Consider the following 118,736-nt stretch of genomic DNA (forward strand, 5'->3'; position numbering starts at 1 on the left):
CATCCCAACAATGATCATAGTAGTGATTATATCCACTTCACAGATGAGGAAACTGGGGCCCGGTCAGGCTGAGTCCTTTACCCAAAGTTCTACAGCCAGGAAGCAAAGGAGTTGGGACTTGAACACAGGACTTTCTGTTGCCAAAACTCATGCTCTCACCAGCATCTGAAGGCCCAGCTCAAATAGTCCTGCCAAGGGTAAGTCTTCCCAAACTTCCCCAAGATGTGGCCACTCGCCCTTTGGGATCCCCACGTCACTCCATCCCAAGATCACGCTTGCCTCTCCTGCCGGAGGTTCCGGTCAGCTGTGCCTATGGTCAGGGGATCATTGCGGCATCACTCACACCCACACTAAGCACTGGACTTTGCAGGCTGGGAGCCACCCGCAGACGTCTGCCAAGGTGACTTTAATCCATGGAAACTGAGATCTCAGAAACGCCCTCCACAGAGGGTTGCTGGGAGGATTCAGTTGTGGACACAAGTTGGCCGGTTGGTGACACCGTGACATGCAGGTTGGTAAAAGAAGTTACCAGAGAGGAGGGAGGTGAAGGAGTTTATTAGGTCCTGCTGCCATAGACAACAGTGGCCACACAAATGAGGGGTGCCTGTGTGAGCATCGAGGGCCGGTTGTTGGGGTGTTTTATAAGGTAGGGCCACAGGGTGCCTGATAGGCTTTTGCACAAGTCTGATTGGTTGTAGGTGAAGTAAGAGGTTTAGGGTCCATGAAGGGCGGTGGGGTTTGTGAGTCTGATAAGGTGGGCTGAAACAAGCCAGCCTGAGCTGTTGTGAGATTAGGCATTACCTGGGGCTACTAGTTTGTCAGGGCAAACACACCCAGTAAAGAATGTACTTCACCTTTCGAGGGATGTCGAGACATCTGAGAGCCCAGGAACGGGGGTCGTTGGACTTTGAAGGACCCCAGCTGGCCCCACAGGTTCCCCGAGTGGATGCTCAAGCAGAGACTGGCTCAGTGCTGGGCACGCAGTGGGCTTTACTGCAGGGAGAGGTCACTGTTGGGCTGTTGATTGTTACTCCAGCTCGACCAGCCTCCCTTCCTGGATTCAAAGCAACTCCTGTCCCCAGAGAAGGGCAGACCAGGGAAGGTCACACAGCCACTTGAGGTCCAAAGCCAAGTTTCCTGACTCCCCAGGAAGTGCTCCTTGACCCTCAGAAACTTGCCCACTCAGCCCTCATTGAGTTCTTCATCCTTTGACAACAGAAAAGCCCCTTCTAATGAACAGTTCAACCACAGCTCCGCTACCAAACCACACATCTGTTCTCCGTTCCCATCTCATCCTGTCTCCGCTGTTTTCCCTGTTTCTGGCCAGAGGTTAGAAGCTCTGCCTATCAGACCAGCCTGGAGTGTGCTAGGGAAACCGTGTGGGCCCAGGGGAGTGTGTGTGTGTGTGTGTGTGTGTGTGTGTGTGTGTGTGTGTGTGTTTGCCCTACAGGAATGTGAGTGTGTATGTGCATAAGAAAAGCCGCCCCCCTCATGTTTCTCCTTTGCTCTCACACCACAACCACACTCACAACACTTCCAACTCCAGACGCCATGAGTTTTCCACACATCACACAATTTCACCGCCAGCTGGGTGTCCTACAATTCAGTTCTGCCACTGTCTACCTGGAGTGTCAGATCCCACAGTTTAAGGGCTCAGTCCCATGAGACTTCCCTCTCTTCACACGCCAATCATGTGTCCCAAGTTCTCACCTGCACTTCTGACCAGCCAGATACAAACCAGGGTTCTCGCAATCCCCTCCTTGGGCTTGGTAATTTGCTAGAATGCCTCACAGAACTCAGGGAAATGCTGGCTTTTAAGGTGGAGGCTTGAATCCAGGTCTTTCTGTAACCAAACCCATGCTCTCACAAGTATCGGAAGGCCCAGCTCAAATAGTCCTGCCAGGGCTATCCTGCCAAGGTTACTGGTTCATTATCTAATAAGGGATATGGTAAAGGACACGGATAAACGGCCAGATGGAGAGGTACATACAGATTGGTGCAGAGGGGTCCCACGTGTGGGAGCTTCTATCCCTGTGGAGTTGGGGTGCACCGCCTTCCCAACATGTGGGTGTGATCACCAACCCAGAAGCTCTCTGAACCCTGCACTTTGGGGCTATTTATGGAGGTTCATCACACAGGCATGGCCAGCCATTAGGTCAATCTTCAGCCCCTCTTCTCTTCGCAGAGGACGAGGGGCAGGGCTGAAAGGCCCAAGCTTCTAATCACGGCTTGGTCTTTCTGGGGACCAGCCCCCATCCTGAAGCCTTCCAGGAGCCCACCCAGGGTCACCTCAGTGGAACAAAAGGCACCCCTATCATTCAGGAAATTCCAAGGGATTTAGGAGCTCTGTGTCAGTAACACGGGTCAAAGGCCAAATACTTGAACAAAAGATGCTCCTGGGCTCTTGTCACTTAGGAAATTATAAGGGTTTCAGGAGCCCTGTGCCAGGAGCCAGGGGCAGAGACCACACACATGTATGTTTTCTAGTAGCTCACAGTGTGTGTGTGAGCCCAGCACCACTGCGTGAGGGTGAGCCCAGCACATGCGTGTGTGGTCTCACACAGACAAGGCTGTCGTCCATGATGCAGTAACAAGTGGTCCCCAGAGCTCAGCAGCTCACAGCGATGAAGATTTCCTTTTCAGCATCTACGTTACTTCCAGGGCCACCTATGGCTCTGCTTCCTGTCAGCTGCACCCTGGGACCCAGAGTAGAAGGGCATCCTCTACCTGGAGTGCTGCCGGTCACCACAGCAGAGGGACAGGAAGCCTTGAGGAACTGGGAGCTGGCTCTGGAGGCTTCCACCTGCAGGGACGCAGCTCTTCCACTCTGATTTCAGGGGCTGGAACGGGCCATGTGATTGGGCCTGTGCCCAGCAGGATGGGACACGGGCCCTCCCACAGGGAGAGCCTGCCCCGCTGTGACTCAGGGATGTGAGGAGCCTGTGGTCTCAGCAGGTCTTGGCTGGTGTGAGAAAATGCAGCTGCGCAAATCCACGTGTTGGGATGCCTTGTGCTCTGGGTGTAGACAGCTGTAGGTCGGTGTTTCTGGATGTAAAAAAAGTGTGTGATTGGTGTGCACAAGAGCCTGTGGATGAACGGGAGTGTGCGCGTGACGGGAAGAATGTGGATGGGGGAGTGTGAGCACGTGTGTGTACGTGAGTGTGTGTGTGAGCGTGTGTGTACAGATGTGTATGTGTGTGTGACACGCTCCAGCCAGGGCACTACGCCCATCTGTACACGCGCCAAACGCTTCCAGACTCACACCCGGACATACGTTCCCTTCCGCAGGGAGGGAGCTCTCACAGACGGAGGGTGAGATGCTCAGTTTCCCAGCTGATGATTTAGCAGGTTTGTTCACCCCTCATTTGTGGCCATCTGTTACCTTCCACACAGCAGCTGGGCTGTCCCCACCTGGCCTGCACACTGTGGCTGCAAAGGAATGGCAGCAGGACCGGGAGGCAGGGTTTCTGTTGTCAGCTACCAGCTCCAGAGCCTGAGGTCCCCTCCCAGTCCCAGGACTGACTCAGATCTCCCTGGGAGGGCAGGGTGGGAGCCCAGTAGGGGACAGACCCAGCCCCGAGCCGTCCCCAATGCTAAGTCTCTTCCAGAAGGGATTTGGGGGTCTCCAAAATGCCTTAGCCTCCCCCAAACCTCCAACACGCCTTCCCTCCTCCCAGCTCACCCCTCCTCCCCCTGCAGGAACCTCCAGCCAGAACAAACCAGCCAGCCCCTCATCATGGCTGAGAGAGTCACCACGCGTCCAGGTGCTGGTCCGGAGCCAGGCTCTGAGCTTAGTGCATGACATACACTCTCATTCAGACCCACAACGCAGGTGCTACTGTTCTCCCTGTTCGACAGATGAGGAAACTGAGGCCCAAAGAGGCACACAAGTTCACACAGCCCACTGGGAGCAAATCCAAGTCTTGTGCTAAGGTCTCCCTGTTCAGCCCTTTCCAATGGGTCCAGGGCTGCTCCAGGTCACCTCTTCAAGGAAACCACCTGACTAGCAACCTGGAAGGGCCAGGTCTGGACTGTGGCAAGACAGCAGCCCTGGGTGTGGATGCTGGGGGAGCAGGTGGAGCGGAGGATCCAAGTCACTCCATCTTCTTCTCTAGTGACCACCCTACCCCTTTCTAGGAGGAAGACCCTGCCTTCTGATTCCAACACATCCTTAAATGAGCCTTCCAAGCCCAGGGCTGATCTTGTCATGTCCCTGCTCAACCACCATCCTAGCTCAGGATGAAGTCCAGCCTCCCTAACAGGCTGTCGCTGGCCCTGGCCTTGAGCCTTGCCCGCTTGTCCAGCCTCACAGCCCTACCTCCCATCCTCTCTTTGTGCTGAATTCCTCACCCCCCTCCTTCACCTCTGGTGTTTTGCACACACTGTTCCCTCCACCAGTCCCCTTCATAGCTAACTCCTGCCCACCCTGCCCTCCTCAGGAAGGTCTCCCTCCTCCCAAGTCCATGGCAGATCCGGTCTCTGTGTTGCCTCCTCCCCTCCCCTCCCCTTGAGATGCCTTACACACCACGTGGGATTTGCATCTCCCCCACTGAACTGTAAGTGCCCCGGGGGCATATGCTGCTTCCCCAGTCACTCATTTAACAAACACTATTAATCTCCCTGGGCCCCAAGCCAGGGATGATTCTAGAGGCCAGAGACACAAGGAAACAAAAAGGGAGGATGAGAGGGAGATGGACTGCGCTTGGGCAGCAACTTTAAGACAGGTGGTGAAGGACAGTGGTGGTGACGGATATGCCAAGACCTGAATGATGAGAAGAAACCAGCAACACAAAGGTCTGAGAGTTAAGAGCTCCAGGCTGAGGGGACAGCAAGTGCAAAGGCCCTGAGGCAGGAGTGGGTTTGGAATATTTGGGTTAAGCCCAAGTGGCTGGAGTGTAGACAGCTAGGGGAGGGGAGGGATTCAGAGAGGTAGCAAAGGGTTTCCTCTACATTTTTAATTTTGTCTTTGAATGCTCCAGACTGCCTCCTCCAGAGAGCCTTCCCTGACTTCACGATGCTCTTGTCTCTGAGCACCCCCAGCCCTACCCTGATGACCCAAATCACCTCTCAGCCCCCTTAAGATGGACCAATCTCCAACCCCAAGCCTTGTCTTATTGGGACAATGTTAAAAGCATTTTACAAGTGGCCCTTCCTCTGGTCCTGGGTCCCATGGCCAGGAGAGCATCTGAGAGATTCAGACAGGGTCCCCATCAGGACAGCTGTCCTCCGTGTCTGCTCCAGCTCCAGTTAGCAAGTCACTGGGGGGGAGGGGGGGCAGGCTGGACTGGCTGGGCTGTCAGACTCGGTTATTTATGGAATTCAATTTCCCTGGCTCCCTGCGACTCCCAGGAGCATCACAGGGAGGCTGCAGAGAAGAATTTTGTCTGGGTCTATGAAGGGGACTCGACTGCCAACTGAATCAAACACTGTCTGGAAGGATATATGGACATTTCAGGGCAGTGTCTGGGGACAAGGAGAGGTAGAACAAAGGACTCTAGGCTGAGCATGAGAAAACCTGGGTTCCAGGGCTGGCTCTGCCCCATTGTGAGGCAAGCCCTTCTCTGGGCCCCAGTTTCCATCTTAATAAGAGGTGAGAGAGGTTGACCTAGGTCAGGCATTGACACACATGTTCTGCAAAGGCCATATAAAAATCATGTAGGCCTTGTGCGCCAGAGTCTCTGCCACGGCTGCTCACCTCTGCCCTGCCGTGCAAGAACAGCCATAGCTGATGTGTAAGCAGATGGGCGTGGCTGTGTCCCAAAAAACTCTATTTATAAAAAATAGGTGGAGGCTGACCTCGGCCCATGGGTTGTGAGTTGCTCACTCCTGATCTAGGTGACTGGTGTGTCTGTCAGGACACTTTAAGTTGCAAGCAAAACCAAAACCAAAAACAACAACAACAACAAAAACTGCTTACACTAAACATTGTCTAGGGGAGGGGGGCTTATTGGGTCATATAAGGAAAAGTCCCAGGGGGCTTCAGGCATGGCTGGATCAGGGACTCAGATGATACCATTAAGACTCATGACTGAGTTTCACTTTCACCACCCCTTGACTGTATTTGCCTCTATTTTGGCCTTGATTTTAGGCAGACACTCTTCATCAATGGAAGTCGGCATTCCTTCTGATTGGGCCAGCTTTGGTCATGTGTTCCTTCCTAAACAAATTGCTACAGTGGGGGTGGTGAATTTTCCCCAGCTGGCCAAGCTTGGGTCACTTGCCCATCTCTAGAGCCAAAGGTGAATCCAGCTCCACCTAAGCCACATGACCTGGGAAAGGTAGAGAGGTGATTTCCCAGAGGGGATTTCAGGCAATGGACAGGGCTACGCTTGCCTGTACCGAGCCTCATGTGAATTAGAACAGTGCCCTCTTCTGGGTGGACACAGTCATACCCTTCAGCTTGGCCAGTAGAGTCCAGACTGGATTTCAGACCCACTTGTCCCCTTGGTCAGGCACCAGTGTAGTGAATGATATGCACTATAGTACATGGAGTGGCCCTGGAAGCAGACGTCTCAAGATGTCCATGTGGCCCTCCCAGTGGACAGTTGGGGGATTCTCTTTGCGGGGCTTGTCCTGGGGTTTCTCCTTATGGTTTCTCCTCATTATTCCTCCCTAGATAATTGCAGCCACCTCCTGGATGCCTCTGGGTCCCCACTCACTCTCTCTCCACCCAACCCACACCACACACCATCACCAGATCAATCTTCCCCAGGCTTCCAAGCCACTTCTCTGCTCAGGAACCTTCCTTGGCTCCCCACTGCCATCAGGACAAGATTCCTGTGCCTCGGTCTGGTGCTTAAGTCCCCCCATGGTCTCACATTAGCTGTTCTTTTCAGTCTCGCCTCTTCTACTCTTCTGTGCTGAACCGAGAGTCCAAGATTTGAGTTGGCACCACCATTCACTAGCTGTGTGATCTTGAACAAATTCCTGTTCCTCTGGGCCCTCAGCCTCGTCATCTGTAAGCTGGGGATAGCAATGGATATGTCTTGAGGACCATGAATCACAATTTAACAGCAGAATGTTATACAAAATACAAATGCAATGTGTTGTTATTCTACCTCGAGTTACTCCAGCCTTCCCCAGCTTGTGGGTTCAGGTGGGTCCCAGTAATAATCATAAGTCACATTTCATTGGCTCCACCTCCCCCTCACATAGGACCTAAACTGATGTCTGCCAGGTGCTCAGCAACCAGCCTGTCAGCAGTGGCCACCGGCGCCATCCACTGTGCTCTTTCCAGCAGCCACCTTGGCAATTGCCCGAGAAGCTGTCTGCAGCTGTCCTTGCTGATGCCTGGGCTGTCCCCAGGTGTCCCTCAACAGGAGCTGCAGGCCAGGCACAAATGGGGAGAAGGAAGCACCTTGCCCCCTCTCCGTCACACCTGCCCCCTGGACTGGGGCAGAGCCTCATGGGCTCAGAACTTCCCCCCTGTGGAAGGGACCCCTCCCGTTTCTACTGTACTGTTCCCCTCTTCCTGGCCTGCATTCCACACTGCAAAGAGAACTGAAGGGGTCTGTGAATTTGCACAGGGCAAACATATCTTTATTTTAACTCATTCCCTTCCATCACCAATGAAGGTAACAAACCAGTCATGTTGGCCATACCTGTGCCGATGTGCAGCCAACAGAAATCACGTCTATTTTCATGTCACTTTATGGTTCTTGCAGAAATTGCTTAAATATCATTTATGTTCATCATGGCTTTGAAGTTACAGTAGTGACCAGATCCAATGTTAGATCTTGTTCTTTAATGCCTTAATAGAGGAGTATATATTTCACATATATGTGACAGTTGTGATTTTTTTCAATATTTTGATAACTGTGTTTCTTTGTCATTTTGGGTATTTTATCTTACACACTTAAAAACATGGTTCAGAGAAGGGCTCATACGTTACCCCAGCATACCAAAAGGGCTCATGGCACAAAGAAGTCTAGTTAGACGTCAAGATTGCTACCATCCCGGTCTCTCCTGCCCTGTCTCCTCTCCTCTTCTTCCCTCTCCTCTTCCCTGTGAGTAATTGGTACACAGCTCCTCAGATAAGCCTAAACCTGTCAGAACTGCAGCTGTAGGCAGGAGCCAAGTTCACCCCCTCCCCAATCTTGGTGCTTTATAAAACCCACTGTGTTGACCATAAAAGGCTACCCTCCCCTCAACCTGCACACTTTTCCTCCCTCTGCTCACATGGACTCATGCAACACATTTGTGTGTCTAGAGAGAGCACAGTTCTATAAACAGGGCTGCTGGGCTACACCCCCCGCCCCAGCACTGACCTTTCCCCCACTGCTGAAAAAAAGGGACTTCTGCATCATGGCCCCTGGGAACTGGGTCTGGATCACCTGACCTAAAGCTATGATGACCAGCTGGGTCACACAAAATAATGAGAGGCATTTATTCTCTTCTCTTCTCTTAAGAGGAGAAGCTGGGGTGCATGTTCCAAAGTATGAGGGCTTCTCCCACTAAGACTGGGTCTGAAGGAATCTGCTGCCAGGAAAGCAGGCTCCAAATCTGGCCAGGTTTGGGGGAAGCCCACATCCAGGCAGACCTGGCTGCAAACACAACTGCCTTTCTCTGGGTCTCCCTGAGCAGCTGGGGTTGTATGAAAAGAGATAGCTCTCTGAGGGATCTTGTTTTAAAAAGGGCACCGTGAAAACTGGCAGAGACTGAGGAGGAAGAGGCAGAAACTATGCGTACAAGAGTGTCCCAGGCACATTGTATGCATTGGCAAAGACTTGGACTTATATGAATAACCATCAATGGAGAAATGCAGGGAGCACTACCAGCCTCACTTTGGAAAGGTACACAGCCATTCAAATGGAAGAATGAGATCTATTATACACCAAAATGCAAAGATCGCCAAGATGTTGCCAGGTGGAAAAAGCAAGTGGCATCAGAAGCAAGGTAAGGATATTTCTTCTCAACTCTCCTTTTTAATGTCCTCCTGGGAGTTCTAGCTGATACAATATGACAGGAAATGAAAGTAAAAGGCGTACAGGTTGCGAAGGAAGAAATGAAACTATGTTTTCAGATAACTTGTTTCTCTATGTACAAGTAACTATAGCAAGGTTGCTGGATACAAAATTAATATACAGAAATCAACTGCTTTCCTATATATCAGCAATGAACAAGTGGAATTTGAAATTAAAAGCACAGCACCATTTATATTAGTACCCACCCCCATGAAATACTTAGGCAAAATTCTAACAAAATGTACACATGATCCATATGATGAAAACTACCAGCTCTGATGGAAAAAATTGAAGAACAAAATGAATGGAGAGATATTCTGTATTTGTGGATAGGAAGCCTCAATATTGTCAAGATGTCAGTTCTTCCCAATTTGATCTATAAATTCAATGCAGTCCTAGTCTAAATTCCAACAAGATAGTCTGTGGATATCAATAAGCTGATTCTAAAGTTTATATGGAAAGGCAAAAGACCCAGAATAGCCAACACAATATTGAAGAACAAAGTTGGAGGACAGACACTACTTGACTTCAAGACTTCCTATAAAGTTACAGTAAGCAAGACAGTGTGATGCTGGTGAAAGAATAGACAAATAGATCAATGGAACAGGCTGGAGAGCCCAGAAATAGACCCCTGTAAATACGATCAACTGATATTTGACAAAGGAGCAAAGGCAATCAAATGGAGAAACAAACGGTGCTGTAACAACTGTACATTCATATGCAAAAAAAAAAAAAAAGAATCTAGACAGAAATCTTACACCTTTCACAAAAATTAACTCACAGTTGATCACAGACCTAAGTATAAAATGCAAAGTGAGGAAAGTCCTGGGAGATAACATAGGAGAAAATCTGTATGACTTTGGGTATGATGATGCCTTTTTAGCTACACCACCAAATGCATGATTCATGAAAGAAGTAATTGAGAAGTTGGAGTCCATTAAAATTAAAAACTGCTCCATGGAAGACAACGTCAAGAGAATGAGAAGACAAGCCACAGAGTGGGAGAAAATATTTGCAAAATACGTATCTGATAAAGGACTATTATCCAAAATACACAAAGAGCTCTTAAAACTCAACAACCCAATAAGAAAACTAACAACCCAATTTAAAAATCAAAAGACCTTAACTGACACCTCATCAAATAAGTTATACAGATGGAGAATAAGTATTTGAAAATATGTCCTACATCATACGTCATCAGGGAAGTGCAAGGTAAAACGACGAGGTACCACTACACACCTATTGGAACAGCTAAAATCTGGAACACTGACAACATCAAATGCCGGTAAGGGTTTAGAGCAACAGGAACTCTCATTCACTGCTGACGGGAGTGTGTAAAGGTAGTTATTTTGGAAGACATTTTGGTGACTTCTTACAAAACTAAGCATACTCTTACAGTACTATGCCACAGTCCCACTCATTGTTACTTATCCAAAGAAGTTGGAAATTTATGTCCGTACAAAAACCCACACATAGATATTTACAGCAGCTTTCTTCATAATTGGCAAAACTTGGAAGCCACCAAGAGGCCCTTCAATAGGTGAATGAAAACATAAATTGTGGTACATCCAGACAACAGGGACATTATTCAGCACTAACAATAAATGAGCTATCAAGCCATGAAAAGACATGGAGCAATCTTAAATGCATGTTGCTAAGTGAAAGAAGACAATCTGAAAAGACTCCATGTTGTATGATTCTGACTACGTGACACTCTGGGAAAGCGAAAACTAAGGAGACAGTGAAAAGATCAGGGTTCCCGGAGGGTGAGGATAGGGGAGGGATGAACAGGTGGAGTACCAGTGATTTTTAAGGCAGTGGATACTATTATAATGGTACATGTCATTATACATTTGTCCAAAACCGCAGAATGTACAGCACCAGCAGTGAACACTATGGTAAACGGTGGACTTTGGGTGATAACAATGTGTCAGTGTAGGTTCCTCAATTGTAACAAAAGTACCACTTCAGAGGGGACATCAGTCATGAGGGAAGTGATGGACGTGTTGGGGCAGGAGGTATACGAGAAATCTCTGTACCTTCCTCTTCATTTTGCTGTGAACCTAAAACTTCTCTTAAAAAAAAAAAAGCAAGTGGCAGAATGACAACTAAAGTACAAAGCTATTTTTATCATACAAACACACACACACAAAAACATGTTTTCCAGGTATATATAGATGTACGCAAATGGAAAGAAAGAAGTCTGGAAGGATGTTTAGCAAACTGTTCATATCATGTCTGGAAAGGGAGGAGGATAAATGAAAATTAAGTGGGATTAAAAGGAACTTCTGTCTTAAAAATTGTAACAGTTTAAGTAAGGAGTAAATACCAGAAATACTCGTGTAATTAATAATATTTTTTAAAGAGGAAAAATGATGGAAAACAAAATAAGAAAAGAAAGAAGAGAGAGGGAGGAAGAGAAAAGAAAGGTAAAAAGAGAAGAGAGAAACTTGGGGAGAAAATGAGGAAGGGGAAGGTCAGGGGGCACCTAATGGGGCAGAGACCCCCTGTGGCTCTGCAATGTTCTCTCCCATGAAGATGTCAGTGCTCTCCCAGCTCCTGCCCGCCCCAGCCCTGGCCTCGGGCAGAGTGCTTTGTTCTCCTTATCAGTGGGAACCAGCCAGGACCACATCTCTGGACCCACGCCTGGCCAACTGATTGCAGATTGTTTCTGAAGGAGCATTTTGCAATGGGCTTTCCCTCTCCAGGGACTATTCTAGGAATGTCAATAGCTTCTGTGTGGAAGGAAGATGCTGAATCCATTTCTCTTATAAATAATGGTACTGTGATTAGCTGCCATTCTGATGGCAGATGATGACAGTGGAGCAGGCATTTGCTGCTTCTGGATTTCCCAAGATAGAGATGGAGGTATGGAATGCCAAAGCCCTGATGGGGCAGCCACTCCATGCCTGGGTTTGAGAGCTGTGAATTCCTGCTGCCTCTCAACACTGCTCCTGGGTTGTTATCGTTCCCATTCCACAGATGAGGAAACTGAGGCCTGGAAAGGTGAGGTCACTGGTCCAGGGTCTGTCTGACTCCAAAGCCAGCATGTTAGCCACGGTGCTGCATGCTTTGCAGAAATGTTTATTGGGCCATCTCCTCCGGACAAGCTGGGTCTGCACAGAGCACAGGCTTCTCTCCACCTGTGAGGGAATGGGGGCTGCCTCTTCGCAAATGGCAGTCTGTCTGAGTGTTTCAATATTGATTCCAGAAAGGTATGACACGCACAAATATTTGAGCATTCTGCAACGAGGCCGCTGCCGGGGACCTGCCCCAGCGTGACTCCCCGACAAGATAACAAAATGCTCTTGCGTCCGATTAGTCCTATTATCTCCCACGAGGTTCGCTGTGGCTTTTCAAGTGGTTGCGCACATTAATGTGGCGGCTCTTTTGCTAATGGGGGAACTTCTGGCATGGAGCGGGGGTAACAGGATGTGGTGGAGGTAACAGCGTCCCTTCTGAAACAAAACACCAAGCCCTGCTTCCCTGCGGGAATGTTTTCTTAGGTCGAAGAGAGGCTTCTCGGTCTTACTATAATTTTGGAGATGCTGGATGATGGATTTGTGTTGTCTGTGGAGACAGAGTCTGCTACAAGCAGCTGAGGGGCGGAGGGCAGGAGGCATGGGCAAGGTGTGGGGAGCAGACTCCGGCACGGCCTTCCCCTGACCCATCACCCAGCAGCCTGGGGTCTCGGGTTGGCGGAAGTGGAGTGAAGTCTCTTTAATTTAAAAGTGAGGAACCTGGGGCTCAAAGAGGGAAAGGACTTGCCCCCACACACACAGAGACCTGATGACAGATGTGGACATCCTCACCACCCCCAAATCAGGTCTCTTCTCACTGCATCACCTAATGGTGGCCTGTGACAGGTTTGGGGGCGGGGAAGCCCTAGGGGGAGGATGAATGAACTAGCTTTGGAGACAGTCAGGCTTGAGTTGGGATGTCAGCTCTGCTCTTCTTCCACTGTGTGACTTTGGGCCAGTGACTCTCCGGGCCCCCGTTTCCCCACGTGATTAATGTGCAGCAGGTTCTCACCTTCCTGGCTCTGCGACCAGGTAGCCAGGTGCTCTCAGGCGAGTCACTGCTTCTCTCTGGGCCTCAATTTACCAGTTTCTAAAATAAAAGTATTCAACTAGGTAACATCTTGGGGCCATTTCTGGCCTGATGCCCTGTAAGTCTATGAGTCAGTCAATGATCCCGAGTCAACGGGGGTGGGGGGGGAGGACTACGGCAATCACACTAACAATGAAGGTTCAGCCATTTATTGAGGCCCATTGTGTGCGAGAGCTCTGCTGGGCGCCAGCCCTCCTCATTTCACACCTACGATATTACAGCAGCCTCCTACCGGTCTCCGGGTTTCAATTCTTCCCCCTTTCAATCTACCTCACATATCTGGCCAGTCTCAGCAATGTGAAACCCTACCTTACTCTCTGCTCCAGCACATTCAGTAGCTCCCCAGTGCCCCCAACAAGGTCAACTCCAATTCTTTGGGCTTTCCATGTTCCGGCCTTGCCCTCGCTTATGGCATCTCCTACCAGCTGTGTTGTCTAATCTTTGGCTAGCCCTCCCCTGTGTCTCGTCTCAGAGGTGCTCAATGAACATTTGTTGAGTGAATGAACACATGGGTGCAATGTTTCTCTAAATTAGGCTCTTCAAACTTTAGTCATTTTCAAACCAGCCACAAGAGTTTTGCAAAAATCTGTGCATTGTGTCTATTTTTATTTACTTAAGCATTTTCCTTTTTTAGATTAAATAAACGTATCCGAAAAGGAAACTGTACATCACACTGTAACCAGAAGATCAGTATTACATGCCAGAAATAGGTCTCCACTAAAATAGATACAAGGACAAATGAGCAGTGTGTTCAATCCTAACTAAATATTGGTGTCTACCAAGGCTGGGGTCCTAGGCTCATCTCTCATAGTTAACACGGGATTGCTCAGTACTGTGGAGAGGTGTTGAGATAAATTAGCACCAACCTGAGACTTGCCCGTGGACAGAAATCACAAGGACATTATAGGGAGATGAAATAGAAGATCTTTTCCATGCCAAGTTATTCCACTCCACTGAAAATGATCCTAGGTACCACCAGTCATTGCCAGCCTATATTTTGGGAACTCTGCTAACAGAACCCATTGCTCTAGCCCATGAGGGATGCATGTGAGTTCTCTGGAAGATTTTAACCTGGCTTTTAGGAAAGACATGGAAACCGTGCATCAGCTACCTGAACTTCAGTGTCCCTTATCTGAAGCTGCACTGCACAAGGGACAGTTCTCAGAACTCCAATGAGATAAGTTTGTTGTTTGAAACCATCTGACTGGTGGAATAATGAGTTCTCCACCACTGGAGATAAGCAGATAGATGCTAGACAGTCATGGGTGGGTGGGTGGGGGGAGCAAGGAGCGGGGGATGTTATAGAGATAATCAGGGCTATGAAACTGACCTGACAGCCAGACTTTGCTTTCATAAGTAGGCAAAACACATTTAGAGCAATGAAAATAGAGAGGAATTAACTTTTGAACAGGAAAAAGAAAGGGGGATGGAAATGGTTATTATAATTCCTTTATACAAGTAATGCTTCATATTTCTCAGTCCAGCACTGGATTCATCAGAACTATTTTGGTTTTAATCAACATAAACTGAATTCCTACTTGCATAAGTGATGAAAAAGGAACGTAATGAGATTTAAATAATAAAACTGTCTTCAGGCATGGCTGAATCCAGGGACTCAAACAATATTCATCAGGACTCAGTCCACATTCCATCTCTTGGTTCTGTCTCCCTCTGTGTTGGCTTTATTTTCAGATAGGATCTGCTCAAGGAATGAGAAAGATGGCTCCCAGCAGATCCAGGCTTAGGAGCCATGGTGGGGATTGAACTTCTGCTTGACAATAGTTTTAGGAAACGTCCCAGGAAAAGTTCTCATCAATCCAGCATATGCCACAAATCCCTACCATTGAGATCAGGGTGATGTGTTCTGGCTGTGCCTGGGTCACAGGTCCACCTCTGAAAGGAGGGAACCCCACCCAACCATATGAATGTGAGTGGAGGAGGGGAAGTTGCCTCAAACCAAAATTGAGATGCTATCACCTGAACAAGCTGAAATGAATGTCTGGCAAGAAAAATGAAAAATTGCTTCCATTTTTGCTACCCTCATATCCTTGCTTAAAGCTCTTCATCCAAGATGGTATCTAGCCATCCATTGGCCCTTAGCTCAAATGGCACTTCCTTGAGGAAACTTTCCCCAACCATCCCAAGCTGGGCTGAGATCCCCTGAAATGTGTCCTCCAGGCAGAGCACTCTGGACCTGTGTGGTTATTTGACAGAAGCCCATCTCCCACGCTGGACCAGGACCACCTTGGGGTCTGTGGCCGGTCTGTCTTGTCCACCATGACATCTCCAGGGCCCAGGATGGTGCCTGGTGAGTAGAAGCAGCTCAATAAATATTTATTTGAAGTATTTGAAGTACAGGTGGAGGTCATAAGCACATGGGAGCTGGTGACCAGTGAGGCCTGAGGAATGGGTGGGTCAAGGAGGATAGCAAGATTCCATGCTTGGGGGCGAGAGAGTGGGAAAGAGGCAGGAGAAGTCAGGGTGACCCTGGGGAGCACTGTGTGTTGTAGGACACCAGGATGGGTGACCGGGGTGGGGGACAATGAGGGGTGGGAGATGGCAAGTCAATCAGCAAATGCCAGCCCTGGAGAGAGAGAGAGGTAAAGAGTAGGTCAAGGCTGGACAGAAGGAACCCTTTCTGTGAGTCCTTGTGGGGACCCAGAGGGAAGGGCAGTCGTGGCTCCATTCCCAGGAGTCTTTGTAAAAGGGGTCAGGGGTCCGGACTTGGCAAGGCGAAGGGAGGGAGTCCTCAGGCACTGGGTTGGTGTTGGCTGGGAGAGATGGTTTCTCTGGGACAATCCCCCAAACCTCAAAAACTGGAAGGAGGAGAGTATGGCGGGAAGGGCAGGGGAAGTTCTGCCGTCATCCCTGAGTGTTGTTCCAGGCTGTGATTCCCATTGTAGTCATCTGTTGATCCTTCTGCCCATCATAGCCACTTGTGTCTTTTCTCCATCACCAAGCCCTGGCAGCAGGCAGGGAGCCTTCTCCTGCCCGCCCTCCCTACCACATGCACACATCCAGCCTGGTACCAAGACTCCAAGTCAGAAACTGTTCCCTGTGTGACAGGCAGCGGGAGGTTGCCGGGGGAAGAGGACAGGAGCCTACCCCCCACCCACACTGAGGGGGCTTTGCGATCCACGGAGAGAGAAGGGGGTGACAGAGAATGAGAAACAAAAGAGGCCAGCAGAAGCAGATCGGCCAGGCTGCGAAAAAGAAAAGCCAAGAGGGAAATCCATGTAGAAAAGGACTGGGACACAGAGACCTGGACAGACAGTCCAAGCAGGGAACAAGCCACCAGACTGAAGGCGAAGGAATGAGAGAGTGAGAGCAGGAGAGAGGGGAACAGGCGAGACGGATGGGGCGGGGGAGAGGAGAGAGAGAAAAAAAGGAGGGAAGAGGGGAGAGGGAGGAGTGATGCAGAGCGAAGAACTGGAAGCGGGAAACGGGAGAGAGAGGGAGGGAAGACGAGGAGGGGAAGGAAGGGAGCGGGGTGAAGGGAGGCGGGAGACGTGGCCGAGGAATGAACCGAGAGGAGGCTGTCGGGTCGGGGGAGCGCGGCGGGCCGGGGGCGCGCAGACGGGGGCGGGCGGCGCAGTAGCGCCCCTCCCCGGGAGGGGCGGGCTCCCGCGCCCCGGCCCCGCCCCCAGCTCGCGCCCTCCGCCCCGCCCGCCGCGCTCCCCGCCCCTCTCTTCCCCGCGTCCCTCCGCCCGCCCTCGAAAGACCGAGCGAGCAGCGAGGTTGCGGGCGAGCCGCGCCGAGCCGGGGAGCCGAGAAGCTGGGAGCGCAGCGCGGCCCGAGCCGGGAGCGGCCCCGCGCCCGGAGCGCACCGGAGCGGCCGAGCTGCCCGCGCAGCGCCCGCCGCGGGCCGCGCAGCCGGGGCCGCAGGTAGGAACGAGCGGTCGGCGTCGGGGCGCGGGGCGCAGAGCCCGGGACGGCCCAGACTGCGCGACCGGCGCCCCGGGCCGCCGCCGCGGGCCGGGCTGGATGGTGGGGTGGGCACGCCGAGCTTCCAGCCGCCGCGCCTCTCCTGGCTTCGGGCCTCAGGAAGGAGCCTGAGGCGCCGCTCCGACCGTCGATGCGCGCGCCCCGGCCGTCCCTCTGGGACGCGGGTGGGCCCCGGGGGACTCGCACGGGGTCGCGAGAATCTCCTGCCCTTTCCCGGTCGCCGGCCCCTCTTCCCCACAGCTGGCGCTGAATTCTGCTAGAGCCGTCGAAGCGCCGCATTCATCCCCAGGGGGTGGCGGGGACCTGGGAAAGAATGATAGCGTTTGGGGAGCCATGCGCCACTTCTTCCTCTGGGGTGAGCTTCGCCGAGGTCGAGCAGTGCCCCTCTTCTGTTCTCTGAGAGCCATGGGGAGTAGGCGACCCGGGAATGGGACACCTCCTTTCAGTCCTGGGGCAGCTTAAGCTCTCTTGAAATTTTGGCTAGAAAGCACGCCACAGTTTGGGCTTGAGCTGAGCGCGCAGAAGCTCGCGCGCCGCACTCTCCCCACTCCTTTCCCTGAGGAATGGGGGTGAGAGGGGGGTCCCCCAGAGGGTTTGAGGACTGTGTCTTCTTACTGCCTGTTGCCGCGGGGACCGTTCTCACCTTACTGCCTTATGTCCTGTCATTTACTTTATGGGGACTGGAGAAAAGGGCGACCCTGCTCCCTGCGGTTACCCCGGGGCAATGACCACCGGGTCTCTATGCAGAGACCCTTTGTACCCACCCGTCCCCATGGCTGGCACCCACAGATGGCCTGTTCTAGCTTAGCTTGCTCTTCAGACAAGGAACTCAGACCTGATAGCCCTGCACTGAGGCTAATATCCTCTCTAAATGAACGTGAACCCCAAGGAGAAAATTGGATTTTTAAAAGCCTGATGACAGTGCTCAGTTTCTTCCCGATGTGGGGCTTGAGCTCTCCCTCCCTCTCCTAGGAAGCTTAGTCTCATCTAAATGAAAAACTAGGGGGGGGGGCACTGAAAAAAATGGCTCCTGAGCTTTGGTGACACCCCAAAATCAGAGACTGTGTCAAGCTAAGTGAGCGGACTTTGGGGTCGACCTTCGTTTTTCTGTGACATACAAGATGGGTGTGTGGTGAGAGAGGGAGTGTTGGGTGCTGGATAGAGCCTAGATTCTCTCTTTGGGAACTTTGGGGGAAATGCATTCATAAAAGAGTCTGAAAAGGGTACCCCAACTTCCAAATTCCAGAACAAAAGGGGTCACTAGAAACTACAGTCATCTGGACTCTGTTTCTCTGGGAAGGGTTGAGCCAGCCTCAGCTCTGGTCCTGGTCAGAGGAGCCCCAGACCCTCCCCCAGGCAGAGGAGAACTAGCCCTTAGGGGTGCAAGTCCCTGGAGGAGTGAGAGGGACCTTTTCCCAGAGCAACGGGGCAAAATGGCTGAGCCTCCCTCGAGCCTCAGAAAGAAATTGTCAGGCAGGCGGCAAACAAAGAAAGCACTCTCTCTCCAGCCAAGCGCTGGCTCAGTGGCCAGTCCTTGGAGGACAAACAGGGAGTCCTAGGCAGCGGGACGCAGCCCGGTGTGTCTGGTGGAGCATCTGGAGAGTGGGGTGATCCCTCAGAATCGCACAGGAGAGGGGCAGCTGCTGTGGGAGAGAAGCGGGGACCATCTCTGCATATGCTGTACCCTTTATTCCAGGGCTGGAGGCTGGGTGAGAGGTGGGTGGGTACTGCCAGGAACTTGGGATGGGGCTAGGACGGGAAGCTCGGGGCCAAGGAGGAGGCAACTCAGAGGGTAAAGGAAAGAGCTGAAAGAAGCACAATAGCCCCATCTCTCCCCTGATTTCTCACGCCTGGCAACCAGGAGCTCCCAATGCTATGAATTTGTTCGCGCGCGGCCCAGCACCCAGCAGGCACTCAGTAAATGTCGTAGAATGAAGCCTGCGTGGATGAATATGCAGACAGCACTAGCATGGACCTACCTGCGTCACTGAGCAGGAAGGCTACAAAACGTGGCCTCTGAGACCATGGCCAGGAATGAGCCCACGAGCTGGCTTCAAGCTGAGGTGCTGCCATTTTCTGGCAGGTGACCTTGGCCAAGTTCTCGTCCCCCTTGGAAGGTAGGAATGGAGAATCAGAAGCTTCCAAGGTGCTGAGCTGATAATCCCTGCAGTAACCTTGTGCAGCAGGTGCTGTTCTAATCCCCCACTTCGGAGGTGAGGACACTGCAGTACAGAGAGGGGAAGTGACTTGCCCAAGGTCACACAGCCAGGAGGAGGCAGGGCAGAGATTTGAACCTTGCTCTTCTGACTTCCCAGGCCAGTGCTTGGCCCCATTGCTGGGTCCCTGGGCCTTGGTTTTCACCTCCACAAAGTGACGTGTTGGGGTGATGGTCAGGGTTTGATGACTGACAGTGAAGCCCACCAGACTGCCATCTAAGCAGCGGCTGCTCCCCTGCCTTCCCAGCCTGTGCTAAGAGCAGCATTAAATAAAGCACGTGTGTCAGGCGGCTTCTTGCCTTCACATAAAGACGCCGTTCCTACGCTTGGCTGTGAGCTCAGAAGCTGAGACAGAGACATCCCAAGCCCTTGGAACGTGAAGATGTCTTTTCTCCCTCTCCTGCTGTGTGGGTCACAGGCTGAGTGTCAGTCCCAGCTGATTAAGCCTTGCCCGCTGCCACCTCCAGCCCCCAGCGTTCCGAAGCCCATCCCCTCTTTGCCCTTGGGAGCAGGTGGGGTGCCTGAGCCCCTCCTTGTCACCTGGCCTAAGGCCTGCCTGGCAATTTCTTCCCTTTGATCACTGAAGCCCTCTCCCTGAGCCGCAGCCTCAACACCAAACCCAGTTAGAGGCCCTTAATCACCTTGCTCCCCAAATGGAAAGAGAGACCTGTGTCTGTGCTAGTGTCGGAAGGAACTGCCCTTTTAATTCAACCAAGTCAGGTCGCCCGAGCGTCTCTGCGTGGAGAATGGTGGGCAGAGCCCTGCCCCTGCCACTCCGGGATGCAGACAACCTTGAATTGACAACAATTGCAAAAAGCAGCAGCACGCCCCACCTCCACCGCAGTAAGGAGCCCACGATGTTACCCACTGCTCTGTCGCGTTCCTCGGTGCCAGCTCCTCACATGGGCTCAGCACCGGTGGTCCTTTCTGCCACCTCCACCCCATTCGCTGGAGGTTTCTGGAAGGTGGGGGAAAGGTGGTACATGAGAGAGGGAAAGGCTGGGAGGCCTGATGTGGACCAGAAATAGGGCTTCCCGGGAAATGTGCCACCTTCACTCCGAGCTTACCTGAGGGCCTCTGGAGCGGGGGAAGGAGATGCGAGTCAGTGGGAAGCCGGCTGCTAGCGGAGATAGGCTTGCCTGGCAGAGACAGTAGGTGTGAACGTAAGCTGTGACATTTCAGCACAGACTTGGATTCAGTCATAAACAGGGGAGAAAAACCACCAAGTGTTGTTCCAATGATAATATCATCAATAACAGTCATCACTGAGAGTTTTGGGACTTGATAACCTACCGGGACCGCGCCGTGTGCTTTCCTGATTGCACTGCATTTCATTTTCACAAAAGCCTGTGAGGTACGTAGCAGGATTGTCCCTGGGCAGACAAGGACTGAGAAGGAGAGAGGTCACGGCGTCTGCTGCAAGATCGCTGGGCTTCTAAATGGCCCTGCAGCCCAAACGCAGCCACCACATGCTGACGCCCCTGCCACGGAGAAGGGCCTGGCCTTGCTTGCTTGGCAAGGACCATGACACCCCGTTTAAGGAGCTGTGCAGTTAGAACGTGCTTCCTAGTTTGTCTCATCAGTTGAGCTTTGCCACAGCTCAGGAGGTTGGCGGTGTGATCACTGCTATTTGATAACTGGGGAGGCTGAGGCACAGAGGGATGAGTTTGTGCCCGAGGTCCCTTGGCTGCAAAGTTGCAGAACTGGGATTCGCACTCTGACGCCCCGTACATTGTATTTGTGACCTATGCTTTAGATTCATTTAAAGCTGGTGTTGATGTTGTGCACCCAGCCACCTTTCCTTAACTCTCGGGTGTCCCCCGACTTGTCACCACCCGCTTGCTGCTCTGGAAGCCATCGAGAGCAGCCAAGGAAGCTATCAGCTCTGATTCCCATGATCTGACATGACACGAAAGTGGCATCCGATTTGATGCGAGCTGCCTGCAGCGAATGGCCATCTATTTTTACATTTCTCACAAATTGGAAATTACAAGAAGGCCAGGTCTTGCAGAGCGATTGGCCGGAGCGCTCTGAAAGCAGGGGGTGTGCAGGTGGGTGGAACGGGCCACAGTAAGGTGCCAGGGGCCCTCTTGGCTTCAAAAGGGGCCCCCAGCTTCTGGGGCTGGATGGGATCCTGGCGCACAGACCAGGCTGGAGGATGCAGGAGTTAGTGGCTGCTTCAGACAGTGACCTGCAGCTCTGTCCCCCTATCACCTGCACAGTGTCTGCAAGAGCAGGGTCTCATGCCAGCTCCTGAGATAGCAGAGTTCTGGCCAGAGGAACATTCAAGGTCAGAGATGCCCCGAAAGACACTGACAGCAGGTTGCTTTCATGGCCTTATTGTTTAGTAAGGAGGTTCTGCGCAGGGAGAAGGCAGCAGCCACAAGGAGGTGAGAAATGACATTTGGTATCGGTTTTGTGGTTTTCTGGAACCTAGTGCTGATAACAATTCTCCTAGTCATCAGGACAACACTTCACAGTTTGCAAGAAAAAAGAGAGAGAGAGATGCTTTTGTGGCTATTCTTTCTTTTGCTCCCGTGTGGGGAAGAGAATGTGGTTCCTCATATCCTGGAGAAGAGTCTTCTGTCAAACACAAAGAGATTTTTCTTTAAGCTCCTTTTCTCAAAGTGCCCAAATCAGAATGACCTTGACTCAAATGAGGCCTTTTTGTGCACATGTGAATACACACACACTTAACGCTTAAGTGGAATTTCACAAAGTGCCTTCTATTGAAGTTTGCAGTAGCCTGGGCGCTCCAAGTGAAAGTAATATTATTGCTGTCACCATGATTGTCTCCACCTTTTGCATGGGGAAACTGGTGTATAGCCAGCCCTGAACACTTCGTCCCTGACCTCTGGCTTCCCAGCTGAGGGGAGTCACCTTTACTAAGCCTGAATCCAAATTCACCAGGTAGCCCCTTGAAGGAGCCCAGAGAAGCCCCAATCTGTTGGAGGTGGAACACAGCACAGTGAGCACAGGGGTGGAGACTGCCAGACAGCCTGGAAGGGCACAGCATGAGGCTTGGAGGAAATGTCTTGTTCCAGCCTCACCTGAACTCTGGCCAGCGGCTCTTGTCTCCTTGGTGACATCTAGAGTTTGGGGTTTGAAGTGTGCTCATTTGGCCAGGGTGGCCCAGTGGTGGTGGGGCTGGGTGAGGGGAAGGAAGGGTGATTGCTCTTAGATGCATGTGCCTGTGCACAAGTGTGCTTCTCTAGATGGATTTGGATGAAAATGAACACGAGGGACCCTGTGAGATCACCTAAAAGGACCTCAGGACCATGGGAACCAGTAAAGGTGCGGGGAAGTGTTGGTATGTGAGCTTCAGATGGTTTGAGACAGTTTGAGACATGCTATTGGAGCTGCTGTGTGGTTTGGAGTCGTGCCCAGCCAAGAGGGAAGGGAAGGGGTTAGGGTAGGGATGGAAACCACTCACCCGGCCTTTACCCCCACTTCTCCTCTGCCAGTTCTAGGGGAGGCAGGGACACCTGAGGCTTTGGCACCTCCCCTGGCTGTGTGGCCAGCCACCGACCACTGGGTACCAGTCGTGGGCTGCCTGAAGCTGATGAGAACGATGCTAGGGGATAGGTGTTGTGTCCCCATCGGCAGAGGAGGACCCTGAGGCCAAGATGGGTGGAGTTTCTCCCCCCGGGTTACACGGCAGAGTTCAGACCTGGGTCTTGCTGGTACCCACCAGCTGTGCTTTCCCACGCCACCCGCTGCTTCTGGAGAGCACCCAGAGGGAGCTCGAGGCGGGGGTGTGGGGCTTTGACTCAGTGAAGCAGAGGATGAGCGACAGGAAGCAAGAGTGACCGCTGCTTCCCAGGCAGTGCGTGCTCTCCATCCTGTGTCCAGCCCTCGTGGCCACCTGAGCCTCTTAGCGCTCACGTTGGATGTTTCCGGAGCTTGAGCTCAAAGACCCACCTATGTTTTTTGTTTTTTGTTTTTAAAAAAAAGGCTTGGGGATGGGGAAGTAGTCTTACTGAAGAGTCTTCTGTAAAGATGGAGTTTAAATGCACTCATGTATTACATATATGTACCTCCTTAACAGGTTGGTTCAGCACGGCGACACCAAATCATCAGACACGTACGAGCCCCAGTTTTGAGCTCTGACTGTGACACAGGCACTGAACCCAGCATTTTACAAGCAGCATCCTAGGATCCTCAGTAGGAAACTGTGCCCAGGGAGCTCTCGTGGTTGCCCAAGGTCACCCCACTGACTGACCCATGCCAGGACTCAGATCCAGGTCTATGGGACCTGATGCCTGGGCTTGCAGACCAGAGAGAGGAGGCAGAGCTGCCTCCCACGGGTACCGGCTGCCCTTGAGCAGAGTCCTTCCCTAACCTGGGCATCGCTTGCTCAGACCATGAAGCTAAAGGATTTGGACTGGTTGGGTGGATCGGCTGCTTCCTGCACCCGGTGCCAGCTTTCCAAGCAGGGCAAGGGAGCCTGCACGCCCTACTTCCTCCTCTGTTTCCCCTGTAATAGCCTCCCTGAGACTAACGACTGAGAAACTTAAGACCCCTTTCCCCAAACAGCAGTAAATGCCTCTAATGACAGAGCAGATGCAGCACTGTTAATTACGCCGCGGGTATTAAATGAGAATGCCAGCCCCGGAGGAGTTAAATAGCACCGCTGGGCTGGCAGTGGCTGTGCCATCAGCCTCCACCAAGGCAGGACCACCCCCTCCCCAACCCCGGAGCCAGTCTGAAGTCACAAAGCCTAGTTCACATGGGCCCCCTCCCCAGCATGGGGTCCCAGCAGCTCCTTGGAGCTGGGACATCAGTGGCTGCTCCGGGAAATTTTCTTAGCAGCCTCTGGGGGCGGCGTTGGTGGGGGGTGTCAGAGGCAGTTGTAGGCAAACAGCTGAATCAGATAAAACTTTGAGCACTGACTTTGTGCTAGTCCCTACTATGGGTCACAGAGATAAACTAGGTACTGTTTCTTCCTCTGAAGAGCTGCTCACAGTCCAAGCTATAAATTCACTGAGTGGGAATGCTGTGTCTTCTGGCATCTTTGGTGCATAGTTGGGGACACATAGCAGGTTCTTACCTCTTGCTTTTGATTGCCTACATAGCTCCTTAAGTGAGAGCCAGAGGCCACACAGGTGGGGCCAGAGCAAGACCAGCCATAGGCTGAATGGAGCAGAGGGACACGCAGGGGGCCTGGCTTTCACCAGCTTGGCCTTTCCAGATAGCTGGACTTTCCACTTGCTGGTGACCATGGATAATCCCTTTGCCCACCCTGAGCCTCAGTTTACACATCTGCAGATTGGGCGCAGTGAGGGCCATCATGGCCATAGGCAAAACTGTGTCCCTGAACCAACCCTAGCCCTGAGGCTATCAGGTCACACAGACTGCATAAATGTCTGAAAAATGACATTTTGTATGCAATTCAGCAGGAGAAGACACAGAGTTGCCAAAGGCAGGTCTATTTATTCTTGTGGATTTAAAATGTCACTCAAAACTTCAACCCTCTCCAGTAGCTCTGGGTCCCAACCTCCTGCTTCCTGCACCTCAAAAGCTGTTTCTTAGGTTTTTCTAGGCCAGGGAAAGTCACAAAACCCACCTGTTTCAGACACCCCTGTTACAGATGGGTAAACTGAGGCCTGGAGAGCAGGGGTCCTAGCACCTGCGGGCCTAGGACCCAGAGCTTCTAACCCCTAATCGAGTGCTCTTTCCTCTGCCCCATGCCAGCCCAGCTCCACCGTTGAGAAATTATTAAATAGAGTTGGTGGAAGGACTCTGGTTGCCGTGACAACGGAGCCTGTGTCCTCAGAAGATAATGGCGTTGCACAAGGCAGAGTGATGTGTGTTGAATGCTGATTCGGGAGCTGCTGGAGCGAGCGAGCGAGAGTGGAGGGGACTGTGTCTAGAGTTTGAGCTTCCCCAAGAAAGAGGCTGCGAGTGGGGGCAGCTGCAGGGAAACTTGCTTTGTCTGGAAGCGTCCTTGCTATAGCCTCGCAGAAAGGGATCATTTCCTTCACTCTGTGGAGGCACAGAGTGAGGTTCAGAGAGGTGAAGTGACTTCACCCAGGTTGCACACCTGGGCGAGAGGTGGAGCTGGGATTCCAGCCTCCAACTGCTGCAGGGAGCCTAGGCCATGGGACACTGTGAAGGGGAGGGCAGCTGGTGAGGTGGGGACACAGGGTACCGAGTGCCTAGACCTCTCTGAAGACTGTTGAGGAAAGCCTCAAAGATGGAGATTCTGATGGGCCAGGAGCAATAATTCCAGCCCAAGAGGAATAGGAAACTAAGTCCAAGGTCAAAATCCGCCCTCCCACTTCCTAGCTGTGCAAACCTAGGCAAGTCACTTTACCTCTCTGAACCTCAGTGTCTTCATCTGCAAAATGGGGATAACAGACCTAACTCATAGGATTGTTATGAGACCAAATAAGGTACCGTAGGTCGAGCATCAAGCCCCACTGCTGGGCATCAACAATTATTAACCATGGAGAAGGGTCTCCTCCCAACCATGTATCAGCTTGTAATGTGTGGTGTTGGACAGCGGAATTGGCTAAAACGAGTATAAGAACGATAAATAACAGGGGTCTTCATCCAGGCTAGTGAATATCAGCAGAACAAATGAACAGCCCCCGTTACCAAAAACATGCATAAATATTTTGTCTTTGGGAAGCATGACGGATGGACCTCACTGTAAATACACTGTCCCTAAAAGCCTGTGCACAGACCACACCGGGGAAACTGTGTTTGCCCTGTGCCCCCTCTCCAAATGACCCCACACCGCGAGCCCTTTTGGAAAATGAATACTCTTACCCACGCTCTTCATTTCTCTATCCTGCACAGCTGGTGCAATATATCCCCTCCCCTACATGGGAGTTGGGGAACATGGGGTTAACATGCCGAGAAACCCCCAAGTACATCATTTGCATGCTGGCAAAGATGTGATGCAAGCTGGCAGAGGACCCACTCCATTTTGGAAGCAGAAAGAGGGTGCTGGACTCAGGCATTTGGTTGTTTCAAAAGCAAGGGTGAGAGCTGGGATCCGGATTATTTAGAGGAAAACGACCATTTTGTTACCATAAACCTGGCTGAGCAAATCCACCCCCAGAGTAGCAACCTGTTCCTGGATTCCCGGAGCGGGCAGGTCGTTTGTTCTCTGCTGATCCTGGGGCCGGAGGGCAGGGTGGGAGGCAGTGAGCACAAGAGCCCTGATTCCAACTCCTCCAGCCTGTGCCGGGGGCGAGGGTCCGGGAGATTGATTCAGTGGCCACAAGAAGACAGTTGACATTTAGCCAGGATTTGAACAGATGTGCTAATTGCAGGGAGAGGTACCCATGTCCACTTCAGGAACTGTGTTTAATGGACAGTTTGCTCTGAGAATTTGATGTGATGGGCATCTGCGTGTGATGGGCTCCACCGCTCCCTTTTACCCACTGCCTCTGGGTGACGATAACTGGCATTCTGCCCAGGACTTCAGTCCCATGGCTATCTTCTAAAACAGCAACAACAGCCAATAATAATACTAGCCCTAATCCAGTGGTGTAATATCACCGGGCATCAAGGACTTACTGTGTACCAGGCTCTGGATTCGCTACTTTACATATTTTCCCATGTAATCCTCATGGTGGCCATGAAAGTAGACGTTGCCCCTCTGTCTTAGAGAGATTCTGCAGTCACACAGCATCCGAGCTGAGGCTCAAAACCAGGTTTTCTTGCTCTCAGGGCCAGTGGCCTGTTCAGTCCTGGCTCTTGACAAATAAGCCTCTGAATACCCTTGACCTCCCCAGCGGAAGTTATTCATGAGTTTCTTCATTGTTCGTGGGACTTAAGAGCATTAACTCAATAAAGATCCCATTTTCCCAAATGGGTAGTTATTCCTGCTACATGGCATTTTTCACTTGACACAGGAGGGGGGATTCATATGATAAAGATTCCCTTAGAAAGCTTCCTCGATGAATCAAGAACAGATGTGTTGGCTAAAGCGAGCCTTCGTTTGAGTCTTTTAGAAGTAAAATTAGCTTTCTCTTGTAGGAAATATTTGAGACCCAGGAATCTGACCCTGCATCAACTCTAAAAATACACATCCTCCTCGTTCTTGCAGAATATTCTAAAGCGATGTCTCTCGACATGTTTTTAAATCTATGGAGCTGTATTAAAAGAATAAGGGGGAGAAAAAGAACAATAGGACCTGTTGTTTCCCAAACATAAGCTCATAATGCTGAACGTGCTTTTTTTAACCACCCTCACCCCGCAAAAGTTTTGGCGTATTTCCTCGGGAAGGGGCAACAGTAGCCTCCTCTTCTTTACCACTTCGGGAAAGAGCTCTCTGGGGTGACGAGACTGCCATGTACTTTAGGACTGCAGACTCAAAGGCCATGGAGGGCCGGGCGGGTCAGAGAAATGAGTCAAGAGGCCAGCAACAAGGTGACAGTCGCGGTGGGACTTGTAGTAAACTGAAAAACATGGAGCTGCCCCCCCACCAAAGCACGCCACCAAACACAAGTGTGGGACCCGTTCAGCCCGCGGGCCACCAGTTTGAGATTCCTGGTGGTTCTTATCGTGACTTTGTGTGATCTTAGTCCAGACGATCTGTCTTTGGAGCTTCGGTGTGTTTGTCCCCAGAGCGGGGCTGATGGGGCCTGCAGAGCTGTGGAGAGGAGGAAATGGAGCCCCAGGTGCGGACCCCTGACAGGGAACCGCGGAGCTGCCCAGGGCCGTCACTGAAGTACGTGCTGTGACACGGAGTCAGCTCTCGGTTCAGGCTGCGCGTCTGTGTGGGGCTTGATACACGTCCCCATTTAGTTCAGCCAGTCCCTGTGGTGGTGGTTTTATTGTTTTTTCCCCAAACCTGAATTCTTAAAGGGCCTTAATCCCAGTGCCCTTTAGAGCCCTTCAAGCGCGTCTTGACAGGAGAGGATGGTTATCTACCCCCTGCTTCTCTTACAATTGTGTCTTAAAAGGCAAAGGTCAGCATAAAAGCAGGACAGGTGGGCATCATGGCACTCTTACTTCCTGACCTGAGTGGATCCTTTCCTGGCCGGTGGAGCCTTTTCAGAGACATCCCCTGGAGCGGAATCTCCTGAATTCCCCACGCCAGGCAGAGGAGGGTGGGAAGAGAGACACCAGCTGGAACAGGACCACGAGGGCGTGGAGGCCGGGAACCTTGGCCAGTCCCACCACAGGTCCCTCCGTGCTGGTACTGGGTAGTTCTCAGTTGTGCCTGTAGTCCCCACCCCGCCCCCAGGGCTGAGACTGATGGGCTGGCCCCCAGCACATCCAGTTACCGCAATAGGAGGAAGTTGGCAGGGGAGGCCCTTTGGCCTGGACTCCCATCACAGCCCCTCAACCGCTCTGACCTTGGGCTCCGCCAACCCCTGAGACACAGGCTGCCTTCCCCTTTGGGGTCTCGGGCAGGTTCAGTGAGATCAGTGAGCAGAGCCTTGTGCAACACAGAAGAAGTCAGCAGCGCACCTGTGTCCCCTTCCTTCCCTCCCTCTGTCCTTCCTTTTCTCTGTCTTCCTCCTGGCCCCTTCTCCGGTCACTCCGTGCTCCCCTCCCGTCTCCCTCTCTCCATCTGTCTTTGGTGTCTGGACTTTCCTTACAGGAAGCAATGAAGAGCCCACAAGGCTTGCAGACTGTGTCTCTTCACAATCCGGTGACCTTGTGGTGGCCCCTGACCTGGCTGTGCTGGGAGCATGGACACCAAAGAAATCAGCAGACGCCCCAAATCGGGCTCGTTGCTGGCTTCCCAGAGCAGCCATCGTTAATGCTTACCAGCCCACCGCTGCTTTGGAGACAGGGCCACCTTCTCCAAAGCAGACATTTCCTGAGTACTTGTAATAACAGTGTCCCCTGCCACCCAAGGTAGAGCTCAAGAGAGCACGTGTGTATTTGGCACTGCTTGAGCCACTGTGGGAGAAGCAGAGCAAGCTGAAGACCCAGGTCCCATTAGGACAGAGGTGACAGTGGAGCTGGGGAGATAGGACTGAAGAATCAGTTACTAGTTGGATAAGAAACAAAGCTGTGCGGAGTGCCTGGGCCTTCCCCCATCGCCACCACCACAATCCGGGTTCAGACACCCTCCTCGAGCCCCCTTCTCCCTCTCCTACACCGCTGCCAGGCTCTTGCCATATCACCCCGGGATCAAATCTCCCCACCTTAAGAGGTTCCAAGGTCCCCAAGGCCTGCCCAGTGCCCACTGTGGGGAGGAGCTGTTAGAAGCAAGGGCTTTGGGGTCCAGCAGCCACCTCCTGCATCTGGGCAAGTTGCCCTCCTTCTCTGAGCCTCGGCCTCCACATCTTTGAGAGTTGAACATGATCGATCATCCATGAAACGCCCTGAGTAGCGTGAGCACTGACTAAACGCTCAGTATGATCATCATTCTCATTACAGGGTGCGGTAATCACTTCACCTCTGGATGGGTCTAGGAAGCCTCCAGTGGTTTTGAAGCTGATATTTTTCTCACTCTGGTTGTTGGGTGGGGTGTCCTCTAACCTCCTGCATTCAGAGCCCTTTACTGCTACTGCTGGCTCCCCACCCATGCTCCCTAAATCACCCCCGACTGTCGCCATCCAAGCCAGGCCCCTTACTGTCTCTAAATACATTATGCATGTCCTCTCTGCCTGGAGTGGGCCAGAAGCAGTTAGGCTTGTGGTTAAGAGCAAGGGTTCCAGTTCTGCTTCTCCAGGTGTGATTATTAAAAGAATGTCCCCACTTCTGTCCCCTTTCCACCACTCCAAATGCCATCCTCTCCCAGTTTCTTGTGGAAACCTGGGCCCCCTCAGCAGGGTACCATCCTTCCTTCTCTGGGCTATGGATGTTGATTATCCACAGCCCATCAGCCAGCTGTCCCCAGCGCTCAGTGGCGGCGGGACTCAGACTCCGACTGGCATATTTATCCCCCTGCACCCAGCATGGGACCTGGCTCCCTGGAGGTGCTTGGTCAATGCAGGTTGGATTGGATTGAAAATTGCCTTGATGAAGCGAGGGGCTCAGTCGGGCACTGCAGATACTTAGGGGCCAGAACAGATGTGAGCAAACTGCTGATTGTTGAGTGAGACAAGCAGGCTGAGATGAGAATGAGGATGGAAGTTGGGAGGGTGCTCTACGCGAAAGGAAACCGAGACACAGAGAGGGAAAGGGACTAGCTCAAGATCACACAGCTGGTAAAGTGCGGAGTGAGGATTCAGACTGGGGTCCTCAGACTTCAGAGTCTCAAGCTAACTGCACTTTCTCCTCTCCTTCCTCCTCTCCCCGAGAAAGGCCCTCTTCCTGCTGCAAGCACAGGTTGTGTCTGCGGGTGGAGAAGAGCGGGGGACTCCCAGAGGGGATCACTACCCCTGGAGCTGGCTGCCTCCTGGGGGCCTCTGATTAGAGCCCCAGCCCCAGGGGCCTGGTGAGAGCTCTCAGCCTAGATCCCTGTGACCTCTCATTGGCTCCCCGGACACCTGCAGGGTTTGTGCAATATGACCCTGGGGACAAGTTAGCCTTTCACAGGGCCAGACCATAGAGGGCACAGTGCCAGCAGCCTTTCTTGGGTTTCTTAAAAAGAGCAGCAGGCCTAGTCCTCAGGGAGGGAGTTGGCATTCTTCCACACCCCAAAGGCGGGGCTTGGGGGTTCCACAGGCACCCTACCAGAGACAGGAGAATAGAGCAGTTGAGAGTGTGGACAGAAGAGCCCAGCTGCCTGCATTCAAGTCCTGGGCCCCTCTAGTTCCCGGCTGGGAAACCTTTGGCAGGTCACTTGACCTCTCTGTGCCTGGGTTTACCCATCAGTAAAATGTAGGGGAGGCAGGGAGAATAGGAAGTTCATATACATAAAGCACATGGAGCGGGCCCTGCCTGGCCTCTGGGTAGGTGCCCAGCTGGCTTCCTTCCCGCACTCTGAGGTCTTTTTCTTTCCTTCTTTGTTAATGAAAAGTTGGGGACTTTTTTTTTCTTGTGCGCAACCGCAGAAAAGAAAGAGTGGCATGACTCACTTCACCTCTGGATGGGTCTAGGAAGCCTCCAGTGGTTTTGAAGCTGATATTTTTCTCACTCTGGTTGTTGGGTGGGGTGTCCTCTAACCTCCTACATTCTGGTTTCGTAGAAACCAGACTTCTAGGCTCTCTGAGGCTGCAGGAAGAGGGGAAGGGCTTACACCTCAGTTTCCTTGTCCATCGTGGGCAGTGAGGCCAGGCGAACCCACCTCCACGCAGTCACCTCTCTTCCTCTCTGGAACCCAGCAGGCAGGCTCCAAAGGTCGCAGGCCACATCCAAAGGCCTTCAGAGAATGTCACACAGGCCAGATGTCTGGGAGGCATCTGCTAGGTGAGCAGAGGGCCTGGGTTAAATTCTGTGTGACCCTGGGCAAGTCATCTGATGTCTGTGAGCATCAATACCATCATCTGCAAAATGGGACTGATGATCATTTTAGCTTCAGTGTATTTAGCACTTGCTGGGACATGCCCAGGGCTCGAAAATTTAAATCTAGTCCTTATAGTGTGTAAAGTGATTACCGTTGGCCCCATTTCCTGATGAGGAGACAAACACTTGGAGGAAATACGTACCTTACTTGAAAGTCACACCGGGGCTGTTGTGAAGAATAGGCATTCAAAACTTGCTGCTGAGAAATGCACCCGGGTCTGCAGATCACCTCTCAAGGATGCTGACGCAGTTGAGGGGTTTGCACCAAGATGTGGAGCTGCTTGCCTTCATCTCTAGAGTAAGAGTGCAGTGGGCTGATAGTTGGGGGGTGGGGAACTGTAGGGGTCATGACACTCATGCGCTGTGTGACCTTGGACCCGCCACCAGCCCTCTCTTGGCCTTTTTCTTCATCTGTAGACTGCTGGTGTAGACCAGGTGTACCCATGTGGCATGGATCAGATCTGGGCCAGGAAAGGAGGCTGCATAGGTCCTGGTCCCAAGCCCCACTGGCTGAAGGTTCAAGGGGAGGGCCTGCCATCCAGACCTGCAGCCCCTGTTTGGCCTGCATTGGTGCCTTGACAGAGAATGACTGCTCGCCCCAGACTGGGGAGGCCCTCTCCAGCTGCCCCTTCGGAGCACTTCTCCAGGGAGCCCTCCCTGACCTCAGGGCGACGCAGGCAAGGGCTGCCCCAGCACCTGCCTCCCCCCCTCTGCCGCACATCCCAGCCTCCCATCGCCTTCTGCTCCACAGCATCAGCTACTAGTTGGCCCTCACATTTGTACAGCGTTTTCAATCACAAAGCTCTTCCGGGGCCATTCATCTCTTTGAACGGCCTCTGAGCTGCTGTTTACTGAGCACCTCCTGTGTGCCAGGCCCTCTGCTCGCCTCGGCCTCCTTCCATGCGTTTTCTCCCTTCAGAGTCTCACAACAGTCCCATGACGTGTAGGGGTCGGTGTTTACGGATAACAAAACTGAGGCTCAAGCGAGCTAAGCAGCGAGCCCCTGGTCACTCAGGGATTTGGCCCAAGCTCTGTGAAATCATCAGGGTCACTCGTAACCTTAGCCTCTGCAGCTGCCGTGGGACCCTGTTCCAGTGCAACCTCTGGTTGCGTGGGTCTGGAGCGGGGCCCAGGACTTTGCATTTCTAACAGGCTGCCAGGTGATGTGGATGCTGCCCTCGGAGAACCGCACTCTGCGTAGCAAGGCCCTAATTCACTGAGCAATGTGAGACTCCTTCACAATAGCCCCAGGCTGGCAAGCCTCAATTTCCTCTCCTGTCAGATGAGTGAAATAGCCCTTGGCTTCCAGGGATGGGATGAGGACTGGGTGATATAGCACTTGTGAAATGCTGGGCACACAATAGGTGCTCAATAAATGCTGGCTTTTCTTCCTCGAGAGGAGCTGGCGTGGTTCTGGGTGCCCTACAGATGCTCAATAAAGCCACGTCCAATTGACTGAGCCGAGCATTTCTTCCCAAAGCAGAGAATAAATGGCATTATGTTTCCCCTTGGCATGCTGCCAAACCCAATATTAATTTTTTTCTTGAACCAGAGTTTCAAAAAGAAATTTAAAAGCGGGTAGAGTGATTGCAGTCTGAACCAAGCCTCTGTAATTTCTGTAATTACAGAACGGGAGTGAAACAAAGCAGGAGTGCGCACAGCATCATGGGAGCAGCAGGGCCCCCCTCCCAGGCCCGCTGCTCCCCCCCCCCAAGTTCTTCATGGCGTCCCACTCACTCCCACTGGGTTCTGGGCCCAGCCCTGGCCCTAGACAATGGCAGCTTGAGATTCTGGACTGGCCTTTCTGCCTCTGCCTAGGTCCCCACCCCACGCAGCCGCTGTCCCTCTGATGCAGTGGGACAGAGGGGGATTGTCCTAGGCAGCTGCCGCAAGCTCCCCTCCCCCAAGCCTGCCATCTGGCCCTGGGCTGGGCTGCTGTCAGCCAGTCCACCAGCAAGGCCTATGGGCCCTGCCTCCAAAATAGATGTCCATGCCTCACTATTTCTGCCTAAACTGCCAACGTTCAAGTCACCATCATCTCTTGCCTGGACTTTTACCTCTTAAGGAGCCTCCTGCTTCCACTCTTGCTCCTCTACAGCCTCTTCTGGGCAGTCAGAGTGAGACTCATAAAAGTAAGTCAGACCATCCCACAGCTTAAATCCTCCACCTTCTCCCATCCCCTGTAGATCAAAATCTCAGCTCCTTGCCATGGTCTCTGAGACCTTGCGTGATCTGGCCCCTGTCTGCCTCTGACTCGATCTTATCCCTCCCACCCTGAACTCCAGCCACCCTGGCTTCCACACTGTCTCTCAATAGTGCCGAACTTACTCCTGCCTCGGGGCCTTTGCACTTGCTGCTCCCTATTTGAAATGTTGTATCCCAGAGAGACACATTTCTGGCTTCCTAATTCAAACTGAAACATTTTTTTGTTCAGGCCAAATAAAACAAGCCCAAGGGCCAGTTTTGACCCATTTTGCCACTTTTGATTTCGAGACTCCAAACTCCACGTGTTTTCTTTTCCTTACAAAACAGTTCCTCATTCAGAGTTTGGCAGATGTAGTCCTTCTGCTTCATTTTGCCCTGTTTTTATCGATGGCTTTGGGACTTGGTCACAGAGTGCACTTCAAGGAAGGATGGGGCATCATGGGAACATTTTTACCACCTTCCTGTCTTGGGTCTCTTTCTTTTTTTCTCTTCTTCTTGGAGTCTTTTCCTTTAACTCCATCTTTCCCAGAGCCTCCCTGAGTGAATCTTCTTCTATAGTATGAATCTAATCACATTATCACCCTTGTCCCATCCCTGTAATTTGTCCCTAAGTTCCTTAGCCTGGTTTTTGAGGCCCTTCATAGACTGATCTTCTTAGCTTCAAGCCCCCCTACTTCTGTTCATGTGTTTCCCTCTACTTGGGGTGCCCTTTCCCTCTTTTGAGCCTAACGAACACCTATACAACCTTCAAACCCCAGCTGAATTGTCCTTTCATATGGGATACCTTCTCTCGCTGAATTAACTCATTCCTTCTAGGCCTACAGTGTCTGGTTCACATAGTCGTGCAGCACTTATCACAGAGAATTATGAATAGACATAGCACAGCTATTTCTCTTTAAAGGCTGTGACCTTATCAAGGTCAGGGACCTTGTGTTACTAATCCTTACCACCTGTCCAGCCCAGCCCCATGCGCACATGAGGCCCTCAGTCATAGTTACAAAATCAGATCTTTCTTCTGGCACCTGTTAGTTCCCTGATTCAAACTCTGGTGACCCGTGTGGTGTTCAGAATGCAGAATGCTTGAAACAATTGTCCCACTGCCGGTTCAGGTCTTAGCCCGTTCTCAGGAAATACTTGTTGAATTAATGAAGGAGTGAAGGAGCAGGTGAGTAAATACAGACGACATGTCACTGGTGGTCTCACAATCACTGTGCCGTTTGAACATTGCTTTGGTGAAATTCAGTTAATGGTGACACATTAAGGACCTGGAGGAATAAGTAGCTGGATTCTTGGTCTGCAGCCACCTGATGAGGAAGAATTGGAAGACCCTGGAAAGAAAGCCTTGGACAAATGCCCCAAGTCATGAGGTGGTGAGGCCTCTCCTACCAGCAGCTCCACCAGCAGATAAAGGAGCAGGAGGGAGGGGAGGTGGAGTCTCGATGCCGAAGACACTGGGAACCGTTCTCTGACCCTGGGCAGCCCCGGCACCGGTGTCTGTTCCAGGAAAGAGGGAGTAACACTGGTGAAAAGGTTGTTTCTGCTTCAGAGATCATTAGTTTTCTAGAAAGACAGCGGGTTCCCTTGCCATGAATGTGCACGTGCCTGTGCTGTCTGCATGCAGTTATTCACGAGAGCGACACGTTAACCAGCTGGGTCAGGAATTAAAATTCCCAAGCAGCTATTCCCGGAGTGCATGAGCAAGGCAGCTTCCTGAAATGGCTCTGTTTTCGCCCTGGATCTCAGGCTGTTTCATTAACAGGGTCCCTTTGTCTTTTCCTCCCATCTCTGAGATTTTTTTTCTTGTCAGATTTTATTAACTACAGAATAATAATTTTTTCCCTACTTTTTAAAATTGAAGTATAGTCAGTTACAATGTGTCAATTTCTGGTGTACAACATAATGTCCCAGTCATACATATATTTATATATATTTGTTTTCATAGTCTTTTTCATTAAAAGTTCAGAGTAATACTTTTTAAAATTAACCGAACACACAAAGGTACCACTCCTGGCTTCTGACTGGCCCAAGGGGATCAGCTCGACCACTCTGAGTTGGTATAAAGAGAGCCCAAAGCAAAGGGCTTGACATTTTTATTAGCTGGTATTCCCCACGGCAACTCAAAGGCTGATTTCGCTCCAGCTTCTGAAAATGCTGGAAGATGCTCCAGGGCCTGAATAATAAGCCCTTAATAAATGTTAGCTGCTATTCTTGTTACTAGTATTATTGTTACATCATCCTTGTCATTGTGGCCTTCTGGGATGCTAAGAACACCAGATTAAGAGCCACTATCCGTACACAGTTGGCAGCAGATTAAGAGCCACTATCCGTACACAGTTGGATTGTCTGATCACAGCCGAGATGCCCTGCACCCTCGCTGTGAGCCGGGCGTTCTTTGACATGCTTTACAGGCACCACAACCTTCCGAGGGAGGTATTATTATGCCCCCATTTCACAGATAAGGATCAAAGAGGTGACGTAACACAGCCCAGCGTAAGTGTCTGAGGGAGCTAAGGTCTGGGGCGGTTCTTACGAGAAAGGCCTTCCTGGTCTGAATCCTCAAAGAAGCATCAGTGATATTAACTGACGGCTTTACATTCTTGATCTTGGTATACCGCGCACCTTCTGAAAGGGAAACTCCAAATATGGTCGTGTGGCTCCCTGCAGGGAAGTTAGAGTTTGGCTGAGTCTGAATACACTTTTCCAAATTCTGGAAATCACACGTGTGTCTTCCTCGTGGTGAGTTCTTTGGAGCATCTGCATCTTTGCTCTCTCCAGGCTCGGCACGAGGAGGTATCCAATCTACTCGTGGAGAAGACAACAATAAACTTCCTGGTGAATCGGAAGTCTCCTTCCCCCCAGCCTCGAATGGTTCCCGCAAGGGATGTTCACAGCCCGTCCCGCCCTGTTCCGTACGCTGTCCCATCTTGCCTGCTTGCCAGGGGCTGAGCCAGAGCTGCGCCTGGATTCCCGCCCCCAGTGGTGTTGGATGAGCTCGTGGCCCAGTGCACAGCACCAGTTTCCAAAGCCCAGTAGATTTGGGAGTTTGGTTTGAGTCTCTCTGATAATCAACAAGCAAATCCAGAGTGGAGGCCAGAAGTTGTTGTTCCCGCAGGACACAGGGGTGTGTGCAGAGATTCAAATTGTGGCAGGAACCTCTGAGCCAATGTAAGCAAAAGCAGGGAACTTATTTGATGACCGTGGGGATGCTCTACAAGCTCCAAGAGCAAGAAGATAGCCAGTCTTAAGAAGTCCTGGAACCACGGAATAGAATGCCTTGAAGACTCTCTGCTCGTCTTTTGGTCTCTGATCGCCTTCTCCCTCAGCAGACCAGCTCTCTCTGCTGCTGTGAGTACAAGAAGGGCAAAAGATGGCTGCCTCAGAGTTCCCAAGTCACTGGAGAACCTGTCTTCTTCCTCAGCCCCATGCCAAATTCCCAGGGAAGGAGCCCTGACTGACTTGCCAGGGTCAGGTGATCAGCTCTGGCCCAAAGTGGTTGGATCCTTTTGAACAATCATGGAGGCTGGTACCCACAGGGGTAAATCTCGGAGACAGTTGAGAGCACCATTGTTTTGGCAGTTAACCATGGACCCGTCCCCGCCAAGGGGGTCTACTTTAGCCTCTCCCACTTTCCTGAGGCTGCTGTGTCCGCTGCATATCCCAAGACTCCCTGGCAGACCACAGAATCGGCTGCCCCCTGCTGTGCCTGATATTAGGAGACACTAACTTCACTACCTGAGGCTAAAATTCCCTCTGACATTGCCCTGCTCAGGCCAGGGTCTAGGTGGGCGTCCAAGACCAGCCTTTGGCTTGTCCTTGAGAACAAGAAGCAGGGTTGGCAGTAAAGTTTAGATTGTCTGAAGGTGGTCTGGTTCTCTGTGAACTCTAGGAACAGACCATGGTGTTTGGTAATGGGGACTGCATGTGAGGGGTGGGGGGGGGCGAATGCACAGCAAACGGGGTCCCCCCAAGGGGGCAAGGCTGAGGGGAGGAGGCCTCTGGGGCAGGGGGGCCAGGGCCCACACCGCACGTTGCTTTGGCTCAGCTCCTACACCTGAGAGTCCACAGACCAGTGCTCGTGAATGCCTTTTGCTCTGAGGGTTCCATAAGTTTATTCTAGTATCTTTTTTTTTAAAGAAATGTAGAACATTATAGAAATCCAGAAAAGCGTAAAGAAGAAAACAAAACTCACTGTGAACAGGGGCAGCGTATAGCTCAGTGGTAAAGCGCATGCTTGAGGTCCTGGGTTCCATCCCCAGTACCTCCTTTAAAAAAGTCACTGTGAACATCTTAGGATATATCCTTCTGTCCTTCTTGGCGTTTTAGTTTTGTTTGTTTGTTTTTTAAATGAACAGTTTGGTGAGGAGAACAGGGACAAAAATAGGGGTCACACTAAATAAACTGTTTTGAAACCTAGTTTCCTCCCTCCACAAAACAGGAGGCTCTCTCCCACATTCGTTCCTGGTCTTTTACAACATTTCTGCAAGTTTGGATGGAAGACGGAGGAAAATATCCACTGCATTCTTTGGCTCCCGGGAGGCCCTAGGGAGCCACAGCCCCTCTGTGGATTTCTCTTTTCCTTCTGATGAAATTATGGAACGTTTTCCTCACGTCGCCCTCATGCGCACCCCCACCGTTGTCCTGAGGGCAGCAAGCCCAAGTCTGCATGTTCCCAGCACTTTGGGGCCAGTGTCTCGCTGCATGCACTCGCTGTGGGCACCCCTGCTGGGTGGTTCCTCCCTCGGGGCTGGTACCCAGCACAGACACTGGTGGGCTTCCTGCACCCCCGCTGCTCTCTGTCCAGGGCTGCCACCTGCCCCGCTTGCCAGCTCACCTCCTCTCCTCTGCTTTGCAGGCTCTCCCCACGGGGGTTGCTGACGGAGCTGCTCTGGAGCTGACCCAGCACAGAAAATCATCAGGTAATATCAGTAATCAGTGTCAAAACAACTACCTCTGGAGTTCCCTCTCTGGACCAGTTGGGTGAAAAGCACTTTTCCAGCCATTAAAGTCATTGTTACCACGATTCTACAAGCCAGATAGGATTATCCCCATTTTATAGGTGGGGAAACTGAGGCCAGAGGCGATCAAGAGAAGTTTCTTAGGGTTACTCAGTGGATAAAAGGCAGACTGGAGATTTGAAACCAAGACTGGTCTGAGTCCAATGTCTTGCACTGTCCTCCACCCCAGGCTGCCTCTGCCTCTACGGAGGTTAGAAAGGTGCAGAGTGTAGGTAGACTATCTGGGGGAGACAGTGGGTCAGCGAACTCACACAAGCTGGTGGTCCTTCCTCGCCTGAGGGCTGGGCTGGGCTGCCAGCTCCAGATCTCCTTTTGTGAAATTTGTTAGAAGTATAAATCCAGGACTTGTCTCCTAGAGATTCTGATGTGGCATGTCTGTGTCTTTGTAGGGCTTCCCAAGTGACTTGGAAGCACAGCCAGGCTTGAGGACTGCTGATGAAACAGCAGCGAGTCCTCACTGTTTGCCAGATGCTGGGTGCTCACTAAGTGCAGAGCAGCCGCCTGATGAGGGACGCACTACTATCGTCCTCAAAATAAAAGATAGGGAGGGGGGCCCAGAGAGGTTAAGACATTTCCTTAAAGTCACACAGCTCGAAAGTGGCAAAGAGGACTTTGATCACGATCAGAGTCTGTGCTCACATACTGCCTTCACCCACCACCTGCATCCAGGATGCCTCCCTATTCAGCCCCACATTAAGGCCCTGCATCTCTTACCCTGCCTTGGCTATATGGCCTCAGAGAATGAAGACTGACCCAACTGCATCCCGGGAGGCAAAGATGAGGTGCACGTAATATTTCTGTTTGGAGGTTTGGTTGCCTCGGGCTACTCTCTGACAAGGACACCTAACAGAGGGCAAGGGACACAGGTGGCAGCGTTGACGCTAGCCCGGGAGACGTCAAGACCACATCCTCATACGCTGACTTTGGAAACAAAAGGCACCTTCCTTCCTCCAGGAGCAGGGGCTGGCAGGAGAAGGAGGGTTTACAGGAGAGCCTTTTTGGCCCCTAGTTTGTGGGTTATTTCGTTTCATTATTTTCTGGCAACTCTAGGACCTTGACACCCTTCAGTGTCAGTCACCCCAGCCCTCTGTTCTCCAAAGGTGACCTTGAGCCGCAAAACTGCTGTCCACGTGGACTGGGGCCGACATTGCACGTGCATCTGCCAGGACCCCTGCATCGAGACTTCGAGACATGGCAACCAACGGCAGCAAGGTGGCCGATGGGCAGATCTCCACGGAGGTCAGCGAGGTCCCCGTGGCCAATGACAAGCCCAAAACCCTGGTGGTCAAGGTGCAGAAGAAGGCGGCAGACCTTCCAGACCGGGACACGTGGAAGGGCCGCTTCGACTTCCTCATGTCCTGCGTGGGCTATGCCATCGGCCTAGGCAACGTCTGGCGGTTCCCCTATCTCTGCGGAAAAAATGGCGGCGGTAGGTGCTGGCCTGCCATCCTCGTGGCTGGGTCTGGACCCCACGGAGTGTCTTGCTTAGGTGTTTTCTGGGGTGCCCTTATGGAAGTGGGTGCCCTAAAGACTCCAAAAGGAGTGCCAGGCCCCACTTCCCATTTCTTGTCCTTTTCCAAAGGAGTCCCAAAGGACGAGAACCCTCTGTGATACCAAAACCTTCACCTCTTCATTTTACAAAGTGTGGGGCATGTGTTTTGAGCAAAGGACATCCTCGGGCCTCACTCTGGCTGTGGCTGCTGCTTTTGAGGCCATGTTAGAAAGTCACGGTGGGGACCCCAGAACACCCCACAGTGATACTTCCTCTGACCCGATTTCTTAAAGATGTGGGGCCACGAGCATCTCTCTTCCTGACCTCATAGGGGCCTTCCTGATCCCCTACTTCCTGACGCTCATCTTTGCGGGGGTTCCACTCTTCCTGCTGGAGTGCTCCCTGGGCCAGTACACGTCCATCGGGGGCCTGGGCGTGTGGAAGCTGGCCCCCATGTTCAAGGGTAAGTGCGGAGTGGGGCTGTGGGTCTTGGTCATACTCCTGCCTGCACTTCCCGCGCCTGGACAGAGAGAGAGCTGCTGGGTCACATCTGAGCAGAGTGGAGCCCTGGCAAGGGGCCAGGTGACCAGTGGTGATGCTTGGGTGGTGGAGGCAGAGAGGAGGGCTCAATCCAGAGGCCCCCACATGCACGTCGGCCTGCCCTGGGGGCTCATTTCTTCAGCAGGGGCTGGGGGCGACTTTCCTCGCCTCCTTGTTCAGTGCCTGCCGGATACTCAGGTGGACATGTGGAGGATCACGTGTGCTGGGCCCCAGACACAAGTCCTGGCTCCCTCACTTGCCAGATGTGTGTGGCCTTAGGCCAAGTCCCTGCCTCTCTCCAGGGTCCAGTGAGATTGTAGATGTCGTGAGAAATGACAACGACAGGAACTGGGACGGTTATTATTATTACTCTATTAGATGACTGTCGTGACGGTGTGTCTGCTCCCAGGTGTGGGCCTTGCTGCCGCCGTGCTGTCATTCTGGCTGAACATCTACTACATTGTCATCATCTCCTGGGCCATCTACTACCTGTACAATTCCTTTACCACGGTGAGTGGCCCCTGCGACCCACCCTCTAGAAGGAACTAGACCCAGACCCCACCCGCCGTCCACTGGGACCACCATTCTGCCGACAGGGCTGTACCTCCAGGTGGGGGACGTGGTTTCTCTTCAACAGCCCTCGTCTCCCCACAAGTCATAACACTGTTAGCCCATTTTATATGGACCCAGACAGCCTCAGTTCAAATCTTGTCCCTAGTATACACAAGCTGTGCAGCTTCAGGGAAGAGACAACCTCTCTGAGCCACAGCACCCTCATTTATAAAATGGGGGTACAAGTGAAACCCACCTCATAGGGTTGTTCTAAGGATTAAGGAGCAAAGAACAAGCACTGTTAGGGTTCACTATCAACATCAGTGTGCACAGGCTCAGACCAGTGAGGTCTCCTACCCAGCGTCACATAGCTGGGAAGTGGCCTCGGGGTGGACACAGGAGAACTTATGGTGCACCCTGGGAAGCTGGTTTTCAGAGTGAAAAGTTTGAGATTCAAATTTCAGCTCTGACATTTAGGAGCTGTGTGATCTTGAGCAAGTTTCTGCCCCTCTCTGAGCTCTAAAACAGGGATCACAACATGACCTGCATCTGGGAGCTGTTGGGAAGGGGAGGTGAGATAATGGCTCTGAGCAGGCTCAGGGAACTGTGGGGGTGGACGGGGTGTTCTGGGACCACTGTTGCCAACCCCTGGGCAGCCTGTGGGGTTTATCTGTGCTACTGTGTCTTTGCAGACACTGCCATGGAAACAGTGTGACAACCCCTGGAACACAGACCGCTGCTTTTCCAACTACAGCATTGTCAACACCACCAACATGACCAGCGCCGTGGTGGAGTTCTGGGAGTGAGTGCGGGGCCGTGCATGGGGTGGGGTATCACCCAGGGCCAGCAGGCACAGAGGCACCCACAAACGGTGGGTGGGAGAGTTAGGTGAAGGAATGTTTGTGGAGACGTGAGTGAGCTCAGGAAGCCACAGGGAGGATGAAGCTCTTTCCTCCCCTAGAGAGAGCCGGACTGCAGAAGGGGCCACTAGACATGGACTGTGACCTTTAGTGGAGAGACCCAGCTGCAGACAAAGCCACGGTCCAGCAGAGAGGATACACTCCCCATTCTCTCTCTCCTCCCGCCCTCTGAGCTCCTGCCATTGGTCAAATCCACCTAGAAGCTGAAGGCAAGGGACCCTGTGATGCTGCGGTAGCAGGGAGGAGGGTGGAGGGGGTGGAGTGGGTCTGGAGGGGCCAACAGAGAGGAATAAACAGCATAGGCCCGGAAGAATCACCAGGTGAGCCAACAAAAATCTCAGTTCATCCTGAAAGCCAGTATAGTCTGCTTGGAAACCCAGAGTCACGTCACATGGAATGAAGACAGACAGACAGACAGACACACACACACACACACACACACACACACACACACACACACACACACACACACACACACGTCTATGTATGATTGTATTTTCAGGGGAGCGTATCATAGAAGATGTATATTGGGGGCATTGACTTTCCAAAATGAGGTCCTGGGACCCAAATCTTTTTGGCAAGAAGGAAGCACCTGTGCTGGGCAGCTCGAAAGGATCTGGAAGCAAGTGCAAAGGGTCCACCTCACCTTGGATAAGCTGCCAGGAGGAGCTGTTCCGGGAGTGTCAGACACGTGATGTCAATCTCTCGGTGCTGGAATCTCATTGGCTGGGCTGTCTCCTTACAGATAAAAATCAGATTCTGCTCCAGCTGGCTCTGCTTCCAGCATCTCCCGCATACAATTCTGTCACACACATTCAGGCTTTTCATTCAATCGTTTCTTCAATGAACATTTCTTGAGCACCTACTATGCGCCGGTTAGAGACATGGGCACACAAACAAGCAAGGGCAACAGCAGATGACCGATGCTAAGAGGAGGGACGCACAGGAAGCTGTGGGGGCTCCAGGGAGGCCCCTGGACCAGCCCAGGTGGGGAGCGGCGTCTCAGGATGAACAGCAGCTCAGGGAAGACAGGTGTTGGCAGAAAGAGGCGTCTGTGTGAAGGCTCAGAGGCACGTGAGAGTAAGCAAGGCTCGGGTGAGCAGGGGAGAATAGTTTGGTCTGATGAGCACGTGGGGGGCTTCAGTGAGTGCCGGACCACAGAGAGGAGCAGGGCCGGCTGTGAAGGCCTTGCAAGGTCGGCCTGGGGAGCTTGGGCTTCGCTCTGAGAACAGCGAGCTATTCACTGCAGGGCTTAAGCAGGAGAGCGACACGATCAGATGTTAGAGGGATCCCTGCGGCTGGAGTGCGGATAGAGCAAAAGCAAAGGTGGGGTCCTGCTGCAGCCATCCAGGTGAGCATCATGGCGGCTGAGCTAAGGCACTGGCAGGTCGCTCGAGCAAACAGCGCTTTCTTCCAATTAGTGTATCAGGCCCGTGGTCCCTGCCCAGCCCTTGGAGCCCAGGGGTCACAGCTGTCAGCGCCATCACAGTGGAGGATCACCCGTGTCCACACCCTGGGCACCCCCGGGTCACTACAGCCCCCGCCAGCCCCATGTGACGTCCCCTCCCTCGATGTCCCACCAGGCGCAACATGCATCAGATGACAGACGGGCTGGATAAACCAGGTCAGATCCGCTGGCCTCTGGCCGTCACCCTGGCCATCGCCTGGATCCTTGTGTATTTCTGTATCTGGAAGGGTGTTGGCTGGACTGGAAAGGTAAGGGGTGTGCACGGTGGGGACCTGGCGCTGGGGGGATGGGTCTACCAGGGGATCTCTGCCCTGAGCAAGGAGTCTGTACCTCCCGGGAACCCCATCCGACTTTAAGTAAAGCAGGTCCCTTCATCTCTCTGTGCCTCGGTTTCCTTTCTTGTAAAATGGAATAATAACATTACCTACCTTCTGGGCAGTTGTAAGGATTAAAAGAAACAGTGCAACTTAGGCCCTTAGCACAGTGCCAGGCTCGCAGTGAGTCCCTTGAGATTCCCTTGGGTCTGACAGAGTCATCACAAGACCGAGGGCAGATGTTGCTCCTGGACCACTGAACAAAATCCCTGAGATCTACTCTGTTCCAAGTTTGGTCTAGGTGCGGGCGGTCCAGACGTGAGCACAGTCACATCCCAGCCTTCGAGGGGCAAGAGAGGTGGACTGATGGACGGAGTGATATGCAGGCCCTGTGTTCAAACAGTTCTGAGTTCACACCTCATCTTGGCCATTTACATGGCTGTGTGACTCGGGGCAAGTCACTTCGCCTCTCTGAAACTGTTTCCTCTTCTGTAAAATGGGGCCAGTAACTGATTATCCATTGATTTGTTATGCAAATCAGATGAGCTGGTGATTTTGCAAAGAACTCAGCAGTTAGCAAAAGGAGTTGTTACTGTTTTTGTTTTTATTATCAGCAAGGGCAGAGCCATGCCAAGCTGGGATGTCCAGCCTGGAGACATCTGGGGGTCAAATTGCCAATCAAATCGGGGGTCACCTTCCACCTCTTTCCGTCTTCAAGCTCCACCCCAAGAGTCTGGGGACAGAAGATGGTCAAGTCTCTCACCAGCCTGGGCCTGAAGGAAACTCAGAGGCAAGGGTGTTGTCTGAGGTCTTAGAGCAAGTAAGGAAAAGAAAGGATTTGAACTGAATCAGGCTGAGAGGGAGGTCCGGACTACCCAAGAAGCTGAAACGAGCAAAACAGAACCTGAATGAGTTTCATATTTGGGCACAGATACAGCTGACGAAAAGCTTCCCTGTTTCAGTCAGGCAGGACCTTTAGACCCACTGGGTTCTCAGACCTGAGGCTGGTGTCAAAATACTCCTGCTTTGTCCCTAGGCTAGGCAAGAGGAAGGCGGGCACAGCTGTCTCCCAGCCCGACTTCAAGATGCAGAAGGTAGGGCCCAAGGGCTCTGGAAGACACAGAGCTGAGTTGGAATCTCAGAGTCCCCTGGTTCCTAGCCATGTGCACTCAGGCAAGGCATTTCATTCCTCTGAGCCTCAATGTCCTCATCTGTTAAATGGTCACAATAATAGTACCTTACAGGGTGGCCACTGAGGGGGATAATCAGTCTATACCAAGTGTAGAGCATATGCCTAGTACACAGTTGGCACTCAATACATGACATCTATTGTAATAATTTTGGGTGGTATCTAGAGTTCCTGCTACTTTAGAAGAGTGACTACTTCTTGGGGACAAAGAGTGGGGCTCCTCTTACTGCATCTTTTGAGTGAGTCAACCAATCTATCAACATGCACTTGTTGTGCACCTACTGTATACTTGGTTCCATGCTGAAGACACAGTGAAGTGCAAATGTAGGTGACATATATTAAGCATACAATACGTCCTCACACACCCAACCTTTCTGAGCAGCAAGGTCAACTGTCCCCAGACAAAAAAAAAGCTAGGCTCAGAGAGGAAAAGAAATTGACCCCATGTCACATGGCTTGTCAGCGATACAGATGGCTTTAAATCCCCTTTTCCTAATTCCAAGTACAGTGGTTTTTCCGCTGGGTAGTGGCTGCCTTTCCTCACCCTGAAGAGTCTCAGAGTCAAGTCAGGCAGATGAGACTAACCCAGAGAACAGTTCACGCTGGCCGGGAAGCAGGGTCACATCAGCCTCGGAACTGACCACCAAGGTCGCTGAACTTGAAGGTGCCCTTTCACACTGGTGAGCAAGGAAAGGCGATTTCAGACAGTGACATCAGTCTTTTGATTATCAATTCAAAATAATTTGTAAGATGATTATCCTCAGTGCTGGTCCCTTTGTGGGAAAGGCACTGTTTGTAATGCGGGACAAAGTTCAGTTTCTGGAAGGTAATTAAGCAATGTGGATCAGAAAGCCTTTGAGATGTTTATTCCTTTTCACGCGGTAATTCCATGTCTGAAAATGTTTCTCAAGAGTAGTAAAATAATTTTGTAGGCAAAATTTTATCCATGGGGTGTCCAACGTAGTATTATTGAGACTCACATAAAATTGGGAGTAACCTAAAATGGGTAACAGTAGAGGAAACTTAAAAAAAAAAGGGTGGTGGGACCTCCTGAGGTCTATTTTGTGTGATTAAAAATAACTGTATTATGAGACAATAAACAGTGTTCAGTAAATAAAACAAGAAACAAAACTGCATGTACTGTGTTTTTTCACTCTCAACATGTTAAATGAAAAGATAAATATATACTTTGAACTTCATTTGTAAGAAAATGTGATCATATAAGCAAAGTCTCAAAAGTGGACATTAAAATATTAACATCCATTCGTGTATTTGTCATGCACTTATTAAGTGTCTACTATATACCATGAACTGTTCTTAGGCACTGGGAAAACAGAGAAGTGGACAAGACTGGTCCTGTCCCTCATGTAAATTATATTCTATGGGCTATTGAAAGGAACTTTGTATGTGTTCATGTGTAATTTAAAAATTTCCTTCTTACCACATGTATTACTTGAATAATTTAAATAGAAATTAAAAATAGGAGGGATAGAAGAAGGGAAAAAAAAACGGGTGCTGAGCTCGGTGGTTCAGACACCAAGGAGGGGCTTCAGAAAAGTGGCCAAGCAGAACAGGTTAGGAATCCAGGAAGGCTTCCTGGAGGAAGATGAACTGGAAGCAAGTCCAGAGCTACAACAGATACCAATGTAGGTAAAGTGGGGAAGGGAAAAGCATGGGCCCTCTGGAGAAGGTGTGACACTACCCCCTTTCCTCCCAGGTGGTCTACTTCTCAGCCACGTATCCCTACATCATGCTGATCATCCTGTTCTTCCGCGGAGTGACGCTGCCCGGAGCCAAGGAGGGTATCCTCTTCTACATCACGCCCAACTTTCGCAAGCTGTCAGACTCCGAGGTGAGCAGCCCTCCCCGCCTGGTCCTGGAGGGCCCTGGCTGGGTTAAGAGCACGCCTGAGTCCTGAGCCACCGTTCACCAGCTTTAGGATAAGCTACCGCACCTCTCTGACCCTCTTACGTGAGATGGGGTTGCTGCCTTGTGGAGCTGGTTAGCATGTGTAAAAGGCCCTGGGGCTATGATTATAGTTTTGACAGTTTTTTGATCATTCTGCCTGTAGGTGTGGCTGGATGCAGCTACCCAGATCTTCTTCTCCTATGGGCTGGGCCTGGGATCCCTGATCGCACTGGGGAGCTACAACTCTTTCCACAACAATGTCTACAGGTGCGAGAGCTCAGGTGCTCTCCCGTGACCACGCCCCTCCACAGACCCACCCCTGGCGGTTCTGCACCCCTCTCTGATCCAAAACCTCTGGCCATTTCTTCCGGTTCTGCCCCTTCCCTAGGGATGGGAATGGGCACTCCCCGCCCTGTAGCTCCTCTCGCAGGCACCCTCCTCCACCTGGCCCCTTGGTAACCACTGTCCACTGGCTTACCTTCCTGCCAGCCCCGTCTTCCTGACTGCACCCTTCCCTCTCTGCAGGGACTCCATCATCGTCTGCTGCATCAATTCGTGCACCAGCATGTTCGCAGGATTTGTTATCTTCTCCATCGTGGGCTTCATGGCTCATGTCACCAAGAGGTCCATTGCTGATGTGGCGGCCTCCGGTCAGCACCGCACAGGGGAGAGCTGGGGGGAGGGGCTAACTGCGTGGTGTTTGCGGTCTTTATCACCGTCAGCATCACCACCACCGAGGCTCACTGGCATTGAGTGTTGGTACGCGGGGTCAGTGCACTGAGCATTTATGTGGACTGTGCCCCTCAGTCTTCCTGACACAATGGGGTCCATGCTCGTTATCCCTGTTTCATAGATGATGAACCCGAGCCTCACTGAGATCACCTGCCCAAGTTCTCAGAGCTCAAAGATGGTAGATCTAGAATTAACCCCAGACCTGCTGATTGCAAAGCTGGGCCATCTTGGCACTTTCAGCACCATCCTGGACATTTGAGGGGAGAAGACCCACTCTTGTCCCCTGGGATATGAACTTTGGTCCAACCCAGACACGTTCACCACCATGACATAAAGTACCCACATCGGTCTGCGTCCACTCTACTTGCCACGGGGTCATTGATGCTATGCAGTCCATGGACAACCCCAGGCAGCCCCCCTTCCCCACTCAGCCTGGAAAGCAGCAAATGTGAAGGACCCACTGGGTGCACGGCAGAGGATCCAAGGCTCAGGGGGCAACATGACTTGTCCCTTCCCTGTTGTGGGGAGCTGGGTGGATTGTGAGGAAAGGAACATTCTCCACCGAAGTCCTAATTTCCCGTCCACCATCTCATTTCTCTGGAACTTCCCAGCCACCCTCTTTCCAGAGCCAGACCCCAGGGAGGTTACAGTCTGGTTCCTTCATCCAAGGTTTTCTCTGATCTCTTGGCTCTCTTTCCTCTTCTGCCCTTCCCGCCGCAGGCCCCGGGCTGGCGTTCCTGGCGTACCCAGAGGCGGTGACCCAGCTGCCCATCTCTCCCCTCTGGGCCATCCTCTTCTTCTCCATGCTGCTCATGCTGGGCATTGACAGCCAGGTGAGGACGCGCCCCCTGGCACCTTGAGGAGCCCCCACGCAGCCTCATAGGTCCAGGAGCAAGCAGGGAGAGGATCCCATTGTCTTAGGCCCCCAAGAAGATGGCCAAGAGTTTCAGACCCCAAGAATGTTCCACTGCATGAAACTTTCAGGCATCAGCTCAGCCACCTTCCCCTTTTCCCAGGTGGGGAACCTGATGCCTGGAGAGAAGGGACTCTCCTGAGGTCACAGAGGGAGGCAGAGGCAGTCAGGCCTAGATCCCAGGGCCCTGCTCACCCCAGAAGGTCAAGCTTTGGGTGGGTGGGGTGGGGCTGCCTTGGCTGGCTGACTGCCGCTCCCCCCGCAGTTCTGCACGGTGGAGGGCTTCATCACCGCCCTGGTGGACGAGTACCCCAGGCTGCTCCGCAACCGCAGGGAGCTCTTCATCGCTGCCGTCTGCATCGTCTCCTACCTGATCGGCCTCTCTAACATCACCCAGGTGAGCGCGGTCAGCACCTGGCACTCCTCTGGTGCTGCCTGCCCCGGGCCACTCCCAGGCCCTCTGTGCCCCCACCTTGTCCCATCCCACCTTTCATACGTTCATTGAGCATCCTCTCCATGCCAGACCCTGAGTGACGACCCAGCAAGGGTCCCTGCCCTCAAGGGGCTCCCAGGCTGGTGGACCGAGCTAGAGGATACAGCCCACAACCTGACTTGGGGCACCAGGGATGGCTTCCTGGAGGAGGCGCTGCAGGGCTGAGCTTGAAGGACTCACAAAATTAACCAGCGAGTCACATTGGAGCTGGGCCTTTGAAGCTGACACCACCCCTGCCTCTCATTCCCACCTTTCTTTCTCTACCCATAGTCATGAGCACTGATCCCTGCATTCAAGGACCTCCCAGTCTAGCCAGAAGACAGGCATACAACTGAGGAATTACCCAATAAGTATAAATGACCCTAAAGTCATGGGCTCAGCCCTGTGGGTCTGGTTTTTTTTTTTATGATCCACAAAACCAGCATTGGGCCCAAATACAGTCCAGACCCAGGATGATTGTTCATTCCTTCATCCTTACGAGTTGCTCAGCACCTACTGTGGGCCCGGCACGACACTGGAGAGTCAGCAGTTAATGTTGCAGACACAGTATCTGCCCTCTTAGAGCTTACATTTTGGTGGATAAGACTAACAGGCAAATTAGATCGTTAAATGCCATGAAGAGAAGAGGACAGTGGGACAGAGAATGACCAGCAGGGGTGAGAGGGATGCAGCATCAGACTGAGTAGTGGGGCAGTCCCTCTGAGGAAGTGACAGTTGAGTTGAGACTCATGTGGCGAGGAAGAGCCAGCCGGGGGAAGATCTAGCTAGGGGAGGCAAGCACAGCAGGTGCAAAGGCCCTGGGGTGGGAACGGGCTTGTGAGCTCAAGGGACAGAAAGAGGGCCAGTGTGATGGCAGCAGAGGGAGTGAGGGGGGAGGCAAGAGGTACAGAACCGGATTATGCAGGACCTTCCCTGGCAGGCATTTGGATTTGATTTTCTTTTCTATTTCCTTACTTCCTTGCGTGTCATATGTCTTATCTAAGCTGTGAAGTGTTTTAATCTGGGGAGAGACATGACGTTTAACATTATGGACAGGTGGCTCTGGGGACCAACTCCTCTTTCTGCCCTCCAGCTGTTCCAGAAAGGGGGCATTTCCCTCTGCCAGCAGACATTTTCTTCCAAATCCGCAGAGTCAATGCCCACATCCTTGAAGGATCACAAGGCCCCCTATGCCTCCTCTAATTCACCCGCAAGCTTTCTCACTGTAGCATGGCCTCATCTCAACCTACAAAGCCTGCGTTGACTGTGAACTGAGGGTACTGGGGAGCAGGGGAGGTGGACCCCTCACCTTTTTCCCTCTTGCAGGGGGGCATTTATGTCTTCAAGCTCTTTGACTACTACTCCGCCAGTGGCATGAGCCTGCTGTTCCTCGTGTTTTTTGAATGTGTCTCCATTTCCTGGTTTTACGGTGAGCATCAACCCCTCATTCATTCATTCATTCCTTTCTTCAATCACCATTCAGCAAACACAACTCTAACACTAAGCCCTTCCCGTACATTAATTTGTTTGGTCCTTACAGCAATTCAGTGAAGTTAGCACAGGATGTCCTATGTTTAGAAGATACCATAAGCAGCAGGGACCTACTGCGCAGCTCAGGGAACTGTATTCAGTTATCTTGTAATAACCTATAACGGAAAAGAATCTGAAAAAGAATATATGTATTTATGTAACTCAATCACTTTGCTGTGTACTCCAAACTAACAAAACACTGTAAATCAACTATTCTTCAATTTTAAAAAATTGTTAAAAGAAGATACCATAAGAAGAAGAGTTAAATTCACTTAAAATGAGAGCCAAAATTTCTTTATAAATTTTGGGCTAAAAAGTTTGCTCGAGATTTTCTCTAGAAAAGGGAAACTGAAACTTAAAAAAAAAATTACAAAGTTAAATATTTTTTAAAAGCTAGGCTATAATTAAAAGAATGCACTATCTCAGAACAAAGAATGTGGGAAACAATGATTTTTAGTTGTTTATTTTGCGACCTGTGTTTCCAGACCCAACTGCATGATAGCTGAAAGGCTGTCCTTCCCTGCACTGTGGTTATCACAGCAAGATCGTGTTTTTGGAAGAAGTGTTCTCCAGGGCCCCTCTTGGTCCTCGGTGTTCAGTGCATCTTCTTTGCAGTCCCGTCACCTCACCCGCCTCGTCATTTTCCCTTCTCACTCTAACCTGTCTAACGCTGTCAGGTCCTCACTGCTCAGTGACTGCTTGTAGTCCGTGCAGTGCCTGGTGTCCCCCTCATGAACTTCATGACATCTGCAGGTTTGGGGGGGCTTTTTGTTTGTTTTTTGCAAGATTTGTGGTTCTTCTTTGCAATCTATCACCAGTTTCTTCTGGCATCAGATCATCAGGGAAAACCACCCCTGCCCAGCAAAGCTTTGAGGAATGGCTGGGAGAGATGTTGAGTGGGAGGGACACTGAGAGTGAAGGGGATGCTTTCCACAAGTACATCCTGTTGGTGGCGGGTATTTTCACACTCAGGTGACTTCCTTCCCCATGCACCGTTTGCTGGGGGGTTGGTTGTTTGATATTTAGATAACGAGGACCCCTCCACCCTGGAGCATTAGCCCTGTGTTGCAGATGAGGAAACGGAGGCTCAGAGAGGTTAGGCGACTTGCCTGTGGTTGTACTGTGAGAAAGCAGCCGATCGGGGCCTCAGGCCTGCCATCCCCACAACTCACCCATCCCTCCTGCTCTCGCTCTGCATGTCCCAGGTGTCAACCGATTCTATGACAACATCCAAGAGATGGTAGGCTCCAGGCCCTGCATCTGGTGGAAGCTCTGCTGGTCCTTCTTCACCCCTATCATTGTGGCGGTAAGGACAAGGCCAGACTGGGCTCTGGGGTGGCTCAGGTCCAGAGAGAAACTTCTGGGGCCAGAAGCAGGTGGACAGGCTCCCAGGTCTTCCTGTTCCCTAGTAACACCATTTCCTCCTGTTTGTGCTGAGCAGCTCCTCTGTGCCTTGCACGGGACCAGACACGTCCTCACAAGCCTCAGCGCAATCAGTGTGGTTGCCCCGCTTTGCTGCTGCAGGACCTGGGGCCACCCAGCCAGCATCGCCCAGGGGGCTGATGCGCATTCACAGCAGATCACCCTGATTCTGAAGCCAAACCACTCACACAGGGAGGCCTTTCATTCTCAGCATTGCTCCTTGCAAGGGGAAGCCAAGGCCTGGGAGGGGCCTTTGGGACTGGGCCACTGCATGTGTTGTGTCCTGCACAGGGGCACCCAGCTAACGGCAGACTGGGGGCAACGCCCTGGTTCTGCTCGCCAAACTGGTTAACTTGGAGTAAGGGATGCCTTCTCTATTGGCCCTCCCAGAGGAGCCACACTTTGCTATTGGGCCTTCCAGAGAGGGCACCTTCTTCTTATTGGCTCTCCCAGAAGGGATGCCCTTTTCTATGGGTTCTCAGAGAAAAGGCGCCCTTCTCCATTGGTCCTCCTAAAGAGGGTGGCTTTTTCTATTGGTTCTCACAGAGAAGTCGCCTTCTTCTTATTGGTTTTCCTGGAAGGAGTGCCCTTTTCTATTGGTTGTCATGGAGACAGTGCCTTTTTCTATTGGTCCTTCAGAAGGGGTACCTTTTTCTATTCTGTACAAAGGCATCTTGTATCCTAGCAATGGCCTTGGCTGCAGGGCATCAGCCCCAGGGCAGGGGTGGAAGGCAGTGGACCTGTCATCGGTAGGGTCTAGGGAGTGGCCTTGGCTGTCCAATATGGGTGACTGCCTACCCCCCTCCACTCTCCCCTGCCCTCCCCAGGGTGTGTTCATTTTCAGTGCTGTGCAGATGACCCCTCTCACCATGGGAAGCTACGTTTTCCCCAAGTGGGGCCAGGGCGTGGGCTGGCTCATGGCCCTGTCTTCCATGGTCCTCATCCCCGGGTACATGGCCTACATGTTCCTCACCTTAAAGGGCTCCCTAAAGCAGGTAAGTCCCTTCTTCACCCTTCGTGTCACTGGGCCCCTTTCCCCTCCTGTGCTGGGTACCACCTCTTCCCTTGTGGAGCACAGTCTAGCTGGGGAGACATACAAGTTGATAGCCAATGACAAGAGAGCATTAGCAGTCATGATTGAGGTGAACCAGGGAGATGGGTTAGCCTGGCCTGGGTTGAGGAGAGTTTAAGAAGTCTTCCTGAAAGAGGGGATAGCAAAGAAGAGGCCTAAGGACAAGCCAGTCTTAAAAGTAGAAGCAGAAAGAAGGTCCCTAGAAGGGGACAGGAAGCATGTGAAAGGCCCAGGGGTATAAACTGATGTGTGTGACTGGAGGGTAGTGGAGAGCAGTGCAGGGGGGTAATGAGAGGAGGCTGGGAATGTAAGGAGGTTGGGTCAGATCCTGAAGGGCTTTGAAAATCAAGACAAGAACTCTGGTCTGTATCCCAAGGGCAAAGAGGAGCCATTAGAGGGCCCTCCAGCACATACGAGGTCTACATCAGTTCTTTGTTAAATTATGTTGAATTCTTGAGTGAAACAAGGCAGTGCTGGAGGCACCCAGGTGCTGAGACATTGGTGGGGTAAGTATAGGTGGGGAGATTTCACCGAGGAGGGAGGGAAGGTCACAGCTAGGGGGACTGGATCAGTGGGAGGTTCACCCTTTCAGAGACATATATTGAACACCCACTATATGCCAGACACTATTGTCAGTGCTGGGGACACAGCCATGAGCAAAAACGCCACCCTTGTGGATCTTACCTTCTACCTTCTACAAGACCTTCTACAAGAAGAAGGTCAACAATTAACAAAATAAAATCACATTAGATGGGGGGGGTGAGTATGATGGCGAAAGAAACCTAAAGTAAGAAGGGGGTTTAGGGGGTGCCAGGAAAGGCCTCGCTGGGGAGATAACACTGAGCCAAGACCTAAGGAGGCAGAGATGGAGCTGTGTAATTATCAAAGGGAAGGATGTACAGGCAGAGGGTACAGTACATGCAAAGGCCCTGAGGCAGGCACTTGCTTGGCACGTGTGAGGAGGCCAGTGTGGCTGGAGTGGAGTCAGTGAGTGGTGAGGGGAGAACGTTGGGGCCTGAAGTGACAGGCACCAAGTCATAGGGGGCCTTGTAGGACTTTGGTGAAATGGGCACCATTGTTAGGTCCTGAGGACCAGAGGGCTGTGATCTGACTTTGGTTTTAACAGAACTCCTCGGGCCAGGGTGTCGAGAATAGAATGAAAGGTGTGAGGGGCAGGAATGAAAGTGGGGGGCCAGTGGGGAGTTACTGCAATAACCCCGGTGAGAGGGGGTGGGCAGGCCCAGGTGGGGGTATGAGGGGAGCAGGATGGGGCCAGAGCCTGGGTGCCCCTGGAAGGCAGAGTAGATGGTAGAGACTTGAAAAGAGGGTGGGTGAATGGAGTGGTTAGTTTCTATCCCAGCCCAAAACCACTGTCCACAGCGCATCCAGGTTATGATCCAGCCCAGCGAAGACATCGTCCGCCCTGAGAATGGTCCGGAGCAGCCTCAGGCCAGCGGCTCTGCCAGCAAAGAGGCCTACATCTAGGGGTGCGGGGCGGCTCGCCCACCCACACTCTCACCCCCACCCCCACTGCACACAACCACCACGGGATGTCTGAAGATATCGTCTCTCTCAACCTACCTCGAGTGGCGAGTCCAGACACCATCACCACACAAAGAGAGGGAGGTGGGGACAGTCACACCCCCGTGGGCCCCGCGTGGGCGAAGATGCCCAATGGCTCTGGCGCCTGTGGGCTGGTGATCTTTTTAATCTGGGCCCCCTGAGCATCAAGCAGTCGGCCTGTGTGACCGCTGTGGTAGATCATATTTATCCCGCCAGCAAGAGTGTGACTGGTGAGGCCGCATACTCCTGGCTTTTAGTTGTATTCCTGACTGTTCTCTTACCGCTGAAACCCATGACTGTTACCTAGGCCTTGGTGGGAGTCCGGCTCCGTCGGAACGCGGCTCTGTGCACATGGAAAGGGCATTTTGTACAATGGGCATTTCCAAGGAGAGCTCACTCTTAAGAGCAGGGCGCCAACGGAGCTCTTTTATTTTTTGGTTTTCTCCTTCCCGAGGCAGCTTGACAGCCCCCACCCTCTGTCGATCTTCCCAGAGCTGCTTTCTCGAGCAATGTGCATAGTGTCCTGTTTGCCTGCGGCGCCTGGCCGAATGGGCATCTCTGCGCTGAGCTTTCCTGTCCCCCAACTCGTTGCCAGGCCATTCCAATTGCACCTGGCCCAACAGCAGTCCTGCCAGATGGGCCCCACTCCTTAGAAAACTGCCACAAGCACAATTGATTTTTTTTTTAATCACCATTCGAGGGGGCCTAAGATCCTGCTGGGGAAATTACCTAATCAGGAGTTTTTCTTAGGCTGCCCGGCTTTACAGAGCACGGAACTCTTGCCCAGGAAGTTAAGGTGAGGCTCTGTCCTTGAGTCAAAGTGGATCCAGTTATCTTTCCACCCTCCCCCGCCCCCGCCTAAACTATCTTCCTCACTGCAACCCCAGTCAAGGCTGCTGCCTCCTCCCCTTCTCTGAAATTCCTCCGCGGGAATCTCCTCACTGCCACTAAAATCATCCCACCCCAGTAACGGAGGAGCTAGTGTTAATCCAGAGATGCCGTCCCTGCCCCTCAGAGTGCTTCCAATATTAAAACTGCTTCATCAGGAAGTAGAATTTTTTCCTTTCGAGAACTGGGCTGCGTGGTGGTAGTGGCAAATCACAGGAAGACAGTTTCTTGTAAGCTCCAGTAACTCAGCGCTTCTTATTTGCCAGGAACATGGGTTCCCATGTAGCAAATCATCTATTGTGCCCTGTACTCCTTAGCTAGTTAACTCACAAACTGTGTTTTACGACTAATCCTTAATAACTATGGTAAATAACTGTGACTGTGGGTTTTTTAATCTGTCTTTCTCATCCGAAAGTGACCAGCATATCAGTTATTGCAATAAGGTATTACCCTCAGAATATTAAGCACATTCTTGTAGAGAAAAAACTGAAAAGTCTGCGTACACATATAAGTGCACACATATGTACATTCATCCTCACACGTGGCACATAGTGTCTCATTTGATATCATGTAGGAAACCTAAAACCGTTTCCTTAAGTCATCTGTAAAATAGTCTCATTACTAAGGCATCCCAAATGCCAACTGGTGAATCCAAGATCAAGATGCATATGTATTGTTCAATTATAGGGTTTAGAACAAAAAGAACCCTTCACTGTGTCTCCTGGTCCCACCCCCATCCTTTGTGTGAATTCCTTTAGATTAAGGGCAAGAAGACTTCTTTCTCTTTATTCTTCAGTCTGAAACTAAGACCAAGTCTTTCTCAGACAAATGCAGCATATTTAATGTTTGTAAGCAAATCTAAGTGAGATGTTTGGCAAGAAATCCCTTAACAGATTTCCATCCAAACCTACTTATATAGCACAATATTACATGTCGTACAATTACTGTGAGAACTGTGAATATCTGTAACTTTTTTAGTATTTGCCCTGGGGAGGGAAAGATATTGTATTATCATATATGCTTTTTTTTTGCAATAAGGATTTATTCTCAGAACACCAAGTAAATCTATCTCTATATTAAAAAAATATATGTAATATATACATATTCAAACTATATACAGAGCCTGTTTTAAAAAAATTACAGTATTATTTAGTAAAATTATCTGTTCTATGGACCAAATGTAAAATATTTATAAATGAAGATGCATTTTAAATGTCTATAAATGGTGTCATAATTAGAGCACAGGCATTATGTACGTTTCTAAGAACATAGAGGGAAAATAATAAAGGTTCTATGATATACAGCGTCAGACCTTCAGTTCTTTGGGGTGGGGACACCATAGCCTCTTTCATCAGAGCAATGACATGCATACAAAAGGTTTCTTCCTCTACGGAGACAGACAGAGAGAGAGAGAGAGAGAGAGAAGAGAGGGAGAGGGAGAGGGAGAGAGAGAGAGAGAGAGAGGAGAGGAGAGAGGAGAGAGAGAGAGAGAGAGAGAGAGAGAGAGAGAGATCTGGGCCCCAAACCCAGGGAGATGGAGCTGGACTTCCCCCAAAAGTCTTGGAATGAATGGACAGAAAATGATTTCTGAGCCACATAAGGAGGTGCTTTCCCTATTCTAGGAAACTTTAAGGTGGTCATCTAAATGAAGATCTAAAACTAAGATAATGGGAGCACATTTAGTTAACAGCACTCATTCATTCACTCATGATTCATTCCTCAAAATACTTAATCTTAAAATCTTATTTAGAAAATTTTGAATTCTACAAACAAGTTGTAAGAATGGTCCAACAGACACCCAGATTCACCAGTTGTTGACATGTTGCCACTTTAACTCTGCCCATCAAGATTCAGTCTGGGAAGCAGAACCGCTACGAGTGTTATGGAATAAGGAACTTATTAAAGGAACAAGACCTTATACAGCTGTGGGAGAAGTTAAGAAGTAAAGTCTGAAAGAAAGAGTTGGGAGATCAGAGGTGAGCCACTAGCCAGGTGAGCAGAACTGGTACGAGTGTTACCGAGGCTGTTGCCCCCAGAATCATACCCCTGCCCCTCCCTCAGATAAAAACCAATTACTCTTAAGTTTCAGGAGGAAGCTGCAAAGAGAAGAAACAAGAACCAGTTAAAGCCAACTAAGCCCAAGATGGAGGATTTGACTTCCAGTAGACCTTGAGCCTCATTATATGCTCATTACAATACATTAGCATGCTAAATGACACCCAGCAGTGCCTTGACAGTTGATGATTGTCATGACAACAACCAGAAAAGCCCATACAAGGACTGAAAAGGAGAGCTGCATCAGTTTTGGGTCCAAACCGTACTGCTGTTCTCAGATAACTCATGAATATTCCTCCCACTCTTTCCAATTCACTCTCTTTTTCCTCAACCCTCCTAGATATTTGGTGTCTCCACCTGCATTGGGTTGAGAAGTTGATTTGCAAACTAAGTTCCCACTTCTCTATCTTTGGCCACTGAATAAAGCCTGTACTGTTCCAGTCTCAGCATTGGTTTCAATATTGGCTGTGTGAATCTAATCTGAAAAAGAACCTCCCTGGCCAGGACAGGGGTCTTGGCCCAGGCTAAGACTGGGCAAATTCTGTAACAGGCAATTGTGTGTCCCCCACAGTTCCTTGGTGCCCCTTTGCATAGCATAGCATTCATCATGACCCCTGAGCACAGAATTCCGGTGGACCTACAGTGTGTGGGAGCTGAGTGAGACTCAAAGCAGCACAAGGTAAGCGTGTTATGTCTACAACTGAGTAGGTGGGGCCCTGAGAGGCCACACACTCTGTTGGAACCAGAACTTGCTTCCAACACAGAGAGAAGGCAACTGTATGCTAAGAAACACCCAACAATAGCCAAGGAACCCTGTTACACTCATTCAAGTTACTTCCCTTCCCACTTACACTGAAAATGGTGGCATAGAAGGAAAGCGAAAGGTGTGGCAACCCATTCTTTCCTTTCCTTACTCCTTCGTTAGAGAGCTGAAGGTAACGAGTATGGGCAAACCGTGTGCATATCAAGAAATGAAATAAAAACAACTCAGTTTTGTGCCGGTTTCTGCTGTTGCTGGTAAGCACGAAGTGCATACACATGTGCAAACTTTGAAGTACTGTTGTGTAATTCACATATCAATTAAATGTGCTTATATTCTCATTTGCACACTATAAAGCTGAACAGTAAAGTTCATGTTAAGGATTAAGATTTTAAGTTTCCTTTACTTAGAATGACATTAAATAGCAAATTAAAGAAAAAAAAAAAACCATGACAAGTCAAGAGAAATACCATGGATGGAAGAAAAAGCCTTATAAATAGGGCTTCTTTCCTGCTCTTTGAACAAGCAGCCCTGCATATTCCTTTTGTACTGGAGCCTGAAAATAAAGCACTGGCCCTGGGGGAAGCCTAGGGAAGGCTGTTGCTTCCTTCTGTGTAGCATCCACCTCTGGGCCACTGGTCGGTAGGGCAGAGGGCAGGGGAGAGAAAGGACAAGGCTGACCCCTCCACACCTCTGCACCTGACCCTGAAGACCTTCAGAGAGTAACAGCTTCTGTTTCACTTCTGCCTCCCAAACCTTGAGCAAACGTTGCTTTTGGCCAACTTTCACCCAGAACCATATAGCGAAGCGGAATCTGGGGAAAGTCATTTTAGCCAAACTAAGTGAACAGTATAATGCAACCTCCCTCCTTCTCTCTCTTCATACATAATAATAATAATAATAATAATAATAATAATAATAATAATAATAATAATAATAATATTTTAATGATGATGATAATGATGATAATGACTTTGGCAAACCATTTGAGAATAAGTTGCTGACATTTGGACCCTGCTTCTCTTAAAACATGAGCGGATCTCCTCTAAGAACCAGGATATCCCCTTACATAATAACCACAGTACATTGATCAAATTCGGGAAATTCCACGCTGTTACAATATGACAATGGCATCTACAGTCAGTATCCAATTTCTCTAATTGTCCCAATAATGCCCTTTTTAGCAATTTTGGTCTGATTCAGGATCACACACCGCATTTAGTCTCCTGGCAAGTATTTTTCAGCACCTATTACCCACCAGGCAGAGATGACCCACCCAGCCTCCCAAACTCACTCAGCATTGATTTTGGCAACTTGACCGTCTCCTCCCCACCCACCAGGACATCTCATCTCTGAATGGAGGGTAGGGCAGGGCCTCTTCCTCTACCACTGTCTGCTTCCTGACAACAGCTAGGGTTTTGCAATGAGCATCTCAAAATAGGAGTGTTTCCCTGGGCTGGGGTACTGGGGTGGAGGCAGAAAAAGGGTTCAATTAAGGAAGCTACCACCTAGGGGAGGGGCCCAGGTGCCTCTCCTCACTTCTTTTTCTGGCTGCTTCTCCCTCCCTCTCTCCTCTCCATGGCTGGCTACAGTCCCTCCTGGTCCTTCTTCCCTGAACCACAAGCACTTGAAGCCAAAATAGAAGAAAAGGAACTCTGAAATGAACCTCATATGTCAAACACAGCCACAATGATTTCCTTTGTGGTCCATCCCATCCATCCCCTCCACCTGAGGTGCTCTTTCAGACCCCTCCCTAGCTTTTCCTCTCAGCTATTCAGAGGCAAAATGAAAACAGGTCGGAGGGCTCAGAATAGGGAAAAATCTTAAGGGTCATCTGGTTCTATTTAAAGTTTGATCTGTTTTTAGGGACTTGCTTCTTCAACTGCCTTGTGCATACAAATCACCTGTGGATCTTGTCAAAGTGCAGAGTTTGATTCAACAGGTCTGGGCTGAGGCCTGAGATTCTGCATTTCTAATAAGCTCACAGGTATTGGTGATGGGACTTTTCCCACATTTTTCATAGCAAGGATCCAAAGAAAAGCCACCTGGCCTCTTCTAAAATACCCTCAGGGAGCAGACCACCTCCTTAGGAAACTCTAACTCAAATTGTCTTAAGCATAAAAGAGTTCATTGATTCACAAAACATTCCAGGTGACTGACTTCAGGCACAGCTGGATCCAGGTGCTCAAAGGATGGCATCAGTTGAATCACCATTCATCTCTGCTTTTCTCTGCCCAGCTTCACCCTCAGACTTTCTCTACTCTTAAATGCGGGGGGGGGGGGGGGGCGGTTGGCGAGGAGGGAGTTCCAGCAGCTTCTACCTACCAGATTAGCAACCACACTATAAAGTGAGATTCTTATGCCCAACACTCCTGTCAGAGTCTGGGACTGGGTCTCATGAGGCCAGCCTGCAGCGCATACCCATCTCCTAACTGACTAGGGTGGCCAAGAGGGTGGAATGTGCTGCCTGGCCAGGCCTGGGTCACAAGGCCACCTCTTGGGGGATGGATCAGCTGCAACTAAGGACAGGAAATCAGAATCGAGAGAGGTGGGTCCCGAAAGGAGGAAGCGGGGAGGAGATGCCGGGCAGGCAAACGCCACAACGGCCCACGAGACAAAGCCATTCTCTTTTCAAATAACCCTTTGAAAGTCTCTCCTTGACACGAGTCTCCCAGTAGTTGCAGTCGGGGCCCAACAAGGGTTCTCCTGCCTGGTGGTGTTGGAGCCAAGAGAAGGAGACGGAGCTTGGCTCAGAAGCGGAAGACAGTTTTATGCTTCGACGGAAGAACCGAGAGGAGCCAGCTCTCCCCTAAAACCCACGCTCTACCCCTTTAACCGTCGGGTGGGGGCGGGGCTGCTTTCCAGTGATCTCGCAAGGTGGGCGGGAGTGGGCGGAGTTCTCGCGTGGCCAGCGCAGTGGAGAGCGTCGCGCCTCTGCGCACGGCGCACTGCCGCCATCTTGGATAGCGCGTTGTGCTCGGGGCTTCCGCACACATCCCGCTGGGCTGAGGTGTCCGCTCGGATGTTTGGCCCCAGGAACTCCAGTCTGAAGCACTCGGTGCCAGGCCTCTGCACACGGCTCCCTGTAAGCAAGTGAAGCTACAGGCAGCACAAAGGACAAAAAGAGGTTAGACTTTATTTTATTACAGATTCTGTTTTTATTCCCTGGAATTGTTCATGGGCTTCACTAGGAACACTCCCCTCTGTCTTCTGTCCTGCTCGTCGAGGGGCGCTGAGGGGCGCAGGTCCCTCTTCTGTGAGGGCTTCCTGCTGGGTAAGGGCATCGTCAGAGCCGCGGGCCGACGACCTTCAGATGGGTTGGTTGGTCACCAGGCCTCGGCCCTGGCTGTTCGTCTCTCTGACCTGAGGGGTCACCATTAGTCGAACTTTTTGGAGGCAAAGGCCAGCAGCCAAATTAAGATCCGTGGCCCTATTATCAGGAGAATAATGGTCACATGTCACAGGTTTCCTAAAAATGCAGGTGTCTATGTCTTTGGCTTTTAGGCAAGTGTGCCCTGATGTTAAGGCTTGCTGTGGGGCCTGATGATCCTGGTCACAGTTTGGTGGTTTTTTTGGGAGAGAAGCTGCGGGTCAGAGAGAGGTTCTCACGTGTCAGGGGGCTGTTGCCCCAGGTTGTGTCTGCGAAGGTTGGAGCTTGCAGCCATCTTCCCGAGAGTGTGATGCGCCCACGGAGTGAGCCCTGCGACTTCAGGGTGAATGGGTGGTTAGGACCACCAAGTGCGGCCCCTTCTGCTTAGGGGTGAGCTGGGCTTTCGGGCTGTGGATTTTCTAGGTTTTTAGGTGCAGTCAGTCTCCTGGCCGGAAGGCGTGGAGGGCCAGGTGGGTGGGTACAGGCAGCACCTGCTCACCATCTCCCATGAGGGCTTTCATGGTCTCTCCTACCTGGAGGGCACACTTGGGTTGTTCCATTTTAAGGGAGTTAAATTAGAATGTTCCTTCTCTCAGGCTTGGGGAGTGGGTCTACCCTATAGGAGTTCAAATGCATTTAACTTTAACCTATTCTTCCGCGCTAATCCCCTGCAGAGCAAGGCTATCGGAAAGCAACTTAAACCAATTTTCTTGAGTTTCCTGGTGTAGCCTCACTAAGGCTGGTTTCACGGTCTGATTGGATCTCTCTACTTTCCCTGAGCATTGGCGTCTCCAGGCTGAGTGCAAATCCATTTTATGCCCAGGGCACACATTACCCCCTCCTCACTTAAGACACAAATGGTGGACCATTATCACTTTGCAGGGATCCTGGGAGCCCAAACCTGGGGGTTATTTCTTTTAGTAATGCCTCAGCTACTTCAGCTGCCATTTTTGTTCTAGCAGGGAATGCTTCCATCTACCTAGAAAACGTGTCCACTAGCACCAAGAGATACACCTGAAATTGCTCGGTACCCTCAGCGTGTCACTGAAATCAATCTACCAGTCTTCCCTCTGGTCTGAATGGGCCTTATTTGGAGGCCTCTGCAGAGGTCTCCTGTTGGGGATGTTACTTTTCATGCCAGGAGTTACCATGACCTCAACAAGCCAATTACATACTGCTTCCCTCCCATAGTGAGTTACTCATGAGCCTCCCTGATGGCTTGACAAGCTGCATTTGGGGAAAGAAGTATTGCCCATGTTCATTAACTAGCCATTCATGGCCTCCCAGATCTCTGTTGAAGCCCTACTTTCAAGCTTTGTCTAATTCTTCCTTCGTGTAAATTGGTGAATACTTGGATGGATCTGGCCTCCCAGGTGTGAGAAGTAGTAGTTGCCGAGTTACTGGTTCTAGGGTTGCCCTTTTGTCAGTTGCATGTCCATTTTGTCATTTTCCTTTATTACCTCTGCACCCCCTTTTTGGTGGCCCCTGCAATGAATCACTGCCACTGGTTTTGGAAGCTGTCTTGCTTCTAAGAGCTTCAGTGTGCTTAAGCCATGTTTCACCTGTTTATTCTCTGCAGTAAGCATACCTCTTTCCTTCCAAATAACCCGTGTGCATGTAGGATGGCATACGCATATACCAGGAATCTGTTTAAACTTCTAAGACCTTCCCTGTCCCAAGCGCTAAGGCTTTAGCTCAGCCATTAGGGCAAAAGTCCCTGGGGGTAGGCTTTGTGCCTCTGTGAATTGGGCCTGGGAGGTCACTGCATATCCCGTCAGCCTTTTTCCCTCCTAAAACTGTCCCCATCTGTGAATTCTTCTTCAGGGTGTGGGACAGGTTCACTTCCTACTGAGATAAATTGTATCTATGGTTTCTGTACAGTCGTACTCTCGGGGTGTCAGTCTGTGGGTAACAGGGTGGCAGGATTTGGCGTATGACAGGTTTTTATGGTAGCCATTGGGTTGTCTAAAAGCATAACCTGAACTGGAATCAACCTTCCAGGGGATAGCCTTTCTTTTCCCTTAGAACTTGGTGAAGCTTGAACCTAGTGTGGAGTCCATACAGTGATTGGCTGACCAAAAGTTAACTTTTCAGCCTCCTTTAGCAGGGTTGTAGTAGCTGCTACTGTCTGTAAGTAGGGAGGCCATCCCTTAGCAGTTTGGTCTGATTGTTTAGAGAAATAAGTAACCACCAAGTAAGGGGTCCTAGTTTTTGAGCTCATACCTTAAGGGTGATTCCCCCTCTTTCATGAAAGTAAAGGTCAAAGGGCTTAGCTAAATCTGGGAGGGCCAGGTCAGGGGCCTGAAGTAACTACTTTGCCAGTTCTTTTTTTTTTTTTTTTTTTTTTTGTATATGTATTTTTATTGAAGTATAGTCAGTTTACAATGTTGTGTCAATTTCTGGCGTACAACATAATGCTTCAGTCATACAGGAACATACATAAATTTGTTTTCATATTCTTCTTCACTGTAAGTTACAAGATATTGAATATAGTTCCCTGTGCTATACAGTATGAACTTGTTTATCTATTTTATATGTAGTAGTTAGTATCTGCAAATCTCGAACTCCCAATTTATCCCTTCCCATCCCCTCCCCCTCTGGTAATCATAAGTTTGTTTTCTATGTTTGTGAGTCTGTTTCTGCTTTATAAATAGGTTTGTTTGTCTTTTTTTTTTTTTTTTTTAGATTCCACATATAAGTGATATCCTATGGTATTTTTCTTTCTCTTTCTGGCTTACTTCACTTAGAATGACGATCTCCAGGTCCATCCATGTTGCTGCAAATGGCATTATTTTATTCTTTTTAATGGCTGAGTAGTACTCTGTTGTATAAATATACTACAATTTCTTCATCCAGTCATCTGTCGCTGGACATTTAGGTTGTTTCCATATCTTGGCTATTGTATATAGTGCTGCTATGAACATTGGGATGCATGTATCTTTTTGAATTAGAGTTCCCTCTGGATATGTGCTCAGGAGTGGGATTGGTGGATCATATGGTAAATCTATTTTTAGTCTTTTAAGGAATCTCTATATTGTTTTACATAACGACTGCACCAAACTACATTCCACTAAGAGTGTACAAGGGTTCCCTTTTCTCCACAGCCTCTCCAGCATTTATCATTTGTGGACTTTTTAATGCTGGCCATTCTAACTGGTGTGAGGTGATCCCTCATTGTAGTTTTGATTTGCATTTCTCTGATAATTAACAGTATTGAACATTTTTTTCATGTGCCTATTGGCCGTTTGTATGTCTTCATTGGAAAATTGCTTGTTTAGGTCTTCTGCCCATTTTTGGATTGGGTTGTTTGTTTTATTCTTATTAAGTTGTATGACCTATTTATATATTCTGGAAATTAAGCCCTTGTCAGTCTCATCTTCTGCAAATATTTTCTCCCATTCTGTAGGTTGTGTTTTTGTTTTGCTTATTGTTTCCTTTGCTGTGCAAAAGCTTTTAAGTTTAATTAGGTCCCATTTGTTTTTTTTTGCTTTTATTTCTATTGCCTGAGTAGACTGCACTAGGAGAACATTGCTGAGATTTATGTCAGATAATGTTTTACCTGTGTTTTCTTCTAAGAGAGTTATAGTGTCTTATGTTTAATAAGTCTTAAAGCCATTTTAGTTTGTGTATAGTGTGAGGGAGTGTTCTAACTTCGTTGATTTACATGCAGCTGTCCAATTATCCCAACACCATTTGCTGAAGAGCCTGTGTTTACTCCATTGTATGTCCTTGCCTCCTTTGTCAAAGATTAATTGACCAAAAGTTTATGGGTTTGTTTCTGCGCTCTCTATTCTGTTCCCTTGATCCATATGTCTGTTTTTGTACCAATACCATGCTATTTTGATGACAGTAGCTCTGTAGTATTGTCTGAAGTCTGAGAGGGTTATTCCTCCAGCTTCATTCTTTTTCTTCAGTAATGCTTTGGCAATTCTGGGACTTTTGTGATTCCATATAAATTTTAGAATTATTTGTTCTAGTTCTGTGAAAAATATCCTGGGTAATTGGATAGGAATCACATTAAATCTGTAGATTGCTTTTGGTAGTATGGTAATTTTAACAATATTAATTCTTCCACTTCAAGAACATGAGATATTTTTCCATTTCTTTAAGTCATCTTTAATTTCTTTAGTGAATGTTTTATAGTTCTCCACATACAAGTCTTTCACTTCTCTTGGTCAGATTTATTCCTAAGTATTTTATTTTTTTTGGATACAGTATTAAAAGGGATTGTTTATTTTCATTTTCTGATATTTCATTGTTAGTGTAGAAAAATGGCACGGGTTTCTGTATGTTAATCCTGTATCCTGCTACCTTGCTGAATTCTTTTATCAGCTCTAGTAGTTTTTGTGTGGAGCCTTTAGGGTTTTCTGTATATAGTATCATGTCATCCGCATATAATGACAGTTTTACCTCTTCTGTTCTAATTTGGATCCCTTTTATTTCTTGCTTTGTCAATTCTTGAAAGGCCTCTTTGCAGTCTAAATTCCATTCAAAATGATCATCATCCTTTTCTTTCAACTTTTCATATAGAGGCCAAGATATTATTAGACTAGGGATCCAGATGTGGCAAAACCCTGCCATCCGCTGGGACCCCCATAAGGTGTCTTCTAGTCCTAGGAGAGGCAAGTCTGCAAATTGCTTCTTCCCTTTCTTGGGATGGACTTCTCTGACCTTCTGGAAGAACAAAGCCCAGGGGGTGTCACCCAGCCCAGGTAGTTTGTAATATTTGAGACTTTTTTTTGGACACCTTGTATCCTTTATTGGTGAAGTGGTTCAGGATGGTTACAGTGTTTTTACAGAGGCCTCCTTAGTAGGACTGGCAATCAGAATGTCATCTACATCTACATGTACCCTCCTCCAGATGTGGAGATCTTTTAGGTGTTTAGCTAAAGTTTCCCCAAAGAAGGCAATTTTTGAACCCTTGGGGCAGGATTCTCCAGCAGAATTGTTGCTTCTGTTGTGTGTTTGGGTCCTGCAACTCAAAAGCAAAGATTTCTTGTGATTCTGGGGCTAATGGAATACAGAAGAAAGCATCTTTTAAATCTAAGACAGAATACCAGGTCCTGGTGGATGGTAGAGTGTCCATCAGGCTGTAGGGGTTAGGATACTGAATGTGTATCCTTGGTGGCTTCAGTGACTGCCCAGCGTTCTCCACTGGGAGAATGGGGGTATTACAGGCTGACTTGCATATCTAAGAGGCCTGGTCAGGCCCTGACACAGGACCCCAATCTCCTGGAGAAGGTACTGTTTTCCTTTGGGCGTTGTGTCGGGTTTAGATGCACTAGGGCAATGGCTCCTGCAGCTCATCCACTCCCCTGGAGCCCAGGGTACATGGGGATGCTCAGAGGTTCGACTTGCTCTTCTGGGGCTCTGGCATAACATCTTGTAACCATCTGACTACTTGGTCACCACTGTGGATTACCCCCAAGGTGTAAAATACCTTTCCAGCAGGAATCGGCAAAATTCAAGACTACAGGGAATGGGTGAGAGTGTGTTCTTCCAGTTTACATTCTGATGGTTCTGTGAATGCCTGTTCTTGGACTTTCTCTGATACTCCATAATTTTACAACTCTTGTAACCAAGTTTGCCTAGTCTGGTTTCAGAACTGAGGAAGTGACTCTGGCGTTGACAGGAATTTGACAGGCTTGCCCCTACGTTCAGTGTCAGCTGGGGGTCCTTGGAGGCCAGTTGAAGTGCCAGCTTAGGAGCCCCCGGCCTCATCATTCTTCATCTGTTTGGACCATCTGCCTCCAAGGGTGATGGCTGGAATCTGACATTTCTGTCCCCCTTCAAGGGCAGAGAAGGCATTCTCCCTTCCAGTGTCCCTTTTGTTTACTGACTGGGTCCTAGTTTCCTTGGTTTGCCATTCCTTTGTGGGGGCCAGAGCCCACTTACTGGAGCCGAGAGTCTCTATAAGTAGTTAGTTCAGATTCCCATTCTGACCAGTTGGTATTGGAGAGCAACAGCCAGCAGGTGGGCTTGCCTCTGGGCCTTTTTACCCTCTGACTTTTGCTCCTCTGCATCTCTGTTATTAAAGACCTAGTAGGCAGCCTCGACCAGGCGAGATATAAGGGTATCTGGTTCTATTTCCAGTTTCTCAAGTTTACATCTAACGTTGGAGACACTTTGGAAAATAAAATACCACCTCAGGATTGCATTCCCTTCCGATGACTCAGGATCAGTGGCTGTGTAAATTTGGAGGCATTCCCAGAGGTGCTCAAGGATGCCCAAGGGTTTTCCATTGGCTCCTTTATCTTATTCCAGTTGACAGGGTTTTTTTTTCCTGCTGCCTGGATTTCCTTTAGGATCATGTTTTTATAATGGGTTATTCTCTGTCTTCTACTTCGTTCTTCATTGTCTTGGTGTTCCCAGTTGGATTCCTTTTCTGGGACTACTTGACTCCCTGGTCTAAAAATAGCATGACCTGTGCTGTATTTGTTCTATTTGCTTCCTCTGTCTTTTCAAAAGACCATGGCCTTTTCTTCCCCCATTAGGAGTACACTGAGGAGGCTCTGGTTGTCAGCCTAGGTCAGGTCATGGGTCAAAAAGAGTCTCCTAATCATATTTAGAAACCCCTCTGGATGTTTCCTCAACCCATATCTATGACTGTTCCAGTTATACAGGTCAGAAGTTGTAAATGGGACGTGTACCTAGATGAGCCCTCCTTCTCCACTGGGGACCTGCTTCAAAGGGAGAACTATTCCTGAATTTCATCCCTTTCTTTTGTCTCTGGCATAATAGGTCCAGTTGTAAAATGGTATTGTAATTTAGAGATCCGTGATGGGCCAGCTTCCCATCTCCCAGCTAGTACTGGAGCCATACTGTATTACATAGGAAGATTAAATGTTTTGGGGTCAGGGGTGATACCCAAAAAACTCCCAGTTCTGCAAGCTGCGCCCTAATGGGCTGTTCTTTGGTATGGTGGTGGTTTGTTTCTGTATACCTTAGATGTTCTGTTTTTTTATTTGTTTCCAGCTCCCAGGGTTGGGCAGTTTGAGTGATTTGTTGGCAGACAAATGCCACAAAACTTGACCCAAATAAGATTTCCAGTTTTTGAAATTTGGAACCAGCACCCAAATGTTAATGGGTTCATCAAAAGATCAAAATGGGAGGCATTCAAATGGAGTGGACTCTGATAACTGGGGGTCCCCCCTGAATGTATAATGGTTTGTGCTTGAGATAGTCAGTCCCTCTTCAGTCAGAATGTCCCACAGGAGGTTAGACAGGGCTGCCTCTGGCCCAGAGCAGCTTAGCCATGTTAGTTTCTGACCAGCTTCATCTGTTAGTGGGTGTTAACAGCTATCTGGCGGGGCGTGGGGGTCTTCTCTTTCCTCCTTTCAGCTGAAAAGGAGGAGTTTTTGGACTTCCTGCCAAGAGATAGCTAAAAGCATGAGGGATTCCCACGGGGTACTGACCCAGTCACCGAGGCAGAAGGTATTCTGTGCTTATCCCTGGAGAAGAGTCTGTGGAACCTCGGTCAGTGAAGGATTACTGAAGGTTCACCTTGCAAGCAGAGGACAGAAGAGGGACTGGGCTGTGAGTATTTCCTGTTCTGTCAGCAGCTCACAGGGCTTCCTAGTAATGGGGTTCTTGGTCTTGCAAGCAGCTCACAGGATTCCCCAACCCACTTCAGAGAAACCAGCACTAGCTGAATGAGGTCAAATTGGTGGTTTGTCACATACCTGCCTTGGGACCCTTTCACACTCTAGTGTTCCCAGTGTCCTTTCCTGAACTTGGATCAAGTGTCCTCATTCCATTTTGCCAGGCATCCTCATTACCTGGGTGTCTTCCCAGTCTTACCTCTTGGCTCACTGAGCAGGTCACTGTTCTTTACCAAATCGAAAGTGACTATGGAGCATGGTACCCTTGACCCTGGAGATCAGCACAGAGAGCAGAAAGCCCTGGGGTGATTACTACTGCCTTCTGCAGGGGTCGGGAGGACAGCACTATTTGTGACATTGGGCCAGACTCTGGAGGCTCCCCAAGGTCCCCAGGCATTCAGGACCACTGGAAGGCCAGCCAGAAGCAGCAGGCAGACACTTGTGAGTTTCAGTCTCCAATCCCAACGGTGCCACAGTGTGATCCCCTCAGGGGGGTTGCAGTTCAGATGACTCTGGGGGCCACGCTGTGTGCACACCACACCTGGGTATGAGGGTGCTGGGCAGAGTTGCTCTGAATTCGGCAGGAGGCTGCTGCTTTTCTACTGTCAGTGTCCTCAAACCAGAGGCAGTCATTCCCACACAAACCTCCCAAAGCCTCTGCTGTCCTCCCACTGGAGCCCTGGGCAAGCTAGGAGCCGAATGAATAGGTGTAGATGAAAAGGCCATGGTCCGTCCTGTCTATGTTGCCAGAATTTATTACCAACCCTTCTTAGTCAGGCCCCAGCAAGGGTCCTTCTGCCCAGTGTTACTTGTGCCAGTAGAATGAGACATGTTCAGTTCAGAAGCAAAGGACTGTTTTATTCTTTGATCAAAGAATGGAGAGGTGTGAGCTTATACTCTGGAGCACACACTCTCCTGCTTTATAGGGTTCTCCTCAGCGGGGAGGGGGCGGAGTTCTCACTGGTCGGGCACAGCTATGCTGCTCACAGCTCCAGATCCAAGTGCCGGGCACAACATCTCTGCACATCTTGAATTGCAGTGCCATGTGCAGAAGTGTCGGGCACAGCCCTGTCCCACTAGGAAGTCTAATCTGAAGAACTGCGTACAAGGCCTCTGCACGTGGCATCCTCTGTTTAAGTGAAACTGGACGAAGCACAAAGGAAAAGGAAAAAAAAAGTTTCGACTTTTTTATTACCCAGATTACATTTACATTCTGCAGGAATTTTTCATGGGTTTTGCTGTTGACCATGGACCTGATTACTCCCATTTGATGGATGAAAAAATAACGCTTAGAAAAATGAAGTGATTTGCTTTAAAGAAAATTTTATTGAATAAATGAGTAAATAAAGCAGTAGGTCAGAGTGTTCTATGACCCCACAGGGGCCAAAGGTGTATGTGTTAGGGGAGGGTGGGAGACCCCAAGAGACAGACTCCAGTTCAACTGAAGGAAGCATGTAATCCCGGTCAGGAATCTCCGGCAGCAGAACAAGCTGCCTTAGTAGTGAGTGAGATTCCCATCCCCAGAGGTGTGCAAGCAGAGGGCCCCACCTTGACAGAGATGAAAGGAAGATGAGAGGTGACTGCACACCTGGGAGGGGCCGATTCTATGATTCTTCTGGCAGCCGATGTTTTCTGAGCTGGTCCAAAGGGAGAAGAAACTTGAGACACCCGATACCTGAAAATAAGCATTTACTCTTTCCTCACCCCGCCCCTGAACACCCCCTCCAAGAATAACATTTCCCCAAGGGCATGATGCCGAGTTCTGGCCGATTAAAACATTAATTTAAAAAATTGGCCCTTGCACTTAGAGTGATTTTAAGCTGAAGCTTTGCAACAAAACAGTGGCCTCATTAGACTTCTTTTGAAGTGAGGGAGCTGACCCCTGGTGAGATTAATAGGGTCATGTGGGGCCTGCAGCTGGTCCCATCTGGGACTTGAGAGCCAACTGGGACATTCAAAATTGCATCTTCTCAGCCTCAGCTAGAACTGGGCTCTCAGCCTACACCCTATCCAGCTCTCTTGCCCCAGACCCTTACCAGCCCTCAGTCTGGGAGATCCCCGTCCAAACAGCTCAGTTGAGGCCTCTCCTCTCCCACATCTGAGCAACTGCCACCATTCACCTGGTGGCTGCAGTGGCTTCTTCACTGGCCTCTGGCTTCCACTCCTGACTCTAACCCGCTGTCCACACATAGAGAGCTCTTTCTAAAACTTATACAGGTCATGAGACCCGCCTGCTGAAAACCCTCCAGCAGCCTCCTGCTGTGCCCTGCAAGGCCCTGTCTGATCTGGTCTCTCACCTTCAGCCATGTCCAGCTTCTCCTGGTCCTCTGCACACTTACCTGGCCTTGCCCGTGCCTGCCCTCTGCCAGGTGCACCCTGTGCCCCTCTCTGCTCTGCTTTGTAAACTCCTGCTCATACGTCAAGAGCTGTCCTCCCAGAACTCTTCTCTGAGCCTCGCCTGTCCCCATGCTCTAGGGGCCTCGGGGCCTGCCTGGCTGTGCACAGATGCCCTGTACTGATACATCCCCACCCATGGTCATTCCCCAGCTACACTGTCAGTCCCATGAGGACAGAACTGTGCTGCTCACTGTTTACCCACAGCCCTGAGCACATGCCTGTCACATTGTAAAGGCTCAGTAACCACGTGCTGATTGAAATGGGGGGAAGGATCAACCACTGAGAATACAAGACGACAGATTTTTAAACAGTATTCCCGACAGAAACAAACCAGCAAATAAACAAATATAAATAGACAAATGAATGATTCAATAGATGATTACATAAATGTAAGTAAATAAGTGACAGAACATTCCCCCCAAACATTAAAGCAATGGTTCTCAACCCTGGTTACATGTTGGAACCCCCTGGGGAGCTTTTAAAATATCTTGGCAGGCCCCATCTCAGACCAGTTGACTCAGAATCTTTAGTGGGGAGGCTGAGGCTTCACATTTCTTAAAGCCCTCTGCTGATTCTCACGTGCAGTGAGCGATTCTCAGAATGAGGTCTCTGAACCAGCAGCATCAGCTTCTCCTAGGAAATCAGTGTTTCTCAGATGTGAGCACGGAAATTACCTGATTCTGGAGGCCTGGGGTGGGCCCCCGATGCTGCTGTGCTGCTGGTTGGGGTGGCGCTTGGAGGCCCAGGGCTCTAGAAGCCCTTTCTCTCCAGGGCTCTACAGAGAAGGAAGGATGGGAGAGGGTAACAGGTAATGCTTGCTGGTCTGGGGGCTGGAAGCTCTGTAAGGGTGGAACAGAGATTGCTTTATCCATTTTTCTTTGCTTTCCCATTTTTGTGTTGAGGAACCTGAGGCCTAGGGAAGGTTAGTAATTTGTCCAAAGCCTGGAGTCAAAGCTTTTCAAAAACTGATTTAATGGAGTATTTGCTGAGCACTTGCTATGTGTCAGACACAGTTCTGAACTGGGGGCAGGCCTGTTAGCTCAGACCTGCCCTCTTACACGTTGACAGAAGCTCCCCAAAGTTGGAACTGTGGACAAAGAATGTCACCTGCCATTTCAGTAAACAAGACAGTGTGGCTGGCAGTCCTTCAGCCACTGTAGTCACCCTCAGGGGATTTAAGATGGAGAAAAACAGGATACTGGTCCTAGATAGTTATGGTGCATATCAAAAGGATAATTTCAATAAGCCCAGACCCTGCATCTTCCCATGCATAGAAAAGCACTAAATTCATTAACTTGAGATGTCGGTTTTTCTTTAATTAGCAGTAATCTTTTGATGTTTGACTACCTGGGTTTTTTCTGCAAAAACTCCTATATATCCTGGCTCCTCCCTTACTTCTTTGAAACAGTTCCTCAGAGCTATCTCAGAGAGCCTTATCCCAGGCTAAGTTCTCAGTAATGCCCCAAATAAAAGATAATTCTCAACTTCTAGGTTGTACATTTTTTTTCCAGTTGACAGAACTTAGGGGTAGGAGTCCCTGATGGGGGCTCAGCTCCAACTCAGCTGGGCCACTCTTCCTGCTTCCCCTGGACCCCGATAGAAGAAGAAGCCCATCCACCCCCTGCTTCCTGGGCCCTCAAGGCCTACTAGGGCCCAGGGGGACACAACCAGGAGCAAGTGAGGCAAGGCAGCCAGCCAGCTGGAGGCTCCCGGCTTGCAGCTGTATGGGATACTCCCTTCGGGGGGTGCTCGGCTTCCACAGAGCCCATTTTCCTGTCTGCCAGGGTAGTATCTGGAGACCGTGAACCAAAGCCACTTTCCCACTTCTTCCTCAGTACCAAACCCTGATCCTGTTCACCTATCAGGCAATTTCAGGGTGCAGGAGAGGCAGGGCTCTGCCCCAACTCCAGAGGGTAAATCGTGATTGGTCTATGTCAATCATGTGATTCTCTTCTCCTGGGCAGTGACTGATGGAGTCATGGGTGTGGGGGCAATTATGACCAATGAGGTATGAGGAGCAGGGCATTGTGAGGGGAGGGGAAGATTTTTGGTTCTTGAAAATAGATCCTGGGGGGGAAAATAGTGAATGAATGGATGGGAAATGAATGGATTGACGGAGTCTTGATACAACAAATATAGTAAGATGCTAATGGTAGACTCTAGGTGGTGGTGTATAGGTGCTCACTATACTATTCAATTTTTCTGTATGTTTGAAAATTTTCATAATAAAATGTTAGAAGAAAATGAAGCTTGGATGGGGGAGGGTATAGCTCAGTGGTAGAGTGTGTACTTAGCATGCATGAGGTCCTGGGTTCAATCCCCAGTACCTCCATTAAAAATAAGTAAACAGACCTAGTTAACGTCCCCCCAGTAAATAAATAAATAAATAACACAAATAAAAAATTAATTAAAACAAAAAGAAAAAAATGAAGCCTGAGTATCATCCAAAGCTGAATATATGCATACTCTATGACCCAATCATTTTTCTCCTAGGTAGGACAGAAATACATACTCATGTTCACCCAAAGGTGTGTATAAGCATGTTCATAGAAGCACTGTTTGTAACAGCCCAAGACTGAAATGATCAAATGTTCGTTGATGGAAGAATGAATAAAGAAATTGTGTTGTATTCATGCAATAGAGTACTACCTAGACAGCAATGAAAACTAACAAACTACAACTACACACAACAGTGGGTGAATCTCACCAATGTAATGCTGGGCAGAGACACTGAAGGGACAGAGTGTACAATTATATTTCCATAACACTCATAAACAGGCTAAAGTAAACTAAGGGTAGTGGCTGGAAGGGCCAGGGGTTCCTAGGATGTCCCTAATGTTCTGCTTATTGATCTGCTGCTGGTTACAGGAAAGTAACTGAGGTATACAATTCTTTTTGTGCACTTTATTTTTTTTAAATTGAAGTATAGTTAGTTACAATATATCAGTTTCTGATGTATAGCACAATATCCCGTACATATATATGTACATATATATGTATATATGTACATATATATATTCATTTTGATATTCTTTTTCAGTAAAGGTTATAACAAGATATTGAATATAGTTCCCTGTGCTATACAGAAGAAACTTGTTTTTTTAAATCTATTTTTATATGTAGTAGTTAATATTTGCAAATCTCAAACTCCCAAATGTATCCCTTCCCAACCACTTTCCCCCTGTTAACCATAAGACTGTTCACTATGTCTGTGAGTCTGTTTCTGTTTTGTAGATGAGCTCATTGGTGCCTTCTTTTTTCTTTTGTTAGATTCCACATATAAGTGATATAGCATATGGTCTTTTTCTTTCTCTTTATGACTTATTTCACTTAGAATGATGATCTCCAGGTCCATCCATGTTGCTGCAAATGGCATTTTATTCTTTTTTATGGCCGAGTAGTATTCCATTGTATAAATATACCACAACTTCTTCAACTTCTTTATTGAGTCATCTGTCAGTGGACATTTAGATTGCTTCCATGTCTTGGCTATTGTATATAGTGTGCACTTTTCTTTACGTATGTTACTCTTCAATTCAGAGTTTAAAATATATATGGTTAAAGAGGAACTCCCCTTTCTCTGACTCTATGCAGCAGAGTGAGGTGGTGATGCTTGTAGCTTCTGCTGTCATCTTAGGACCACAGTGGTAGAGCCAACCCTCCAGGATGGCAAAACAGAAAGATGGAAACTGGGCCCTTGATAACATCTTTGTCCTCATGACACTGGCCTGCAGTGTGATGGTAAATGCTCTTGCAGGCTAATAAGCCTTGTGTTGAGTTGCTGCAAGCCTGAAAACTGATCCAGGGAAGGCCATGGAATGGAGCAGAACCCTGTGGCAGCACCCCCACGCCAAGTACAAAAGACCCCTCTCTGTCCCCTGCCTCTTATTTATAGAAAAGCTGAAGTCTCCCAGGCCTCCCTGAGTCACAGAAGAGCAGGCTCAAGCAGCTAATGATTAGGAAAATAAAGTCACAGACGCAGTGTCCGATGCACATTCTTCAGTTGTTTCACAGACACTGCTATAGTACACCGTAACTGCCACCAGAGGCCAAAGCTCAACTGCATGATGACCACACTGCAGCTCTGACATGAGCTGTTCCACTTTGAGCAGTTCTGAATCTGTAGCCAGCACAATCCAAGGCTCTGAGGAGAATGGGATTAACACTATTACTCGTAATAATCTGTATCTTTGTGGGCATCAAAATAATTGTAGCTTGTTCTGTCTGTATATGTAAGTGGGCAACTAAGCTGTCAGCAGAGAGGTGCTTCAACCCCATGTCAATATCTTTGACCCTAAGACCAGGACGCCCTTTCTCAGCATGAAGCAGTTACAGAAGATGGATCTTCACCCATAATCCCATAGAAGTGGAATGATATATGATGGGGAGTATTTGTAAGCAGCTCTTTTTAGGAAACTGTCCGCAGCAGGAAACCCCTTTTGTCTTGTCACTAACCTTAAATCAGGTGCCCCTGTGCTCTACTTGTCTCTGGCCCAAACACACCTTTCATATCTTTTGATCACACAATGCCTGTCTAACCTGTTGGTTCTTTCCATAGATCAAAGAAATAGGAATGAAGAATTATTAATTAACAGATGACCAGATCTTTTCCCCAGCCTCCCCTTCAGTAATCCCACAAACAAACTATATGAACAAGATAGCATCTAAAGAAAAGATTATGAGAAGTCAAGACTGCATGCCATGGTGGGTGGTGATGATTCTGACCCCCTATCTCAGTGGTTAACTCAGATTACTTTCCCTTTTCCCTTTTCCCTTTAAAACATTAATGACCGAGAAGAATCTTGGGCGGTGGTTTTTGGGGGACATTGAGTCCACCATCTCCCCAGATTGCCAGCTTTCTGAATAAAAGCAATTTTCCTTTTTATCAACATTTGCCTCTCTTAAGTATTGATTTTTTAGCAGTGAGCAACTGGATCAGAGTTTGGTAGCAGCAGGAGGGAAGTTCAGGTCCTGCAGGTGCTGAAGGGGAGCACAGTCACAGAGAATCCCAGTGGGAGGAGCCCTTGTTTCACTGTTGGGGAAACCGAGGCACAGGCAGGTAGAGGAAGCACAACAGGCTTGTCTGGGGCTGCACATCACCTTCAGTCACAAGGCACATTTTCAGCCTCCCGGCTCCTCTCTCACAATTCGCTTCCCCAACCCCCAAGGCTCTTCTAACCTGCAGCCTCTGCACGTGCTGTGCGCTCTGTCTAGACTAACTCGAACTTCTCTTTCAAGTCTTGGCTTTGGTGCCCTTCCTCCAGGCAGACTTGCTGGACTGTCTGCACCTCGTTTTGGAATCTGAGACCCGTCAGGCAAGAAGAGAGGCAGTAAACCCTCAGGTATGCCCTGACGTATGCTCTGAGAAGGAAGTCTTCATAGATTTCTTTCAACAACAGTCCAAGATGGACATGGTAGGCATTCTCAGTCCCATTTGACAGACTAAGAAACTGAGGACCAAAGAGGACATGAGACCTACACACAATCACACAGTGTTCTTTCCTTTAGCAAACAGGCCCTGAATTACGCCTGTGAAATTGGACAACAGCGACAAAGATAGTGATACTTGCTGAGGTTTATTTGACATTTATCAAGAAGGGTTCTAACAGGTTTATATGTATTAACTCATTTTATCTTCACAACAGCCCTATACAGTAGACATTATTATTATCCCCAATTTAAAGGTAAGGAACCAGAAGTGCAAAGAGATGAGAAACTTGCTCTGTCAACTACCAAACATTCAATACAAGATACTCATCTTTTCACCAAAGGACTAAAAAAGCAGCTAGAGAGAATCTTCCTCATCCATTAAGCCTGCAAAACTTAAAAATATCATAAATGGCAGTATCAGCAAGGATGCAGGGAAATAAGCACATTTATAGATACAGGGCAGATACCTAAATTGATTTTTTTTAACTTTCTGGATATAATTTTGTACTATAGTAAGAATATTTATTCCTTTTGACTCAGCAGTTCCCTTCTAGGAATCTCTTACGAAATACTCAGAAATGCTAGGCAAAATTTGTTTTAAAAGTTTTTATTTATAGTATTATAACAACAGTAACACAGAGAGGACTTCACCTAGAAATTCAGCAGTAAGATTGGTGGGATAAACGATAAATGACACTCCTAGCCCATGAATCATGACCCAACCATTAAAAGTGATGTGGCAAAGGAAAAGTCGATGTCATTTTTCTAAAAGTGTCCAAAATTCAATGATGTGTAAAAAATAAATAGGATACAAAATTATATATATAGTATAGTTTGTATCGTGTTAGTTGGGTTGGCTTGCAGTGTATCATGTTGAATTATTACATACCTGGAAGGAAATCTCTCCAAGGTTAACACTGGGCAGCAATACTGGCTTAATTTATTGAGCTGGGCAAGGCAGATGCTCTTGATCTCGTTCCTCCTACTAACAGCCCCTGAAATGGCCACTTTTATGATTCCCATTCCACAAATAGGGACACTGAGGCACAAGAGATTAAGTTCCTCGTCAAGTGACTCCAGAGCCCACACCTTCCACATTCCTCTCTGTAGTCTCTCTGGGTGGTGTTACGGGTAGACAGTTAAAACTTTCTGTATGCTTTTTTTTTTTGTATGCTTTTTAAAACTAATTTTCCAAGCTGTGTACAATGAACATCTATCACTTATATAATCAAAGGGGGAAAGGCAATAAAATCATTTGTTTATGCAAAGTGTCCAAAAAGTTCCAGAAGACTGCACACCCAGGTGTTTGCAGTGATTATCTCCAGCTGGAGGGAAGATTAGAGCATTCTGGGCTCTTCAGCTTGTTCTGTTTTGTCATTTTTCTGTAGGAGGTGAGCACAGGAGTTGTTTAGAACTGGGGTATGTTTGGTGTCTGGGGCTCCCACGGGGTCTGCAGTGGCTGGAGGGGGCTTGTTCTGATGGGTGGGGATGGCGCCTCCAGACCCCTGCCTACCTTCCTTCTGTCCTCTGAGCCTGGGGTATGGCCGCTCCCTCCCTACAGGAGAAGTGCCAACAGCAGCTTGTGACTCTCCTGCTTCCTTCCCAAGAGGGCCATGTCCTTGCTCATCTGTAACTTTCAATTAACCAGGCACCAGGCTCCCGCTCAGAGGCTGAGCCAATGTTCCAAGGAGGAAAAGAAAAACCAGCCCAACAACTCCAGGGAGGACATTTCCTTTTAATTAAAGAGAGGATCAGGGTGGCTCTGAAACCCCTTTCTGCTGAAGTTGGCCTTGGAGGCAGGGCAGGCAGAGGTGGAGGCCAGAGGGAGTGTGGGGGCGGGGTGGGAGTTAGACAGGGAGTTGGGGGGTTGTTGGGAGGGAGCCACCTCCTGCCCCTGCAGGACTGGGATCTTCTAATTGCAGTGAGGAAGGGTGGCTGACCTCAGAACCCAGGACCCTCAAGAGGGCCCCTCCCCAGAAATGGAATTACTACGAATACTAGCTGTTAGAAGTGTAGGGGAGGCAGTAGAATGTGGGTGAGGACCAAGCCGGGAACAGGAGCCATGGGTTGGCCCAGGAGAGCTCTGGACCACAGGCCTCTTGCTTCTTCTCCTGCTTCCTCTTGCGCCACTTGCTGGCCAGCCTGGCTTCTCAGGTTGTCTGCTCAGACAGAATGAAGGGGAGGAAGGACCCTCCCTGCTCATGATTGTCACCTTCCCTGAGCCAGCTTCCCAGAGGCCTGGCAGCAGGGCTGGAGGTTCAGGTGGTGGTGGAGGATGATGGTGACTGGGGTGCTGATGGCTGCAGCCATTGTGGCAGACGTTTATTGAACACAACCGCTGCCCCTGGGGGTGGTGTACCAATGCGAGCACAGACTGCAAAGCTCAGCCTGCATGGACATGAATCCTGTCTCTGCTACTCCCTTGCTATGTGACTGAGAGCAATATAATCCACCTCTCTGGGCCTCTTGTTTCCTCATCTACAAAATAGGGATAAGGTGAGGCCTGTCTCACAAGGCTGTTAGGAGAATTAAATTAGTAAATATGTGTAAAGTGTAAGTACGGTGCCTGGTACACAACCTGCACTCAGTAAATGGTAACTGTTATTAAAACACTTTACAATTATCCAGGTTAACTCATTGATCCATCCCAGTATCCCACCTGGTAGTCACTTTCATTACCCCATTTGTCAGATGAAAACACAGAGGCACAGAGAAGCTAGGTGACCTAAGCCCACGTTCTTGGCCCTCAGTTTATTTAGATTCCACATGTGATTGGTATCTTACAGTATTTGTCTTTCTCTGTCTGACATTTCACTTAGCATATGCCCTCCCAAGTCCATCCATGCTGAAAACCAGAAACTAGTACATTTTAAACCAACAGTACTTCAATTAAAAAGCAACCAACCTGGTTCCCGCCCAGCCTGTGTGGGAAGGAAGCCCACGGGCACCGGGGGAGCTGAATTCTACAATCCCGCTGGGGCGGACGGGGCAGGAGAGAAGGGTGGTGCTGCAGTGGTGGCCCTAGGGGGGCCATTCGATTCGCCTCAGTTGCTGCTGTAATAAAAGTCTACTTTTTGCTAAAAAAAAAAAAAAAAAGCAACCAACCAACCAACCAATCCATTTAAAATATGGGCAGAAGAACTGTACAGATGTTTTTCCAAAAAAGGAAATGCAAATGGCCAACAGGAACATGAAAATTTGCTCAGCATCACTAATATCAGGGAAATGCTAATCAAAATCACAGTGAGATATCATCTCAAACCTGTCAGAATGGCCATCATCAAAAAGAACACAAATAACAAATGTTGGCAAGGATGTGGAGAAAAGGAAACCCTTGTACTTTGTTGGTGGGAATGTAAATTAGTGCAGCCACTGTGAAAAACAATATGGGGGTTTCTCAAAAACCTGAAAATTGAACCACCAGCAATTCCACTCCTGGGTATATATCCAAGGGAGAAAAAAAGTTAATTCAAAAAGATACATACACCCCTATTAACAGCAGCATTACTTACAGTTGCCAAGATATGGAAGCATCCTAAGTGCACATCAATAGATGAATGGATAAAGAAGATGCAGTGTATATATGTAATGGAAAACAACTCATCCATAAAAAAGAAGGATATTTTGCCGTTTGTGGCCCTTCATTCACTTTTTTTCACTTCAAAAATCAGAATTTTGTAACTGGCATAAACTGGCATAAACATTTCCCTTGTATAAAAAACAACAAAATACTCAGAAATAAGCTTAACCAAGGTTAAGGAGGTTACCTATACTCTGAAAACTATAAAACTTTGATGAAGAAAATTGAAGATGATACAAAGAAATGGAAAGATATCTTGTGCTCTTGGGTTGGAAGAATCAACACTGATCAAAATGGCCACACTACCCAAAGCAATCTGCAGATCCAGTGCAACCCCTGTCAAAATACTCATGACATTCTTCACAGAACTAGAACAAACAAATCCAGAATTTATATGGAACCATAAAAGACCCTGAACTGCCAAAGCAATCTTTTGTAGGTGTTTTTTTTTTTTTTTCCCCTCTTCTTTTTTGTTCTCTTTTCTTATGGTTTGATGACTAGAGAAGTTTGTTTAACATTTGTTGTAAAGCTGTTTTGGTGGTACTGAATTCTTTTAGCTTTTGTTTATCTGTGAAGCTTTTGATTTCTGCATCAAATCTAAATCAGAACCTTGCTGGATAGAGTATTCTTGGTTGTAAGTTTTTCCCTTTCATCACTTTAAATATATCTTGCCACTCCCTTCTGGCCTGTAGAGTTTCTGCTGAAAAAAAAAAAATGGAACCCTTATGGGAGTTTCTTTGTATGTTATTTGTTGCTTTTCTCTTGCTAATTTTAATATTTCTCCTTATCCTTAATTTTTGTCAGTTTGATGCCTGTGTGCCTTGGTGTGCTACTCTTTGGGTTGATCCTGTGTGGAACTCTCTGTGCTTCCTGGACTTGGGTGACCATTTCCTTTCCCAAGTTGGGGAAGTTTTTGGTGATTATCTCTTGAAAAATTTCCTCAGGTCATTTCTCTCTCTTCTCTTTCTGGGACCCCTATAATGCAAATGTTAGTGTACTTCATGTTGTCCCAGAGTTCTCTTAAACTATCCTCATTTCTTTTCATTCTTTTTTCTGTTCTGCAGTAGTGATTTCCACTAATCTGTCTTCTAACTCATTGATCCATTCTTCTGCCTCATTTAGTCTATTCTTGGTTCCTTCTAGTGTGTTATTCATTTCACTGATTTTATTCTTTAGCTCTGTTTGGGTATTTATATTTTCCAGCTCTTTGCTAAAAACTTCACTCTGTGCGTCTATATTTCTCTTGAGTTCTCTGAACATCTTTGCCGTCAACACTTTAAACTCTTACACTGCCTATCTCCTCATCACTTATTTCTTCTTCTGGGATTTTATCTTTTTCCTTGGCCTGGAAGATATTCCTTTGTCACCTCAAATTGTCTATCTTTCTAGTTGTATTTTTAGGCAGGTTAGTTACAGTTCTCAACCGTAGAAAAGTGACCCTCTGTGGGAGACATCCTGTGCATCTCGGGAGTGCACTCCTCTCTTGTCACCCAAGGGCCGGGGTCCAGCTGGTCCCAGAGTAGTCTGGCCTGTGTTTGTGGATTCCTACCACAGGCTTTGGGATTATTTTCTTATTTCTAGTTTCTGCCTCTGGTGGATGAGGCTGAACTAGAGGCTCATGCAGGTTTCCTGGCAGGAGGGGCTGGTGCCTGCCGGTTGCTGGGTGAAGCTTGGTCCTAGACCTCTGGTGGTAGGGCCTTGTCCAGAGACATTTGCGGCTCAGGAAGTCTGCTGATGGGTGTAACTGTGTTCCCACCCAGTGTGGTGTTTGGCCTGAAGCTTTCCTACAGGCTTTCAGGTGGGGCTGTCTTCTTGCTAATGATCAGGTCAAGATTTCAGCCTCCAGGGAAGCTCATGTAGATGAACGCTCCTGGAATGTCCGCCACCAGCTTTTATGTCCCCTAGATGAGCCACAGCTGTCCCCTGCCTCCCCAGGAGACCCTCCAAAACCAGCAGGCAGGCCTGGCCCAGGTTCCTATGAAATTACTGTCTCTGCCCTTGTACCTGGTGCGGTGAGATTCTGTGTACACGTCCCAAGAGAATAAAGTCTCTATTTCCTCCAGTCCTGTGGGGCTCCTGGAGTTAAGCCCCACTGGCCTTCAAAACCAGATGTCCTGGGGTCTCCTCCCTCCCAATGCCAGAACCCTGGGTTGGGGAGCCTGACATGGGGCTTAGAACTCTCACTCCTGTGGGAGGGCCTCTGCGACTTGGTTATTCAGTTTGTGGGTTATCCACCTGGGGGTTATGGGGCCCAATTATATCACAAGCACTCCCCTCCTACCGTCCTGCTGTGGTTCCCTCTTCATGTTTCCAGTTGAAGATCTTTTTTATTAGATTCCAGTCTTTTTTTCTTCAGTGATTGTTTAGCAGTCAGTTGTGGTTTAGTTGTAGTTGCCCAGACAGGCTCCCTCCTCCACCAGCATCTCTGCCCCACTGAGGGCAGCAGCCAGAGGCCTCTTCATGGCACGAGGATGCCACCTGGTGTCTCTGATGAGTATAGCAGACACAGGCAGTCAGAATTAATTCCCTGCCCAGGCAGGAGCACCTCGCAGCTCAGATAGGAACGTGCGGGAGGAGGGGGAGAGGGCAGGGCCCATTTTATTTGTCCCTGTTCTGGATGCTTTCCCTGCATTGATCTCATGCAACCCTCACTTTAGCACTACAAGAACCACTTCCTATGTATGTAGCAGAGGCTCAAGAAATACACATGACAAAGAGATAAAACAGCAATTCCTCTTATATGAGGTCTCTAGAGTAGCCAGAATCATAGAGACAGAAAGTAAAGTGGTGAGTGCCAGGGCCTGAGTGTGGGGGAGGGGTGGGGAGTTGTGTTTAGTGGGTGCAGAGTTTCGGTTTGGTGGGATGAAAAAGTTCTGGAGATGGATGGTGGTGATGGTTGCACAACAACATGAACATACTTAATGCATCCGAACTCAACACTTTAAAATGGTTAAAATGCTACATTTTATGTTATATATATTTTACCACAATATTTACCAAAATTTACCAAAAAGAAATGCATGTGAGTGAGTGAATCAAGTAAGAGATGAGCAAATGAATAAAAATGCATAAGCAAATAAATGAATGCGTAATCACAATAACAATAATGTTTACTGAATACTTAGTGTCAGTCATTGTGCAAAATGTGTTTGGACACATAAGTATTTTTGTTAAGGTCAGCAATGTGCCCAGCCCTGCAGGAGGCTGTTGGCGTACAGCAGTGAGCAAAGTTTTTACCATGATAGAGCTGACATTTTGTGGGAAAGATAGTGAACAAGGGATAGTAAAATGTCAGACAGTGGTACGTGCAACAAAGAAAAAAATAAGGCAAAGTAAAAGGATAAAAAATAGCTTGGAGGGAGACAGGAGAGCTCTTTCAGACAGGCATAGTCTGGGAAGGCCTCTCTGAGAGGTAGTATGTAGGCATTACTGGCTTGATCCTTACCACACCCCATGAGGTAGGTGCTGTGATCACACCCATTTTACAGATGAAGCATCTGAGGCTCAGGCGTGGCTCAGGGCTGCCACAGCTATAAAGTGGTCCAGCCAGAAACTGAACCCAGGTCTGTTGGAGTCCAGCACTAGAGCTCTTAACCATAATGCGAATAAGTGTGAGAGTGGAGTCTCTCAGCTCATGCTCTGTAGGTGCATACTCCAACTCTGAGGGCCTCAGGGCTAAGTCCCAGAGCATGAGCCTGGCCCCTTCTCTCCTGGCCATCAGGCAGCAGCAAGAGACACAGAGGAATTCATGTGTCCACCAGGTGGCGCTGCTGCCTGACTTAGAAGCCCCAACAGAGATGGTCAGAACCCTCCATCCCGCAGATCAGTCTTTGCCAGGCTGGAAGAGGGACCTGGCCATCAGAACCATTCTGAAAGGACAGTAGCCCTCCAGACGTTTCATATGAGGATGAGAAGCCTCATGTGGGATTGCTGTTGCCGTATGTGTGAGGCACGCGGGCCAGCTCCAGAACACCAGCCCTGTAGGTCTTACAGTTACGACCTCAGGCAGGTGCTTCCTCCTCTGAAGATGGGGCTAAAAATTCCTTCCTTGAAGGTTGTTGGGAAGATTCAAGGAGCTCATATATTCATTTATTTGAAGGAATTTCTTGAGAAGCTCCTGTATGCCAGGCCCTGGGGATTCAGCAGGGATACGTGACCCAAGGAGACCCCTTCTAGTGGGGAATGAGAGAGCAAACAAGAAAAATAAGGTACATATTAAATCAGGGAAGGAGGTAAGGAAAAACACGTATAAAGCCTAGAAGGCAGGTGGGAAGTGTCTAGTCAGCAGGTTAAATACCTGCTGGGAAAGTGACATTTGAGCAAAGGTGGAGCCATGGCCATCAGTAAGGATACAAGGTGAATAGCATTCTAGGCAGAAGGAGTAGCAAGGAGGCCGGTAGGACCAGGAGAAGAGGCCAGAGCAGGCACTAGATGATGAAGGGCTTTCTTGGTCCTGCTGGAGAGAACCAGGCTTTTACTCTGAATAAGATGGGAGGCCCATTTCAACAATGAGACAACAGGACTCTTAAATAGTAACAAGGTCCTTCTAGCTATTTGATAAGGACATAGTAGATGCCTAATAAATGGTGGCTTTTTATACTAGTCAGGATAGCCTGTTATGCTAGGTAACAAGTAACCCCACATCTCAGTGGCTTAAAGCAACAAAGGTTTATTTCTTGCTCACATTACATGTCCAGTGAAAGATGGGCCCAGGTAGGTGGGGGCCCTTCACTTAGGGATCCAGCTGATTGAGGGGCTGCCAATTTATTAAACTGATGTTCCAACGTAGGGCTTCAGGGTGACTGAGCCAGGGGAAGGGAGTGCTGAAAAGCTGAGCAGCAGTGGTGACACCTAGATGCTTCCAACGAGAAATGACATGCAGCACTGCCTCTCACTGTCTGGTTCACTGATCAGAGGGAGCCGCAGGCCCATGCCCAGCTTCCAGGGTGCACTAGTCAGGGCTCTCTAGAGAAACAGAACCAATAGGAGGTGTATTTCTAGCTATATCTATCTATATCGATATCTATATTTATATTTATATCTACATCTATATCTGTCTGTCCATCCAAAGAGATTTATTACAAGAATTGCCTCATGCTAATGGAAGTTGAGGAATTCCACAATCTTCTGTCTGTGAGCTGGAGCCCCAAGAGGGCAGATGGTGTAGTTCTAGTCTGAGTCCAAAACCGGAGAACCAGGAGAGCCAACAGTATGAGCCCCAGTCCGAGAGCAGGAGAAGACAATGTTCCGGCTCAGCAATCAGGCAGAGGGAGAGAATTCTCCTGTTCTCCTACTTTTTGTTCTACTCAAGCCCTTCACAGGTTGGGTGATGCCCACCTGCCAGAAAGGAGAGCCCAGTCTTCTTTCCTCAGTCTGTCAATACAAATACAAATCTCTTCTGGACACACTCTCACAAACACACCCAGAAATAGTGTTTAGTCATATATCAGGCTACCCCATGGCCCAGTTAATACATGAAATTAGCCATCACAAGGTGAAGGGACGTGCAATCCTACAGATACTCAGAATAGGGAAGTAGGGTTAGCAGTGGACACCACTGCTATTATGATTCCTGTAACGAGCTTTGACTACTGGCCTTAATTTTTTTAATTAAAAATTATAAACATCCTCTCCTGAGGGGAGGGTAGAGTAACTGCCTCCACTTCCCAGGGAGAGTGTCTGTGCTGAAATCTGGTGGGGACTCTTAGGAAGAGTAGAATCAGTAGCTTCCCCATCCACCCGGCTTCCCACAACAGGAATCCAGGTGTCATTGCAGACTTTGAATGCTCCCTCCCCACATCCAGTCATCACGTCCTGTTTATTTCATCTCCTAAAACCCTACTGGAGTGTATCCTGATCTCTCAGCCCTAGCCACAGACCACTGCCTGGCTCTGATTACCAACATCTCCCACCACAGTACAGCCACAGTTGTCCGGGGGTCTCCCCACCCCAGCCTTGCTGGTGCTGTCTCTCCAGATGGCTGCTCTGACCATGTGGATTCCCTTCTCTGCTCTCTCCCCGGGGGCTCCATCTGGTATCATAATAAAACCCAAGCACTTCTCCTGGGGTTCAGGCCCTTTGGGATCCAGCCTTCTCTGATGCTGTAGCCTCCCCTCACTCCATTTCTGACCACAACTTCTGTGCTCCAGGCCCACTGGTCATCTGGTTCTTCTCTCTACTTTCCCATGCCTCTGTGTGTCATCCCCTCCCTCCTCCTCCATTGGAAAAACTGCTCATGGCTCAAGACCCAGCTCAAATGTCACTTTCTATGTGAAGCCTCCAGATTGTCTGTCTGGCAGAGGGATGGCGCTCCGCTGCCCCCAGCACATCCCCACACCGAGCACCAGACATGCAGTGTTGTCATTTATTCCCTCCTCCAGCCCCCACTGGAAAATATATTGCACACTGAAATCTAAAACCTACACTCATGCTGGATGCAGAAGTTTCTCAAACACTATTTTCCCTTGCTAGCTGCTATGCACGCTAATGTTTTCTATTATAACCTATTCTGTTTCACTTTTTAAAATATGCTGGTGGATCCATTAAATTCACTTTGTGACAGTCTGAAGAACACTGCAGGGATTGCATCCTTAATCCTCTCTCCATCTCTCAGAGCTTAAGACATTAATATGTATTTGTTAAAATAAATGAGAAAGCGACTGGGGGGATGGTTATTTACATGTGAGTGGGTGAGTGAGTAACTGAATGATTAAGCAGATAAACTGACGAGTGAATAAGTGAATGACTGAGTGAGCAAATGAATGAATGAAGTGACTGTTGCAGGGACCAGCAGCATAAGCCACTGGGTTGCCCCTGCACTTAGTGCAGGGTTTTTCCAGGTATGGTTCCAGGGGAGCAGAGTAAGAACGCAGGTGCCCAATACCCACTCAAACCTACTGAATCAGACTTTCTGGGATGAGGCATAGGTATCTGTATTTTTGAAAGGAGCCCAGGTGATACTGAGGTGTGCTAAAGTTTGAGGATTCTGCTCTGGCACCAAACTGAGCTGCTGTTGGAGGGGACATGGCGAAGGGAGTAGAGCAGAAGCAACAAGGACAGATAACAGCCCCCCTGAATCCTTCTCTGACTTCTGTGGAGGGGAAGGAAGGGAGAGACTTCCCGTGAGCCTGCTCCTCCGCCACGCCCTGCCACGGCCCAGCAACGATGAGGCGACAGAACCCCATCCTGCACTGCTGATGTTTGAGCAGGAGGTGGTGGTCGCCATGGCAGCACATTCAGAGATGCAGAGTCACCTCCAGTTTCAGCATCTGGAAAGGGTCAAGCCTTTGGGACACGAAGAAGGAAGGGAAATCACTCTCCCAGCATCGTTGTAACTAACAAAGCCATGGCATGGACCCCATGGGGAACTCACAAGCTAGGAAGTGGTGTCCCCATCTTGCAGTTTGGCAAACTGGGGCTGGAGTCACTTGCCAACCCAGTCAGTGGCAGGACTGGTATTTGAATCGAGCACCACAGATTTCAAAGCCTGTACTCTTGTCCCCCTAATAGGTGCATCTCGGGGAAGTGACGGGCAGGGACACAGAGACCATAGAATCCCCTTGGCATTGGTGTTGGGGCAGGTGCATCTATGTCGACTTGGCACCTACCTAGGAAAGTTCACACTTGCACAGACCCACAAGTGGAAAAGCTTCTATAATGTGCCCATACATGCATGCATGTAGCATATGTGTACACACTCAAAGAAAATGTACACACACACAAGCAGGTTCAGGTACACATACAGACACATGAGCGGGCACACACCTGTATATACACAGAGGCACACATAGAACTGATTGCCTTAGTGGTCCTGAGTTAGCATTTGTCCACGTATCCACTTCTGATGTGGGACTTTGAGTTCCTCTAAGAGGGGGATCTATTCAGTACCCGTTGAGTCTGGCTCAGCCATGAGACTTTCTCCGACCAATGGAATGTTAGCAGACACAATGCAAGTGGAGTCTTGAAAAAGTGTGTGGTTCTCTCTCTTGATCTTTGCCTTCGCCGTGAAGCCATGCCTATAACGTTAGAAGACAAGACATGTGGAGCAGAACCAGGGCACCCCTTTTGTCCCAGCTGAATCCAACCTAGAACCAGCCAACCCATGGTCAACCATCACAAGTGGGAGACCAGATAAAACCAGAAAAACCACCCAGCAGAGCACACATGACTCATGAGCCAATTAAATATTTATTGTTGTGTCCCACTGAAGTTTTATGGCTGTTTGATACACAGCATTACTGTACCAGTAGATAGCTGATATATATATACACACACACCAAAGGAGAATTTATGTAATGTGTATTGGCCTTTTAAGATCTGGGAGGGCACCCTATTAATGTGTTCACCTGATGTCATACGGTTTTGTAAAATTTGCAAAAGTAATCTTTTTTAAATAACAGCTTGAGATATAACTCACATACCATAAGACTCACTTAAAGTGTACAGTTCAGTGTCTTTTTTAGAGTTGTACAACTGTCAGCACTACCTTATTCCAGAGCTTTTTCATCACCCCAGAAAGAAACCCCATACCTATTGGCTGTCACTCTCCATTCCTCTCCTTACAGCCCCGGGCGATCAATAATCAATCTGTATGGATTTGCCTGTTCTGGACATTTCATATCAATGGAATCATATAGTATATATGGCCTTTTGTATCTGGCTCCTTTCACTGAGCGTAATGTTTTCGAGGCCCCTCCATGCTAAGTATGTATTAGTACTTCGTTTTATAACCGAGTAATATCCCGTTGTATGGATCGACCACATTTTCTTTATCCATAGATGATCCATTATCCATCAGTTGATGAGCATTTGGGAAAAGTAACACATTCTATCACAATTGGTGAAGACTGCTCTGCCCTTGCCTGGGTCACACGTCCCTCATGACAGCAGCATTTAGGGGAGGCTGAGCTGGGGATGCAGGTAGTTTGGGACCGTGTGGTCTGTGTGTGTGGTTTGACGCCTCTCCCCTAGGCAGTTTGCTATTAGCCATCCTGGCTATCAGCAGTGGCCTCCGGGGATGGTGCTGCTGCCTGGCACTGACTCCACTGCATTGGGACTGCATTGTAGGAATGAGGCCTCTGGTTGTGCTAAACTGTCCCAGTGTGTGCGCTGGTGCCTCGTGTGCCGGATATATGTGGGTGATAGGAAACAAGAATGGAAAGGTACAGAGCCAGAAACTCGTCTTGGAAATGGAAATGGAAGATTCTTCTAATCACCAGACGTGTAGTGTTATAGTTGGATTCAGTTCTTTTTCTCCATTTGGGCGTGTGATTGACAAGGCCACATATGCCCAGATCTGCAACAAATACCATTCCAAGCACACTATATATTTTTTTTCTTTTGCCATAGGAAATATACAGAATAGAGCTGATCAGAGTTCCTGTGTCCATCAGGCCCAAAGGCAAAGCCGAGCTAAGCAGCATACATCTGCACAAAGTTGTGTTTTATGCATCTTAACTCTTAGTAAAAGCAAACTGCAATCACCATGCCAGACAGAACACTGGGTTATCTTTCTTTTCTCACTATAGAAAATATTATTAAAATCCTGCTTATATGGAGAGGCTATCAGAGAATATACAGGCCCCTCAAAAAAGAGTAGAAAATGCATTTCTGATGGTATCAGGGAGTTAATGAAATTTATGTGATTTTTCTAGCTTTTGTGATATTTCTGGTATTTGTCATTTTCTTAAAAAAGTGATCATTAAAAAGTCTAAATATGTGGGTACATGTGTACTTAAATTTGTATAGATGATTTTGAAATCTTTGTCCCCCAAATTGTATAAACTTTAACCCCCCCAAAAAAATAAACCGTGGCTCCATCCCTGATACACACCAGTGCACAGAGCCTATGCGTGTGTGCACATGTGCACAGATCTGGGTATCCACACGTCAGCCTGCACCCCGGGCAGGGGCTCTCCAAGGTCAGGGATGGGAAGAGGAATTGCGGCTCTGCTGTTAGGAGGCAAGTGACCCCTGAATCACAGATGCCATCCCACCTTTCAGAAGCCCCAGGAAGACTCAGAGACACTCCCCAGCACCGGTTCATCCCTGACAGTGCCTTTTTGCTTCCAGTGCTGCTCAGCCCCTCCAACATCCCTACCCTTTCCAGCCCAGCTTTCCCTCTCCCTTCTTCCAGGCTTCTGGGAATCTCTGGCAGCCTCCTCTGTTCCTGCAGGATCTCACTGGCTAGCCCACACTCAGGGTGTGAAGTGAGGGTGAATGACCCTTCCTGGGGACATTTGAAAGCAGTGCTCATCCCAAAGGAGCAGCCTCCGGATCGTGGCGTTTTGTCCTGGCTGAGAACGGCAAGTGGGAATGTCAGGGAACTGCCAGGCCTCCCATGTCACATCTCCTGTTCGCTCCCAAGTTTCTGGCTGCATCACTTCCATTTCCCTCACTCATCTCTCTGCTTCTCTTCCAGATTGTGTATCTGGTGGACTTCCATCCAAGGCTGGATGTCCAGAAGGGGCCAGGATTTTCAAAAGATGTATTTCTCCAAGACTCAGAGGGATTGGCAGAAATGTCTGAGGCCGGGCATACTCCCCAAGGCCCCTCCAAGCTGCATGGAAAATGTCACCTCCTGCAGCATTTCATCTGGGTCTGAGTTCTGGTCCAGCTGGGGCTGGGCTGGATGGCTGTCCTTGGGCTCCTTCCATGGGAGAGACACTGGGGAAGCTGGCTGGGCCTCCCCCGGCGGCAATGCTCCCTCCTCCCTTTGGGGGACACTGTCAGGACCCCTCTGCCCCCTCCTCAGGTGATGTCACAGGAGCTGGCCCACATGCCCACAGTAAAACCTTGATGACACCTCTTTCTGTTGGCTTCTCTCCTGCCCCACCTCACCTCCCTTCTCCCTCCTTGCTGCTCTCCTGGGTCCCCTCCCAAATAAACCCCTCGCGCCAAGTCCCCACCTCAGGCTCTGCTCTCAGGGACTCAGGCAGAGACTCTTCTCACAGAGGCTTTCCCCACCCCTCAGAGGATCATGGGTCACCCCCATAAACCTGGCTACCTCCTACATTTCCACCCACAGCATTCATCATCCTTGAGTTACCAAGCAAGGGCCTGCTGCCTGACATGCATAGAAGCCAACACTACGGCATCGGCTTCTGAGAAAAGAAAAGGCTTTATTGCGAGCTCAGTTATCAAGGAGACAGGAGGCAAGGCTCTCAAATCTGTCTCCCCGATCTGGGGTTCAGGGCAGAATTTAAGAGGTCGGGGAATTTCAAGCTTGGAAGCCAAATTTTCCTTATTGAAGGACTTTTCACTTCATCAAGGGCTCTGGTGGCAACATTTCCATGCTTTGAGTTCTGCAGACTGAAGATTCTTCGTTCTGGGGTCATCCTTCAAGATGTGGGCTCCCGTTGTCTCTGAAAAATAAGTCAAGATTTGATCAATCAACAACCTACTTAAGGAGGCAAAACCAGTTTAAGCTGGTGCTGTTTCACTTGTGATTAAAAACTATTGTGTAGTTACTTATTCACGTCTCTCCCCCAGCTTGATTATAAACTCCACGCCATGATGAAGCTATCCTGTTAACCCCTTCATGCCCAGAGCATATAGCAAGCACTAGGTGTTTGTTGAATGGCTGAATGGTTGGCAGGGAGCAGATGAAGTGGATACAGTTGCTGTCACACACCAGCTTTGCCACGCTGATGAGAGTCTTGCTGAATTGTTCCTATGAGGGAACAAGGCCCTGCCCCACAGGGCTGTCCTGGGGGAAGGAGGCCTTAAGCCCTTTGAACTGTGTAAGGGGCTGAGCAGAAGGTAATGATGACTGTGACATCCAGAGAAGTTCCAATTCCAGGCCTTCCCAGACCTGCCTTGGAGATTTAGAGGAGCAGGAATTCGCACTTGGTGAGCATCTGCTTTGTGTCTAGCATTCGGTGGACATGGCCACGTGTATGCGTTGGCCTGTGTCCTGCCATATGGAGAGCTGTAATGGGTAAGGCCTGGCTCCACTCACACTGGTGGACTCACTGTTGGGTCAGTAAACTACACCAGGTCTGTCTTCATCTTTGGCAACAAGAATAGAAGACACCCTTACTCCGCATAAGCAAGACGCCTCCGTAGCAACGGTAAGAACCATTGTTGTCCCCTTTTGACAGATGGGAAAACCTCAGATCAGAGTGTGAAGCCACTTGCCCAAGGGCATGTGGTTTAAAACGAACAAGACATTCCTGCCCAGGTCTGACAGCAAAGCCCAGAGAGGCCTTGCCTCTCCCTGGATCAGCCCCCTGAGCCCTGTTTCTGCATCACCAGAGGAAGGCAAGGGAGCCAGGAATCCTGATTGTTTCCTGGAACCCGGAGCTGCGCCTTCCTGTCCACGTGCAGAACGCAGACAAGAAGGGTGCAGGCAGGGAGCCCACAGAATAGGAAACAAACACCAACATTCCCTTAATGGCCGGGAGTCATCCAAATGCCCTGAGCCAAATTCTCTTCCCATGGCAACCCCAACACAAAGGCCATCCAGGAAGACCAGGCTAGGGGAGCCTGAGCCTGGGCCAGAGGGTGGAGCTGGGCCCCACGCATCACCTCACCCTCAGGGGAACCCTGCAAGGTTGGCACGGCACCCCTGTTTTCCAGAGAAAGAAAGGGAGGCTCAGGGGTTGCAGTCGCCCAGGTTCACACAGCTGGTCTGCGACTGAATCAGGCTCCAGCATGCAGTCTGAACCTGGAGTCCGCATTCTTTATGGTTGCCACGTTGCCCCACCTAAAAAGAGAATCTTTTTAAAACAAAAACGTAGCAGTATAGAACTCAGTTGCTTGCTGTAACTGACTAAAGCTCAATTACACTGCTGTGATTGGTACACAGGGCGAAGAAGAACCGTGAATCCTTAACCACTGTCATCCTGCCTGGGTCAGGTCTGGGTCCTACCGTTCTAGAACTTCTGGTCGACCTTTTGTCATCTTATTTTTTCACATATCTTACCTTATTGGTGCCCCCCTCCACCACTCTGTGAGGTATATGTGGAGGGATCTAGTCCTAGCTCCATTTTACAGGTGAGGAAATTGAGGCCCAAAGAGGTTAAGCAAGTTTCCCAAGGTTACACAGCTAGGAAGTGGTGGCAACAGTATTTGAAGCCAGACTGGATCCCGTGCCCATTCTGTTAACCACTATGCTTCACCAGGCTGTTAAGAAAACAAAATTCACCTGAGTAAATTTAAAGCTCTTACTGGCTTTATTCAATGACTGACGAATCAGACAGCATCCCAACCAGCAAACAGAAAGGAGCTCTGAGGAGCTGTACAAACTGAAAGAGCTTCATAGGCAGAACAGGGTGGGACAAGGAATTTACAGAAGTGAAGAGCTGTTTGTCTGTGGCAAGGTCACCTTTCTTTAGGGGACAGCAGGCTTCCATCAGGCAGATTACCTCACTTGTGCTAACCAGGTGATTCCATATTGGCTGGTTTAAGTTTCCATTCCTGGGAGGAGGCTGAAAATGTAATTAAATTAAGGCATTAAGTCTCGGTTTGGTAGAGTGGGGTTTAGTGACTCCATCTTGGGTCCGCTGCCTCTTTTTTTTTAACAGGGCTCTGGGTTAGATGCTTTACAATCATTACTTCAGTTAATCCTGGTGGTAATCTCGCAATGTAGGGGGAATTATGTAACCCTACTTTGCAGTTAAAGCATCAGAAACTTGGGGAGAGGAAGACACTTGCCCAAGTCTCATAACAGGCAGCATCTGTCCACCAGGAAAGTCCCAGAGATACACGCCTTGATTCTCCTGGAGAGTGACAGTCGTGTTTTTCCATTGTGGTGCTGGGCTTCTGTACTTGTCCTGGAGCTGTACAGATGTGAATTCTGGACAAGCTTGTGGAGGCTGCCTGGCTTACCCTGGATCTGGGATGGCGATGCTTCAGTAACTTTGCAGGTCAGTTAGTTGGTGTGGCCTGGAGTCTTCTCAGCCATCAACATAGAAAGAGAAAAGGAACTCCATGACCCATTACCTTTCTCCCATTGTCATTTCACTGGGTCTTTGAACCTTGCCAGTAGGAATGATCTCCCCATCTTGCAAATGAAGAAACAGAGGCTCAGAGAGGGAAAATGACTCACCCAAGGCATGGATCCCAACCTAGGGCTGCCCAGCAAGTGGAGTTCCTCCCTTTGCTCCAGACACCCTAAATCTTGAGGCCCCACTCATGAGGGTCTCCTAAGGCCTTGAAAAGTGGATGAAAACATCAGTTACCTACCTTTCTCTTCCTTTATTCTTGCTGCTTGGCCCCCACCAGGCTCGCTACCAGATTGGGGCTCCACACCAAGGCCGTTTTCGTCCAGCCCTGTGCCCTCCAGACAGCATGAGCCTTCCCCTTTTCCTGACCTCTCTTTCTAGATGGGAGCCTAGGGAGAGCTAAGCAGAGACAAGGCCAGGTGCCAGAGGCCTGAAAGGCTTACAGCTCTTGCCAAGGAAAATGTCAACCTTTATAGGGAGAAGATGGTCTTTCACACACTCCAGACCGAATCCCCACTTCCTTGCCATCATATGCCTGAAAGAAGTGTCCTCTTAGGAAGTAAAGGACCAAGTTTTTCACACTGGTTTAAGAGATGTGGTGACAAATGGAGAGAAATAAGAAAGAGCCTTGACTGGCCAGAGAAGAAGAAGATGTCTTTTGGATCTTAGGCCCTGACAAAGCTGTGGAACCTTGAGCTAGTCACTTTCCTTCTCTGGGCCTTGTGTACAAAATAAGAAAGTTGAACTAAATCATCTCTAAGTTTCCCTCCATTCAGCCCTGACATTCTGTTCATTGAAATTCAGTGTGACCTGTGTCTGTTTTGCTCAAAATAATCCTTGTCTGTCAGTTGGAGACTGGATAAATTCAGGTCACCAGTAAAAAAAAAAGAATGGCTACAGGTTAATGCAAATCATGGATGAATATCAGAAATACTATATGGAGTGACAGAAACTAGACACTTAAGACTACAGACTGTATGAGTCCATTATACAAACTTAAAAACAGACAACACTTAACTGTGGTGATAAAAGTCAGAGAGCGGTTGCTTTGTATGTTGGGGTGGTGGTTGTTGACTACAAAGGAGCACGGGGAGTTTTGTGGGGAGATGGAGGTGTTCTACATCTTGATCTGGACAGAGGTTACAGCAGTCTAAATAGAGGTGAAAAATTCATCAAGCTGTACACCTAAGATTTGTGCATTTTACTGTATTTAAGTAATAATAAAATACTATTATATAATTATATAAATCCTAATACACAAACATCATATATGTATATATAATCATGTATGTGTGTGTGTGGTTTCTAGAATTATTCTCAATGAAAACCCCTAGAAGTGTCCAAATGCCAGGTTTTCACAAAGCAATAAACAAAGTATACTCCTGGGTGTGCTCATGCTCTAAAAGGAAGAAGAATGAGCTGATCCTTTTTGATACGAAGTTCTCATTGTGACCAAGCTTTGGGAAATGGAAATGCCACTTTATCCAAGAGACAGGAGAAGAGAAAGCTTAGGTTGGAGGAAGTCTGCTGAAGGCTCAGGGGAGCCCGGTCAGTGCTCCCTGATGGGAACGAAGCCCAGAGACTTGTTTTCCAGACATGGCGGATCACCACCAAGCCCTGCCCTTCTCGGCACAGCCAGAGGCTTTAGGGGAAGGCCATGTGGTATGGTCCAGACCCTGTCCAGCTTCAGGCCTCTGAGCACCTCCACGGGCATCTGCCTGTCACCCCCAGTTCCATGCTCAGGTCTCGGTGGTGTCCTGGTGGCTGTTTCTGTCCGCTGTGTGAGTCAGCTGGGGCTGCCGTAACAAAGTGCCACAGACTAGAGCTTAAACAACAGAAATGTATTTCCTCACAGTCTGCAGGTTGGAAGTCCAAGATCAAGATGCTGACAGGCTGGTTTCTTTTGAGGACTCTCTCCTTCCTTGTGGATAACGGACCTCTCCCTGTGTCCTCACATGGCCTTCCCTTTATGTGTGTCTGTTTCCAAATTTCTTCTTAAAAGGACACCAGGAATCTTGGATTACGGCCCTCCCATATGCCCTCTTTAGAAGTCCTGTCTCCAAATGCAGGTACATTCTGGGCTTAGGACTTCAGCTTGTGGATTTTAAGGGGACATGATTCAGCCTGTAACACCTATCAAGGACACCGTCTGTCTAGTTGCCAGAGGGAGCTTTCCAAAACACGAACGTGATTGAGTTGCTTCCCACTCAGAAGTATTCCATCCTCAAGATACATTTCAAATCTCTCGCCCTGACTCAAGGCCCCACCGTGGTCTGGCCCCTGCCTCCTGCCCCATCCTCATCTCTCCTCACTCTCCCTCATTCTCTGTGCCCACCACTGCCTCCTTCCCACTCCCCTTCTGCCCTGGGGCCTTTGCACAAGCAGGCCCCTCTGTCTAACGTGCCTGTGGCAAAGTCACTTGTTGAGGAACTCATTTCTGACTGATTCTCACCCTTGCAAATGACTCGGGAAAATGAGAAGCCTTTATCAATTTCTCCTCTCTCACCAAAACCCGTGTATAATTCTCAGTGTGCATTCTGACACTTCCAGGAGCTTTTGTGTTTCAGAGTCTCAAACAGAACTTCCCAGGCCTATGGAAGGGCCCTCTCCTCCACGAGAATTTGGGTAGAGAGGGGAATCTGTGGAGGGAGGCTGGGGCAGGGACAGAGATCTGACTGAGGAGGAGGGGGCTGGGAACGAAAGGGTTTCTCAGAGTTGTTGGCTTTGCAAGGTGGGAAGAGGGGCAGTGTCCCTGTAGTTGCAGAATGCCTGCGGAGGCTGGAGAGACAGTCCTGAGAGCTTGAGGCACGCAGGTTTCTGCAGCCAGACATGTGGCTGGCAGTAAGGGGGAGCTTTTGGAGGCAACAGAGCTTGGTTGATGGAGCACAGAGAAGCAGACAAAATAGCTCCTTTGGGGAGCAGAAGAGTAAATGACCACAATAGCCTCTCTGTGGACTAGGGAGTAGGCCCCCTCCCCATTTTCCCATTGTCCTGGAAGCCCCCAGCCTTGATTCTTGTTTCAGCCTAAAAGAGAGTAGCCCACAAAAACATGCCTGAGACAGGTGTTTGCCAATCCAGTGAGTGTGGGTAGAGGGACACCCTTATGTGATTGAGACAAATAAGATAATGTGACTTTGTGTGTGCCCGTATGTTGTGGAACAAGTTGGTCCCTACCTGTGATAGTCAATTTTATATGTCAGTTTGGCTGGACCACAGATAAATTTGGTCAGATATTATTCTGGATGTTTCTGTGAAGGCACTTTTTGGATGAGATCAACATTTAAATTGATGGACTTTGAGTAAAGCAAATTGCTCTCTATAAGGGAGGGTGGGCCTCATCCAATCAGTTGAAGGCCTTCATGGAATAAGCAATAGAATTCCTCCAAGCAAGGAGGAATTCTGCCAGCAGATGGCCCTTCGACCCATCTTTTCCTTGGGCCCCTAATCTGCCAGCCTACTCTGCAGATTTTGGATTTATCAAGCCTGCACAATTCTGTGAGCCAATTCCTTACAATAAACCTCTATATATGTATATACACATTCCATTTGTTCTGTTTCTCTGGAGAACCCTAACTAATATACCACCATATGCTTTTTAGGTTGCCTCATGCCACACTGCTCATGTCCTCATTAATTCTGCTCATCCTTTTAGGTCTCTGCTTAGATTGCATTTCCTACAGGAAGTCTTCCCTGACTATCATCAGCCCTACCTCCAAGCTGCAGTGTACCCAAGGAAGCCTTCCTCTGTGTATGCACTCTGTTGTAGTCCTTGTCAAACTAAGCTTTAATTTTCTCATTATAGAAAATTTCAAATTGAGTATTAATTATCTGTGTCCCCAAGTAGATTATGAGCAGAAACTGTGTTTTACTAATAGGTCCTGGTACATAGTTGCTGAATGATGAATGAATGAATGAATGAATGAATGAAAAATAAGTGTGAATGCTTGTATGTGTTTCTGTTGCTACTGTAACAAATGTTAAAAAGCAAAATTCAACTGAGTAAAGTTTAAAGATCTTACTTGCTTTGTTCAACAACTCATGAGTTGGACAACATCCCACCTAGCAGATAAAAGCTCCAAGGAGCTGTACAAAGTGGAAGAATTTATGGGCAGAAAGGGACAAGGGAGTTAGACTAGCAAAAAGTGGATTGGTTATGGCAAGGTCATCCTCCCGTGGAGGATGGCAGGCTTGTATTAAGCAGATCACCTCGCTAGTGCTGACCAGGTAATTCCTGATTGGCTTAAGATTCAATTCCTTGGAGAAGCTGAAATTTTAGTAAAGTTAGATATCAAGTCTCATCTTGATTATGTAGGGCTTAGTATGAATGACTCTATTTTGGGCCTGTTGTCTCTTTTTTAACAATTCCCCCCTTTTAATCAGACTCTCAGCCTCACTAAGAGATGCGATCAAAATTTAAGGCATTAGCACTACTCCCAGCTACCTTCTCTGGGGTTTCACAGTTTTTACTGACCCTCTACATGGTATTTACAGGTCATGACGTCTTGTTGCTGAATCTCTGTGGTATTCACAGGTCACAACTTCAGGTTTGCATTTTTTTAAGTCAGTCATTCTCTTTATTCCTTTCTTGACGCTCTAGTCTTAGGGGGATCATTTGTTTAGTGGTTGGCAGCTACAAATACGAATTTAAAGCTTTTGAGAGGGTAGACTGCCCCAGGGGAACTACTATGATTATTATAAGCAGGATAATTCCCAATGTCTGGAGTGCACTCCAGAGCTGTGTTCCACGAGACCCAGACCAATCAGAATCAAAGAAATCAAAAAACCCCACTGAAGGAGTCTGTTTCTTAGGCCAAGTAGCTTGTTCAGTGATCTTACGTAGCTGAGTTTCAGTTTCTCCAGAAGTATTCCCCCAGGTGCAGCAAGTGGTATTGGCCATAACAGGCACCTCCTTGCTCAGCTGAAAGGAAATCAATCAAGGGATGTCCTGTTATCGAGGACAAGGGTGGCCAGAGAATTTTAAGGATTTTTGTTGGGTAGCTATTGCTTTACCAACAAACTCTGCAAAATCTTCAACGGTTAACAGGAGGTTTCTGATCACAGCCTCATTTGCATTTACTCCTAACATGGGAGGACTGATCTATTGAAGGAAGCTAATTTCGAATCCTGAATGCCTCCTGGTAATTCTTGTTTGAGTCTGTGGCTTGGGACTGGAAAGGTGACAGCCATGGAGGTCAGTAAAATTTAAGAGTCTGTAGACCACACAAGAGGTTTTCTTCTGCTGACACTCACCTTCTGTCCCTTCATTTAAACAGAGCCTGGATGCAAGGCTCCCTGGGTTTGGGGGTTTTTGGCCAGAGACAAGGAAATGGACTCCCAGGGTTAGGGGTTCTGACACAGTAGAGAGGAGGCTGAGTTTTGTTTGAGAAACTGAGGTGTTGGAAGTCAGAGAGAAGTTTGTGACAGGCAGAACTAAGGATTGCCAGCAAATCCAGCAGTTGATTTACTGCCTTTGCAGTGGCCTGAGTGAGATACCTGAACAAGTTACCTTTCCAGGCCAGAGCAAGGCAAAAGGTGGACAAATGAATCATAAAGAACTTCATGGCGTTTAAGAATTAGAAAAAAGATGGTCAGAAAGGGGAGGAGGAATAGGAAGAAACATTCTTGATCCTCTTGATCTGATGTCCTGGGAGGAAACAGTCTCCCTCCACGTTGGCCACTTCTCCTCCTAGTCAGTTTAATTTTGAGGCCTCCGGCATTCACACAGGACCAGATGTCAGGCGGGGTCTTCTTCAGTTGTGAAATAGGTGCCTAAGGTTTGATACCTAACTTGTCTGTGGGGTCAGTGGTTATGAATCCTTGGTAGGATCCTTTCCAGGAATCTCACATTTGCAAAAGAATCAGAGTAAAACGATAACTGCCTGTAAATGACAGAAGACTTTAGTAATGGCCGTGGTTAAAGACCTGGTTAGTGTTCATTATAATGCAATTGATAAAGAAGTTTGGTTATTTCTGTGACGTACAATCTTTTAAGATAATAACTTGGTATAACTGATAACGTTATACCAAGACATATCAGAATTGTAGGAATTTCATATAATTTCTGGAACACTTACAACTTATACCTTCATGAATACCATATGAGGAAGGCTTAGCATTACTTCTTATTTAACAATGCTTCCCATCCAATTTAACGTATCAAGTAAGCCTAATTAGATTAACATCTCCCTTTTTATCAGGAGAGAAAAGATCTTCTGAGATGTTGTAGGGGTCCTCTGGAAAATCCCAAAGTTACTTCCAGGTCAAAAAGACTTTATTTAGAATTTGATTTGGTGAAGTTTGTAAAAAAAAAAAAAATCAAAATTTTGGACACTTGACTAAGTATCACAGATCATCATGAAACAATACATAGTCACCTATTTAATCAAAGCGACAATAAAATATTTCAGAGGCAAATATGAAAGGTTACATAGTTGTAAGAAAAACATAGTTTTTTTTTGGTTTTTTTTTGTTTTTTACTTTTCAGAAGACTCAGTTTTCTTAAATATTCAAAGACCCGATGAAGACAGCACAAAGCAAAGAAAATTATTTTGGTAAGACATTCAATCTAGACAGATTACTGAAATGGTAAAGAAAAAAACTTCACAGTATCTTTCTTATAAAGAACAGACCAATAGTCCAAAGAAACTTTGAGGAAGAAAACAAAATTCTGATTTCACACTGTGTACTTCTGATATAAAAACCTCTTTACCTGCATCTATTGAGATGATCATGTGATTTTTGTCCTTTAGTTGATGTGATGTATCACATTGAGTGATTTGTGTATGTTGAACCATCCTTGTGTCCCTGGCATGAATCCAACTTGATCATAGTGTATGATCTTTATGTGTTGCTGGATTCTGTGTGCTAATATATTGTTGAGAATTTGTGCATCTATATTCATCAAAGATACTGGCCTGTAACTTTCTTTTTTGGTAGTCTCTTTGTCACTGGTTTTGGTACAGGATGATGGTGGCTTCACAGTATGAGTTTGGGAGTATTCCTTCCTCTTCAGTCTTTTGGAAGAATTTGAAAAGGATCAATACAAGTTCTTCCTTACATGTTTGGTAGAATTCCCCAATGAAATTATCTTGTCCCAGACTCCTCACAAAAACTACTAGAGCTAATAAATGCATTCAGCAAGGTAGCAGGATACAAGATTAACATGCAGAAATCTGTTGCATTTCTTTACACTAAAAATGGAATATCAGAAAAGGAAAGGTTTAAAATCCCCTTTAAAATCATATCAAAAAATGAAATGAAATACATAGGAAAAAACCAACCAAGGAGGTGAAAGACTTATACACAGAGAACTATAAAACATTGATTAAGGAAATTAAAGGTAATTTAAAGAAATGGAAAGATATCCCATGCTCTTGGATTGGAAGAATTAATATTGTGAAAATGGCCATCCTACCCAAAGCAATACAGGTTTAATATGATCCTTATCAAATTACCCAGGACATTTTTCACAGAACTAGAACAAATAATCCTTAAATTTATATGGAATCACAAAAGACCCAGAATTGCCAAAGCAATACTGAAGAAAAAGAAAGAAGCTGGAGGAATAACTCTCCCAGACTTAAGAAAATACTACAAATCTACAGTAATCAAAACAGCATAATAGTGTGCATAAACAGAAATATGGATCAATGCAACAGAATAGAGAGCCCAGAAACAAACACACAGACCTGCAGTCAATTAATCATTGACAAAGGAGGCAAGAATATATAATGGAGAAAAGACAGTCTTTTCACAAGGTGTTAAGAAAGCTGGACAATCGCATGTAAATCAATGAAATTGAACACTCCCTCACACCATACACAAAAATAAACTCAAAATGGCCTAAAGACTTAAACATAAGACAAAACACCATAAACCTCCTAGAAGAGAACATAGGCAAAACATTCTCTGATATAAATCATAGCAGTGTTCTCTTATTTATTTTAGAAATAAAAGCAAAAATAAACAAATGGTACCTAGTTAAATTTACAAGCTTTTGCATAGTAATGGAAACCGTAAATAAAATGAGAAGACAACTTATGGGATGGGAGAAAATATTTGCAAATGATGCAACTTGGTAAGAGCTTAATTTCCAGAATATACAAACAGCTCATTCAACTTAACAACAACAACAACAACAAAAACCCAATCCAAAAATAGGCAGAGGACCTAAACAAACATTTCTCCAATGAAGACATATGAATGGCCAATAGGCACATGAAAAAATGCTCAGTATCACTAATTATCAGAGAAATGGTAATCAAAACTACAATGAGGTATCAACTCACACTGGTCAGAATGGCTATCATTAAAAAGTCCACAAATGATAAATGCTGGAGATGGTGTGGAGAAAAGGGAACCCTCCTACACTGTTGGTGGGAATGCAGCCATTATTGAAAATAGTATGAAGTTTCCTTAAAAAAAACTAAAAATAGACTTACCCTATGATCTAGCAATCCTACTCCTGGGCATGTATCTGGTGGAACTCTAATTCAAAAAGATACATGCACCCCAATGTTCATAAAAGCACTATTTACAATAACCAAGACATGGAAGCAACCTAAATGTCCATTGACAGATGGCTGAATAAAGATGTTGTGGTATATTTATACAATGGAATACTACTCAGCCATAGAAAATAAAATAATGCCATTTGCAACAACATAGATAGACCTGCAGATCATCATTCTAAGTGATGTAAGCCAGAAAGAGAAAGAAAAAGTACCCTATGATACTGCTTATATGTGGAATCTTAAAAAATGACACAAATGAACCTATTTACAAAGGAGAAACAGACTCAGAGACATTGAAAATGAACTTACGGTTACCAGGGGGAAAGGGGAGGGTGAAGGGATAAACTGGGAATTTGGGATTTGTAGATATTAACTACTACATAGAAAATAGCTAAACAACAAGGTCCTACTGTATAGCACAGGAAACTAAATTCAATACCTTGTAATAGCCTATAATGAAAAGGAATGTGTGTGTGTGTGTGTGTGTGTGTGTGTGTGTATCTGAATCACTATGCTATCACCAGAAATTAACACAACATTGTAAACCAACTATACTTCAATAAAAAAGAAAAAAGAACAAAAAACAAAACCTGTTTTTAACTGAAGTAAATTAATTCGAATCAGTCAACTTGACCACACATAAAATTCCTTTTCTAAGATTTCTTTTCCAGAAACCTTTCACAAGGTTTTGTTTTGTTTTGTTTTGTTTTTAAATATCCCTTCAGACTTTGTCCTTTGTTTTTCCTCTTTCTCATCCTGGATCAGTCATTCTCCTTTCCTTACCTAATTTTCGTGTACACTTGTTTCCTTTCATCCTTATTATTTCTAAGTATTTTTCATTACATATATTGATTAGAATTCTTAACCCTTAGAGCTTAAAATTTTTTTTTCTTTTAATTACTTTTTCTTGAGGGGGTAATCATATATATATATATATATATATATATATATATATATACACATACATATATAAAATATTTTTTTAAGATGGTGGTACTGGGGATTGAACCCAGGACCTCGTGCACGCTAAGCATGCGCTCTACCACTGAGCTATATCCTCCCCCTCCCAGAACTTTTAATTTCTAGTGAAAACTAAAAAGTAAGCAATTGTGGACTGTCTCTTACACTAGTATTCCTTAGACTGGCAAGTTTGTGAATACGTGAATGACCTCTAGAGGCTTATGCTTTCTCACAGTACAGTTTTTTTATGTGGAAAAAGACATGTTTACTGATGCACCCAAATGTCTTTAGTGTCTCTAATAAGAAGTAAAAGTGGATATATCTATATTCAGTCATTAATGTTTTAGTATTCAGAAATGATCTAGATAGTCAATGGATTTCCAGCATTTAGCTTAGCAAAACTTTAACTTTTCAAGTTACAAAAAACTTTTGGCACACTATCTTTTAATAGACATCCTTTTACTCATAATCATTGCTGGAGGTTCACATGAAACTCTTATCTCACTTCTATCTGTCTGTATAACTTGTTCTTAACAATTATCTTCAGACTATCCACGAAAACTTCATGAGACGTTGCACAAAGTCAGCCAAGATATTTTTCTTGCTGAAAAGTTCTATAACAGAGATAACATGAGCTTACTTGACCTTTCGTAAACCTAAATAGAATAAAAGTATTATATTAAATGCTGGTAACTCTGAAAACATGCCTGTTTTAATTAAACCAACAAACTTAAACTAGCTTTTGTTTACTAAAGATTTACCCTAATCATGTTAACTTGAAAAATATTCGGTTTGATTTCTCTATTTTTGAGACTCTGGAAGTGCTTATTTTCTTTAAGTCAATTAAATAAGATTCTTTTACAAATTAATCAGAGCAATACCACTCGAAGTTAGAAAAATATCACACATCTATGAAATACATTCATAGATACTCATAAACATTTAGACAAATGCAAACAGAGATCTTACAGCTTTCATTTAAAAATTTTAGCCATGAAACAAGTATAATAATGCAAAACTCACTAGCTTATAAAAGAACAGTTGGATCCAAACTTTTATTTTGGCAGTTGGAATGATTTAAGTTTACCTGCTCAGATGGTTAAAGTTTTTTCTACTGATATTTTTGGAGAAGACATTTAAGAATTGTATTCATCCTTGGCAAGTAATCTAAGGAAGCTGTGGACTAGATTTGGGGCAAGGAAACTTCTGTGTCAATTTATATTTTTAAAAGGCTCTTTCTCCCTTTTTTTTCCTAGTCTTAGGGATCGGAGATGGTAAGCATAGGTGGACTGTTTCCAGAGTTGCATTCTGGTTTTGCAAAGATTTGAAAGGACAATTATTTTTAATTCCTCAAACAATGGGTTGTAGCCTAAATGATATCTAGGGGCTGGTCTGTTCTTCCAACTCCATTATCTTCAATTTGCTTGTTTATATAAAGGAGAAGATTTCCAACTAAGACAGAAATGAAATTATTTCTGTACTCTGGATATAGGGCTGTTTGTCTTTGGAATGTTTTAGTATATCTTACCATAAGGGTTTCAGAAGGTTTTACTTTCCTTCTAGATGTATTTAACTTATGGGAAGAGGCCTAAACAAAGTTCCTATCAGGCTCTGAATATCAGCTTCCAATTTGGCCAACTTCTGACAATAGAGCTACATTAAAAATCCTTTCAAATACCTTGTCAAGTTTCAGTTAGGACAAACAGTAAATATTTCTGGCAGTACTGAGCAATCCCATGGACACAAGAGGTGTCCCTAAAGAAGGTACAAAAGGTACTACCCTCCCAAGATCTAGAGCCACTCCCAAAGATAGCCAAAAGGAAGAAGGACTTAGACAGTTCCCCTGAGGGCTGCCAATAGACCCTAGCCACAGATGGAGTTCAATCCCCATTTCTGCTCAGCCATGTTTTGGGTCCCCAACCTGGCAGTTACCAAGCCAAGCTCTCAGGACAGAAAACAAGACAGACAAGAAGGTTACAGCTGTCCCTGGGAGATAAAGGGTCAATAACCAATGGGTCTGGATTTGGAAAGGGATGATGTGAAATGTATTTTCCTCTCTCAACCTGGCACTGCAGGTAGAGATTCAAGAGAGCCGATTTTGGTAATAATTCTCACCCTTCACTGGTTTCTGCCAGTTTTCCCAGGATCAGAATTTGGCATGGTTTTCCATTAATTTTAATTTTTGTTCCCCTTGTGGTTTGAGGGACTAGCATAGCAGATTACTAGAAAATCCCTTAGACATCCATCAGCCCTGAGGGGGCCATATGGGAGTCCTTTTCCCCAGTAATATGGGGGCATTCAAGTTGAGGTGGAAGAGTGTGCATAAAACCTTTGAGGAAAATCTTTTTTCCAGTGTCCCAGTTGGCTACAAATGAGACATTGACCCATGGGCCAGCATTTTGATGATGGACTCCTAGCAGGGTGCAACGAGGGAGGCCCTGGTATTATTTTGGGTTTCTGGCCTTGGAGCTGTTGCAGCTGTAAGGTTAATAGCTTTGTGGACTTTTGTTTACAATCTTGTTCCAAAGTTCTAAGTGCTCAGCTATAGTGCAAGTCCAGGCAGACCAGTGGCCTCACATCCTATTTCCTGCCCGTTGTCAATCCACCCATCTCAAGAGACAATCCATTAACAGATAGGGCAGCTAAAGCAGGTTCGGTGACATCATTTATTGTGTGGAACCCAAAATGCTGTAGGAAGAGAGCTTCTAGGTGCGCTTTAAAGTTTGTTACAGATTCATCCTTCTTTTGTTTGCATGTTTGAGTAACAGACCAATCTGCAGGCAAGGAAGACTCTAGGAATGGTTTTTAAAAGCTCACTTGCTATTTGGCAAGCTTTTTCTGGTCCATAGGAGACCACGTTGAAGACTGAGGATCTCAAATATCATCCTTGAGGTTAATGCCGCTCTGTTCCCTGCATCCACTTTTGGGATTCACCAGGTCCTACCAGCATGTGCAGAAGCTGATAAAGACCCGGCAGCCTGGGGTCATAGGCGTCAGCTTTTGGGATCTTCCATGGGTTTAGAAAATTCTTTAATCCTTAGTTCAGCCCTTGACCAAGAAGTAGAAGATCCCTGAAGAGGATCACCTGCAGCTTCAGGTGATCTTATTTTATTTTACTTTTTATTTTCATTTTCTGTCGTTTTAGTCTAAGATTGAAACCGATAGCTATAACAACAGTTGAGATGCCACAAAGAGCTGCATGCTTTTGCTATTAGAAGACATTTGCTAAAGCATTTGAACTTTACCTCTTAAAAAATTAATATGGTCCATCAACAGAGGAATGGACAAAGATGTGGTGTGTACACACATACGCATGCACGCATGTGTGCGCACACAGTGGAATACTACTTAGCCATAAAAAAGAATGAAATTCTGCCATTTGCAACGTGGATGGACCTAGAGAGTATTGTGCTTAGTGAAGTAAGTCAGACAGAGAAAGACAAATGCTGTATGTTATCACTTATATGTGGAATCTAAAAAATAAAATGAATGACTAACAAAACAGAAACAGACTCACAGATACAGAGAACAAACCAGTGGTTATCAGTGGGGAGACGGAAGTGGGGAGGAACAAGATGGGGTAGGAGATTAAGAGCCACAAAATCCTCTGTATAAAATAAATAAGCTACAAGAATATGTTGTACAACACAGGGAATATAGCCAATAATTTATAATAACTTGGAGTATAATCTATAAAAATATTGAATTACTGTGTTGTATACCTGAAACTAATATAGTATTGTAAATCAACTATACTTCAGTTTTTAAAATGAATATGGAGGTTTCAAGCATTTTTGTCAGCGTAAAATCATTCACAACAACCTTCTAGTTAACTTATTTTCTATCTTTTCCTAAAAAAGGTAATTCTCACTTACCAGAACCACATCCACCACTGAAGAATTCAAAGCTTTTGAGCTCAAAAGTGATCAAAACACAAAGATAAGTGTAATTAGTAGCCCAAAGCTTGGTTGAAATGTTTAAAGAACAGTGAATACCCAATAATAAATACCAAATAGATTATCATTGTTTCCATGAGTTAATGACTCATCACCTAAAACCACCTAAGATTGAAAATTTCTGTACTGTGTTTGTTGGTATAAAGCCTCATTCTTAATGCTTCTCATGGCATCACAGGTTTTATAAATTAAATAATTCATTTTCAGCATTCCACAGTAATCATCAGTTTCAAAAACTAATATACATCTGCATGTTACACAAACATACAATTCTTTACATAAGCATTTTGTCATATATCAACTCAGCCTCAAATAATACAACAAGCTATATAGGACAAACCACCACAGAACTGTTGCATGTTCTCTTTCCCCAGTTGTGGGCAGGTAGCACTTTTAAAAAAATAAAGTGATGAAAAATCAGAAATTTTGCATCTAGTATTTGACTTCAACTTTTTATTGTCTTATCACCTTCTGGTACCACCATATCCTGCTGCTGTTCTGGATCCTGTCTCTGAGCTTGACTGCCAAAGAGCTGCCTGTGCCTCCCTGAAGCAGTAAGCAGGGCTCTTCCATGTGCTGGAGTGTGAGGGAGGGTGAGATGGGTGGTACCATGAGTCTGAGAAGGGCGTTGCTGCTCTATTGCTGCCAAACAAGTATCCTGATGTTCCCAAGCCAGTCCAGAGCCCTGGTCCTGAATGTTAATTTCCTCGTCCTACGAAAGCACTGCCAAAGCCAGAAGTTGCACTGTGCAGACCTGTGAACTCAAACTTACAGCCTCCAGGAAGGGTCCTGCTGAGTTGGTGAGTCTCTGATTATGATGGGAATATGGAGGATACCCAGGATATAGTGGAAGAGCATCTTGACCATCAACTAAGGGACAATTCATAAACTCCAAAGGCAATAGCAAGTAGCACCACCGTGGTGATCACTCCACTGATGCCACAAGAATCTGGGGAGTACAGCTTACCATCATGATCAGAGAAAGAGCTAAAGCCATGACTTTTTCTGACTCTCAATTTCTTCAGGCCAAGTTCGATGTAATTGAAGTTATGCTCCATGCTAGAGGAACATCTTAGTATTATACTAGTCTTCAGAGGATTCATATCTTTCACAGCTCACCACAGTTTCCCCAAATTGGTAAATGATATCTAAATTGGCCTTATATCCTCACTGTACAGATAACCATTGCAGCCTTCATGCTGACACTATGACTCTGGGGGTATAAGATTCTCATCCAGCTATGCCTCTAACACATTTCAGTGTGGGGTTGGATCTAACCCACAGGAAGTGGTGTTGTGGTCCTAGTGGAGGGTAGGAGCATCCCACAGCAGAGTTCTGTCTGGGTTGTTGCAGCCAAGGGCAGGGCCTGTGATCAGCAGAAGTGAAAGGAGCCTGAGGGCAACATCCAGCCACTTTTGGCCTGCTGACGTTGGCCACACACTCAGTGAAGATGACAGGCGCTGGTGGGCCGGCACCAGGCTGCAGAAGTCCACCTGCCGCCATGCACACGAGCCTGGGAGAATGGAATTAAACAGTCTCTTCAGAGTGGAGAGGCGATTCAGACAGAGGATTACTAGAATGAGTACGGGGAGTGATACAAGTTACGTCAGTCTCATAGTCTTCTGTTTTATGTGCATCTTGTACCTTGAATTTTTCATTAGCCTTTGGCAGTAACTCTTAATGAAGCTATTTTGGAGTGTTGCAGCCCTTCGGAGGCTTCCGTATGACAACTTAATTAGGTAACCTATTCTGTGTGTTTGATTTGGGAGCCCTTGCTCCCAAAGTACATTTAATTGATCTTGTCTTGGAACGTTTCTCGTAATGGCCATTGTAGTGCTAGGTTGTCTTGGTAAGACTTTGCCGTCTTTGTAGATAGCCACAGCTCCTGGGACCACAGTTCTTAGACATGAACAAGCGAGTGTGCCAGAAGGTGTACTGAGCTCTTGGGAACTTGAGGATCCCATTTCTTCAGCTAAGCCTTGGGTCTCTCGGAGCCAAATTAATACTGAAGGGACGCGTGCCGCTGGCTTTTGGATAGTGTGGTGGTTTACAGTGTACCTCATTGTATGGACATTTTCTTGAGGATGATGAGTGACCAAGTGTCAGTCTAACCCATTCTGTGATCAACTTATTCTAACACAGGCATCTTTGAGTTAGGTGGTGAGTGCTCTAAAAGCCTTTAAGTACTCAATCTGTGTCCACCAGTTTTGCGGCTTTTGGCTTCTGAGATTCCCATTAGCAAAAGCGTTTCCCTCCTGTGCGTGTTAACACACCAGCAGTAACCGAAGACTTGTTACTGTGGACTGGTCAAGAGAGGGCCTTGAGGGCACCACCGACAGTTCCAGTGTGAAGCTGTGGACTGGGGAAAGGGACTGAACCAGTGTATCCCCAACAAATGGGGACTACTGGGGGCTGGGATTCCAGTCCAGTGGGGACCTGCAGACTGAACCACCAGCATTTCCCAATGTGGAATCTGGGGATCTCCCCTGGACTGGAAAGCCAATTAGATCAGGAGCTCAATGCAAAGAGAAGGGAGTCCAGAACTGAGAACTTACCCCTAACCCTCGGAAATGGTGAGAAAGACAGAGAACTTGTAACAGGGTTTGGGGGGCCCATGCCTGTGTTTCTTGTTGCCCCCAAAGCTGTCAGAAGTTTCCTTCAGATGCCATTGCTGCCACCCAATCTTTTAAAAAACAAACAAACAAACAAAATTCAACTGAATAAATTTTAAAGATCTTAATTGGCTTTATTCAGTGATTCCTGAATCAGGCAGCAGCCCATCCAGCAGATGGAAAGGAGCTCTGAGGAGCTGTACGAAATGAAAGACTTTTACAGGAAGAGGGGAGGAGGACAGGGAGTTAAACTAGCAAAAAGCAATTCATTATGCAAGGTCAGCTTCCGTTAGGGGACAGCAGGCTTCTCAGGCAGCTTCACTAGTGCTGACCTGGTCATTGCTGCCTGGTTTAAGAGTCTATTCCTGGAAGAAGCCGAAACTGTAATTGTTAGGTATTAAGTCTCAGTTTGATGACATGACGCTTAGTATAAGTGACTCCACTTGGGGCCTGTTCTCTCTTAACACAAATTACCACAAACTCAGTGGCTATAAACAGCACAGATTGATTATCTGACAGTTCTGGAGGTTGAGTGTGACTCCAGTGTCCCTGGACTAGAACCAATTTGTTGGCAGGACTGCGTTCCTTTCTGGAGGATCTAGGGGGAATTCAGCTCCTTACCTTCTCCAGCTTCTAGACACTGCCCACGTGGCTTGGTTCAAGGCCCCCTTCCCCCTTCTTCAGAGTCAGCAACATTGCATCTCCGTGACCTGATTCTCAGGTTCTGTTAGGAACTGGAAGGATTAGGTTGGACTCATAGAAAGTCTAGGTGTGTCTCTCACTGTCGGAATCCTTAATTAAATCACATCCCCAGACGCTCTTTTGCTGTGTCATCTAACTTATTCTCAGGATCCAAGAATTAGGATGTGGACATTTTGGGGAACATCGCTCTTACCACCACAGTGCTTCCTTGTGACTTTAACAGAACTGCTCAGACTTCCCCTGCAGGGTCTGCACCTCCGCTAAGAAGTGATAGAACAGAGTTTACTGTACCCATCTGACAGGCCCTGGAGAGGGGCATTTATGAGTGCCTACTATATGCCAGGTCCTGTGCTCAGAACCTCACATGGCTTGGTTCTCCAAACAACCAGAGAGGGATGTGTGTATTTGTTTTTGTTTAAATTTATCTAGGAGTGTTTTTATTTTTTAAATTTTATTTATTTATTTATTTAAATGGAAGTACTGGGGATTGAACCCTGGACCTCATGCATGCTAAGCATATGCTCTATTACTGAGCTATACCCACCCTGCTGAGAGGGATGTGTTATTGTACATATAGTATGATTGAAGGACTTTGCAATTGCAAGGGACAGAAAATCTAGCACAAAATGGCTTTAGCAAAAAACCATGATTAAAACCCCCAAGGCTGGTCTTCAGGCTCACCTGGATCGAGGCACTCAAAGGATGTTCTCAAGGATCGTTCTTTCTTCATCTTGTGGCTTTGTGTTAGCTTCTTGGTCCATCACATTCTCCTTTCCTGGAGGCAGAATGACCATGAGCAGCCCTTAGCAGAAACCCTAATCTCTCTGAAATCCCTGTGGGAAGAGACCTTCTGTTTCTCAACTTCCAACAGAAGTCCTGGAATTGAGTCTCTCTCAACCCTGGGATAGTCCAGCATCCATATCTGAACAATCAAGGAGGGCATGAGGATGGAATATGCTCATAGGCTAGGGCTGAAATACATGCCCAAATTGAAGGCTGGAGGCCAAGGCCAACCTTTCTGAAACACAGGGCCTGGGTGTGCAGGGGGTCATTCCCTAAAAAAAGCAGATGTTATTACAGAAGTAACAATTCATGTGTGTAAAGGAGTTAAAAACCCACTATCGGGGTAAATGCTCATTGCCATTATCATACCCATTTTATAGGAGTAGAAACTGAGGCACAAAGTGGTTCGATAAAATGCCCTACATCACATAGCTGGTAAGTGGCTATGCCAGGACTCAAACCCAGATCCCCTCCCCTGCATGTGGTTGTGCCAGAGCTCTGGGCTGGGTCCCTCCAAACTTGGATCTCTCTCCCACTTTCTCTGAACCCCCAGATTCTATCAAAAGATACATTTTAGTTGTTAGCTACCCCAAGGTCAGGCTGGGATATTGCTGTCTATGCCTTGACATTTAAGACCTAGAAATCTCTTCTTGCCTGAAGAGGCATCTCTAATATAGAGAGGAAACAGGTGCTCAAGCACTGACCACCAGTCCTTTTCAAGTCCTCATCTGTGATGGCAAATTCCTCTAGGGCTCCATATCGACTTATCAGGATTCCAAACAAAAGATGCAGCCTACTGGCAAAGTCTCCACCTTGGCCAAACCATCCTTCCAAGGAAAGAGCGGCCAGATGAAGGGTCAAAGAGGAGGCTTGTAAAAGAGATGAATCTCCTGGAAGATGTCATGGCTGAGAGGAAAAACTTGAGCTTCTGTGGGACAGTTCCTGAAACTAGGGCCAGAAACTGATGGGACACGCCTTGCCAGAGGGTCAAGAAGTTTGTTAGGGTAAATAAGCAGGATAAGCAGGACCTTCTAGTACAAGTGGGGAACCTAAGAAAGCTGCTCCCCCAGGGATGACAGGACCAAAATCACGACATCATTACAGAGGAGACAAGGGGCAAAGAGCGAATATTTATCAAGGGCTTACTGTGTGCTGAGCACATCATGCCATGAGGCTCTTAATCCTCCCAATCACCATTCTGGGCAAGCACATCAATTTGTCCACTTTTTGCAGAGGGGGAATCTGAGGCTTAGAGAGGTAAAGCAACTCAATCAAGAGCCATCACATGGCAGAGCAGGATTGAAACCTGGGTCTGTCTGACTCTAAAGTCATTGATCTTTCCTCCCATGATGCACGTTATTAGAGGACAGGTTGACATCCCAGAAACATTTCTAAGTTGCTGTTTCTGGAAAGTCCCATCGAAAGTAGAGTCTTTGGTTGGATGGACCAGATGATGATGCCCTGTGGCCAGTTCACAAGTTCTTAGAAGCACATAATAGAGGAGTGGGTACAGGTGACCAGAGGCTCCCCTTTTCAGGTAGGTGTGCGTGAAGATCTTCCAGGTCCATAGAAGGAAGGCAGAATGATGTGGCCATCTGGGAAGACAGGATAATAGGAAGCCACTGCCCTTAGTCCCTAAAGGGCCCCCCACCAGTACTCCAGCCACCTTCCTTGGGAACCCCAAACTTTCCTATGATCCAGGAACAAAAGGAGGCCTCCAGGCCCCACCTGCGCTGCCAATGTCCGGCTGTTAAGTGTTTCTTTATGTTGCTCTTGTTTAGATGCATAGACTTTGGGTTCTCACCCTGTCCTGTCCCTAAAAAATGCTGAATCTGCAGTGGGCAGGGAACACACATTTACCTACTGCTGCGCACCCTTTCTCATGCAGCTAAGAAATAGTTACTGGTTCTTCACTGCCTGTTGTGTAAACTCACAAGAGCCCTGCACAATGGGCATTTTACCCCCACTTGATGTTGGGCCCCAACCAGCTCTCCATCCCCAGGCCAGCATGCCCACCCTTTAGCTGCATGTTGGCTACTAAGAGCTCAGGTTGCCCCCACTTCTCTGGAGAATTGCTCTCTGCTGACAGGAGCCTCATGGGTGGTTATGTCCTTCCAAGAGCATCCCACAGTCAGTGCTGATGTGAGGGTGCATCTGGAGTGGGTGACTTTGTGGTGTGATCAATCCTACAGCCCCGGCGCATCAGGCTAAAGCTGGACCTTACCTGTCGCCACTCCACCCCCACCCCCCAGCTTCACCTCCTTCCCTATCCTGTTTCCCTCACCCCTTACAGTTTTTTTCCGAAGTGCTCTTCCTCAAGAGATCACCCAATGCCCTAAGACACTGCTGCCCCACTGTACAGAACAGGACATTGAGGCTTAAATAGGATGCTCCCCAGCTTGGTCTGTGCCCAGAGTTCAAGCCCTTCATCCTGCCTGGACAGAATGGACAGCAGACAGATCAGGAGCAGAAACCTGAAGTCTCCACAGGGATGGGCAGCTTTTCCTCCCCCCGCTGCAGCCCTGGCCTCCTTGGGCAGAGCGAGGCTCCTGTGCCCCTCCCCCGCACTGAGTCATCACCCATGCAAAGCAGTGAGAAATCGTGGAGTCAGGCTGGGCGGGCGGCTGGCACTGGAAATGAGATTTCTCAGAAGCCTCAGTCCAGCTTGGCTCAGGAAAGCAGGGGCTGTGAGGGAGGCTCCTCCCCATGCCTAGTTGCCCCAGGACTGGAGGCGGGGAGACCCAGGGTCTGCCCGCCTCCAGCTGAGCCTCTCCTCAGGGACAGACTCTCCAAGGAGTTTCAGGAGGATGGGGTAGGTGGCAAAGTCCAGATACCAGGAGCTAAGCTGACTCAGCCACCAAAGCTGCACTGCGGGGGAACTGGAGACAATGTTCCTGGAACACGTGGCAAAGGCTGAGCCACACAGCCTTGCTTAAACCCCTTCGTGTCCCCTGGGGCCCAGAACATCAGAGGCATACTCTTTAGTCTTGACCTCCTGCCTCTTCAGATTTGGTCCCAGGCACCTTCCCTCCAGTCACTACTTCTGCCTTTCACCTTTTTCATTTGAGTCAAGTAAAATTTATATGCACTGAAATGCACAAGTCTTGGATATACCAATAAGTGAATTTGGATAAATGTGTACACCTGTGTAATGAACACAGTTCTCAGCATAGAGAACATTTCCATCACTCCAGAAGGTTTTTTCATGTTCCTTTCTAATTAACTTCTGTAGGCAATCACTGTTGTGATTTTTATCACTATGAATTAGATGTACCTGTTCTTGAACATCATATAAATAGAATCACACAGTATGCACTTTTTGGAGTCTGGCTTCTTTCACTTCTTGTCTGTGAAATTCGTCCACATTGGACAGGTAGCCATGTGACTAACTCCCGTCTGTTACTAACTGGTATTCCATTGTGTCACAACTGCTCCTCAGTTGTCCTATTGAGGGATACTTGGGTTGTTTCTGCTCTTTGGCTGTTATGAATAAGGCTGCTGTGAACATTCTTGAATAAGTCTGTGGACATATGTTTTCATTTATTGTGGATTAATAACTAGGAGTGAATTGATAGACCATGGATTAGGTATTGCTCACTTTACGAGAAACTAACAAACTGTTCTCCGAGTGGGTGTATCATTCTGTACTCCCCCCAGCAATGTCTGACATTTGAGCTGCTTTATGGCCTCAGAAACATTTGGCTTTCCAGGGCTTTTAATTTTAGTCATGGCATTTCCCTGGTGAAGTCAGGCACTTCAGCAACGCTCATTGGCCATTGGTATATATCATTCTGTTTAGTGTCTATTCAAGTGTTTTGCCTATTTTTTAAAAAGTGTTTTTATTATTTATTTTTATCTTTTGTTAACTATTTTTCCATTTACAAATAGGAGAGAACTATTCTACGAATCACACTTTCTTAGGAATAATTGGAGATGAACTCGCGTGTGCTGTTGAGATGCACTTAAGTAGTTGAAGGGCTCTCCTTACTGTTGCTAAAGTCCATAGGGGTTGTCCATTTATTGGGAGATGGAACCTCTCAGGAGATTCTCTGGCAGCGAGGATGGAGGTCATGATGCATCCTTGGTTGGTACTATTACATCTTAAATCTCTATAGAGAATACTGGATTCCACATTGTCCATGTACTTCTTTCTAGCTCGTTGATTGAATTATTAATATTAGGTCAATCAAATTTATAAAAATTAAATCAATCACATTCTGTTGAGATAGCTTAATTAAGCTCTTAGCTTCTTGTTAAGCATCTATTTCCCTCTTCCCTCCTAATTCTTGTATGCCCAGTGTCTACTCCCTCCTCACCCAGCCAATTGCAACACCCCAAGATCCAGGCTGGACCTCAGTGGTCTGAAGGGGATCCTGTTCCTATTTACAGTGATTGCATTAGAATGGGCACATGAGCCAATTCTGACCGTGAGCTGTCAGGACATGTCTACTGGGGGCCTTTGGGGAAGCTTCCTCTTTAAGACAAAACTGTGAGAAGATGAGCTCTCTTTTTTGCCTCGGATGTTGCCTTGTCCAGATGTGATGCCCGGAGTCACTTGAGTTGTCTTACCATGAATCTGAAGAAAATCTGACACTGGTGACTATAATGCAGAGAGATTTAAAAAATCTAGGTCCATCATACCAACATTTAGCTACTGGATCAATCAAGCCTGAAGGCTCCTTTCTGCCTCTGGACTCCAAATTTCATGAACCAGCAAGCTACTGATTAAATTAGTCGAGGCGGTATTTCTGTTATCTGCAGCTAAAAGCATCCTAATACAAGTGTTGTGTATGCATGCTGTTCTTTTAATGATTTTTATTAAACTATGTAACATTTAAAGTATACAGTCAATGTTTTCAGTATATTCTCAGGTTTGTGCAACTACCCCCATTACTTAATTCCAGAACATTTCATTATCCAATAGGAAACCTGTACCCATTAGCAGTCACTCCCAATTCTTCTCTACCCACAGCTCCTGGCAACCAGTAATCTACTGTGAATTTGCATGTTCTGGAATATATATATATGGAATCATACAACATGTGGCCTTTTCTATCTGGCTTCTTTTACTTGGCATAACATTTTCAAGGTTCATCCATGTGGAGCGTGCATAAGTACTTCATTCCTTTTTATGACTTAATAATATTCTGTTGTATGGATATACCACATTTTGTTTGTCCATTCATCAGTTGGCGAACATTTGGGTTGTTTCTGCTCTTTGGCTCTTTGGCTTTTTTTGAATAATGCTGTTTGTGTACAGATTTTTGTGTGAACATTTTTTCAGTTCTGTTGGGTATGTAGCTAGGAATGAAATCATTGGATCGTGTGGTAACTCCATTTAACTTTTGGAGGAACTGCCACTCTCTATAGCAGCTGCACCAATTTCATTCCCACTAGAAATGTGTAAGAGTTCTAGGTTCTCCACATCCTTGCCAACATTTGTTATTGCTATTTTTCCTCTTTTATTATAGTCATCATATTAGATGTGGAATGATATCCCATTGTGGTTTTGATTTTCATTTCCCAAATTTTGAGCATTGCTTCATGTACTTACTGGTTGTTTATATATTTTTTTGAGAAATTCAAATCCTTTGTCTATCTTCAAACTGGATTGTTTGTCTTTTATTATTGAGTTCTAAGAGTTTTTAATGTATTCTGAATATTAGATTCTTTATCAGATGTACAATTTGCATATATTTTTTCCCTTTCTGTGGGTTGTCTTTTCACTTCCTTGATAGTGTTCTTTGAAGCACAAAAGTGTTTAATTTTTATAAAATCTGATTTATTTTTTCTTTTGTTGTTTGTGCTTTTTGCACCATATTTAAGAAACTGTTGTCCAATCCAAGGTCACTAAAATTAACACCTGTGTTTCCTCTAAAAAGAGTTTTCTAGTTTAAGCTCTTACACTCAGAGCTGGGATTCATTTTGCATGTGGATGTCTAGTTCTCTAGATTGAAAAGACCCTTTCATTGAATTGTCTTGGCAACCTGTCACAAATCAATTGATCATAAAGGCAGGAGCTTATTTCTGGACTCTCAATTCTGTTCCAAATGCATATATCTATCCTCATGCCAGCACCACAGTCTTGATTACTTGATAGTTTTGAAGTAAGTTGTGAAATTGGAAAGTATGATTCCTCCAACTTTGTTTTTTCTTTTTAAAGATTCTCTTGACTATTCTGGATCTCTTGCATTTCCATATGAGTTTTAGGAACAGCTTGTCACTTTCTTTTAAAAAAAAAGGCAACTATAATTTTGATAGGCAATGCAATGAATC

The 118,736-nt window shown here is 47.9% G+C and overlaps 1 protein-coding gene, 1 long non-coding RNA gene and 1 pseudogene across 3 annotated transcripts; 1 reads left to right on the plus strand and 2 right to left on the minus strand.

Annotated features, from left to right (window-relative positions):
* Nucleotides 1-7,181: 7,181 nt before the first annotated feature.
* Nucleotides 7,182-10,979, minus strand: LOC106729252. The gene is made up of 3 exons (XR_001365632.2): nt 10,530-10,979; nt 10,333-10,334; nt 7,182-7,193 (listed from the first exon to the last, which is right to left on the minus strand). It is a non-coding gene; the product is annotated as an uncharacterized LOC106729252 (long non-coding RNA).
* A 5,812-nt stretch (nt 10,980-16,791) lies between these two features.
* On the plus strand, nt 16,792-57,098 carry SLC6A1 (solute carrier family 6 member 1). 2 transcript variants are annotated; one of them, XM_032458971.1, is made up of 16 exons: nt 16,792-16,958; nt 38,658-38,721; nt 39,921-40,249; nt 40,644-40,775; nt 41,262-41,362; nt 42,097-42,206; nt 43,908-44,040; nt 47,013-47,147; nt 47,367-47,470; nt 47,729-47,853; nt 48,656-48,768; nt 49,114-49,245; nt 50,647-50,749; nt 52,056-52,156; nt 53,100-53,267; nt 54,725-57,098. In XM_032458971.1, exons 3-16 carry the CDS (start codon nt 40,012-40,014, stop codon nt 54,827-54,829), a joined length of 1,800 nt encoding a protein of 599 aa, XP_032314862.1. In that variant the 5' UTR covers nt 16,792-16,958; nt 38,658-38,721; nt 39,921-40,011; the 3' UTR covers nt 54,830-57,098. The 2 variants fall into 2 exon arrangements, with proteins under 2 accessions (XP_032314862.1, XP_032314863.1); XM_032458972.1 differs by lacking the exon at nt 16,792-16,958 and adding an exon at nt 35,312-35,335.
* A 51,729-nt stretch (nt 57,099-108,827) lies between these two features.
* LOC102518544 lies at nt 108,828-109,866 on the minus strand (annotated as a pseudogene).
* Nucleotides 109,867-118,736: the final 8,870 nt, after the last annotated feature.

This window comes from Camelus ferus, chromosome 17 (genome assembly GCF_009834535.1).
Source record: "Camelus ferus isolate YT-003-E chromosome 17, BCGSAC_Cfer_1.0, whole genome shotgun sequence".
Classification (NCBI taxonomy): domain Eukaryota; kingdom Metazoa; phylum Chordata; class Mammalia; order Artiodactyla; family Camelidae; genus Camelus; species Camelus ferus.

Coding starts and splice junctions, on each gene's coding strand:
- SLC6A1 (XM_032458971.1), top strand. CDS start 40,012: ATGGCAACCAACGGCAGCAAGGTGGCCGATGGGCAGATCTCCACGGAG. Junction 40,776..41,261: donor GCTGGCCCCCATGTTCAAGG/GTAAGTGCGGAG, acceptor GTCTGCTCCCAG/GTGTGGGCCTTGCTGCCGCC. Junction 50,750..52,055: donor CTCCATTTCCTGGTTTTACG/GTGAGCATCAAC, acceptor TGCATGTCCCAG/GTGTCAACCGATTCTATGAC.